Here is a 144,179-nt window from a genome sequence, read left to right on the forward strand (position 1 = left end):
CACTCCAATTTGCATACTGCCCCAACAGAGTTACAGATGATGCAATCTCTATTGCTCTCCACACTGCCCTTTCACACCTGGACAAAAGGAACACCAATGTAAGAATACTATTCATTGACTACAGCTCAGCGTTCAACACCATAGTGCCCTCAAAGCTTATCACCAAGCTAAGGACCCTGGGACTAAACACCTCCCTCTGCAACTGGATCCTGGACTTCCTGACGGGCCGCCCCCAAGTGGTAAGGGTAGGTAACAACACATCCGCCACGCTGATCGTCAACACGGGGGCCCCTCAAGGGTGCGTGCTCAGTCCCCTCCTGTACTGCCTGTTCACTCATGACTGCATGGCCAGGCACGACTCCAACACCATCATTAAGTTTGTCGATGACACAACAGTGGTAGGCCTGATCACCGACAACAACGAGACAGCCTATAGGGAGGAGGTCAGAGACCTGGCCGTGTGGTGCCAAGACAACAACCTCTCCCTCAACGTGATCAAGACAAAGGAAATGATTGTGGACTGCAGGAAAAAGAAGAGGACCGAGCACACCCCCATTCTCATCAACAGGGCTGTAGTGGAGCAGGTTGAGAGCTTCAAGTTCCTTGGTGTCCACATCACCAACAAACTAACATGGTTCAAGACAAAACCTATTCCCCCTCAGGAGACTGAAAATATTTGTCATGGGTCCTCAGATCCTCAAAAGGTTCTACAGCTGCACCATCGAGAACATCCTGACTGGTTGCATCACTGCATGGTATGGCAACTGCTCGGCTTCCGACCGCAAGGCATTACAGAGGGTAGTGCGTACAGCCCAGTACATTAATGGGGCCAAGCTTCCTGCCATCCAGGACCTCTATACCAGGCGGTGTCAGAGGAAGGCCCTATATCAGGGGTCCCCAAACTTTTTCCTGTGAGGGCCACATAACTTTTCCCTTCTCTGATGGGGGGCCGGTGTCAGTTTGTAACAGAAAAAGTGTGACGATCGTAGGGGAGCTTAAAAAATTTATTGTTTTCCAGAAAGCCACACATAACCAAATAACCACTTTCCAGGTTCTTTACAGAAAAAAAGTCAGGAAACAAATAATAACACTATTAATGAAATAAATAATAACTAAATAACCCTCTCTGAGTTCTTCACAGAAAAAACAGGAAATAAATAACACTATTTATGAAATAAATAATAACTAAATAACTCTCTCTGGGTTCTTCATGAAAAAAAAAGCCATGGAACATTAACTTTCTGTTGTGCCATGCACAATCTTAACAGATAAAAAGTTCAGCTCAGTTGTCAGAGCAGAATCTCTCTGACACATATGAGCAGTCTCTTAAAGTTCTTGTGTTCCTTCCTTATAATCCTTTTGTGGGGTTCCAGTAGGCTTGTAGACACCGCTGTTTGCAGCTCTCTCTCATCAACTTCCCTGTGAAAACCACAAAGGAAGCAGGTTGAGAAACTGAACTAAGTGATACAGCACCTACACAGCACAATACATTTCACTACCAGTATGGTTGTAAAGATGGATTTTATCCCAGTAGATTTTATTATGATTATATTTGTTTATGCTCAGAATGACTCATTCAAGTCAGAAAAGTGAGCTTACCTATGTATGTTCATCAGTGTGAACTGTGGGCCTGCATCTGGCTGGTGAGAAGTTGAATATCAGGTTCCATTCTAGTTACAGCCAGTCTCAAGCACTGATGCAAATGTTCATCTGTCAATCTTGATCTCATCGGAGTTTTCAGCAGTTTTCATGCGAGAAAAGGTTTTCTCGCAGATATACGTGCTGCCAAAAAAACTGTGGACATTTTCATTGCGTGTTTTTTGATGTTTGGATATGTGTCGTTTGGGAGGGCGGCATAGAAGTCAATGAGACTGTTGGGCTTGAATGCGTCTTTCAGAACATCACAGTTCTGTAACTCAGCCAACTCAAACTGATATGAAGGCTGGGCTTCATCAATGTCGGCAACAAAGGGGTTCTGAAAAAGACGGATTTCTTTTGCATGAACATGTAGTTCACTGAATCGCACACCGAACTCCGCCTTCAGCATTTCCAGTGCTTCCACGCACTTTTCAGCTGGGAACGGGACCGCTGGGTTCTCTGTCGACAGGTTTTGGGTAGCAGGAAGATGGACGAAGTTGCGCTTTTTCACTTGTTCCAGAAGCAGCTCTAATTTCACCTCAAATGCTTTTATGTGTGAATACATGTCGCAAATGAGTTTCCCCTCGCCTTGTAGCTGCAAGTTAAGGCTGTTAAGTATTTCTGTCACGTCTGTTAAAAATGCGAGGTGCCATTTCCATTCTGGGTCGATCAGCTCTGGGACCGTTTTGTCTTTTAAATGAAGAAATGCGTTAATTTCGGGTAGCAGCTCGTAAAAACGCCTCAAAACTCTGCCCCGGCTCAGCCATCGGACCTCTGTGTAGTACAGCACATCTCCGTGCGTAGACTCCAGTTCAGACAGGAATTCTTGGAACTGCCTGTGTTTAAGTCCCTTTGCTCTGATGAAGTTTATGCCCGACACCACAACCTTCATTACAGAATCCCACGTCAACACTTTGCAGCACAGTGCTTGCTGGTGAATTAGGCAGTGGACTCGTAGCGGGCGGTGAGACCCCTTTTTTCCAACTCCCGGTTCATGCGTCCTATTAGACCGCGAAGTTTCGCCCACCATGCTAGGAGCCCCGTCAGTCGTGATGCTAGCTAGCTTTGACCAGTCCAGGTCCAACTTCTCCATGGTTTGGCACACTTTGTCAAAAATATCCTCTCCCGTTGTAGTCCCTTTGAGACTTTGGAGGGCTGCCAGCTCCTCGCATATCTCAAAGTTTGCGCTAACTCCCACGAATAAAAATAAGCAGTTGCGCTGTGTCTTGCACGTCCGTGCTCTCATCCAGTGCTAATGAAAAAAGGTCAAATTCTTTCGTCTTCTGCTGCAGCTGGGCATATACATTACTCCCGATTTCTTCAACGCGTCTGGTGATTGTACTGGCCGACAGACTTACGGCATTAAATGCATCTTTCTTCTCGGGACACACCTCCTCCCGCGACAGCATCCATACATTTCTTAACAAACTCTCCGTCAGTGAAAGGCTTACCGCTGCTTGCTATCAGTTTAGCAGCAACCGAAAGCTGGCCCGAACGGATGCCTGGTTCAGCTGAGCTTGGCGTACAAATGTATTCTGCTGAGATAGTAGTCCACTTTTTTAGCATTGAGAGTTTGTCTGCTCGTATTTGGCCTTGCAAGCTATCGTACTTGTCTTTGTGACGGGATTCATAGTGTCGGCGAAGATTGTATTCTTTGAATACCGCCACCGTCTCTTGACAGATGAGACAAACAGCCTTTTCTTTGCATTGAACAAAAAAATAATCGTTTGTCCACTGCAGGTTAAATACCCTGCATTCTGAATCAATTTTCTCTTACCTAACCTTTTCGCCATTATTCCGTTCTCTCTTTGACAGGGCCGGGCCTAGGATTTTTTTTCTGGAGGCCAAATAGGAAAAAAATCTGATAGCGTCTCTGGTATTGTTCAGAGGGCCGGGCCAAATGTGCTGATGGGCCGTATCCGGCCCGCGGGCCGTAGTTTGGTGACCACTGATTTAGACTAATGCGCTCTCTAAACTTCTTCTATATAAAGGAATGTTTTTTTAAACATTCGGTGCAGTAGATCATTGTGGCTGATGCCAAATCAAAGCTATACATGAAAAAATAAAATAGAGGAATTACCCACATCCAAACGTTGCAGAGGAGCAGGAAAAATAAATACAGCAATGAAGAGACAATTTTGCAAATTTACCATTTGCTATTCTTAAACATGATCATCATTCTAATTGAATAGAGCTGAAATATTGGTGACTGAGATTGATGCCACATAGGCTACTGATTAGAATCATTGACAGTGTTCTCCTCAGTCTGTGCTTGAAAGTTCACTGTTGACTTCAACAAGTCAATGAGGCCAGGTTGACAGTCTGCCTTTAAACAACTTAAGTCAACTCCCATGCTCTTCAGTAGCAGGGACAAGGTGACTTACAGATCATCTATAAGAATAAGGAGCCAGGCAGGTGCCACAGTCTTTTATTAGATCTCCAATACCCCTCACACACAGACCCTCAGTCCCAACTTTCCTCCAACACTATCCCCCAGCCTCAGCCTCAGTCCCAACTCAAGCCCCAGCCCTATCCCCAAGCCTCAGCCGAGCCCCAGTCCCGGCATATAAATGACTAAAGCTCTGCTATAGGTTCCACGTGGAGAAGGGCCATATCACAGCCGCACCACAAATCACCTCGGACAGTCGCTTTGACACCCGGTAGAATTCTCCCGTCCCTTTAACCGAGGGGCAGGGGAGCAGATAATAGAGAACTGTCAAAGCCTCTTTACACTCCTTCTCTGAGACAGACAGAGAGAAAGAGACAGAGAGAGGGATCTATCCGTCAGAGGAGCGTAAAGAGTTTTCTAACAGTAGTACATTGACCTTGAGTGGCTACCATTGATTTCCAGTAAAGCCTCCCAAACAGCTCTCCGTACCCTGCCTCGCACTGCAGGTCTTTGATTGGGAACACATTTCCCAAATTCCGATATCGTGCCTGCCTGGGATGATGGATAGTCCTCCTGTATCCCATCAATCCTCACCTGCCTCTGAGGAGGTGACACCTGGGTCTGATTTATCATCATCTACGACACCCTGCCAACCGGCCAACCAGAGGAGGGCATCCTAAACGAAGGCCCCTCCCCCGCCCGGAGGGTTCCACTGTGACGAGAGGGGGTGAGGAGAACGGGGGAAGAGAGGGTTACACTGTGAGGCATGGTGAACTAGACCTACAGATCATTGGACAACATGGGAGTGAACTCTCTCTACTCTAATGGGTCTAGTTCATGTATTTGACTCAGGTCTGCAGGCCTACTGAAACTCTTCATCAACTCCTTGGACTGAACACCACACTCTGTATTTCCACACACATGTATTTCTTCTTATGTATGTGTGCGTTACGCTTAACTTTTTTATGAGATGAATTAATCTGATATTCACCTCTCCCCCAAAACAGAGCATGGAAGCAGAAGAGAGAATCACAGAACCATGAATGAACTAATCTAATTAATGTCCCAATGTTCCTTCTGCTGCTTTTATGGCTCGTTAGAAACCTTCTGCTATTTTTACGGCCATTACAAGCCAAGTGTGAGCTATCTATCTTTCACTCTATTCTATTCTCTCTCTCCATCAACGGTTGGCCAAACTCTAATCAAAAGCCTTTTAGCCGCTATTCAATGAATTTCCCGATAGTAATTTCAGAAGTGCATTCTGAATTTCTAAATCAAGTGTCAACTCCCGCCATCCCGGACAATTAGCTGTGCAAATCAAACACACCTCTGAACGTGCTATCTGGAAATCCACTATCTGCAATTGACTGAATTCCAGCCTTTAGAGGACTTAGAACTCATTGGACAAAGAGAACAACCAGTGCTGGAGTGGCTGGAACAAGTCACTAACGAGGGATTCAAACTTAGACCAGAGCCCAGTCCAGAACAGCCACAATACGTCTTGGCAAAGCCTCAGGTCTGGCTTGGTCCTTGCCAGGAGTTCCCCCGATCACGATCCCTCTCTCTTTCTCTCTCTCATTCTATCCCTTAACTATTTCCCCCCCCACCCCCCCTACCCTATCCCATCCATCCGTCTCCCACTCGCTCTCTTCTCTCTCTTCAGAAGCTCCAGTAGTTTTAGTGAGATTCACCAGGCTCTGTGCTTTAGCCCGGTAATCCTGCCAACCTTATTTCATTGGCCAAGCAGACTAAATAGCTTAACCACGCAGACCCAGCACCAAAACAGAAAAATGCAGAACACAAATTCCTCAGGATACGTGGCCACTTAGCCAATACCCCCCAACTCTCTCTTTCTCCTTTCCCTCTCCTCTCTCTCTCTCCCTGTCCTCTCTCTCCCTTTCCTCTCTCTCCCTCTCCTCTCTCTCTCTCTCTCTCTCTCCCTCTCCTCTCGCTCTTCCTCCTCTCTCTCCATCTTCTTGCCAAAAGAGCCCATGCAGAATGGATTAGAGATGGCATCAAGAGGATAAGACGTATTACCAATCGATTTAAGGGGAACGTGCCATTGTTCTCCTCACAGTGAAACTTTGGATCTGGGCTGAGCACTGATGTCTATTGCTGCTGATTTGGTGATGAAGTTGGAAGGATGGAGTGTTTATCTCAGTCTGCAGCCAGAAGTACTGCTGCTGTTAAATCAGTAGAGTAGATGGAAGGCGGTATTGTGCTATTGTCTTATAGCCGAGATGTCTGGCGTATAAAAGCAAGCAGATTAGAGCTTTGTGTCGCTCTTAGGAGAGTAAGGAAGTTAAACAGGCCGATTGAGAGAATTCTGATCAGAGCTAGTTGTGATGATTTAGATTTTCCCCTAAACTGTTGCCGTACCAGCCATACCCTCTCTGAAACCAGGCTAAGACTCTATTCAAGTGATCTACTGTAAGTACTGTTGGAGCACTAGAAACACCAGCAAGCCAGCTTTGGCACATCAGTAGCAGAGATTTGAGAACTAATAGACGTCAATGATTTCACACCTCTCAAACCTCTCATATGAATGAGTTCCACTCTAATCAAACTGCTCAGAGTTCACATTGTTCCTGCTTACTGGTTCAGTAAGTGATAAATAAGAAGAGTTTCCTCACTAGTTGGTAACCGACCTAAAGCCCTGACTGAAGTGGGTCTTGACTTGGGAAGGTTTTGAGTGGTGTGTATTCTGTGCCCCCTGACTCCATGGTATACCCTATTGACCCTATAGTGTCAGGTTATCAGGGGGAGGGGGGACGGTCATTGGGGGAATGATTGGGGAAGTGGCCATGCAGCGTTAGGTCAGATTGTCATTGTGAAGAGGGGCAGGGATGGAGGTGTGTGGGGGCAGAAGGGGGAGTAAGGTACAGATGAGGGGTGGAGGTAGGAAAGGAGGGAGGTGGGACAAGAGGGACAGAGGCTGCTGCCATATTTCTTCATGAGGGAGAGAGACAGTGACATAGCAGCGCCGTTATGAATGGCCTGTCACAGGAAATGAGGACGGATAGTTCCTGTGTTCTGCGGCAGGAAATTCCTTCAAGCATCAACGGGGTGGACGCTCGCTAAGAGGAGGAATCCTAACCCAGCTAGTGCACATGCTAACTACTAACACTAGGTGACCGCTCCTCTTTCTTCTCTGTGCTCACTGCTATAGGACATTCTACAGTATGTGTCCAACTGTTAGCCCGCTGAGCTAAAGTCTAGGCATTCATTCAGGGAGCTGTGTCCCTGCATCAGCTTTTTGGCTCTCCTGCTCCCTTCCCCTCTTTCTTTTCCTTTCTCTCCCATAATTATTAACTGAATAATCTGAACGACATCTCTCTCTCTCTCTCTCTCTCTCTCTCTCTCTCTCTCTCTCTCTCTCTCTCTCTCTCTCTCTCTCTCTCTCTCTCTCTCTCTCTCTCTCTCTCTCTCTCTCTCTCTCTCTCTCTCTCTCTCTCTCTCTCTCTCTCTCTCTCTCTCTCTCTCTCTCTCTCTCCCGTTATTTCTGTCTCTCTGAATCCCTCCTTCCCTCCCACTCTCTAGTATCATTAGTGACTGTTCCATGTTGAGAGTTGAGGGGAGTTTAATGTGAACTACGTCTCCCAGGGGCCCACTCTTTTTACTTCCTGCTGGAGGATGAAGCTGCCTATTGATTAGTTATCAGGACCTAATTGGGCTGCGATCTCCCTTGCCACCACACAGCCCTAGAGACAGTATATGACACACACACAATCTACCCAGATATATGACACTCCCGACAGCCAGAGAGAAAGAGAGAGGGACAAGGGGGACAGTTTGAGTGATCGGAGCTGGCCTGCCACATATCTGGCAACATTCTGCTCAACCAAATGTCTTCCTTAATACATCGATGACAACTTTAGCCTCTTTCTTTCTCTCTCCCCCTTTCTCTCTTGTCCTCGTCATATACCAGGGGAAGATTATTCAATCTCTCAAATGATATGGCCAGAATGAGGCCCAGTCAGATTTGATGCACAGCGGAAACTATGATCAACTATTTCTGGTAATTTTCTCCCTCCAAATAAACTCTTGCCATTCTAATCACACTTTTTAAATGAGAACGACGCTGCAGCTTACAGAGAGAAAACTTCTCAGAGCTTAGTAAGCTCACCGTTAGCGCTAGGATAATTCCCTGGGAGGGATTTCAATACAAAGTGAGGCACTGAAAGCAGATAAGCAACAGGAAGGGTGTGTGTGTTGCTGTGTAAGAGCATCCAAATTTACAGTGAGTGAGCAAAGAGCCATGACTAACCCTGGCTAAGACTGTTCGCCTGTTTTAGGGAGAGCTTATAGGGACTTTCCACTCCCCTCCATTCCTCTCTCTCTCTCTGACTCTCTCACTCTGTGTGTCCTAAATGGAGCTTCTCCTCTCTTACTCTCTGTATCTCTCATCCTCCCTCCATCTCTTTCTCTGAATTTGACTCTCACTCTGTGTGTCCTAAATGGAGCTTCTCTTACTTGGCTCTATCAACCCCTCTCCTCTCCCCTGCAACTCTTCCCCAGAAATTAAGACCATTTACACGTACATTTTCTGAGCAAACACATATACACATGCACACACACCCCCTGAACACACATGCACTTTGCATGGCTCCCCAGACAAAAACAACATGCCCAACTCTCAATTTAGCAGCCAGATTAACGCCTTTTACAATCCCTCCCTCTGCTTTCTCGCTCCCTCAAAACCACATCTGACAAGCATCTCATTTCTACGCTCAATATTGCCATCATCAGAAGTCCACTCGTTACATCTGCTCTGTTCATCATTCAGCCTTCACTCATCCCCCTGTCCACCACAGATTAACCCTCCTCTCTCCTACTCTCCTCATTCCTTCATTATCCAGGAGGACAGTGGCTATCCCAGTGGAAGGGTACTTTATTATTTAATTATTTTTCTAGTACACACACACATTTCATCCTAATTACCTACAGCCTACTATGTCTTGTCCTCGACACTTCAACTATCTGATGAAGGCCTTTTGGGCCACAACGTCATGGTTTTTAACTACAACTTAATAAAATCAAAATGTCTGCTATTGAGCGAGAGTAGTGGCTATCTGTGTTGATGGATGGTTGTGTGAGGCCCCCTGTGGGTTCTATTGTCTCTATCGCCCTCTGGTAGTTGAGGGTTGAGTTGAGAGTGAAACAGAGAAATCTGGGTCTCTCACGCACACACACCTCTGCTCACAGAGCTATTGGGATGATGCTCCAATAAGAAGAACTGATGAGGGAATTATAATAATAATATAATATGCCATTTAGCAGACGCTTTTATCCAAAGCGACTTACAGTCATGCGTGCATACATTTTTTGTGTATGGGTGGTCCCGGGGATCGAACCCACTACCTTGGCGTTACAAGCGCCGTGCTCTACCAGCTGAGCTACAGAGGACCACAGAATTATCAGGGAGAGCAACACAGATTTAATCAAACTGTGTGTTGAGGTGTTTGTATTAGGCCTTCTCCTCTGTCTCTCCTCTCTTTCTCTGAAGGGGAAGCAGTATGGTTAGTGGTGCAGAGGGTTGGGCTGGTCATTTGTATGCTGTTACTTGAGAGAAGAAAGGAAAATATTCACATACTGATGCATACCTCTGAACCAAATAGGATAGCAGTTAAACAGGAGCAGACAGGGTGGCATGTAGCCTACTTTACTGTCCTGTGCTGTCTCACAAAGACTCATTGTACGTGTTTGACCCAGTGAAAATAGCCACAATGTTCATGTAGTTTACAGAGGGAGAAATAGAGAGAAAGAAAAAGAAAGAGAGGGAATGGGTACTTTGCCATCATTTGGCCTGCCCTGCACCCCCCCCCACCCCCCCACCCGATGACAGAGGTAGGGGTCCCAGACTAATGAGGAACTTCATATGTATACCGACCACATAAATAATATCCTACAGTATACACACCACATAAATAACAGCATGCACACACGCACGCACAAAAGCATGCATGCACACACACATGCTGAGCATACATATACGTTTGAGTCATTTAGCAGCCACATACAATGTCTTGCAAAAGTATTCATCCCACTTGGCGTTTTTCCTATTTTGTTGCATTACAACCTGTAATTTAAATGGATTTTTATTTGGATTTCATGTAATGGACATACCCAAAATAGTCCAAATTGGTGAAGTGAAATGAAAAAAAATAACTTGTTTCAAAAAATGCTAAAAAATTAATAACGGAAAATTGGTGCGTGCACATGTATTCACCCCATTTGCTATGAAGCCCCTAAATAAGATCTGGTGCAACCAATTACCTTCAGAAGTCACATATTTAGTTAAATAAAGTCCACCTGTGTGAAATCTAAGTGTTACATGATCTGTCACATGATCTCAGTATATATACACCTGTTCTGAAAGTCCCCAGAGTCTGCAACACCACTAAGCAAGGGGCACCACCAAGCAAGTGGCACCATGAAGACCAAGGAGCTCTCCAAACAGGTCAGGGACAAAGTTGTGGAGAAGTACAGATCAGGGTTGGGTTATAAAAAAATATCAGAAACTTTGAACATCCTATGGAGCACCATTAAATCCATTATTAAAAAATGGAAAGAATATGGACAATAAGGAGAATCTGTGGTATGACTTAAAGATTGCTGTACACCAGCGGAACCCATCCAACTTGAAGGAGCTGGAGCAGTTTTGCCTTGAAGAATGGGCAAAAATCCCAGTGGCTAAATGTGCCAAGCTTATAGAGACATGCCCCAAGAGACTTGCAGCTGTAATTGCTGCAAAAGGCGGCTCTACAAAGTATTGACTTTGGGGGGGTGAATAGTTATGCACGCTCAAGTTTTCTGTTTTATTGTCTTAGTACTTGTTTGTTTCACACCAAAAAATATTTTGCATCTTCAAAGTGGTAGGCATGTTGTGTAAATCAAATGATACAAACCCCCCCAAAATCCATTTGAATTACAGGTTGCAGCTCCCAGCCCAGGCCTCCCTCGACCTGCAACATGAATCACAGTAGATGAGAGGCCACAGTTCTGATGTTACACTGCTAAAATAAGGCTTAGTCGCAACAAATGTCACAGAGCTAGAAATATGTACATATTTACAGGGAAACATAGCTTATGAGGATACACATTACAAACATGTACAAAGCCCTTACATAAAAGTGACTGTGTGTGGACTAACATTACCTTTCAGATGTTCTCCTATATTGGGAACAGTGTTAGCAGCTACCTACACCTCTCTACATGGGGTGACACACATGCATCCACGCTAGCAAGCGTGCAAGCACACACACATACACACACACACACACACACATACACATGGGGTGACACACGGTGTGGTTCACTAATGAGCCTAATGATGTAGCAGTGTGTGTCTAATGAGAAAGGATGAGCTCAGGGCCCAGGGTTCACAGCTAGGTGTGTTTGTGTGTGTGTGTGTGTGTGTGTGTGTGTGTGTGTGTGTGTGTGTGTGTGTGTGTCTTTTCTTTTTTAAATAAGGCATGGCTCTCGGCCACAATTAAAAGCTGATTATTGTATTCTACTTTTCGAGATAAAAGTGATGTCTGGTGAACTGGAATGTATCATACCTTTGAGCTAATTTGGTATCTCTCTGATAGTCCGGCAGTCAGTGTTAACTTCAACTGACAGTCATATTTACACTGGAACCCCATGAAACATACACTATATATACAAAAGTATGTGGAGACCTCTTCAAATTAGTGGATTCGGCTATTTCAGCCACACCAGTTGCTGACAGGTGTATAAAATCGAGCACACAGCCATGTAATCTCCATAGACAAACATTGGCAGTAGAATGGCCTTCCTGAAGAGCTCAGTGACATTCAACGTGGCACCATCATAGGATGCCACCTTTCCAACAAGTCAGTTCTGCCCTGCTAGAGCTGCCCCGGTCAACTGTAAGTGCTGTTATTGTGAAGTGAAAACGTCTACCACACAAGCTCACTGAACGGGGCCACCGAGTGCTGAAGCGCGTAAAAACCGCCCTGTCCTCGGTTGCAACACTCACTACCGAGTTCCAAACTGCCTCTGGAAGCAACATCAGCACAATAACTGTTCATCGGGAGCTTTATGAAATGGGTTTTCATGGCCGAGCAGCCGCGCACAAGCCTAAGATCACCTTGCGCAACGCCAAGCGTCGGCTGGAGTGGTGTAAAGCTCGCCGCCATTGGACTCTGGAACAGTGGAAACGTGTTCTCTGGAGTGATGAATCATACTTCACCATCTGGCAGGCTGACAGACAAATCTGGGTTTAGCGGATGCCAGGAGAACGCTACCTGCCCGAATGCATAGTGCCAACTGTAAAGATTGGTGGAGGAGGAATAATGGTCTGGGGCTGTTTTTCATGGTTAGGGCTCCTTAGTTTCAGTGAAGGGAAATCTTTAACGCTACAGCATACAATGACATTCTAGACGATTCTGTGCTTCCAACTTTGTGGCAACAGTTTGGGAAGGCCCTTTCCTGTTTCAGAATGACAATGTCCCCGTGCACAAAGCGAGGTCCATACAGAAATGGTTTGTCGAGATCGGTGTGGAAGAACTTGACCTGGCCTGCACAGAGCCCTGACCTCAACCCCATCGAACACCTTTGGGATGAATTGGAACGCTGACTGCGAGCCAGGTCTAATCACCCAACATCAGTGCCCGACCTCACTAATGCTCTTGTGGCTTAATGGGAAGCAAGTCCCTGCAGCAATGTCCCCGCAGTGTAAAGCCTTTCCAGAAGAGTGGAGACTGTTCTATTAGCAAAGCGGGGACCAACTCCATATTAATTCCCATGATTTTGGAATGAGATGTTTGACAAGCAGGTGTCCACATACTTTTGGTCATGTAGTGTACGTTTCTCATCTCATAGTACATTAGGATACTGTAGGTCATATTTCATATAGAAGTGTGTAAATACACTGGTCCAGAGCAGATAAACTGAAGGAGAAAGGTGAGGCGGAGGTCTGATGAATGAAGGATTGAATTAGAGTGCATTAGAGACAGATGGAGGAGTATTGGGGAGAGAGAGAGAGAGAGAGAGAGAGAGAGAGAGAGAGAGAGAGAGAGAGAGAGAGAGAGAGAGAGGGTACTTTGTTTCCGTGGAGTGGAAGCTTATTATCTTAATATGCATTATTTTATTCCCTTCATAAAACACTGGCAGAGAAAAGTGTGTTACCCGTTCTTGTAATAGCTATTCACAGCTCCCTCATTCCATTACAGAAGATACAACACTTAGTTAAAACCCCCCAAAACACTTCATTCTCTCTGCTGCTAATTAAATGAGTGTCTGAGATCTGATGAGGCCCATTGGAACAGCAGCAGTCTGGTCCTTCCCCATTATGAGAGAGACTAGGATTTAATATACATGGTATTAAATTGTGATTCTTAGTTAATATGAAGCCAACCTCCCATTGGGGCTATAATGAGAGATTATGAAGCACAAGCTCAGTAATGGTGGATTCCTTACATGTAGTTAATGTGGGTTTATTGAAGTTATCTGAGTTTATTTGCCATTATAAAGTGTACTGTAAAGTGAACACACAGTATTGTCAGATGAATCATTAGTGATTCCCCCACACAGACACACACCTCTCTCACGCCCCTTCCAGAGCAATGGAACAACACAACTACGTATGTATATTAGAAAACATGAACATTACAGGGAAACAAAAGGTAAGCATACTTTAAAATGAAGCAGTGCTCATACGATCAGGAGAGCCCGGTAATGGATGTAATAATTCGTAAAGTCACAGTAACAGTAAATCACAGGCCAGCCCTGAAGGGAACACAGGGTATATTTTACCCAGGATACATCTGTGCTCTCCTGGGGTGAACTCAGAAAGGTCACATTGTCTCTCATTAACACTATGGGTATTTGGGATAAACCCACCCATAGTTTCTGATAAACGTGCCCATAGTTTTTGAGAGGACACAGATTGGACCGGTAATTTTTTTGACAGTCCGGGGGCCCTTCTATTGTAACAGTTCCAGACTGAATCGGTGAAGTGAAACAACAGTGAAACGAAGGGATACACTGTGTGGATTCCAGGCTAGAGAAAATATAATGACCTAGAAGATCTGTAGGACTATCTATGGCTTCCAGAAAAATGCTAAAACAAGGGAATCTTATATTCTTGCTTTGTATGGTCCATCCGTTATCAGCAACAATATGAATAATATACTGTACAGTATTGAAAACAAATAATTACATTACCGCTAATTGCGTTATTATAATAAAATACCATGTGCATTACTATTACAGCTATTACTGAGTAGTAAATAAACAACTTGGATAAAGAATTATCATTTTGATTATATGAGCGAGTTAGTCTAAATGACATTGTTTAAAAATGTGTTTGACTGTTTCATAAGACACTTCATTTACAGAGATTTATCGCAATTACACTTTACAGTTCTTCTACTAACTAATAATGACTAGCTATGTATTTACACAGCAGCAGCACAGTGGCATCAGAGGGGACATCTCTCCTCTCTGATATTTATTCAACCCATCAGAGCCTCCTCCTCAGAGAGAGCCTCCTCTGTTTGGTGTTTTAATGAATAAAACAGTGTGTTTATCCTCTGTGTTTAGCACTAAGTCCCCATGAAGATTCACAGGGACCAGGATAATATTTACTTGTGTTGAGGCACAGGGGACTTGGTGCTGTGCTGCTGGAGGCTTTGTACTTCTAGATGTTGCTTCCTCGTGAGAATCGCTCCACAGAGAGACAAGTTATTTACTCTCCACTCCTCCGAGGATAGCCTCCATATCAGAGCAAAGAGACGGAGAAGTATTTTATGGCCTGAAGGCTGACATGGTGTGTTATGAAGAGTTTATAGTGAAAGTGACATATATGACATAAAAGTCCTGGTCCTATGACCATGCACCCTCTTTAGTGTGTGTTTAGTGTCTTATTTTTAAAATCAGAAATGTATGACATTATCACTTTATCTGCTCTCACATCCAGAGACTTGAGGATGTGTATAATTTAGGCAGAACCTGTAGAGGAGAGCAAGTTAGGTCCAAAAAACAGATTTCACCAAGTCTAAGATTTTACTGAGTTACAGTTCATATAAGGAAATCAGTCACTTGAAATAAATACATTAGGCCCTAATCTATGGATTTCACATGACTGGGAATACAGATATGCATCTGTTGGTCACATATACCTTTTTTTTTTAAGTAGGGGCGTGGATCAGAAAACCAGCCTGTAGTGGCTTCCTTTCCTCTTTACCATAGCCACTGCCCTAGCCTGAAGCGGGGTTGTTTCGGACGCATACAGTCCACACTCAACGTTTCCAAACGGCCAAACATTCAATGAGATCCAGGGATATAGTGCAACAAAAAATGTTTATTCTTCTTATCTAACAAAAAGGTATTCTCCAATCAACTTAAAGCAGAGATTACTTGAAATGCAAATACATAATATAATATGACCTGTCTGTCTGTATTTCTGTATGTCTATATGGTCAAAAAACTATACCGCTCCCGCATCTAGCAAGGACTCCTCCCCCGAAGGCCCAACTTCCTGCCTTTATACTAACACAATTAACACAGTACAATGAATGGGCAAGAGGGGGGGCCAAAAAACTGAGTTACACTAATAACAAATGAATATATCTCAATCCAGTAAATAAATCATAAAGGTACGTACCTAATATTTCATCATATACATTAATATTTAATATATTTACACAAATGTACATGGAGCTCAGTATGTTCAGTCTTTTATACAAAATATGCCCAAATCGGCTCTAACATACCGGCCCCTAATTGTTGACTGCACTGAATGCACAACAATTACTTAATATTCAAACGTAGAGCCAATACAAAAACATTCTATACCAGAGCACCATTACAGTTCATAGCTATATACAAATATACAAGGTGCCATATAGGAAAATAGTCCATAGATCTCAGTCTGAGTTGAAGTGTAAAGGTGTTCAACTTCCAAAAAATGTCAAGAGTTTGACGTCCACAAAATGTATGACATCAAAGAATGTAAGAGTACGACATCAACGAATCAGAGGTGCACGTGATTCAAAGATGGAGCACTGTGTGTGTGTGTGTGTGTGTCTCACTTCGTCGCCTCAAGGAGCAGACAGAGTTTATTGATAGGTCTCTGTAGGATATTGGTCTTAGTCTTAACCATGACGCTCCGGACAAGACCTTTGGCCCCTGGCAAAGCCTTCACCACACGCCCCATTAGCCAAGAGTTCCTTGGGGCGGTGTCATCGACGATGACCACAAGGTCACCAGGACTGAAGTTTCTCTTAGTTTTGTTCCACTTGTTCCGCTCCTGCATAAGTGGAAGATACTCCCTGATCCATCTCTTCCAGAAGAGGTCAGTGATATATTGTACTTGCTTCCATCTCCTTCGTGAGTATAGGTCACTTCTCTGGAATAGTCCTGGTGGCAGGACTGGCTTTGCTTTCAGATGAAGCAGATGGTTCGGAGTCAGGGGTTCTAGATCGTTAGGGTCATTTGTTACAGTAGTGATTGGTCTGTCGTTCATAATCGCCTCAACTTCACACAAGGCTGTCTGCAAAGCCTCATCATCCAGTACTTGCTCTTTAAGGACTGAATAGAGGATCTTTTTCACCAGTCGGATCAACCTCTCCCATACCCCCCCATGGTGGGCTCCAGAGGGAGGGTTGAATGACCATGTCACTCCTTCCTTCAGTAATTTATTTTGAATCTTGTTGTGATCCAGCTCTTTCAGAGCTTCTCCTAGCTCTCTGTGTGTTCCCAAAGTTGGTGCCATTGTCTGTTCTGATACTTGTTACTGGGCCCCTTCGACAGATGAACCTGCGCAGGGCATTGATGCAGGAATCAGTATCCAGATAACTAGCAACTTCTAGATGGACAGCTCGACTCACAAGGCAAGTAAAGATCACACCATACCGCTTCACATGAACGCGGCCTCGCTTCACCTCTATGGGGCCAAAGTAATCTATGCCCACATGGGTGAAAGGCGGCAAATCAGGTGCTACCCGATCTTGTGGAAGGTCAGCCATCTTCTGTTCCCCAGCTCTAGCTTGCATCCGCCTGCAGAAGACACAGCTCTTAAGGATCTTCCTTGCTAAGGAGTTGGCACAGGGTATCCAATATCGCTGGCGAAGTCTAGAAAGCATGTGACCTCTCCCAGAGTGGCCAACCTGCTCATGGATGTGGAGTAAGATCAGTCTGGAGATGTAGGAGTCTTTGGGCAGGATCATAGGATTCTTTAGTTCCGTAGGCATAGCAGCTTTGCTTAACCTTCCTCCTACTCTCAGAATGCCATTGTCAACTATTGGATCAAGCTTACAGATTGAGCCGCTTCTCTTGGCACATTGTTTTCCTTTTACAACTAGTGCAATTTCTTGTTTAAAGTGCTGTCGTTGCTCAAATCGAATGATGACCTTTTCTGCTTCATCTAGGTCATCTACAGACAGACTTTCTTTTCCAAACGTCAGTTTGAACTTGTCAATTTGTTCCTTCAGTGAGTTTGTCAGACTCTGATCTGATCCTGGATCAGTTTGGGTGAGAACTTTCCTTTTCTGGCTTAACTGTAGTAGAAGTCTCTTCAGTTTCAGCATCCAGGCAACTGCTTTCTTCAAGCTGTTCCATGTTGAATAGTACTCAATCAGTTTGCTGGTCGGACTCTTTTCTTCCACACATGTACTGTTTACGATGACGTCTTTTCTCACCTCTGGATCATCTGGAGGGATGGAGCCAAGCTCCTCGGGGACTTTCGGCCATTGTGTTTCTGTTTTCTCCAGGAATTCTGGTCCTTTGCGCCATCTCTTTGAGTTCAGGAAAGTTTCAACATGTAATCCTCTTGAGGCATCATCGGCTGGGTTGTGTTTGGAGTTCAAATACCTCCACTGTTTTGCTTTCGATAGGTCACGGATCATAGCAACCCTATTAGCCACAAAAAGTATGGAATCTCTTGGTATCGTTGCGGATGTATTTTAGCACCGACTGGCTGTCTGTCCAGAAAGTTGACTCCTCAAGTTCAATCTGGAGCTCCAACCTTAACATCCTGTCCACTCGCACTGCCAATGTTGCTGCAGCAAGTTCCAGTCTGGGGATCGTCATCTGCTTGAGTGGAGTCACCCTTGATTTCCCCAGTATGAATGCGATGTGGACCTTTTCCATAACGTTTGTGAACCTAAGGTAGCTTGCCGTGCCATAACCTTGTTCACTTGCATCACCGAAGTGATGCAGCTGTGCGGTCTTGATTTGACCAAAGTTCTCCGGCATCATACACCTGTTGATCTGGAATCTGGAGAGCTGGTCCAGCTCTGAGAGCCATCTCTTCCATGAAATAGAGTGTTCTTCAGGGATGACTTCGTCCCATCCACACTTTAGCTTGCAGAGCACTTGAAGAATTTGCTTTGCCTTTAATACGAATGGGGCGAGGAAACCTAATGGATCATAAATAGAGCTGACAGTTGAGAGAATACCTCTTCTTGTAAGGGGTCTGTTCTTGACAGTGACCTGGAAGTTAAACACATCCCTTTCAATGTTCCATCGGATTCCAAGTGCTCTTTCAACAGGCAGCTTTTCTCTGTCCAGGTCCAGTTCTTTTATCTGCTTGGCTTTGTGTTCATCAGGGATAGAAGCTAGTTCAGTGCGGCTGTTGCTGACCCACTTGGTCAATTTGAACCCACCTTGAGAGCACACATCCCTGAGGTTTCTTGTGAGAGCTATGGCTTGTTCTTCTGTGGCCACTGACTTGAGGCAGTCATCAACATAGAAGTTGGACTTGACTGTTTGAATCACCTCTTCATCGTACCCCTCACAGTTGTCTTCTGCAGTCTTTCGCAGTGCAAAGTTTGCACAACTTGGAGAGGATATAGCACCGAAAAGATGTACTGTCATTCTGTACTCCTCCAATCTTTTGTTAGTATCACCATCCGGCCACCATAGGAATCGCAGGAAGTCTAAGTCATCTTCATGGACACGTACTTGATGGAACATTCCTTCGATGTCTGCCATCATGGCAATGTGCTCTTGCCGAAATCTTAGCAAGACTCCTATAAGCGTGTTTGCCAGGTCAGGGCCTTGAAGGAGTTCACTGTTAAGAGATGTACCTTTATAGGATGATGAACAGTCAAACACCACTCGTATCGTTCCTTTGCGCTTATGGTGAACGCCATGGTGTGGTATGTACCATACCTTGCCTTTCTCTCTGAGGAGCTGTTCTTGTGGTACCTTCTCGGCGTAACCTTTTGTTATCATCTCTTCCATGAAGCCTTTGTACTCTGCAGCGTAACCTTTGTCCTTCTTGAACTTCCTGATAATATTTAGAGCCCGCTGCTTTGCCATGTCACGGTTGTTTGGCAGGACTACATCTTTGTTGCGAAAGGGCAACGGTAAGTAGTAGTGATGGTCTTTGAGGGTTATGGAGCTTGATACTATCTCCATAAACCTACGATCCTCAGCTGACATCTCACTTTTCTCTTCATACTCTCTCTCAGGGAAGTCATGGTTGTACTGATTTACAAGAAGAACCCCCAGGTCGGCCATTGAGATACGATTGGCCATCACCGTAGGACGCCCGGATTCTTCTGCCATGGTACAACTGTTGAGAGGACCATTCATCACCCATCCAAAGAGGGTTTTCACTGCATACGGTCCGTTGCCTTGGCTATTTATGATTTGCCAGGGTTCCATTGCCTTTGGAGCATTTACGCCAATCAGAAGTTCGACCTCAGCATCAATCTCCTTCAACTGAACCTCTTTCAGGTATGGCCACCTTTTGAGCTCTTTCTGAGTGGGAATGTTCTCTCTTGTCACTGGGATCTTATGTTGGGTGTAGACCTTTGGTAATGCAAGAAATGTGTCGCCTTCCACATTGCCAATCTCTAATCCAGATATCTCAAAGCTCTTGGTAGGACTCTCCTGCCCCATTGTGCGTAGCAGAATTTCAGTCGCACTGCCTTTAGCTTGCAACTGCCTCATGAGTCTCTCCGTACAAAATGTTGCTGAGCTACCAGAATCGAGAAACGCATAGGTTAACACAGACTTGCTTCCATTTGCCACCTTTACTTGAACTGGCACAATTGCAAGTGCACAATCTGTACCGGCCCCGGTATCTTCACCAGCTTCCAGTGAAACAAGAGCACTGCTGACAGTCTCCTCCCGCTTTACTGCTACACCACTCATATCTGCCTTTTGAGATCTAAATCTCTCTCTTCCTTCAATGTGCAGGATAGTGGGGTGCTTTCTTTGACAGCTCTGACAGGTCATCCTTCTTTTACATTCTCTGCTTAAGTGTCCTCTCATCAAACAGCCAAAACAAAGGCCTTTTGATCTCAGAAACTCAACCTTGAATTCATGTGGCTGTGCCTTCACCTGTTGGCAGTCGACCAATAAATGCGCACCAGCACAAAATATACATGAGATACTGGGAGCATCAGAAGGGTAGGTGCCTGGTCTCTTTACTTTGAATGTTTGTTCTTTTAAAGGTTTTTCAGAGTCACAATCTGCCACTACAGCTACTGTAGTGGCAAAGCTGCTTCCCCTACTCTTGGACTTGAACTGCTGTTTAAAGTCAGCTTCTGTTTTGGGTTTTAAAAACCTTTTGTTGTACAGGGGATCTTGAATATCTCCATACAACGGATCCTGCAGTATTTTGGCCTGTTTTTCCATGAACGTTACCAGGTCACTGAACTGGGCCCTCAGGTGACTTCTCTCTAAAATATCACATGCCATAGACCTCCATTTTTCCCTTAGTTTGTAGGGGAAGTTTTGACATGATCAGCTTTATGTTGGAGGGAAGATTAAGCTCTTCCATGTTCTGTAGGTCTTGCATAGCGTTACAGCAACCTCTTAGATAGAGTGCATAACCACCCAGTCCCTTTCCATCATCGGGTTTGATGTTTGTCCAGTTCCAAGCCTTTTCCATGTAAGCAGTGGTGACTTTGATTTCATTGCCAAAGTGTTCCTTTAACAACCTCTTAGCTACTGCATAGCCTCTTCTGGCTTCCATATGCAGACAACTACGGACCAGATCCTTGGGCTGACCAGAGGTGTATTGTTCCAGGTAATAGAGCCTATCCTGGTGACTGCTTGTCTTATCTTCTATACCATGCTCAAATGCACGCATGAATGGCCTAAAGTTTAGAGGATCACCGTCAAACATAGGTATCTCCCTAACAGGGAGTGTGGCTTGTTTGTGCTGTAGTACAAGGAGGTCAGCAATTTCATTCTGCCTTTGCATGACAGTAGAGAGGTTATCATGGCTGGTATTATGGCTGATACCCGCAGTGTTGATTCTGTGTCGATTGCTAGACCTTGCTGTTGGCTGCTGAAGAGTGTGGTTTACCGACTGTTTTCGGAATAGGGTTTGATGGCTTTGTGGTCGGTTGTTGTAAAACTCTTTGTAGTGGGGTCTTTGGAACTGCACCTAATGCAGCAAACTCAACAGGTGATGGTTCAGGTTCCACATAGACCTCTGGTTCCTGTTTCTCAAAATAAGAGTTCATTCCATCTTCTTGGCTTAGTAAATGGGCTGCCACAGAATGGGATTGAGAAGTTGACTCGGTACTCTCCAGGACCTTCAGTTTGGCATTATATGCTGCTATGTCCGTTTCCAGTGCCATTTTTTCCATCCTAACATTCAGTTGAGCTTTCTCCAGTTCCAATGCATGCTTGTCTTGTAATGATGCTTGGCGAGCTAGTAGAGCTGCTCGTTCTGCCTCGGCTTTAAAGGCGTTCAGAGGACACTGAGGAAGCAGTCTTAGAATACTTAGTTTTACTTGATATTTTTGACACATTGGAAATGCTGTCATGTGGTTCAATGAGCGTTTGTGGCTCAACTTCAGCCTTTTTCCATATTTCCACCTCTTTCAGGAAATGTTCATAAGTTCTCATTCTTGGTTGATAATAGTTAATGCTCTCCTGTTCCTGTTCCTCCTCTGTGACCAGCTCTAGCACAGATTCATGAGCCTTCTTAAAGTCATTGAGCACAGCATCAAATGCTTCAAGACTCTCATTCACAGTTGCAATGTTTCCTCCATCAACAAGAAGGACTTTTATTTCATTCATTTTGCGTGTACACACTCCAAGTTTGCCTCTCCGGGCTGCATAGAGTGAATTTAGATGCTCCTCTGCCCTCTCCAGTGGAGTCTTATTTGGGATTTCCTCCTCCATCATTCACTTTTAGTTCACTCAATTTACAATGACACGGTTGTTGGTTTGATTGTTAAACGTAATGCCCCTTTAGACCTCCTTTAATCTTTAAAAACACAGTCATCCATTTCAGCATATTGACCCATTTTGAATTGCACATGTGCAAGTTTGGCATTTTAGATGCGTTTTAAACATTTCATCCCGTTGAGGTTTTGTCCCTTTAATGAAGTTTTAACACGCAGTATCTTTAGATCCTTAAGTTGCATTCGTTGCGTTGATGGATTGCATTTCCACGTTAGGCCAAATATTAGATATATGATTAGGCTACATTGTGCATAGGATCTGTGTTTCCCAAACTTAAACTTCTTAATTGTTTTCACAGCGCTGTATTTTGAATTCCATTCCCAAGTTTATCAAACATTCCAATTATAAGCACATTTGCGCTTCCATAATATGCATGATCAAACGATCGCCTTGAACAGGGCAGCTCATTCATTCGCAGTGGTTACTCACGGCTGGCGAAATCTAGGAGTTCAAATCCTTCCAAGCGAGCTGTCCTTATGGTCCGAATGCAATTACAAATAGAACAAAATCCAGCGTGTGTCCGAACCGGAGATTTCCTTCCGGTAGTAATCCTTCACTGAGTTTTTGACTTGAATGTAGTGGCTTCCTTTCCTCTTTACCATAGCCACTGCCCTAGCCTGAAGCGGGGTTGTTTCGGACGCATACAGTCCACACTCAACGTTTCCAAACGGCCAAACATTCAATGAGATCCAGGGATATAGTGCAACAAAAAATGTTTATTCTTCTTATCTAACAAAAAGGTATTCTCCAATCAACTTAAAGCAGAGATTACTTGAAATGCAAATACATAATATAATATGACCTGTCTGTCTGTATTTCTGTATGTCTATATGGTCAAAAAACTATACCGCTCCCGCATCTAGCAAGGACTCCTCCCCCGAAGGCCCAACTTCCTGCCTTTATACTAACACAATTAACACAGTACAATGAATGGGCAAGAGGGGGGGCCAAAAACTGAGTTACACTAATAACAAATGAATATATCTCAATCCAGTAAATAAATCATAAAGGTACGTACCTAATATTTCATCATATACATTAATATTTAATATATTTACACAAATGTACATGGAGCTCAGTATGTTCAGTCTTTTATACAAAATATGCCCAAATCGGCTCTAACACAGCCAGTATCTGGTGTGACCACCATTTGCCTCATGCAGCGAGACACATCTCCTTCACATAGAGTTGATCAGGCTGTTGATTGTGGCCTGTGGAATATTGTCCCACTCCTCTTCAATGGCTGTGCGAAGTTGCTGGATATTGGCGGGAACTGGAAAACGCTTAAATTTTCAGCTTCCAGGAATTGTGTACAGATCCTTGCGACATGGGGCTGTGCGTTATCATGCTGAAACATGAGGTTATGGCGGCGGATGAATGGCACGACAATTGGCCTCAGGATCTCGTCACGGTATCACCATGCATTCAAATTGCCATCGATAAAATGCAATTGTGTTCGTTGTCCATAGCTTATGCCTGCCCATACCATAACCCCACTGCCACCATGGGGTACACTGTTCACAACGTTGACATTAGCAAACCCCTCGCCGACATGAAGCCTTACACATGAAGCCTTCCATCTGCCAGTACAGCTGAAACTGGGATTCATCCGTGAAAAGCACACTTTGCCAGCGTGCCAGTGGCCATCGAATGTGAACATTTGCCCACTGAAGTCGGTTACGACGCCGAACTGTAGTCAGGTCAAGACCCTGGTGAGGACGACGAGCACGCAGATGAACTTCCCTGAGACGGTTTCTGACAGTTTGTGCAGAAATTCTTCGGTTGTGCAAACCCACAGTTTCATCAGCTGTCCGACTGGCTGGTCTCAGACGATCCTGCAGGTGAAGAAGCCGGATGTGGAGGTCCTGGGCTGGCTTGGTTACACGTGGTCTGCGGTTGTGAGGTGGTTTGGAAGTACTGCCAAATTCTCTAAAATGACGTTGGATTCGGCTTATGGTCGAGAAATTAACATTAAATTCTCTGGCAACAGCACTGGTGTACATTCTTGCAGTCAGCATGCCAATTGCACGCTCCCTCAAAACTTGAGGCATTTGTGGCATTGTGTTGTGTGACAAAACTGCACATTTTAGAGTGGCCTTTTATTGTCCCCAGCACAAGGTGCACCTGTGTAATGATCATGCTGTTTAATCAGCTTCTTGATATGCCACACCTGTCAGGTGGATGGATTATCTTGGCAAAGGAGAAATGCTCACTAACAGGGATGTAATCAAGTTGTGCACAATATTTTAGCTAAATAAGCTGTTTGTGGGTATGGGAAATTTCTGGGATTTTTTATTTCAGCTCATGAAACATGTGACCAACACTTTACATGTTGCGTTTATATTTTTGTTCATTGTAATAGGCAATTTTTTGCTCCTGCTGAGGTAGGCTCTGTTTAACATTAGCTTCTTACTTCATTCTTAGCTGGCTAAGTAATACTAGCCAGAGCCGTTCAATGTTACTGCAATAGAAGTCTCTGCCGGCAGCTAGCCACCTGACTGACTGACATAGGCCTATCTATAAGCAACTATTTACCAGTTGTGCACTCATTCTCAGAGAGACGGTTTTTATATGTTTGGGGGATGTCAGTAGACACTGCAGGAGTCACGGGACAGTTTTAAAATGGCCTTTTTCCGGGATCTTGCAAACACACTGTCAGCAGCTTCTCAAATTGCCTCCTTGAGCTGACTCCGAGCTGGGGTAGTTTGTTTTACGTCTCAGGCCTTTGCCGTTTGAAAGAGTGGTGAATGTGCTGCTAAAAAGGCGAACAAACCACTATTCATGATTCCACTCATTCGCAAAGAGGCAAGCGCGATTAGAACTGGCAGATCAAGAATATAAGCGTTCTGAGCTTTGATCAACACTGGGAGCAATATTTACATGTTGAACCGTAATTGATTTTCTTTATTGTGTACAACATATTATTTTGTTTTTTTCATTAGTCCTCATATGGGGCGGCAGGTAGTTTAGTGGTTAAGAGCGTTGTGCCAATAACCGAAAGGTCGCTGGTTCTAATCCCTGAGCCGACTAGGTGAAAAATCTGTCGATGTGCCCTTGAGCAAGGCACTTAACCCTAGTTGCTCTGGATAAGATAGTCTGCTAAATGTAAATATGTAGTTATGGCCCTGGAAGTAATATTTAATTCAGTACAGAAATTTGTAGGCGGCTTAACCTACCCTGTCCCATGGCTCAATTTACTCCATACCTGGGGTAAGTTTTGCCAAGAGACCACTTTTGTTGGACAAGCTATGTTTTCAAAACTGTAATGTTTACATTAACTTTATCCAGAGATACACAACATCCTGAAATATATATAGATATCTTTGTTAGAAAGAATACTAGATTTCCCTTGACGGAGTGATGCTGAATGTAAAAAATGACTAAACTTACCCCACTCTCCCCTAATATGTGTTATCGTAATACAAAGTAATGATAAACAGAAACAGAGAAGCATTACATCCTCAGAGGGGATCATATCAGGGCGGTACGTAGTTTAGTGGTTAAGAGCGTTGTGCCAGTAACCGAAAGGACGCTGGTTCTGAGCCGACTAGGTGAAAAATCTGTCGATGTGCCCTTGAGCAAGGCACTTAACCCTAATTGCTCCTGTAAATCGCTCTGGATAAGAGTGTCTGCTAAATGACTAAAAAATATATATATAAAAATATATATATATATCACCCACCTGCAGTTACTAATGTTCGTTACCTAGGCCTACTGTCTTATTCCGAAGGGTGGCGCTGTTGGGTTTGCTAACAGCCACTCACATGGCCGGACCCATGCTTTCACAACCCTATCGACAAAAACACAAGTGTACTTTAAACGACTTCCCTGACCAAGAACTGCTACCAGAGAATATGAAAAGAGTCAAAGAAAATACGTAGGCTATCAATTGAACATGTCCATCAGGCCAAATAGCTCTGAATTAGGTTTCATACACGCATAGGCTGACAGAAGTGACTGCAATTTGACTGGTAAATGTTCCAAGATAAAGTGTTTACGTTCATCGATCTCCATCATTCCACAATGAAAGACGTAGTAGTTCTAAGTAATTACACACAACATAATAGGCCTAGGGCCTACTAACTACCACCTAACACTAACCTTCGAAATATTATAAGCAATTGGATATCTTACATTCGTTTTACAACCCCAATGTTTAAAAGATATAGAATATGCCTCTTTATTACGCTGACAAAAGTAGCCTACAGCTTGATTGATTAACGTAAATAGTGTCAATACTTCTGTAAATCTATTCATAAGGTAGCTAATAGACGACTAACTCTATTTTTTATGTCACTTATAGCCTATGTAGGTATTTATAGACAACTTCTTTCCAAAGAGACTTACAGTCATGTGTGCATACATTTTTACGCATGGGTGGTCCCGGGGATCGAACCCACTACCCTGGCGTTGCAAACGCCATGTTCTACCAATTGAGTTACAAAGGACCACGTTATAACCAATAGGCTATGTATTGTAGTGTTTCTTTATTTTGTATTTACTGTCTTTATGTTGTCTTTATGTCCCACGGGGGGCCAGTATGAAAAATGTATGCACTCACTAACTGTAAGTCGCTCTGGATAAGAGCGTCTGCTAAATGACTAAAATGTAAAAATGTAGTCCGGGGAGGGTTAACTGTCTACTGATAGGCTCGGTCAATTCCCAAAATATTGGATTCTCTAATATTATGCTAATTACCCCTCAGAGTGAGATGTCCCATTGGCTGTGAGTCCAAGACCATTTAATATTTGAGCCCTGACGTCAGGACGCCTATAAAACTCAGCAATGCATTTTAACTCGTCTGCGGGGGTTGATCCCTTTTTAAAAAAAATCTCTCTCGGTCAAGCCTGGCGTGGAGTTTTTTTTTTGTATTCTCTTCAAGGCAGGAATTTGCCAGTGACACCGCACACGTGAAGCTCCTTCAATTTCGCGCACTAATCCTAAAAGAAGGCATGAAGTGTTAAATGTTAGAAACACACAGAACCGCGTGCAGACAAGAAGAGAGAGGGCGAAAAAGGAGAGAACGACGCACGAGCTGCTCTAGTGCGTCTGTGCAAACACTTAGTTACAGAGAGAGAGAAAAAAGATCACATTTCAAAAACCAAAAACGTGTGCAGCACAATTAGGCTAGAAAACCCCTTGTTTTTCCCACATTTTTTAGAAGATAAAATAAAGAAAGAAATCAAACTGGCTCAGTGCTTGTCACCGCAGCCCGCTTTGACAGGTGCTGCTCAACCCCTTTGGAGGACTGCTGTCAGCAGCAGCAGCAGCAAAAGGATGGCATCAGAACTGGCAATGAGCAACTCCGACCTGCCCACCAGTCCCCTGGCCATGGAATATGTTAATGACTTCGATCTGATGAAGTTTGAAGTGAAAAAGGAGCCGTTGGAGCCGGATCGCAGCATCAGCCAGTGCAGCCGCCTGATCGCCGGGGGATCCTTGTCTTCCACCCCGATGAGCACGCCTTGCAGCTCGGTTCCCCCTTCCCCAAGCTTTTCGGCGCCCAGCCCGGGCTCCGGGAGCGAGCAGAAGGCTCACCTGGAGGATTTTTACTGGATGAGCGGCTACCAACAGCAGCTGAATCCCGAAGCGCTGGGCTTCAGCCCCGAAGACGCGGTAGAGGCGCTGATCAGCAGCAGCCACCAGCTCCAGTCGTTCGATGGCTATGCTAGAGGGCAGCAGTTTGCCGGGGCGGCCGGGACAGGAGGCGGCATGGCCGGGGAGGAGATGGGCTCAGCAGCGGCTGTGGTATCGGCTGTTATCGCTGCAGCGGCAGCACAGAACGGAGGTCCCCACCACCACCACCACCATCACCACCACGCCGGGGGACACCACCCCTCCACCGGGGTCCCGTCCAACGCTAGCTCGGCGGGCAGCCACCAGCACATGGGACACCTGGACCTGGACGACCGGTTTTCGGACGACCAGCTGGTGACCATGTCAGTACGGGAGCTGAACCGACACCTTCGCGGGGTCAGCAAGGAGGAGGTGATCCGGCTGAAACAGAAGAGGAGGACCCTAAAGAACAGAGGCTATGCCCAGTCGTGCCGCTACAAGCGGGTCCAGCAGAGACATGTTCTGGAGGGCGAGAAGACGCAGCTGGTCCAGCAGGTGGACCACCTCAAGGCGGAGATGTCGCGGCTGGCCAGGGAGAGGGACGCATACAAGGACAAGTACGAGAAGCTCATCACCAACGGCTTCAGAGAAAACGGATCCAGCAGCGACAACACCCCCTCATCCCCAGAGTTCTTCATGTGAGTTTCACGGTTTAGAAAATAGTCACTTTTTTTAAAGAGGAAAATAAACTGTTCTTAATTTTGTCAGGCTCGTAAAGTTTCTGTGCGTAAAGGTGGGGATTGGCAAAGACACAAATTCATATTTTGTTTATTTTCTTTACACATTTTATGGCGATATTTAATGAGAATGGGGTTAGGTAAATGTTCCGTGTTAAATGAGGTTTGTAATGTAAATATATAAGTGTTATAAACTAGCCTACTAGGCCTACTCGGGTTTAATCACTCGGATTACAGTGTTTTAAATAGCCTGTATACATCTTATTCGTTGTGTTTTGTCGTCGTTATTTTGTATTTTAAAAAGGAATAAGAAAACATTTGTGTGCGTTTTGTTTCGTGGGACAAAAGTGTAAAATGATCATTCATAATCTGTACGTCCAAAACTTGCTCAATCGGCCTGTCTTTAATTTAGGCCTAAAGTACATTTCGTCAAATTTAACAGAAAGGTAACTATGCTATATATATATATATATATATATATATATATATATATATATATATATATATATATATTGAATGGCTTCTTTGTAGGCTATAATTTACCCCATTTTCATATCATCCATGTTTTTCATGTTTTGAGCATTCAAACAGTAGGCCTATGGCATAATATTATAGAGATGACGTTGTATAGCCTTATTACATTTTCTTGGATGACAACGGCATGTTATGTATTTGTTTGGACTCATCGCTTTTTGGGGGATTTGGGACCAAAAAGTGAAGGGACTTCATCCTCCATCAGTCTCCTCAACCCTCCTCCCCTCCTCACCTCTCGCCGTCCTTTCTGACATTGAGCCTCATTCTCAACACACAAACCCGCTGACGCATTACCTTTCACTTGTCAGGCTCGGATTATGCCTGGAGAAAGACAGACAGGACATTTGGAATTCTATCTTCTCTTGAACAGAGTGCGGTGTGTTACACCGTCGTGCCTATAGCGGTGTGTGTGTAGCCCACTACTCATCGATTGGCATTTTCTAGCCTACTTCTGGATTCCTGTGGATGCCTTTATAATTCAAAAAGATATATTTTAATTCAGTGAATATTCAGTCAATATGGGTTTTGTCACGCAACAGGTTGCTTTTTATTTTTTAATATTGTAAGATTATTTAGATTAAATAAGGCCTACTTTTATATCAATTTTGTCCAAATGCACTAAATTATTTTCTTTCTTATTTTCTTGTCTTCGATACAAGTGTGGAAGAAGGAAATGACATAAAGGACCAATCAGATATAGGCCTATATGCATGCTCTTAAATCAAGTGAAGCTTCAGTCTGTCTTTATCAAAAGTGTTATGACGAATCACAAATAAGAGCGGGGAAAATCCCTTCATCTGAAAATGTGTCATTCTCTGAAAAATTAATAAATTGTTTGACTTTATTCCACGCATGTTACCCGCAACCCCGTGAGTCTAAACCGATCGGAAAACAGTTGACTGTTGGGAATTGTTGGAAATATTTACGTGGTGTTCAATAACTAAATGTTGTTATATATAATGTAATGATGGTGAACTATGGATATATTCTGAAAAGATGTCCTGGTGTCTAAGGAAATGACATAAAACATTGTTTAGACAACACAGTCGGAGACGGTTCAATCTTACATGTTCAAAATGGAATATCCAAATTCCCACCATTCATCAATAAATGTTTATGAATGGAAACTTAAACTTTCATTTATGTTCTTTTTTATTCATGCATGTTTAAGTTATTGTTATGCTGACTTTATCACCGGTTTTAACTTGCCTAATAGGCAACTCTCGTGGTTAAGGCCAAATTAGTCCTAATTCTTGGTAAAATTAAGTTCATAAAAGCATTTGGAAATAGCCTATAGGCCTATAATTTCTGTGTTTTAGTATTAGACCTTTCCTGTAATCTCAATACATTTTTGCCTCCTGCTGTGCTGTAGGCTATATACAAATCTTAGGAGGACAATATAGACCTAAAGCAAAAAAAAATGTTTTCTTGCTTATAAAAGCATACAGTAACTTTATGTTGTGTTGAAGACGCCGTAATAACGTGTCGTATTTAGCTCTTCCGCTGTGTTGTGCAGAAATACGATTTATTTCACCTGTTGCTTAATTGCTTAAAGAGAAATACAAAAGTCCAAATGAAATATTCCAGTTTATTTAGACATTAGGGCTAGGCTACATATGCGGATTGTTTTATGCACACTTCACGTGACTCCGGGCACAGGTCCCCAGTCCCATTTTGTTAATAATTAATTTAAGAGCAAACTTTTGCTCTTTGCTCGATAGCAGTCTAAAAACTCGACCCTGAAACCTTCAACTCAAAAGCTTAATTCTAAATATGGCATGGAGATATAACATAGTAACTGGCATATTTTATTTTGTTCAATAAAAACGGTCCCTATATTTACCATAAACTCAATTGAAAGGGAATTAGGCTACTTGATGCGCAGAGGGTAGCCTAGAACGAAGTTCAACATGTCATTTTTTTCCCGGAAGTTTTTTTCAACGAATATGCTACAAATCGCTCACTATTTGCTTATGGTGGAACATAAGCTATTAGTCCAGTGTAGAAAAGGAAAATTATGTCTTCGGAAGTTTTTTAATGCAGGGCTAGTCATATGGTGAACCGCTAAATGGTTGGTTCCATTTCATGATCAATCTTGTCATATTTCTTCGGTCGATTTTGGAATCTGAAATAGGCTAATCAAATGAGTAAACGGAAAAAAATACACGTTTCGTTATGGCTGTGACAATATTACAACTACACGGGACAGTTTTTTAAAGGGGAGAATCCAGCATGTGATATATGTCTTTGTGTGTTGTGTCTGTTTCGTCCCTGTTACCCGCAATGTTGCATCCTTTTTTACCTTCCCTTTCTTCAGCATAATAATGGTAATAACATTATCATCTTGCTAATGTTGTCAAAGACTGGTTTGCATAATCATATACACAGTTCTGACTGGTATGAAGGCTAGGTTATAACAGAACGCGCGAGCATTATAAGGAAGGCAAGGCTATGCATTCCTCAGAAGCATACCTATATGGGGACATTGAATTATTTTGTTATTGGCTATCACTTTTTGTTTTATAATTCATTTTTAATCTGTAGACATTCTAGTTTGGAAAGAGTGAGAGGCATGGATGGAATGCATTTCCCCATGAAATCACCTACTTACTGCACATGCTTTTTTGCTGTGCTTGTGTGCATGCATGTGTGGTTGTGTGTGAGGGTGATAATGAGAGAGAGCTTTTTAAGTGTGCATGAGTTTGAAACACTGGAATAGATATTCGAAAAGCAAATTCATTCTATTTAAGCAGATTACAGTTAACTGATGGTTTCCCTTTACATCCTGGGTTAGCAGCATGCCTGAGATAATTGTGTGAGTGTGTGTGTGCGTGTGTGTGTGTGTGTACGCGTGTGTGTGAGTATTTGTGTGTGTTCATACATTTGAGCCTGTGTGTGTGTGCATCTTTGATGCTTGTGCGTGCATGTGTGTGTGGGAGCCAGAACCAGTATGAGGTAGGATGCAGTGTTACTGGATCACTTCCTGTGTAAGAGCAGCCAAGGCAGAACAGAACAGAGAGGACACAACACTGCTTCCTCTTTACACCTGTGTTACCGGATCTCTTCCTGTGTAAGAGCAGCCAGGGCAGAACAGAACAGAGAGGACACAACACTACTTCCTCTTTACACCTGTGTTACCGGATCTCTTCCTGTGTAAGAGCAGCCAGGGCAGAACAGAACAGAGAGGACACAACACTACTTCCTCTTTACACCTGTGTTACTGGATCACTTCCTGTGTAAGAGCAGCCAGGGCAGAACAGAACAGAGAGGACACAACACTACTTCCTCTTTACACTTGTGTTACCGGATCATTTCCTGTGTAAGAGCAGCCAGTGCAGAACAGAACAGAGAGGACACTACTTCCTCTTTACACCTCAGCATCACAACAGATGTACCGTTCACACACACACACACACACACACACACACACACACACACACACACACACACACACACACACACACACACTTACAGATTTTATATTAGGATTAATTTAATCAGCATGAAGTGTAATTCCATTCTCTGTCCCAGCATATTGACTGGTGCGCTGCGATCATTTCTACTATGTCCAATGATTAGGTTATTACAGATAATGCAGTTGTCTCCTGTCATAATATTGGACTTTCTCTCTGAGGTCAACAATGGGAAATCACTTTGAAATGTATTCTTATTGACATTTGAATCAACATTATGTACTTCACTTTAATACCTTTATTAATGGCACAATGGCTGTGTGTGCATTGTGTGTTTCAAGTTTTATTAGTCGTATGTACTGGATACACATGGTATACACCATCCAACAAAATTATTTATTGACAATGTAACAACAATAAGAAATAATAAAATATAAGAATACGAATATAAAGTAAATGGCTCAGTAGAATAGAATAAACATTTTAGCATAAGTATAATACAGGAAGTGTGTGTGTGTGTGTGTGTGCGCGTGTGCGTGTGCGTGTGTATGTGACTAAGTGGATGTGCTAGGAAGTCAATGTCCAGCATTGCGTCTTTTATTTGACCTTGCGGTGAGAGAGTCTATCAAAGCATCCATTCATCCAGTCTGTCTGTCTATTGAGTGTTCAGTGTAGACAATCTATATGAGCAGATTAGTTTCTCCCTTTATTATAATGCATTTAATTCAATATATGCATTGTTATGAAAAAATCTGAGATCATCCAAATGCCCTCAATTCCTCTGCTTGCATATTATACTCATGCTCTTTCTTAAAGGAAAACTCCACCCAAAAACTATATTTTTTTACATTTTAGTCATTTAGCAGACGCTCTTATCCAGAGCGACTTACAGTTAGTGAATACATATTTTTTTTATACTGGCCCCCCGTGGGAATCGAACCCACAACCCTGGCGTTGCAAACGCCATGCTCTATCAACTGAGCTACATCCCTGCCGGCCATTCCCTCCCCTACCCTGGACGACGCTGGGCCAATTGTGCGCCGCCCATGAGTCTCCCGGTCGCGGTCGGCTGCGACAGAGCCTGGATTCGAACCAGGATCTCTAGTGGCACAGTTAGCACTGCGATGCAGTGCCTTAGACCACTGCGCCACTCAGGAGTACAATATATACAATATATATATTTTGGTATTTGTTTCATTAGTCCATTGTTGATATAGTCCCAAAATGTTTTGCTTGTCAGCAATCAAGTTTTCAAGAAATGTAACTTTCAAAATATAGAAATCATCCCGTATGATGCATTTTGCATCATATGATGCTGCGTTTTACATCATATGATGCAAAATGCATCATACTGGGATGATTTCTGTATTTTGACAAGCAAAACATTTTGGGACTATGTCAACAATGGACTAATGAAACAAATACCAGAAGATAGTTTTTGGGTGGAGTTTTCCTTTAAGAAACTGAGCAACAGAGCAAAAGTTGAAACCACCTCCTCATTTAGGCTATTTTTTCTGCAGTCGTTTCTGTATGCAGTATGAAAGCTGCTTTTGTTTAAAGCAATTATGCTATTATTAATATTAATTAATAGGACCCCCCACACACACACACACAAACACACACAGACACACACACCTAGGCTTGCCCTTACAACAGCACCCCAAAGGGTTAAACAGATACAATATTCACATTCAAAAGAGGAAACAATTTCAATCTCTTCCACTCACTCCCCATCTGCATCTCTCTGTGCGTCGCGATAAACATTTACATTTAAAGTGATTTAAATCAACCGCGTTTATGTACCTCTGTAGTGCGTCCATCACTCTGCCCCAGGAATGCAGGAGTCACAGTCTCTCTCTCTCTCCCCCTCTCTCTCTCTCTCTCTCTCTCTCTCTCTCTCTCTCTCTCTCTCTCTCTCTCTCTCTCTCTCTCTCTCTCTCTCTCTCTCTCTCTCTCTCTTCAACGGCTGAGTTATGTGTCATTTATTTGAAAAGCTAATAATTTAGCATTTCCCCCCTCCTGTCGTGGTGCGGGCTGCAGGGTGAGGAAGCGGTATATTTATACAGGGTCGTATTGACTTCTCTCTGTCGACTGTCTTGATGAGACTGAGCTCCTGGATAGCCACAGATATGTGTGGGTGTTTGTGAATGTTTGATACTGTCGGGTTGTATAACATCTGTCTAAACCCAAATCACCCATACATGTGATAAACACATTTGTTGTAAAATAGGAATTTCCAATATTATTTAGCAATATGTGCTCTACGATCCATCTCATGCAGTACTGTACACTCTTAGAAAAAACGGTCCCAAAAGGGTTCTAAAGCTGTCCCCATAGGAGAACCCTTTTTGGTTCCAGTTAGAACCCTTTTTGGTTTCAGGTAGAACCCTCTGTGGAAATGGTTCTACATGGAACCAAAAAAGGTTTTACCTGGAACCAAAACTAGTTATTCAAGGGGTTCTCCTATGGGGACAGCCTAATATCCCTTTTAGGTTCCAGATAGCACCTTTTTTGAATCTGCTGGAAAACCCCTCCTGATCAGAATACATAACTAAAGGACAATAGATGAAAGCTAATTATGATATAATTATAATTTAGCAGCACAGTCTTCTGAAACACAGATAAACATTCCTTCAGAGTGTTGTTTATGTTTTCAACAGTTGAGTTGCAGGTCAGAGAGTCTGCTGTGTGTGTGTTTGTGCATGCGTTTGTGTGCATGCATGTGTGTGTGTGTGTGTGTGTGGAGTAGAGTTGGAGCAGAGCCCGACCCCTGTGTATTTTACCTGCAGCTCATTGAAGCTGTGAGGTGATTTACCCATCTACTGCAGTCAGACACTGATTTAAATCAACTGTGTTTATGTACCTCTCTGCCCCAGGAATGCAGGTCTCTCTCTCTCTCTCTCTCTCTCTCTCTCTCTCTCTCTCTCTCTCTCTCTCTCTCTCTCTCTCTCTCTCTCTCTCTCTCTCTCTCTCTCTCTCTCTCTCTCTCTCTCTCTCTCTCTCTCTCTCTCTCTCTCTCTCTCTCTCTCTCTCTCTCTCTCTCTCTCTCTCTCTCTCTCTCTCTCTCTCTCTCTCTCTAGTCTAACAGACATTGATCTCCAGCCAGACAAGGTGACCCACAGTGTTGTTCAGCTCTTCCTCTGTCTCTCTCCTCCTTTCTCCTCTGCTCCTCTCTCCTTTATCTGTACATGGGAAAGACCCTGACCTCACACACTGGTGCCATGTCCTAGCCTTCTCTCTGTGTGTGTGTGTTTCCTTGAAATTTTGCCAGCAGCTACATCCCACACCAATGGGTGCGCATGCACGTGTTTGTACGCGTGGGCTTTCGATTATATTTACCGTCTTATTTATCTACACAATGTCTGCAAATGAATATCAATTTCTACAGCTCCTGGTCAACTTCACACTCAACAGCACACATTAGAAGTACACATAACAGGACTCATTAGGCTACTGCACCTCCAGTGGTCAGGGTGTATGTCATTCACATTCTGCTTTCTCTCTCAGAGTGGTGTGTGGTAGTGGGAACTCCTGGCTAAGCAGGACATGGTCCATATGGTCTCAGTGTGAATGAGATTACCGGAAAAATGAATGGCTGTCATTGTTGCTTAAAAATGTATAAAGAGGCTTTAATATGCTCTCTCTCTTTCTTTCTTTTTCTCTCTCATTCACCTCCCTCCTTTCTACACTCTTAGAAAAAGGGTTCCAAAAGGGTTCTTCGGCTGTCCCCATTGGGGAACCCTTTTTGCTTCCAGGTAAAACCCTTTTTGGTTCCAGGTAAAACCCTTTTTGGTTTCAGGTAGAACCCTCTGTGGAAAGGGTTTTACATGGAACCCTTCTACCTGGAACCAAAAGGGTTCTACCTGGAACCAAAAACAGTTATTTAAAGGGTTCTCTTATGGGGACAGCTTAAGAACCCCTTTAGGTACTAGATAGCACCTTTTTTTCTAAGAGTGTACAGAAGCTTAGCACATGTTTTAGTGAAACTATTTTCTGCCTTTTTTTACTACGTTTTAATCCTTGCCTTTATTATCCCTATCCTCAGGACGTCGAGAAAGTTCCTCCATCTGTGATAGTGACCCCTGAACCCTGCCCCCTGACCCTTGACCTGGAGTCTGAGGTAACATCCGCCATCTTGTCCCTTCTCCTCCTCAGCTCACTGATCACCTGGTTCATAACACACACAACTTTTGTAAGCTAGCTATATTATTACTTTAAAACAATTCCAAAAAAGGTGAAAAGTATACACATTCACAACAAAATCTGTATTGTGTATTGTGTTTAATAGAATAGTTATTCATATTATTTTATTGTTTGTTTATTATTGTTATTTCTAATACTTTTTAAACAAATATTTAGCATTTTATGAAGCACAATTGTACAATTATACTGAAGGATATACATATTAATAGTATTTACAATTTTGATTATCATCATTGAATGGTCTTTAAAAATTATTTACCAAATAATTGTCAGTGTCTCTTATAAAATGAGTTCACTGTTTTACAACATTATTTTGTACATTTCAATAGGGGTTGACTTTGCTGATTTAATTTGAGAAATGTTATAATAATTGTTCACAATCTTCAGAGTGATAAAAACACACTTCCTTACCTCAGAACCTTTTCTGTGTTGATTTTGTTTTGATTTTGGCTGATATTACCACAGTATCTAACCCTCTGAATGTGTCTCTATATAGTGAGACAGTCCAGTCGTAGGTTGGCCTCTGTTTTCTATACCTCTGGTGAAGCTGTGTGTTGATAGTCTGAGATGTCTGGTTGTGAAGGCAGGCAGCGATAGCTGTACAGGCTCCATACAGATTAGAGTTAAGTGCTAATGATTTTAATGGTCGGCACAACCAGAGGACAGACAGGCTACTAAGCTCAGGAGGACACCTTTCTTGTTGGGACTTCTTTCACCCTATATATCAGGGATCATCAACTGGCGGCCCACATCAATTTGCAGAGTACAAATTATTTATAATTATGTTCCGGCCCCCTGACCATCCACTCAAGAAAAAATAGTCTTGCGGCTGAATCTCGTTGATGATCTTTGCTCTAATTTATATGTTGTGATTAATTAAAACACAAATCTCCTAACAAAACCCTCAGATTTCAGTATGCAGAAATCTATGAGGACAGTGACTGATACATAAGATATCTTTTGAGGTTTGTTACAGCATGTCTTTGAAAGGCTTGTGTCTCTGTGGCTTGTGTCTGTGACAGGATGCAGTTCTCTGTCTGGTGTCTGACAGCACTGTCTGATTGACAGGTGGGGTGTGACATGCCCTCTCTTTGCTCCCTAGTGGTCATGGGATAGGGTCACAACCTTTCACCTGACCCTTGACCCTGTGACTCTGTCTCCTGTCTCCATGGGGACAGACTTCACTTCTCACACTGACAGACAGAGGGATGGGTGGGAGTATGGGAGGAATGAGGGACAGACAGAGGGATTGAGGGAGAGAGAGAGGGATGGAGGAACCTCGCTATCAGGGCAGACAGACAGCCAGGCAGCAAAGGATGGAGTGCAGAAGGAGGAAGGGAGAGGAGGAGGGAAGGAAAATAGTCAGGGATGGAGGTATCTGGCAGTGGGTGCAGCCAGATAGGCATACAGACAGGCAGACAGGCAGGCAGGCAGGCAGGCAGACAGACAGGCAGACAGGCAGGCAGACAGACAGACAGACAGACAGACAGACAGACAGGCAGACAGACAGGCAGGCAGACAGGCAGGCAGACAGGCAGACAGGCAGGCAGACAGGCAGGCAGACAGGCAGACAGGCAGGCAGGCAGGCAGGGAGACAGGCAGGGAGACAGGCAGGGAGACAGGCAGGGAGACAGGGAGAGCAGACAGGGAGAGCAGAGGCAGGCAGTGACCTTACTGTTGTCCCAGTAGGATCGAAGGGCTTATTTAAAGGCCTGGTCAATGTGGAGTATCACCCTCACATATCACTGTGTCTGAGATAGCAGACTCACAGCCTGACGACTCATCACCACTGTAATACAACGCTCTCATACACACTCACAGACACAGTGTGTGTGTCCATTTTGTGAAATAACTCTCCGAAAAGCCCCTGAAATGTTGGACAAAGACAGCATCAATATCAGCGTCACAGTTGCTCTGTGTGTTTGTTAAGTATATGCTCTAAGGAATTGTGTGGCAGTGACAGGGTTAAAGCCGATCAGTGCAATATAAGAAAGCTGTGTGTGGCTGCAACATTAGGATACCTGCATACTTCAGCATTTTCTGCCTGTCAGGAGTTCTGAGGTCACTGGTTGGGGGAGAGGGGAGGTGGGGGTTGGAGGAAGGGAGAGAAGAGGGAGAGAGGGGGAGAGGGGGAGAGAGGGGGAGTTTAGAAGCAGGCTCAAGCTATAGAGCACGTTACGGGGTGTGTGTGGTGCCTCCCAGGCTGCCAGCAGGCAGGTCAGGTTATTATAGAAGGACACAGACACAGCAACATCAAGGTGTGTGTATGTGGGGAGGTACTGTATGTGGGTGAGTATATGTATTTTTCTTCGTTAATACAGTATTTTTCTTTGTCTCCTTGTACAGTAAGATCCTTGCATATATATACATAATGTCTCAGAGCACCCCTTTTCTCCTTTCAAATTATGTTAATGTCCAATGCTGTATCTCTCTCCTCCCATGTTTCTAGTTGTGTGAGTACAGAGCCCAAATTGAGTCTGTTTTATTCAGATGTATTTTAATTAGTCTTTAGTGGAGACTCCGGTAGAGTGTGTGCGGCATGTGTGTGTGGGGGTGGGTGGGGGGGTCAGCCCAGAGACACTGTTAGGGAATGTGTGTTCACAGCGTGATTGAGAGAGATGCAGTGATTAGTTGTGAGTTAGTGTAATGTATTTCCCCTGAACTATCATAGTTCTTAGCCTTAGGGTCTTCCTTTAGCCCACAGTGTACCCTCACCTCCTCCTCCTCCCTCTCTCGTCTTTTCTTCCATGTTCGTCCTCTCCTCACACACACACACACACATTCAAACAGCCACACTTCTCCTCCTCCTTCCTCTTTTCTTCCCTGCAGTGTCTCCCCAGCACTAGCTCGTTAGCTTTGCACCCTGTGTCTAATTAAACTCCAGCAGCCCTGTGTTAGCGCTGGTGCTATAGAGATGTTAACATGGCACAATACCAACACTCCTCAGGATATATCTCAATACACACCCTGGCCCCGATGCTAATGTTTATTAAAAACCCAACTAGCTACCATTTTAACAGCCACACAATGCAGAACTCTATATCTAAATAGATAGTCGCCTCAGTATAATTGAGCATGGATCCCTGTACTTGGGACGTCCTAGCTGTACTGTATGTGTGCTTGTGCGTGTGCACATGCCTGCACAGACTAAATCTTTCACCTTGGCATATAGTGCATCCATATCATTGTGTGTTTATGTGTGTGAGAGTTTTTAAGTGTGTGTGTGTGACTCCTATCCCTCCTTATATAAATGTATCTACTAGTCCCTGTGCATCCATATCCCAGCTGCAGCCGTCCATCCCCTCTCTCTGACATCCTTTTATTTCCCTCTCGCAGGGCACACACACACACACACAGACACACACACAGACACACACACACACACACACACACACACACACACACACACACACACACACACACACACACACACACACACACACACACACACACTGAGAGAACATATTGCCTAGGCCTGGCTGGAACAGGAGGCTTCTCCTGCTTGTTATCTTGATAAATAACCAGGCTGCAGGGAAACTGCTGAATTCTAGCTTTCTCCCTCTATATCCTCAGGATGACATTCATTTGAAGTGCTGCGAGGGAACTAACTAACACAGAGATAAATAAGGAGACGCCAGTGCTAAACACACTCTGCTGTTCCTGTATGTACACTGAGTGTACAAAACCCTTGAATGAGTAGGTGTGTCCAAACTTTTGACTGGTATATATATATATATATATATATATATATACACAGAGTGTACAAAACATTATGAACACCTGCTATTTCCATGACAGACTGACCAGGTGAATCCAGGTGAAAGCTATGATCCCTTATTGATGTCACCCGTTAAATCCACTTGTGTAGATGAAGGGTAGGAGACAGGTTAAAGAAGGATTTTAAAGATTTGAGACATGGATTGTGTATGTGTGCCATTCAGAGGGTAAATGGGCAAGACAAAATATTTAAGTGCCTTTGAACGGGGTATGGTAGTAGGTGCCAGGCGCACCGGTTTGAGTGTGTCAAGAACTGCAACACTGATGTTTTTTTTTTTTTACTTTTTTCTACATTGTAGAATATAAGTGAAGACATCAAAACGATGAAATAACACATATGGAATCATGTAGTAACCAAAAAAGTGTTAAACAAATCAAAATATATGTTATATTTGAGATTCTTCAAATAGCCACCCACTCTTGGCATTCTCTCAACTAGCTTCACCTGGAATGCTTTCAAAGTTCTTGAAATGTTCCATATTGACTGACCTTCATGTCTTAAAGTAATGATGGACTGTCGTTTCTCTTTGCTTATTTGAGCTGTTCTTGCCATAATATGGACTTGGTTTTTTACCAAATAGGGCTATCTTCGGTATACCCTCCCTACCTTGTCACAACACAACTGATAGGCTCAAACGCTTTAAGAAGGAAAGAAATTCCACAAATTCACTTTTAAGAAGGCACACCTGTTAATTGAAATGCATTCCAGGTGACTACCTGTAGAAGCTGGTTGAGAGAATGCCAAGAGTGTGCAAAGCTATCATCAAGGCAAAGGGTGGCTATTTGAAGAATCTCAAATATAAAATATATTTTGATTTGTTTAACACTTTTTTGGTTACTACATGATTCCAAATGTGTTATTTCATAGTTTTGATATCTTCACTATTATTCTACAATAAAAATAAAGGAAAACCCTTGAATGAGTAGCTGTGTCCAAACGTTTAACTGGTAGTGTGTATATATATGTATATATAAATATACACACACACACATGCATAAAATAATTAACAGATTCACACACAGATGTGCCCTCAACACTTTTGTGTACGGCACACGTCTCTGATAATCAGGTGCATGTCCTTCACATCTCTCTCTACCCCTCTCCATCTTTCTCTCTCTCTCTCTCTCTCTCAGTAACGTAGCTAGGAATTCATTGGTGGATTTGCCTGCAGACATTTGGGTGGGCCCAAAAAAACATTTTCACATGAGGCTGAGAGAAAATGTTGCATCCTTAAAGCTAATTAAAGCTCAAATATTGACGTGTTGACTGTGATCAAGGCACTGGATTATGAGCTGTCTTGTCTGCTAAATGAACAAATGAGGTAGGCAGTGGCATGGTGCGTATAGCCATAGAAGCACAGTGACATATGCCTCAATGTGGTCATATTCGTGGCTTATTGGGGGTGTGGCTTTCATATATTTATTTTTGGCCCCCCACTCCACGGCTTCTCTCTCTCTCTCTCTCTCTCTCTCTCTCTCTCTCTCTCTCTCTCTCTCTCTCTCTCTCTCTCTCTCTCTCTCTCTCTCTCTCTCTCTCTCTCTCTCTCTCTCTCTCTCTCTCTCTCTCTCTCTCTCTCTCTCTCTCTCTCTCTCACACACACACACACACACACACACACACACACACACACACACACACACACACACACCCAGGATGAAGCATCCTGTTATGTGACACACCATTATTTTAACAATGTATGGTGTGGTGCCTAAAAAGGTCACTCCCTGATATCTAGCTCCATGTAACAACAATATGTATGGACTAAACCCTGCAGACTCTTCATATACCCACTGGAGTTGGTGCAACACACTGTGTGTTAAAGCTTCGAAACTAGCAATAAGGGTTAGACAAGTTCTGGGTTACTGTTGTCATCTGTTTATATGTGTGTGTGTGTGTGTTTCATTGTGTGTGCTGGGTGATGTGTGTTTGGTTCCCCTCTAAAGCAGGGTTTTAATTGTCCTGCTGTATTTATCACATGCTGTCATGACATGGTCATGTGATCACATGAACCACTGCCAGCAATTAAGCCCTATAAATCACTCATTCACAGAAAGAGTTAGAACAGAGGAAAGAGAGAGAGAGAGAGAGAGAGAGAGAGAGGGGGAGGGAGAGAGAGAGAGAGGGAGGGAGAGAGGGAGGGAGGAGAGAGAGAGAGAGAGAGAGAGAGAGAGAGAGAGAGAGAGAGAGAGAGAGAGAGAGAGAGAGAGAGAGAGAGAGAGAGAGAGAGAGAGAGAGAGAGAGAGAGAGAGAGAGAGAGAGAGAGAGAGAGAGGTGGGTAAGGGAGAGAACAGCAAATAATAGATGTTAGCATTTTTTTTCTATAGTAAGTAATTTAATTATTCTCTCTCTTACCCACCCATTTCTCTCTCTCTCCCTCCCTCTCTCTCTTCCTCCCTCTTGCTCTCCCTCTCTCTGTCTTTCCTCTGTTCTACAGAGACAGACAGAGCGCGAGAGAGATGTGTGGTGTATCAGGGCAGAGAGTGAGCCAGCTGCAGCGGCTATATATCAGTTGTGTGGTCTACATCGACTCTCTCTCTCTCTCTCTCTCTCTCTCTCTCTCTGCTAGACTGACTTATCACTGACGTATCCCCCTCTCCCCTCCTCAGCACATGCTAGCTAGACTGATGGATTCCTCCCTGTACACAGTAGAGTAGACCTACGGACTGACGGATGGCTCTCAACTGATGGCTCTCTTCTCTGCTGCTAGCGTCCAATATTTTACAGCTACTGTACATTACCATATAAGCTACTGTATCTCTAAATAGTCTCTTTAATTTGGACTATTCTCACTTGGCCCTGATTTATCATGGTAAAAGTGGTTCCAGTTGTAATCAGTGAATTGATGTACTGAAGCTACTACTCAGTGCCGGCAGGGCAGGCTGGCTGGCTGGCTGGGCCAGGGCTGACCTCTGCATTGCCTGTATCAGTTTCTTCAGACCTGGAGGCAGTGTACATACAGAGACTCAGCCTGGTCACTGGCTTTTAAATGGCTGATTAAACTTTCATGACAGGAAAAAGGACAGGTGATGGAGAGGAGAGGAAGAGGAGAGGAGAGGAGAGGAGAGGAGAGGAGAGGAGAGGAGAGGAGAGGAGAGGAGAGGAGAGGAGAGGAGAGGAGAGGAGAGGAGAGGAGAGGAGAGGAGAGGAGAGGAGAGGAGAGGAGAGGAGAGGAGAGGAGAGGAAGATGAGAGGAGAGGAAGATGAGAGAAGAAGAGAGGAGAGAAGAGGAGAGGAAGAGGAGAGAAGAAGAGAGGAGAGAAGAGGAGAGGTAGAGGACAGGAAGAGGTGAGGAAGAGGTGAGGAAGAGGAGAGAAGAGGAGAGGAAGAGGAGAGGAAGAGGAGAGAAGAGGAGAGGAAGAGGAGAGAAGGAGAGAGAAGGAGAGAGAAAGAGAAGAGGAAGAGGAGAGAAGAAGAGAGGAGAGAAGAGGAGAGGAAGAGGAGAGAAGAAGAGAGGAGAGAAGAGAAGAAGAGAAGAGGAGAGAAGAGGAGAGAAAGAGAAGAGGAGAGGAAGAGGAGAGAAGAGGAAGAGGAGAGAAGAAGAGGAGAAATAGAAGAGGATGAGGAGAGAAGAGGAGAGAAGAGGAGAGAAAGAGAAGAGGAGAGGAGGGAACACACATTCACACTCCTAATAGACCACCGCAAATCCTTTAATGCATGCTCCGATTGAGCCTGTTTAGCACGCACACACACACACACACACACACACACACACACACACACACACACACACACACACACACACACACACAACACATACACAGTATTTAACAGGCAGGTATTCCAGTGATAAGAGAGTTTTAATGATTGGGGAAGTGATTCCCAGCAGATTTGCTCTCTCTGGTTTCCCAGTCCTCCCCTCTGTCGATGTCTCAGATAATGATGTCAATGAGAATGGATGCAGGGAGGGAGGAGAGGAGGAGAAACATGCTGCTAATCGCTAGGCCACAGAGGAATCTCTACATCAGAGAGACCAATAGAGATGGCGAGAGAGAGAGAAAGAAAGAAAGAAAGAACAAAAGAAAGAAAGAAAGAAAGAAAGAAAGAAAGAAAGAAAGAAAGAAAGAAAGAAAGAAAGAAAGAAAGAAAGAAAGAAAGAAAGAGCGAGAGTGTTCGTTTATGTGTGTTCTAAAGTGCTAACGCACTAAAGCTCAGAGGACTGGGTAGGCTACATTAACTACTCCTGTTGTCACTGACACTTAGAGGTTAAATCTCCCTTTCCCTCTCTGCTCCATTCTCACTGTTCTGTTAGTGGCCATTTTGGAAGTGTGCTCAAATCTTCCATAAACAGGGCAATGTGTCCTCCTCACTTTGCCTCCCCCCACTCTCTCTCCTTTCTCCCCTGCTCCCTCCCTCCCCCCACTCTCTCTCCTTTCTCCCCTGCTCCCTCCCTCCCCCACTCACTGCTCCTGTGCTTGCTCTACTGCTCTGGGTCAAGGTTGACACATACGGCACAGAGGGAGGGAGGAGAGGGAAGACAGGAGGAGGTACGCGGGAGGTGGAGTGAGTGAGAGAGGGAGCGAGAGAGAGGTGTGCATGAGGGATCTCTCTATCTGTATCTCCCTGCCTCCCTCGCTATATATTTATTTATTTCTCATATGCAAACACACACGGGTCTATTGTAGAACAGGAAAGTGAGACACTTCCAGCAGGAGTGAACCCTACCTGCTCACAACAACACTTTATTTACACTAAAAAATCAAATTCTGAGAAATACTTGGTCTTATTTGTTTACATTCATGTACTTATTTTCTGTCCTTCACATTTGTTTGTACTGTATGTTCTCCATGAGTTCCATTCCCCCAGTGCTCTCCAGTGATTGTCTGTTAGATTTAGGGGTGTTGACCTGCTGTCAGGGTAAGATTGGCTGGACCAATCAGAGTCATGACAGGAGACAGACAGGAGAACACCTGCTAGACAACACCACGTCCCCTATCCCACCTATCTCACCTGTACTCAGCTCGATACAGGGCCACACAGCTTGCTGAGCAGAGGTATGTATGTGTGTGTGTGTGTGTGTATGTGTGTGTTACTTCTGCAGCTGAGGGAGTTTGTAGAATAGGTTAAGTTTGCAGTATCGCAGAAAGATTGACTGACTGTGTAAAAACAAAAACATTTTATTTGTTAGATTTCATGTTTTTGTTTTGGGGGGGGCATTTATTTGATGCAGTTTATGTTGCAGTGTTCTATGATTAGTGAATACCTGGGACTGATAACACTGGACTGGTATTAGGGTTAGAGCATATGGGGCACACATCTGCAGACATACACACGCACGCACTAACGAACGCACACACACAAATTCCTGCTGTGAAGAGTGGCGCCTGCGAAGTCAAGTCCACATTCCATGCCTTCAGTCCTGGAGGTGTCATGGGGAGGTCATAGGTCAGGTTAATGAGAACCAAAAGAGAAAGTCTACGTTTCTTTCATATCCTCTTGATGTTTTTCATGTAAGCCTTTGACGGTGTCCGAATACCCATACTTGCTTTCTAAATAGTAGGCTTTTTGGGTGTGAAAATAGAAATGTAAAAATAGTATGTAAAATTTAGAAAATGAAGTATGCTTTAAATGCCAGGATGTCATACTAATTTCAACTTTTCATCAAGTAGAAGTCATTGCACACTATTGAGGAAGAGAATCGTCTTTTCACACTCACATGTGTTTGACAAAAGTTGATAATCAGAATAGGGGACGCGCTTTACAAAAATGAATGAATGGCGGGGAACAAGCATGATTGTGCATTAGATGACGCCTTGGATGAGTAGTATGTTGATATTTGTTGCTTACTGCATACATTTTTACTAAACAGTACATTCTAAATTGTTTGCCATGCTATTAGTACACAGTATGTCGTTTTAGTAAGTAGTAGGCAAGACAGATTTCAGACACATCCTTCGTCTAAGCATGGGTTATTGGCGGTGAGGGTTGTGAAGAAGGATCATTTTATTGCATGTCAGCAGAGTTGATGTTTGCAACAAATAAATCGTATTGCTTTTCTGCTGCTAGCTTCAGCATCAACATGTAATAAAGCAGGGCCTTTCTTTTTCTCCATGGCTCCTCTCCTCTCCCAGGCGTGGATAATTACATGTTCTTTTTAATTTAAGTTCCATTAGAGCTGTTTTCCAGAATGTCTCCGTTTTAACTTTCTTTTTTTTCCATCATCAAAGTGAAATCTAAAAAGGGCGATCATTGCAATTTAATTACGACAAATCCCTTTGTGAATTTCCTCTAGTGTTTGTTTACAAGTGTATTTGCCTGCTTCTGCAGTTTTTGTGAGGGCTTGTGTGTGTATTGCTTGTGTGCATGTCGGTGTGTATGTGTCTGTGTGTTTTAATGGCTATGCACTTGTGTGTATGTGTATCAGTCGCACTGGGCTTTATGTAAATAGATAAGATGGTGTTTTATTCCCAATCAGAGGAATCTCCTGTCGCGTCCCAGTCTCTACATAATAACCTCCAGCATTGCTCTGTACCCCCTACACACACACACACACACACACACACTGCAATTTGCAGACACTGCACATTTCCTCTCTCAGGGGGGAAAGGCTTTGATAAATGAAAATAAATACTTTTCTGCACATAAAGAGCTAACAGGGAGAGGAAGGAGGGTAGAGAAAGGGGGAAGGGGTAAGGAGAGGGAGATTGGGTAAAACACAGTGAGGAAGAGGGGTAAAAGGGGTAAGGAGGGTCTCTGACGTTTGTTCAGTAAATCCTCACATTTAGATTTTTTCCCCAATTAATGATCAAAAAGAGATTAAATCATTATCTGACATTGGGACAGGACAGCATTGTATTTATTGTTTTTTGGAGAGTGTAAGTGTGTGTGTGTGTGTGTGCAAAGAAGTGAGTGAGTGAGTGGACTTGTTTAACTATTCTTGTGGGGACCAGAAGTCCCTAACAAAAATTTGACCAACTGGGGACATTTTGTTAGTTCCCACGAGGTCAAATGCTATTTCTAAGGGGTTTAGGGTTAAGGTTAGAATTAGTGTTAGGATTAGAATTACGTTAAGGGTTAGGGTTACCGAGCTAGGGTTAGTTTTAGGGTTAGGGTTAGGAGCTAGGGTTAGGTTTAGCGTTAGGGTTAAGGTTAGGTTGTTGGGTTAAGGTTAGGGTTAGGGTTAAGGTTAGGGTTAGGTTTAGAGGTAGGGGTTAGGGAAAATCAGATTTTGAATGGGACTGAATTGTGTGTCCCCACAAGGTTAGCTGTACAAGACTGTGTGTGTGTGTGTGTGTGTGTGTGTGTGTGTGTGTGTGTGTGTGTGTGTGTGTGTGTGTGTGTGTGTGTGTGTGTGTGTGTGTGTGTGTGTGTGTGTGTGTGAGGTCTGACTGAGCACAGAGGTTATCGTTCAGGAAGCTGCAGCATGTATCTCTTATCAGCTGATCGGTATCTAAAGACAGACTAGAGAGAGAATAAGAAAGAGAAAGAAAGAAAGAAAAAACACTAAAGGTATAGGTGGTTTATACTGAGTTTAACTAAGAGAAAAACAACACATGATTTAGAGGAAACAGGTGTTTACCCTCCTCTTTCCTTCTGTCCATTTCTCATTCCGCAAGGTCAGAGAAGCCCCTCTCTTTTCCAGCATTTTTCTCTCTCTTTCTCTCACCCTCATCTCTCTCTACCCTTGCTCTTCCAGACCCCATTTAAAAAACACTCCCAAACCATAGACAGCTCTATAACTATAACTCTCTCCTCCTTTCCTCTCCTCCAGAGCTAAATGACTTTCAGAAATAAAGAACACTTATCTTATCTGCTGCCTCCATATCACAGCCACTGTCTCTGGTCCTACCACATACTATAATGGCAGAGTAATGTCTTATATTCAACTGTTTTTATTGTTGGGACGTAGTCTCTCTAGACCAGGAATGGGCAACTGGCGGCCCCAAAGACCCTAGAATCAATCCCCCCCACTGCATCAGCAGTTTTTCTCTTGTTATGTCAGTCACTGACAGTCACTCAATCAGCCCATGTCAGCTACAATTTTTTTAGATTGGTAAATTAGTCTAGCGGCCTAATCATGTTCGAATTACCGACCGGGGGTCCCCCATTGATTTTCTTAGTCACTCTCACTCAGATATCATATTAAGAACAGCAAACCTTTCCACCCTATGGCAAAATGTGTAGAATTGCAGCAAACGTGCTTTAAAATGGCAAAATATTCTCTACGCTCCATGGATAAATGTGTAGAATTGCACAAAATTAACACAAAAAATGCCTCTCCACTGTCAAGACGGGGGTCACTGAAATGTTTTGCTCGCAAGGTAGGTAGGGGGGTATGGATGTGGGTACACAGACCCACAAGCCGCTGCGGCCCCTCATGATTAGTTCAGATTTTTTGTGGCCCCCACCCCATCAAAATTGCCCATCCCTGCTCTAGACATACGGGTTGCCTCCCACAATGTACCAATGTTCCAGCTTACATGTCTGTACGTAAACCACATCAGTTTGGCATAGAGGAAAGGGCCTTATCCGCTTGTTGAGTAAACAGCACAATTCCTGCCCACATTTTAAACCCCGCCTACCCAAACTCTTGATTTGTTTGGAGAGTTGTCCTTTGAAGTTACCAAGAAAATCCGTCATTAATCCCAGACCTAGTGCTGTTGCTGCCTAGTTGGGACAGAAAGCTAGCTGGGACAGAAAGCTGATAAGAGACAGGTGTCCACTCGTTCTGTTCTGTCATGCCGCTTTTCCTCTCTGCTCATCTCCTCTTCTGCTCTGTGGTTGAGAGAGCCTAAAGCAGGGGATCTGTCTTTGGGGGGGACTTACTGTATTGTGTGTGTCCACTAACTCAGGCCCCCCTTCAGGCACTCAGCAGGGATGAGAGGAAAGAAAGGAGGATGATAGGAGAGAAAGAAGAGCAGTGCTGCTAAATCTGTCCACAAGAACTCTATATCACTAGATCCATCCTCACAGGATAGAACACAGTGTGTACATGCTCATACAGACGTACATGCACACTAGGCTTGGGCGGTATCCAGATTGACCTACCTTCATATCGATATATCCCGGATATTTGGTTATATTTTCAAACCCCACTGAGGCTCTGAGATCCGAAACGTAGTAATGCTAAAGTCCCATAGCGAATGCTAACTAAATGCTAAACGAACATTTTATACAGTCTCTGACCTAAACTATTTTCAGGACAAACATCCCAGCTCATAAAGTTATACAAGTAACTCAAAAATGCTGCTCACAGTTTGCTGCATGCACAAAACAAATATTAGACAGGAGGGGATTCTCTGCTGTTACCAAGTTTGATTTTGCAAGAAGCTAAGCACTTAGCTAGATAGCTAACTAGCTACTAAATTAGCAAACCAAATGCACAACTGCAGAGCATTTAGCACATTTTAGACAGTTAACTTAATAGTTATAAGAGATCCAGCTGGCAAACATTTAGTTGTGAATTCCATACTGTAACTAGATCGCCTGGTGTGTGCTGCACAACAGTGAGTGACTCACAAGGCTCCGGTCTCTCGTCGCTGTGTGCTTGTAAACAAACACCAGGTGACTGGGGACTACCGGTATGCTTCATAATGAAAAATTATGTGACAGGGGAAATTAAGAATGCGATCTTCTTTATCTCCTAACGTATTGAACAAGTTTATTGCAACTATTTACTTAAAAAGTAGCTACAAATATTCAAATGTATAAAAAAAAAACTTCAAAGAAATAGTTTAAACTGTATTGATGGTATTGAAAAACCATCCCGTGGCTATTTCCAAATACCCCAGTATACCACCCAAGCCTAAAACACACACTTGATACATGTTACTATAAGGTTAGCGTGTTCTTTCCCCAGTGCTGTTTGTGCATCCTCTGTTACTGTAGATAGTGCAGTGTAGGCGTGGCTATTGATCAGAGTATACAGCATGCAGATAGCTCTGCTTTCCTCATACCATGTATACAGCAGACACACAACGCAGACCTGTAACTTGCACAGGGATCAAAGGATAATAGTTAACTGCTATATTTCACATGCTTATGTATTTGCTTATTGATTAGCTACAGTATATCAGCTACCTCACCTAAAGCACCTTGTTTGTTCTATTAGCATATGCTTGGAGTTTTCCTTTTGTATGCAATTTTGATGGTGTGTGTAATGAGAGTGTGTGTCAGTGTGCATGTGTTAGACAGAGGGATGAGAGGAGCAGTAATTCTCTGTCTACCCTGAGGTCCTCTCAGCCTTGCAGGCCCCCTCTGTATAGGCCCCCTGACACATGCCTGAACAGAAAGCCAGGACCAACTAATTGGCCCCTGTGTTAATGCCTGTGTGTGTGTGTGTGTGTGTGTGTGTGTGTGTGTGTGTGTGTGTGTGTGTGTGTGTGTGTGTGTGTGTGTGTGTGTGTGTGTGTGTGTGTGTGTGTGTGTGTGTGTGTGGAAAGCCAGTGGTGTCAGCACTTCGGGGTGAGAGACGTTCTCTCAGGGCAGACTGAGGGAGACAACATAGCTAATATGGACATTCTTAAACAATTAAAGATTAAGACATGCAATTCTGCTGTGTAGCCAATACAATCCTGACATTTTAAAAGCTTTCAAAGCACTAACTCCAACGCAAATTACAATGTTTATGAACCGAGCGTGCATACTTAATTCTCTATTTATCTGCTTGTTTACGTAATAATACAACTGGAATTTTGTGAATAAAAGTTAGCCTTGTTTTATGATATTGGTAATTATGCTGTTTGAATTTAATTCCATTGTACCATAATTATGCTCATTGTTAAAGGTTTGGAGACCCTTGTTAGCTCTAATTGGTTTGTTATCTCTCTGTGTTTATTAAATGCTGAATAATTGTTAATTACCATGTGAGGATTTCTAAGGATTTGTCTCCAGCATCAAAACAATTTAATTACAGAACACACTTAAAAAACAAAACAGTAATAATAACAGCGGGAGCAGTGTGTGTGTGTGTGTGTTTGTTTAATGCTTGCAAATTAGATTCATAACTGAATGTATCTGCTCAGGTAGTATGCAGATTGCATGCTGATTTAATTTATTTTGCTGTCTACTGAGAGTATGAATAGCAGGGAGGTGAGGTGAGATATGATGGTGGTGTATGGATATGAGTATATGGACATCAGTGAAAAGGCTGCTGTAGGGCTGTGTCTCTGCTGAAACTGTCTGTCTCTCACTCTGAAAAGATCAAACTCATTCATACCTCAGGATAGTTCTGCTCTCTCTCTCTTTCCCTCTCTTTTTCTCTGTCTTTCTTTACACACACACCCGGCATTCACTCTCTTATTTCTCACTCTCCATACTCTGTCTTTCTTCATCTAGCTATCTCTCCACAGTTTCAGTCATCTCCCAGAGACTCCACACTGACTGATAGACTAGCCGTGTGAATCCAGCTGCTGGAGGCAGCTGTGATAGTACACACACACACGCACACGCACACTCACACTCACACTCACTCTCTTTCTCTCATTCTGTTTTTCTCTCATTCTCTTCCTCCCTCTAAATATGTCCAGTCCAGCTGTGGTCCTGTTGAAACAGTATGTTTGTCTGTAGTCTGTTTCACATAATTAAACCGATGGGAAAAGGTGCTCTTCACTCATCAGTCTCATCTCTCCATGTGAGTGTGTCCTGCTGTGTAAAAAAGTGTGTATTTTAAAATCACTAGCTATATCATTTATTTAATGCCAACATTGGTTTGGATCTTGTGACAGACACACACGCACAAATATGGTGGTTCATTTTAGCTGTGCAGTTCTTACCAGGGTCCAGTATCTCTGAGATAGGGTAGTGTATTTTATGGCACCAGAGGGACCAGAGTTTAACTAAAGAGTGGCCTATTGATAGATGCCACCTAGCCAACGTCTCCACTTTATTACAATTAAAGCACAGAAAGCAGCAAATCACCTGCAAATCAATGATCCACTCTGGGGGACTGGAGAAGGCTAACGTTAGCTAGTATTTCACACCGCCATAGTGGAGAGAATCATTCTGGGATTCTGGTCTACTGTAATAACAATAGCCTGAAATAAATTAATGAGGTAAAAACAAGATAGAATTGAATGGAGTAGCAAACTAAATCATCACTAACGTCATCATTTTTTATTCACTGTTACTGTCTGGAAGAAGAGAAGCACTGAACATGGTGATACATTCAGTAAAATGTCAAAGGAGTATCTAAATGTGGGCTCTCCAAAACAATCTGTGTGTGCATGTGTATTGCCAGCATGTCTGAATGTGTGTGTGTGGGTGCGTGCGTGCGTGTGTTTGTAGCTTTTTTTAACAGAGCTAGATTATCACCCTAGTCAGCGATGCTGCTGATACAGAGAAGATGCTGTAGTAATTATTATATTATACCTAGAATACAGAACCAGGGTCAAACAGAGTAGTATATAATGGTATGATGCCCTAACAGCAGTAAACCAGAACAGGCAAAATTCTGGGACAGAAACTACACATGGAATCACAATTTACGACAGAAACCATATATTATAGTGAGAGTGAGTGAGTGAGTGAGAGAGTGAGAGAGTGAGAGAGTGAGAGAGTGAGAGAGAGAGAGAGAGAGAGAGAGAGAGAGAGAGAGAGAGAGAGAGAGAGAGAGAGAGAGAGAGAGAGAGAGAGAGAGAGAGAGAGAGAGAGAGAGAGAGAGAGAGAGATGGGTCAATATAAATAGCAACCAAGCGAAATATAGTATGGGATCATATCAGAAAACACAACCAAGTGCGCACTGCACTTACACACTACATCACGTACACACACATACACACAAACAGTGGCTGCTTTGGTAATTTGTTGGTTGTGTTGGTGCAGTGGACTGTAGCGGTGGAGCAGTAACAGTTTGATTGTAGGCTTTATGAGGACAGTATATTATGTGTGTGACAGCAAGTGCCAGAGGGGGAGATATGTGACGCTACGGCAACCAGTGCTCTTTTGTGGCTCTACTGGACTCACCTACTACTTGACTAGCTACTGAATTAGCCCTCTGATTGGCTACTGAATTAGCTATCTGATTGTCTACTAAATTAGCTCTCTGATTGTCAACTGAATTAGCCTTCTGATCGGCTACTGAATTAATTATGTGTTTGTTTATATAATTAGCTCTCTGATCAGGTAATTCACTAACTCTGTGATTGGATATTGAATAAGCTCTGTGATTGGCTATTGAAGGAGAGAAGCTGGACGAGGGGCTAAAGCCAGCTCTCTTGTAATGCCTCCATTACTCACACTAAACTCAAAGAAATGCTGGGTTAAAAACGACTAAATGTGGGTTATTTGGTAACCCAGCTCTGGGTACAAGGCCGTGCACAGAACTTTCAGTGGGCAGGTGCTCAAGTTGTGTTGTTGGGATGTCCCAAACATGGGTTAATTTAACCATCAGTTGGGTATACACATTCTTCTATAATAATTAGATGATTTATTACATATTATAATAAGGTATACCACCTTACTGTATCCCCAGAATGGGATTTGCATATGTTTTAAGGGAACTCATACACTTCTATAAGCGTAATTGAAGCTACAAAAATGTAAATGTTCGACCTTAACATGTGATAACTATACAACAGAACAGATGAACAGGAATGACATTTACTCTCTTGGGTGGTTGTCACGCCCTGGCTCTGGGGACTCTTGTATGTTGAGCCAGGGTGTTAGTTTCTTTGTGTAGTGTCTATGTTTAGTTTTCTATGTTCTGTTCTAGGTTATGTGTTGCTATGTTGGCCGGGGTGGTTCTCAATCAGAGGCAACGTGAATCAGCTGTTGCTTGTTGTCTCTGATTGGGAACCATACTTAGGCAGCCTGTTGTGCACTTGTGTTTTGTGGGATCTTGTTCCGTGTAGGTTTGTGTTATTGACCGAGGACTTCACGTATCGTTCTGTTGTTTGTGTTGTAATTAAAAGCACCTATTAAAGTATGTACTCATATCACGCTGCGCCTTGGTCCACTCATTATGACGATCGTGACAGAAGATCCCACCAAAACAGGACCAAGCAGCGTGTCCAGGAGCAAACGCCGGGTAAGGAGCTGGAGAAGTTGGCGATGGCCCAGGTGGGCCAATGGTGGTCCTGGGAGGACATGTTCGTGGGCAAAGGGCCATGGGCAAAGGTTAAAGCCCTGGCGAGAGAGGAGGTACGGCGCCAACCGAGCTGTCGTCGGACAGGCGAGAGGCAACCCCAATAAAACATTTTTTGGGGGGGCACACGGCATGGACGACGGGGCTGCTGGAGGCAGCTACGGGGCGAGTTTGTGGATTAGGAGAGGAGGCCACCGGGTTTGGGGGGCTGGAAGGGAGGTTGGCGGAGCCTAGAGGTAGAGCAGAGCCAACTCCCCGTACTCAGGCTAGGCAGCGTGAGACTGGGCAGGTTCCGAGGTATGCAGAGCTGCGTACTGTGCCGCGAGTGGTCCGGCACAGTCCTGTACGTCCTGTGCTAGCACCACGCACGTGTCGTGCTAAGGTGGGCATGCAGCCAGGACGGAGTGTGCCGGCTCAACGCTCGTGGCCTCCAGTACCCCTCCTCGGTCCCGGATATCCTGCGCCAGTGCCACGTGCTGTAGTGCCAGTACGAGTACACAGCCATGTACGTCCTGTGCTGATGCCTCACACAGAGTGTGTAAAAATAGGCATTCAGCCAGGACGGGTTGTGTCAGCTCTTCGCTCCAGACCTCCAGTACGTCTCCACAGCCGGTCCGGCCTGTTCCTGTTCCCCGCACCAAGCCTGTGGTGCGCGTCGCCAGCCCGGCCCGGCCTGTTCCTGCCCCTCGCACCAAGCCTGTGGTGCGCGTCGCCAGCCCTGCCCGGCCTGTTCCTGCCCCTCGCACCAAGCCTATAGTGCGCGTCGCCAGCCCGACCCGGCCTGTTCATGCCCCTCGCACCAAGCCAATGGTGCGCGTCACCAGCCTGGCCCGGCCTGTTCCTGCTCCCCGCACCAAGCCTGTGGTGCGCGTCGCCAGCCCGGCCCGGCCTGTTCCTGCCCCTCGCACCAAGCCAATGGTGCGCGTCGCCAGCCCGGCCCCGCCTGTTCCTGCCCCTCGCACCAAGCCTATGGTGCTCCCCTGTTGGGTTTATGTTGGCGCGGTCGCAGTCCGCGCCTTTGGGGGGGGTACTGTCACGCCCTGGCTCTGGGGACTCTTGTATGTTGAGCCAGGGTGTTAGTTTCTTTGTGTAGTGTCTATGTTTCGTTTTCTATGTTCTGTTCTAGGTTATGTGTTTCTATGTTGGCCGGGGTGGTTCTCAATCAGAGGCAACGTGAATCAGCTGTTGCTTGTTGTCTCTGATTGGGAACCATACTTAGGCAGCCTGTTGTGCACTTGTGTTTTGTGGGATCTTGTTCCGTGTAGGTTTGTGTTATTGACCGAGGACTTCACATATCGTTTTGTTGTTTTGTGTTGTAATTAAAAGCACCTATTAAAGTATGTACTCATATCACGCTGCGCCTTGGTCTGCTCATTATGACGACCGTGACAGTGGTGAAAAAGAACAATCTGAAAGCCACGCCCCTACTAAACTACGCCTCCAGTCTTCTGATCTGACCTGCTGGGTCTTATCTCAATAACCCAGCACCATTAACCCAGCACCCAGCATCAATAACCCAGCAGTTTCTAAAAAAAATCATCCCAACTAAGAGACCCAACACCTACAACCCAGCAGTTGGGTCAACAAAACCACACAGCATTTTTTTTTAGTGTAGAGCAGGGCTATACACACAAGGCATCAAACTCTGACATATACCTCTACAGTTGTTCTCTGGAGAGTCATTGTGCTAAAGAGACAATGATCACTGTATGCTGATAGATGATGTGTGTTTCATCCTAGAATAAAGATGATGGATTGTGGTATTGATTTATCTGAGCCGTGGCCATGACTGGACTGGCTGTCTCAGACAGACTCGGAGAGAGGAAGTTTCACATATTATTATTCACTGACTCATTGGGGATCATTGTGCTGACCCGGGGTGTGTGTGTTTGTGTGTGTGTGTGACAGGCTTAGATCCTCCATGTCAGGGACAGCGGTGAAAAGGGCAGAATGAAACACGTCCTCTCTCTCTGTTCAGCTGCTGTTCTCTCTGTTGGTCCCTCACTATCCCAGAGGAGTCGAGGAACAGACAGACAGACAGACAGACAGACAGAGAGAGAGACAGACAGACAGAGAGAGAGAGAGAGATTGAGGAGTTGAGGATGTAGTTATCGACTCTCCTCTGTTCCATCACCTCCCACCCCTCTGAAGGTGTACCGAGACACACGTCACATGAATACTCAAACACACACACACACACACACCTCTGTTTCTTTAGAAGGCAGAGGAAGAGACATATTGTAATATCAGTAGGCTATCTATTCTCTACTCTGCTAGTGGATCCCAATCCTCTTTGGAAATAACAGCAGCAACACAAATCTGTGTGACTGGCTGAGACAGAAAGATAGGGCTGGGCTCTGTTTAATACCCTTATGTAAACCAGTAGCAATCAACCCTAACACAGCACCACTCAGGGAACAATAAATGACACTTTCTATTCTCTCACCAGATAGCAACGCTGTGTGTGTGTGTGTGTGTATGTGTGTGTGTGAGAAAGAGAGAGATATACTGTACGGTTGTTTCTTTCAGCAGTTAGAGGACAATGCTGCCTGGTTCCCCAGTGTTTGTTGTGCTAGTTTAGATTGTGTCTTAAACCAGAGAGTGATTTAGACCCTGACCTCAGAGACTAACTCTACTGTATGTCTGATACGCTCCTTCATTCATCCTCCACTATCCCTCCTTTCTGATATCTCTCTCTCATCCCTCGGCATCCCTTTGTTTACTTCTTCTCCTCATCCCTCCCTCCTTCTCTCTTTCTCTGGTTCAGTAAACAAAGAGCAGAAAAACAGTCAAACAGAGCAAGGCTCAGATTGTCCAATCTAAAAACAACAGCAGTGACACAAATATCCCAAATCTCACCACACCAGCTAGAGCCAAGACAGCAACAAAGTATTGTATGTGCATGTGTGTTTCTGGTGTATGAGTGTGTGTACAGTAATATTTGACAGAAGACCGATTATAGTGAAATACCTTTATTTCCTGTTGTCAACTTGTCATAATGGCCCTGTGTTTCAGCCATATAGACCCTGTCATAATGGCCCCTTGTTTCAGCCATATAGACCCTGCCATAGTGGCCCCGTGTTTCAGCCATATAGACCCTGTCATAATGGCCCCTTATTTCAGCCATATAGACCCTGCCATAATGGCCCTGTGTTTCAGCCATATAGACCCTGTCATAATGGCCCCTTATTTCAGCCATATAGACCCTGTCATAGTGGCCCCGTGTTTCAGCCAAATAGACCTTGCTAGGAACCCTGCACTACCCTGTATTACATGTATGGCTCTCTGTCACAATAGGCTTACAGGGCTCAGTCACAGGCAATGAGAGGGTGTGTTTGTGTTGCTTTGATCCTTATATTAATGATAATATCACCAGGTTGGAGAGTTGTGAAGTCATTGGGATTCAAGCTAAGAACCAGATTGGTTTGTAGCTGCTCTGGGAAATGGTGGTTGCTGTTATTGATGAAATAGAAGCAGTGTTCCTTGTGTACAGTATGCTTCTGTATTCAGGTGAGATTTTGTTTCTGCCTTTGTGATCAGGCAGTATGCAGTACACATTACACAGTTTTATGGCAAGAGAGAGAGATAGAAGAGAGATTATTATTTCAGAGTCACAGGCATTGAGGCTGTTGTTGTTCTAGAAGAGGTTTTATGGAGCAGAAACCAACTGCCTTTTCTCTGGGTTGTTTTCGCACTGATTGATTGCTCTGGCCTGAGGCTCCTCTGAGTGTGTTGCGTCGTGTCTGGGTGTTTACCGGAATGTTTGGAGGATAAAAACCCCAGTCCTCGACATCAGTCTAGACTAGAGTCAGTGAGAAAGAGAGACAGAACGAAAGAAACAATGAATGAAAGAGATAAAGAAAAACAACAATTCTCCTTTGGCCCAATGGAGTACAGAGCCCATAGAGGACCCATGCTTTTGTCTGTCTCTGTGTGCTGTGGTAGACTGAGCTGCATTCCCAGTCTCTGGACGGTTCTGATTGTTTTCTCCAGTGTTGCAGACATGTCAGTGGGTCAGAGACAGACTGACACTGAGGCACCAGAAGGTCACAGTTGTCTGTGCCTATATCTATCACTTTTCTCATTCAAACTGTCATCCCTTTTATTCAGTGTCTCTCTCTCTGTCAGGGAAATTGTCAAGGACCATTGAAGAATTTGAAAAAGTTGGAAAGACAATATTTTGCTATGACGTGTGTGTTCAGTGAAGAAGAAACTATATTTTGTACAAAGTGTGTCAAACACTGACATCTAAAATGGTGTTTGTGTGAAGTGTGTGTGTGTGTTACCATTGTGCCTGTAGCAGTGGATTGATTTTGATTGCACAATCCTTCAAACCACTGGGTTTTTCAGATGATAATCTGCTCACTCTGCAGATTATAACTCAGATGATCTATTTCACAATGAACACAGAAACGATGTGACACTTATTTGTGGTGAGACACACACGCACACACACACTAGCCTGAGGGGGAGAGGAGCATGTGATGAGCTCCTAGTGGGAGGCAGAGAAGAACAAGATAATTATTACACTTAGAAGTAACAGAGAACAGGAGAGAACAGGAGACAGAGATTTAATGTTCTTATTCCAGCAGAGAGAGATCAACAGCACATCTCAGCTCATGATTAAGAGAGTGTTGTTCTGTAAAGACAGGAGAGTCTTGAATTACGACACATAAATGTGTGTGTGCGTGCATGCGTGCGTGAGTGTGTCTCTCTGCTGTGAGGTTTATTTCTGTTATGTTTCTTAATTAGCTGACAAAGGTTACTAAAGGTCAAGGCGTCTCAGGCAGGTGGGCCGGCACATGCAAATGTGGCAGGAGGTCAGACGGCTTAGTGACCGCCTTACACGGCCCATATATGGGCACAACCACGCTCACATCATTGCCATACAAATACCCTCAGTTATAAAATAATACCACTGATCTAGGTGATGTATTTACACCACTCATATACAGACACTGTACTGACATACAAATACCTGAACTAATATTAATACTGAGTTGATGAGAATACTGTAACGGATTTAGATCTACAGTAATTACCACGATTGCTGAATGTATCACACCTTTGCCATGCCAAACACATCAGGTTATTCTTACACTTCCAGCATGCCTAATGTGTTTCTGCCTTAGATAGACTCCAGAATAATATTGATACAACATTAATTTACATCAACCTTCATATCTACCACTTTCACATGACCTACTTATTATTCATAGCTTTAAACACATGAAATGTACTCTTCTAGTTCTCTTTCCAGCTCAGTAGGCACTACATGAACACCCAAATAGGGTGTCAGTGAGTTCAGTGAGTTGGAGTGTGTTGAAGGAGATAAGATAAGAGGTGTGGCAGCAGTAGGTAGTAACCTGTGCGTAAAATATTATCCTTGTAGGCTTGGACAAGTTCTAGTGGTAACACACACACACACACACTGTTCCGCTATGCTCTAGTGGTAAAGGTGATAGAGCGTTAGACAAGCTCTAATGCTGGAGGTGAGAGACAGACATTAGTAGTGACAGTAGATCTGAACGGTTTTATCTGGCTCTGCTGTAGGTCTGATACCTCCTGCAGCAGACTTTGTCTAAGCCTCCTTTAGTCCTAATGCACTGGCCCACAGTCTATCTCACTGGGAGCTGTGGGAGGTGGTTGTGTGATGATCTGTGATAGATCCTCTAATAGATGTGTAACATGTCACCGTCTGAACTATCGTCCCTGTAGTGACTCTGGACTAGACAGGACAGCAGGGCCATGCCTGAGACAGGGAGAGCGAGGGAGAGAGGGAGAGACAGAATGTACAAGTAGAGTTATATACCTTTGGGTCTGAAACATTAGAGAGAGCAGAATGTTACAATCCTCAGAAAAAAATAATCACACAATATTCAGGGAGAATAAAGTTAATATTTTCCAGACTAGCGGTTCAAACGTTTAGCTGATTTGGTTTTAGACAAACAAACTCAGCACATCAATATGAATATAAATAATACTAGTGAGATAATGATTTGTGAATTAATCCAAAACACACTTAAATTGTCACTGATGCTTTTGGGCCCAAAGTATTAAAAGTAAAAGTGAGAGTCAGTGAAACTTTGACAGATCCGTATCTTCACTCATGCAGTAAGGGAATGGACTTGAGGGTTTAGAGTTTATTGTTTGTAGTGCTCCTCCTCACGCTCTCTCTGTCAACCCAACACAACTCTGCTTTAGTTCTAAACCACAGGCCAGACTCAGCTGCTCCAAAGTCTCAATCTCTAACTCAGAGAACACACACTGTACATTACTACACAATGGGCTGCTTCTCCAGCACATCTACAACTGTTAATGAGCAGTGCATTAAAGAGACTGTATTTCATATAGCTTGTTGTGTCAGTGTGTCTAATACATACATTACCAGTGTTGCCCCTACTCCCCTCTGTGTATGTGATTACAGTACCTCTTTCATCACACTGTACAATAGGCTTTACAATAATGGACCATAAATTAATCCAGTGGCCAGACCAGCTAGCTGTAAATAGTAAGTAGTGATTGTTTACAGTTCAGACATGTCTATGAGTGGGCTGGCTACACCATTATCACACACAGCAGCACTCAATCGTCAGCAGCCGCTCTATAGCATCACACTGGACACTGCCATGATCTCTCACCAGGCTCACAATAACCACTTCAGTTAGTATTATATTCCTGTTATACTGTACATAGAGTAATAGTAATATACTGTACAAGTCATTCTTTCTTAGAGGATTTCAAGGATGAGACAAGCAGGGTTTTTATTTATTTACTTATTTGGATTTTTAACCTTTATTTAACCAGGCAAGTCAATTAAGGACAAATTCCTATTTACAATGATGGTCTGGCAAGAGGCAAGGGGCACTGAATAAATCAAAGTAAAAGGGGTCCTGGCTCCAAGGCTGGGTGAGGGTTATAGCTGTCTGCTGTACCCTCTTAACAGCAGTGGTGCTCTCTGTCTCTTTAATCCTGCTAGTCTAGAGCAGATGAGAAGGCCTTATTAAAGATTGATTTACTCCACTGTCTGTGCAATCTGGGCTCAGGTTATCAGGGAGATCAGTCAAACACACACACACGCTCTTGCTTCACTTCATTATCTCTAATACTGCTAGTAAACGTTTAGCGCTTGTGTGTGTTCTCCCATATGGAGCGCACACAGCTCTGAGTCTCAGTGATGTTAATGGGTTTTTAAATGTCAGCGAATGATAAAAGGGGGATCTGTTGTCCTATGTCCTCACGATCATCATCATCGCAGAGCGGAGCAGAAAGTGGTCGCTGTGTGTGTGTGTGTGTGTGTGTGTGTGCGCAGGTGCGGCCCTACTTCCACCAGCGCTGATGTCAGCATGATTTATGCACCAATCAGATCAGGAGAGAGAGAGAAAGCGAGAGAGAGGGCAGAAGGGAGGGAGAGAGGGAGGGAGAGGGACGGAGGAAGAACTGTGTTCTTTAATCACCCCTTCTGCTTTCTCACCTTAACATTCTAAGGCTCTGGTCTGGTCTTCATGGGTCTCACTATGTGGTTCTCCCAGCAGGCTTTGTGTAGTCCGGTCAGTTGGCTCTACTTCCTGCAACCTTGATCTGCAGAGGCACCTAAAAGGATTCCCTTCATTGAGCCCTGTGTAAGGGATGGACACACACGTACATGCATATGCGTGTGCACTCACATAGTGAGAAGAGGGTAGACAACGTTGTCAGACTTGAGATCTGTGGGAGGAATCTCTTCCCTAGTCCCACCAGGTAAACAGTAAAGCCAGAAGTCTAAGTCATCCTTAAGCTCTGTGGATAGACTGACTACTAAGGGTGAGAGATGGAGAGGCTGTCTGACACATACACACACACACACACAAAGGAATTTCTCATTGTGAGAAGCAGAATCGCTGCAGGGACAGTCACTGTGTACTGTAAATAAACAAGTGACACACATAGTCTCCAAGAGGGAAAAGAGCTTAAATAACCATTTACAGGGAAACCACTGGGGTAAATGTCTCACTTTAGTCTGTTTGTAGTATTTTTTTGTTTTGATTACTGTCAAATAAGTTCACCCAAACAAGAGCCAATTATAGAAAGAGAGGGACTAAAACAGCAGTATTCCGTGGTAATTATTTGTTTACCTTGTAAAGATCAATTACATCACGTAGACCAGGGATCATCAACAAGATTCAGCCGCGGGCCAATTATTTATTGAGTGGACATAATTACAAATAATTTGTAGACTGCAAATTGACTGCAAGAAACCCAAACAGATATAATATTTTACTAAAACATAATCATTTCAATCCTTGCTTACATTTGTATATGATCACGTGTCTCTCTATTATGCGTGGGAATACTTGGGAACAGATTTCCATAATTATATCCCTTGGAGCTGATTTCCTGGTGTTTTTCCAGTGTTTTATGTCCCTCTCTCTTCCACGCTACGGATCGAATAGAGACCTCTCTCTTTCTATACTCCCTCTCTTCCCTTTTGCGTGCTCTCTCACCTACGTTCTTAACTGATCAATTCTTATTCAGAAATCTTATTATAGGTCTCCCGAGTGGCGCAGCGGTCTAAGGCACTACATCACAGTGATTGAGGCGTCACTACAGCCCTGGGTTCGATCCCAGGCTATGTCACAGCTGGCCGTGACTGGGAGACCCATGAGGCGGCGCACAATTGGCCCAGCGTCTTCCGGGTTAGGGGAGGGTTTGGCCGGCCGGGATTTCCTTGTCTCATTGTGCTCTACTGACTCCTTGTGGAAGCCGGGGCGCCTGCTAGCTGACTTCGGTCGCAAGCTGGACGGTCAAGAAGCAGTGCAGCTTGGCAGGGTCGTGTTTCGGAGGACGTATGGCTCTCGACCTTCGCCTCTCCTGAGTCCGTAGGGGAGTTGCAGCGATGGGACAAGACTGTAACTACCAATTGGAGAAAAAGGGGTAAAAGTACCCCCCAAAATTCTTATTATCATGCTTACTGGGAAATACACACTCACTCAACATAAATCACAGCCTGTCAGTCTCACACTGCTGCTTACACACATTTAAACTCTGTTATGATATTCTATTGTTGGCTAATTTATTAGGCTCTAGCTCTTCTTTACACACAGGTTGTGGTCTCCTGCCAATAACACAATTAGGTCCATTGTCTACTGTTGTTATGTGATCAAACATACAAAAGTAATGGGGAGAGTACAGAGGTAGACAGGAGGGAGTTTCTCCCAATAGCTGATTATTGGCTATCACACACTGCTGGATACCAAATATACTGTTTTCTGTAATAACCATTTGATTATACTTTCTGATCTAGTCTAGCAGCTGCAGTTTGTCTTTCACGGTGCGCATGGAGAGTTCTCCTAGACACGATCAAAAGAAGTGTGTGAGTGCCTGAGGACTTCAAGAGGGGAGCTAACCGCTGTTGAGTGGGACTTCAATTTAGTAATTAGATAATTAAATAGAATCATTACATTCTAATTATTTAAATGATTTCCATATAAACATTGACAGCTAACCTTTGTATTGTATGAGAACCTATTTCTTAGGGTTGAACCGGGATGTGGTCATGAAGCTAGAGGGTGATGGTTAGGGTTTAGGCTACAGTTAGGGTTGAACCGGGATGTGATGTGCACATGAAGCTAGGGTAAGGGTTAGGGTTAGAGTTAGGCTATGGTTAGGGTTGAACTGGGATGTGGAGTGCTGTGATTTATCAGCTTACCCTACTCAAATGTATCAGTTTACCCAACTAAAAATAAAGGTTTAGAAACACCAAAACCAGGGCCACAAAACACCAAATCTGTATCTCTATCTTAATCTCTTACGCAGACAAACACTCACACAGCCCAGCCTGACTCCAGTGCTGAAGCTGTTTGTAAGGCCAAGTAAGCGGCGCACATAGTTATGCATAATTTACCACGGCTCAATAACAACCTCTCTTTCACCGCTCGACCTACCTGGCCACACTGAATCAAGCACACGTGCACTCACACACAGCACAGCGTATCTCTTCTCCCCTGGCAGCCTTAACCAGGCACATTATATCTGTGTTGCGGCTATCTGGCCATGACAGATGTATTTATGTATTATTTTGATAGATATTGATCCTCACGGCAGAGCAACTTAAACAGAGGAGAAAAATTAGCTTTGAAAAGCAACATGGCTGCCGAGAGAGAGAGGGTAACGGGTTGCTAACTAGAGAACAGGGGAAAGAGATATAAAGAGAAAGAAAAAGAGAGAGGGAAATAGATAGAGAGATCGGGGTAAAGGGAAAGACAGGGAGGGAGGGAGGGATAGGGAGGGAGGGAGGGAGGGAGGGAGGGAGGGAGGGAGGGAGGGAGGGAGGGAGGGAGGGAGGGAGGGAGCAGGGTGGTTTATAAAAAGATTGGTGTCACAACAGAGAAGAGAGAGAAAGGTCGACAATAGCACTGTGACCTAAAAGAGAAGAGATGAGAAAAGTTGATTTGACAGGAGGGTTAAAGTAGTAGATAATAGTTTATATGAACAAGGTACAGTAGTAGAGGAAAAAATAATAAACCCTAACCCCTTGATTTCCTTTTATATAAATCACTTAAAGTGCACACACACAAAACAGAAGAGTGTTAGTTCCCCCATTTGACCTGTGCTTGTCTCACTCACTGTGTGTGTGTGCGTGTGACCTTGGCTTGGCCCGCTGGTAAAGTGGAGCGTAGGAGAGAGGGTGTGTGAGCAGCCAAGCGTACTCCTCCAGATTAGCAGGCTTTATTACTGCCACCGACCACAGCCCCTACAAATCCTCTTATTTCATTTTACCTCCCGCTACCTCGCCCTCTCTCTAACACACACTTGCTCCCGCGCCCTCCTCTCTCCCTCACTTCTCTCTCTTTCGCCGCTCTCCATCTATCCCTGCACTCTCTCTCTTTCTCCGCTCTCCATCTACCCCTGCACTCTCTCTCTTTCTCCACTCTCCATCTACCCCTGCACTCTCTCTCTTTCTCTCCTGTTCTCACACTTTCTTTCCCCATTCCACTTTCACTTACTTGTTCTCCTTGCCCTCCCTCTTGTTTTTCTGCCATCTTTCCCATCCTCTTATTCCCCCTTTTCCTCATTCTGTGTTTGTCTTCCTCTACGTTTTTCCCAAGTCATATATTTTCTCTATACCTTCTCTTTCTTTGCCTCTCCCTCCCCTGCTCTCTTCCTCCCTCATTCTATTCAGTGTGATGAATCTGTAGACAGGGCCTAATAATTGTACTTCAGCCCAAGTGCTCATTTTTCTCCGTGTTTGAAAGCCGTGACAAGCAGCAGTTCTTTCTCTATCCACCTTCCTCTACTCTTTCTCCCTCGCTCTCTTTATTTCTCTCTCTCTACACCTCCACCGTCTTTCTCTCTCTCTCTCGCTCTCTCTCTCTCCCTACCCCTCGACTCTATTTCTCTCTCTTCTCTCATACAAAGGGATGAATAGAATAACTGATGGTTTACAAGGTCATGCTGTCTAGTGAGGACACACAGGGGGTTTCTACGGGAGCGATGTCCTCCCAGGTGCCATGTTCAGCCTCAGATATAGAGACAGAGGAAGTGTTGGATAGCACACAGCAATATATCTAGGGGGAAATAACGATGGTGCTCTCAAATCTTCTGTAAAGAAATGTTCCCTTAAATGTTTGATACCTTATCTTAAGATAGCTAGGTGACACAACCACATATCACAGTCAAACATACAGGATATGAACATTCCATTCCAGCTAAACAATGGATGTGTTTTGCAAAAAAACTTTTTAATACACACCTAAAATCTAGGGGGAAAAATCTGAGAACAGTAATATTTTACACACACATGAAGGTACCCATAAGCAATCATTTCTGGTGAAAGAACACAAATGTGAAAAGTTGGTGGATAAAGCGTTTTGGAAATAAACTCTTCATGTATTGAATGTTACATGTTAATTTCTATACAATATACCCCAGCCCCAATCACACTTCCACATAGCAGTGTTAAACGCAGCCTGTACAAGGAGTGCCAGAACACCCTGGGACTAAACATATGGGCTCCTCTAGAATATCCTCACCAATCTCAACCTCACACATGCGCACATACACATACTCACACATGCTCTATCTTTCTCACTCGCTCTCTCCCTTTTGCATTCTGCTAGATTCCGAAAACTATAACATGGTAACGCTATACTTGATCATTTCATTGAGGAGACATTGTATTGACAGACAGTATGTGTGTGATTGTGTGGTGTGAGCCTGGTTAAAGTATAGCTGGTGATGTGCTGTTCCACCTCAGGTATTTACATGTCAGAGAGAAAAGCATCCGGCAGAGCTACAGGGGACAGTCCCACTGCAGTAAACGCCAACGCCCCATACACACACACACACAAATGCAGCCACATGCACACGCACACAGACACACGCACGGCTTCGGCCCAGATCTTTATCTCATACCCCCTCCCACACACACACACACACACACAGCTAACACTATAGTTACTGAGGCAGCTTTCTGTACACATCAGCAGAATGTAAAGGTGCAGACAGCAGGAGAAATAAAGACAAACATACCATCATTATACCATTAATAACACTGTTTAATCAACTACACAATTCAACATAGTCATGTTGATATTTTAAGATAATTATGGTTCATGGCTGTAAATTACATATTTGATTTTAACGTTAAATTAAATGAGGGTTTTGTCCAATAAGCACTTTCACAAAAACTAATATTTTCAGGGATGACAGGAGATTCTGAAACTTGTATAAATACAGAGGTTGACAAGTTGACAACAATTTCATTACTATACAACAGCACTTAATAAATATCAGCCATTTTAATCAAATACTAGTAGAGAGAGTGAGAGCGAGAGCAAGAGAGAGAGAGAGAGATTATAGGCTGGTGTAATGTAGTCAGTAGGTATACAGTATATTTCCTCCCTCTCAGTAGATATGTATTGAGTTAGTCTTGTCCATGGAGGGCTTTAACATTGATTGTGATCATTAAATACATCCGTTCCAAATGGCAGCATGGCGTTCCAGACGCCAATACTACCAATATAAGCAACACAGACATATTCAAATCAATCCGCCCATATGAGCGGGGAAATTAATCTTATGGGAAATAAAAAAACAAAATTGGAAAATAGAGCAGTTAGCCAGTACACATTAACTTGCAAATTGTTAATGTCTAATTGTTTGTATGCTATATTTTAGTTTCCTGTTTTTAATTGTATAAATTATATTTAGTTGATTTATATTCAGTATGTATTGGATTCTCATCCGATTTGCATCTACCAATACCATTTCTGATCACCTGGTCCTCATTTATAAAATGTACTTACATTTTCATGATTCTACATTTCAGAGCATGATCAGTGTATGAATGTAAAGTATGTGTAAAACACAAATAATATTTTTTACACACATTGATGAATTCACACAAGCATGTTTGAATTATTAATCACACATTAAAAATGTAAAATGCATTTAACCACAATGAGAGATAAATAGAGGGATGGTGGGAGAGAGAGAGAGGAGAGAGAGACTGAGGGGCCTCAGGCGTGGGTCAAAGGATCAAGGTCTTCCTCCTCAGAGACGAATGCTCTCCTGTCTTCTCCTCTCCTCTCTTCTCCTTTCCTCTGTTCTCTAAGCATTGGGAGGAAGTGTACTGTATTGATTAACTATCAGATGATTCCGATAGGGCCTGATCAATAAGACTTTGTATGAAAGCCAGGCAGGAACCTCCCTCTACATTCAGAACACACGCACTCACACCCACACACACGCAAACACACACAATCATAGATCCAGGGCAGCGATGCAGTCCCAGAGGACATCTTAATGCTGTGTTTCCTCTTTGTTTGTTGTCTACCCGGTATCTCACTCTCGCTGTCTATGTGTCATTGACTGGTTAAAGCAGGGGGATTATATGCTGTTGATGTCTCACTCACTTCGCCTCTGAAGGAGCTCAGTGACATGCATCAATCAAATCAAATGATTAGTACTGTATGTGCGTGTGTGTAGAGGGGTGAGAGGGGTGTAAGAGAGTCTCAGCTTGCTGCTCCTTACCACTTCGAGAGCAGAGGAAGATGGGTGTAAGGGGCCCAGCTGTAGCACTACTGCCCCTAGGGGCCACAGAAGGGGGTGCTGGATCTATAACTGGGTGGACCTCGTCCTCCTGTACCCCATCCCTCTCTCCCTGAGGATAGTGTGTGTGGTGAGTGTTGCAGCCGGCCCTTACATGCCCCCACACAGCCTAAAGAAAATATATGAAAAATAAAAAAAGATTTGTAGAGCTTTGGGGATGCCATAGTGTGTTGTTGTTTCTTCTCTATCCTAGTGAGATATTCTGGACACCTTTATAAATTGCTCTAAATCTCCCTGTCCTCAATTCCTTGCTAAGGGTGTGTATGTGTGTGTGTGCGTATGTACGTGAAGGAACAGTAACAAGACAGCTGTGGTCTACAGATTACAACAGAACAGAACAGTTGAGTGTGCTTCTACATTTGCATTGCTTGCTGTTTGGGGTTTTAGGCTGGGTTTGTGTATAAGCACTTTGTGACAAAAAGGGCTTTATAAATACATTTGATTTGTATATAGTAGGATAGAGTGGGGTAAGTTGAGCCATATTTTTACATTCAGCATCACTCCTTCAAGGGAAATATACTATTCTTTCTAACAAAGATATCTACATATATTTCAGGATGCTGTGTATCCCTGGAAATAATCAGAATTCATGTAAACATTACAGTTTGGAAAAAATTGCTTGTCCAAAAAAGTGGTCTCTTGGCACAACTTACCCTGGGGATGGGGTAAATTGAGCCACGGGACAGGGTAAGTTGAGCCACTTATTAATTTAATTGTACTGAATTAAATATCACCACTACCTTTTTAAACCATGTCTATCTTTATTTGCCAAACACAATCACTTTTTTGTATTTTAATCAACTTTTAACACAGGCTTAACACTTAAACACTGTTAACATAGGCCAGGCCCTGTGTTAAATCATATCCCAGCGATAATGACTTGCATTACACCTGGGAAGAAAACACTTACGTTTGTTCAACTTGCCATTGGCTGAACTTACCCCAAGGCAAACATTTTGACTATATTAGCCCACACAGCTACAAGGATGCACTTTCATGCTAGGTTTAGGACCTCACATTGAAGCTTATAGAGACTCCAACTGATATATAGAACAACCTTCAAAGTTTCTACTTTGGTTTAGATACAAGCATCATGAAACCTCTAACACAATACATTTATTTGATTTGGGGAAAATCCGTTTTTTGGACTGAACTTGCTTACCACTTTTTCCATGTGGTTTCTTCCTTCACAGACTCCATTAAAAATGATGATCTCTTCCTACATATTTGGTCAAATAATTCATTTTGTGTATGGTTGCCTAGAAACAAAGGTGGCTAAACTTACCCCTTTGGCTCAACTTACCCTACTCTCCCCTACAGTGCTGAACTGCTGTTGAACACCATGCAGGGAACAAAGCAGTGTTTGTTTAACAGTGAGAGGGACTCTTTCAGGCATCAGCTGACTAACCAGTTGTGAGAATGATGCAGGTCAGCCGTGTGATTGGTTAGTCAATGTGTCAATCACTCTTTGGCCCTGCCCAATGTTTCCTGGTAGAGAGGGTTGAGTGGAGAGTAGTTCCGGGTCAAAGGGCGCTGTGCTGCTCACTGACCACAAGAAACAGCCTTTATAGGCCAATTCTGATTAGTCCCCTTCTCCCTGAAATGTACACTCATTTTGATTCCTTTCAATAGGATCCTGTCAACTGCGTGCAAACATTGAAATGACCACAGACACATACTACAAGAAACAGTCTTTAATGTGTCCTTTCTCTTCTTCTTCTTTACAGAAACCATGACAGAGGAATGGTGATGTCTTATCAACGTCGCTCCATGGCACCGGACTGCAACAAAGCACAACGTCCACACAACGTCTCCAAACCACCCATAAACCAACCAACAGTCCCTGTACAGAAGTCCAGACGGACCCAGTCACCCAACACTGTCTTTCATGAAGAGATTATTGACAGAAACAAATGACAACAAAACTAAACACCCAAGAAAAATACTTAATGTTTGATTCAACGACTAAAACTCCTGGATTCCCTCTTCCTCTGACATCACCAGTAGCTACGGATGCAATTCTGACTCAACATGACAAAGATACAGTACCTCCTCATTGTAAATAGCATTTTGTAGAGTATTCTATGTAATAATATGTAGGTTGGAGGTCTTTAACTGTAGACAGACAATGTAGAGGGGAGAAGTGATGACACGTGAGTCCCATTTAGCACATTATATAAATGTAAATAATGTATAGTTGGGCCTCATATGAAACAAAACTACTGCGTCTGTATATAGACATGAAACCATACCTCTATGTATATAGGCATTACATTATACCTTCTTATTTCTCCAATCCCCCTAAACTAGCACAATGATACTCACCACTCCCTATATCTCTGTAGACAGACATAGAATAGATATATACAGGAGGAGAATGGAGACACAGACAGAAGATACACACACACAGTGTGTGATGCAGGTGACAACACACTGGAGTGAAAAACACAGGCCCACTTTGGCTGGAACTGGTGAACTCTCCCTGCCCTGCCACAAAGACGGTCAGAGGGGACGTGTTGCCACTCTCTTCTCCTCTCCCTTTAGTGTTAAACTACCACATCTCTGAACACAATTCAACCTGTAGCCACAGCTTAGCTATTAGATAAGATGTATTTCTACATGTATTTTACTCCCCTTAGTGAAGTGACGGGTCCAGTTCAAAGGTTTGGCAGTTTTCTACAGTCCACTCAATGTACAAACTTGATTGGTTTTCATCTCCACTCCCTCCCATTCCTGATTGGCTAGTCCTCCTCTCTCCTCTAGTCCTGATGATGCTGTTGATAGTCAGTGGGAATGTCCATCAGACGGCCTGCAGGCCCGTAGGCCTCTCTGAGACCAGGTGCTCGCTTAGCTCCCACAGGCTGGCTGCAGTGGCCTGGTCTTCGGCCTGGGGGGAGGGTAGGCAGCGGAAACAGTTGTTGAAGTACATGTGCCACCGAAACCCTCCAGCTCCGGAGCTAATGCACAGTACACTGTGGTGGCTGCCCCCTGTTGCTGTGAACACACAGACAGAGAGAGAGATACACACACAGGTCAACATGGAGGACCCTGATCAACATTATCTTTGTTGGAGGAGAGGACCGTCAGAGAGATACACAGAGACCCTCTTGTCCGCCAAGAGACAAAGGATATCCTGCCACCCTAAAGATGCTGCCAAGACCTCCACCAGAATAAACACACACCTGGACTCAGCGACCCCCTCATCGTTCCTGCATGACCCCAGAGCATCTGTACGAGATAGAGAAGGAACTCCACACAAATGGAAAGAGAGATATCGAGAGGATGAACTCCATAGACACCCCTCTCTGCCACCGCCCATAATGATGGGACAGTGTTACCATGGGGACCATGGCCATGTATATATATTTATATACATATATTTATTTCTATATTGTGTGTGAACAGGACTGCTGACTATCCACAGAGTGCATGCTGATGTATAGGTGGTAAATACAATGATAACTGTCCACAAAACAGCACAGATCTCTGCAAAGAAATACTACCATTTTAGAATGCCCCAATCTCCATGGGATGGTGGCGATTGTTCATTCAGATTTAAAGCAAAACACAGCAAAATATGTTGGACTTGCAATCTCTACAGCTGCAATATTTTGTTGTTATTTTGTGGAGGTTTGCACACCGCAAGGGCTGTTTTATGGACAGAGGATGTGGCCCACGGTGTTCTAGACTGGGGAGGAGGGAGCAGCTCTCTCCAGGGTTCTATAAACACAGTCTATAAGTGAACATACAGTATATGTGATGATTACACATCTGTTTATGTTCACATCATCTAGCGATTCATGAGGGAAGTCAGACATTGGCTTTTATTCAGAGGTTTGGCAGGGTAAAGAGTAATATGCTGAGAATAGTGCTCTTGTACACACACACACACACACACACACACACACACACACACACTATACATGCATGCACACGCTCGCAAACCCCACTGCCCCCTACCCATCTCTCTTCTCTCTCTCAAAAAGAGCAGACAACCCTCCCTACCCTATACTCTAGAATTAAGTGGGAAATTACTACTCTATTTCTCAGTTAAAATCTAAAATCCAGTATTCCATAGTCTGTAGTCATACTGTACTGAGACATGCCTCCCTAATTACCGTCACAGTCGGTAATTAGGAGCGGAGAGAGGGAAAGAGAAGGAGGGAGAGCAAGAGAGAGTGAGAGCGACAGGAAGAGAGATTCAACAGCATTTGAAACAGGCAGAGGAAGAAACAGACGTCAGAGAGAATTACAGCCAGAAGTCAGGCGCTCAGAGGGATCTTTCATGTAGCCCTGCTGCTGGCTAAAAGCTGCTGTGACGTTGTGAGAAGAGACTGTTCTGGAGCTGACTTCTATAGAGACACATGAAATAGTTCTCCCTGGCTCACTGCTATTTATCTACAAATGAGACTGGTGGAGAGCACTGATGAGAGACTGCAGAGCAGAGAACAGTTTAGTACAGTGCACTGGCACAGCAGCAGAAGTCTGTACGCTCACTCACACACGCATGCATGGAAACACACACACTAATACACACCCACTTCAAAGGCCCAGCCTCATTGAGACTCATTTTAGCATCAGCAGCCCAAGCTGGCAGACCTTAACACAGGAATACACACACATACGGAAATATGCTCAAACTGCTCCAGCACACACACACACTCATTAAGATCTAGAAAGACACACTCTCACACAGATGCACAAACATATTCACAGAATAAAGTGCATGCACACATACACACTCTCATTGAGAAATACAGACACACTAAACAAACTTCCTACTCAGTGTTGGTAGTAGCAGTGGCAGATCGAGGCAGTTAGAAACAGCAGATGAAACAACTGCATCTCTCTGTCTCCCTCCCTGCCAGCACACTGATAACTCTATACACCTCACAGGACTGGCACATCAAAAGCTTACAAATGTCACTCAGTGTCTAACAGACACACGCAGATGCAGACCCAGACCCAGAACATTCACACTTCCAAAGCAGGGTGGCATATCATTTAGCTAACTCTCAGATAAGGTATTTGCTTTAGAACATACACACAAACTCATTGGAAGATGGAATATATTTGCCTGCTCATCTCACTCTACTTCCAGGGTCATCTTTTTCACACTGTTTTAGGTAAAGGGTGGTCAAGCAATACATTGGAATGATTTACACCTGATCTGAAAATACTACACTGATTAGCTCCACTGCACAGCTGTGGACTCTGTGTGCTCTTAGGGAAACTGCACACACAGCAGAGAGAAAGGGAGGGAAGGAGGATTGAGAAAGAGAGAGTGAGTGTCTGTACACAGGGATTCTCTTCTTGGTGTTTAGCGCTGCCCTCTCACTACTTGACCTGGTGACTCCTGTAATAGATAAGCCTGATGAGATTAGACATTAACATGCTGAACCATCCACCACCAGTATCTATCTATCTATCTATCTATCTATCTATCACACACAGACAGAGAAAGGGAGAGAGTGTATTTTTTAGTATTTTATTAGGATCCCCATTAGCTGTTGCAAAAGAGAGAGAGAGGGAGAGAGAGAGAGAGAGCAGGGGAATGGGCTGGGTCAAAGACATGCGCACACACAAACCTCACACACACACATACTAACACACACTCGCTCTCTGATTTATACACTCAAACACTCTCACAGACACACACACTCCATCACTCCTGATATGTACAGTAACCCAACAGATGTGTTGTATAATCATGTAAATTATAGATAATACCTTTACATTTTAGGTGTCGACCAACCAATGTCTCTTTCTGTTTTTCTACTAGCATCTTGTCAATGTCAATTCTGAATCTGATATACATCGTTTTACAGAGAAATGGCTGAGTTTTCTTGGGGTTGTTATGTTCCTATTAGACAGAACTGACCACTGCACACTGGTGAGTGGAGAGGAGAGGGTTAACGGAGTATACGCCAACTGTCCCCTAGACATTACAAAAAATAACCTGAACTAAAAAGGGGGGAAAAGGGAGCAAACTAAAATCACTACCGCCATCACTTCAGCAATATACTAGAAATGTGACAAGCCAAAGTAGCAGGGTCCTAGCCAACCAGAGCGTCTCCAATACATTTCCACACACAGAACCTCTGCATAGGGAGAATCTCTATGCTTTAAGAGCTGAAAAGAACAGCCACCAGTAACCTGACCCTGTCTGGCCAGAACCCTCACTGCTCTGGAAACTGGTCCTGGATCACATTTATGTCTTCCAATTTTCAAAATAATGAACATGTTCTTTGGAAAGTATTCTGCAATATTTAACTGTTAAACAGACACAATTCAATGTATTGAAAAGCAAGGTGGGAGAGAATGGAGATATTGGTGTTGAATCAGTATACTGCATCTCAGAGTTGTTTGGTGTTGTCTTCATAGTATAACATGTTACTGTGGTGATCTCTAACCATGTCCAATCACTATGTGCTTGTATAGTACAACAATAAAATAAGAAGCATTGTGCTATTTGTTAGCATAGGGGTATTGTACCAGAGAAAAAAAAAACTGGTTGGAAATAATGTTTTCTTTCTGCCTCATCAAGGTTGTGTTCTATCATTCTGTCATACAAGCGTTCCCTGATAATATGCGTGTGACCCTTTACCCAGACATCTGTAGTTATGTAATTGACCTCTGACCCCTGACCCCTGACCTGTAAATACACCCAGTACTGTAGAGCAGTCTGTTTTTGTCCCACCCCGTCCTGTCCTGTACATAATAACATGTAAATACCAAACAGCTATGCATGCTGACACTCTAGCACTTCTTTCAGGTACTTTTATAATCCCAAACTTCTCATATGGCATGTGCTGAAAATCAACTAGAAAAAAATATTTCAAAAAATGAAAAGAGAATAATGAAAAAGAACCAGACGATGATATCCTGGACAACGTGTCAAGTCTTACAGTTTTCTTACTCCAGTAGGTGCTTCTCTTCTGTTCCTTTAACTGTCATTCTGTCATTCTTACTGTGGTCGAACCGTTCTGGTCAAGGTTCTGTTCAGTTGTCTTGATGTGGGAAGGGTTGAGGCAAAGCAGAGAGGCAATCTGTACAGAGTGTTAACAACTAAAGCCTGGTTAAGTAGCTGTGTCCACAACTATCACAGGGGAGCATACTCCTTTCCTCTTGTGAAGAGAGCAGACAGGGGGAAATGGATTGTGGTGTAGTCTTGTTCTTTTTTACAGATCACGAATTGGAACTGTGTAGGCTATAGAACAAGCTTACATGATAAAAGGGTCACTGAAACTAGTAGGACCAGTATTTGAGATTTGCCTCAGCCCTAGGACCCAGCCTGTCTGTGATAACAGTCTCACATAAAGGTCTATGCCATTAAGGAGAAGATAGGACTCCAACAGGACTGTGTGCTTTTGTTGATCCTTGAGGAATGTTTATTTTCAACCCCATGGCGTTCACAATAGATGGAAGTGTCTGATTGTTAATCTGTGCTAAAGATATTTTACATTTAATAAATTATCATTGTAACAAAAACACGTCTGCTTGCTTGTCGTCTCTGGCCCATTTTTGTGTAATAGAGAGAGCGAGAGACAGAGTCAGCACAAAAAATTGTCCAGCACAACAACACCCCCTCAACGAGACCCGGAGAGCTGGAGGTGGAGAGAGACATGTCTGCACTCTGGACTGTGGTGAGACAACATCAACAGGAGAAAGAGCAGGAGCAGGAGAAGAACAGAGCATTAGAGGAGAGGATAAGAGTGCTGGAAGAGAGGGTGAGGGGGATGGCGTGTGACAGAGAACAACCCATTAAAGAGCTGGCCACCCCCGCAGAGAAGCCAGCAGAACAGCCCACCTCAGATCCTGACCAAAGTCTCGACACCACAGCAGAACAGACAAATGAAGAACCCCAAGCCCAGGGGATATCACCCCCTCGGAGCACCCCCCGTCAGCCACCCTGATAGCCCTCCTGACAACCCCCCCACACCCACTGAGGACATACACAAGCCACAGATTGTACTTTATGGACTCAAAAGGGAAATATATACAAGAAAACACAGTGTCTAAACTCTGGTGTCCAAACACCCAGAGCACCCTAGACCTTCTGTCTGAGGACCAACTAGGGTCAGCCAGCCACATAATAATACACACAGGCACAAACGACCTGAGAGCACAGCAGGAAAGGGTGGCCACAGCACTCAAGGGAGCGATTTGAAAAAGCTTCTTCTACTTTCCCCAACGCACAAGTGGTTATCTCCACCCTGCTACCATACAGCGGGTAAACACAAGTATTTCCCGTGACTGTGCCTCAAAACCAAATGTTTACCTGGCCCACCACTCTACATCCAGACCACAGCACCACCAGCCACATCCACACCCCCACCCCCAACCAATCAATACCCCCCCAAACCAACCATGCCCACACCCCATATAGGCCTCCTCAGATCAGACCTATGCCCCTCCTGCCCACCCCATGCCCCCCACTCCCGCAAAGAGGGCCTCAACATGAAAGTCACACATATGCCCAGGCCGTGAGCAGGCAAACAGGCCCAACCCCCACTATTACACTAGCCAAAGCCAATGGCATGTACCAGATGGTCAGCAGGCTCTGCTCACACTTACTGGTCTGAGGCCAAACCACACGACTAACAACATTGGACACTTTATGGAACACAAATCCTTCACTATCTCATCCTGGAATATCCAAGGCCTGAGGTGATCTGCCTTTGGCCTAAAGAGCAGGAACCAGGACTTCACCAAAGAAATCAGAAATACAGACATTGTCATCCTACAAGAAACATTGTATAGTGGAGATGGACCCACTGGTTGCCTTCTAGGTTACAGAGAGCTGGTAGTCCCATCCACCAAACTACCAGGTGTGAAACAGGGAAGGGACTCAGGGGGTATGCTAATTTGGTATAGAGCAGACCTAACTCACTCTATTAAATTAATCAAAACAGGAAATTCCAAATGAAATTATCTCAACAGAGAAAAATGATGTCCTCCTGTGTGCTACCTATATCCCCTCACTAGAATCTCCATACATCTTCTCCATCAATCATTTCCAGGCCCAGGGACATGTACTAGTCTGTGGTGACCTAGATGCCAGAACTGGACAAGAACCTGACACCCTCAGCACACAGGGTGACAAACACCTACCTGGAGATGACAGCATTCCCTCTCCCATATGCCCCCCTAGGCACAATTACGACAACATAACCAACAAAAACGGGTCACAACTCCTGCAGCTCTGTCGCACGCTGGGTATGTACACAGTCAATGGCAGGCTTCGAGGGGACTCGTTTTACATTTTAGTCATTTAGCAGACACTCTTATCCAGAGCAACTTACAGTTAGTGAATACATATTTTTTTATACTGGCCCCCCGTGGGAATCAAACCCACAACCCTGGCGTTGCAAACGCCATGCTCTATCAACTGAGCTACATCCCTGCCGGCCATTCCCTCCCCTACCCTGGACGACGCTGGGCCAATTGTGCGCCGCCCATGAGTCTCCCGGTCGCGGCCGGCTGCGACAGAGCCTGGATTCAAACCAGGATCTCTAGTGGCACAGTTAGCACTGCGATGCAGTGCCTTAGACCACTGCGCCACTCAGGAGTCGGTACACTATAGTAGGTACACCGTAGTAGTACAGTAGACTACTTTATCACTGACCTCAACCCAGAGTGTTCACAGTCAGCCCACAGACACCCATATCAGATCACAGCAAAATCACAGTCTACTTGAACAGAGCAATACTCAATCATAAGGCATCAAAGCCAAAGGAACTGAATAATATTAAGAAATGATATAGCTGAAATGAAAGTAGTGTGGAAACCTACCAAAAAACAATTAGGCAACAACAAATTCAATCCCTTTTAGACAACATCCTGGACAAAACGTTCCACTGTAATAGTGAAGGTGTAAACTTGGCAGTAGAAAACCTAAACAGTATATCTGACCTCTCAGCTTCCCTATCAAATCAAAACATTTCAAGCATAAACCCTAAGAAATGACAAATGGTTTGATGAAGAATGCAAAACCCTAAGAAAGAAATTGATAAACCTATCCAACCAAAAACATAGAGACCCAGAAAACCTGATCCTTCACTATGGTGAATCACTAAAACAATACAGAAATACACTAGGGAAAAAGAAGGAACAGCACGTCAGAAATCAGCTCAATGTAATTGAAGAATCCATAGACTCTAACCACTTCTGGGAAAATTGGAAAACACTAAACAAACAACAACACGAAGAGTTATCTATCCAAAACGGAGATGTATGGATAAACCACTTCTCCAATCTTTTTGGCCCTATAACAAAGAACAAAGAACTAACAATAAAACCATATACATGATCGAATACAAATCTTAGAATCAAATATTAAAGACTACCAGAACCCACTGGATTCTCCAATTACATTGAATGAACTACATGACAAAATACAAACCCTACAACCCAAAAAGGCCTGTGGTGTTGATGGTATCCTAAATGAAATTATAAAATATACAGACCACAAATTCCAATTGGCTATACTTAAACTGTTTAACATCATCCTCAGCTCTGGCATCTTCCCCAATATTGGGAACCAAGGACTGATCACCCCAATCCACAAAGGTGGAGACAAATTTGACCCCAATAACTACCGTGGGATATGCGTCAACAGCAACCTTGGGAAAATCCTATGCATTATCATTAACAGCAGAGTTGTACATTTCCTCAGTGAAAACAATGTACTGAGCAAATGTCAAATTGTCGTTTTACCAAATTACCATACGACAGACCACATATTCACCCTGCACACCCTAATTGACAAAGAAACAAACCAAAACAAAGGCTAAGTTTTCTCATGCTTTGTTGATTTCAAAAAAGCTTTTGACTCAATTGGCATGAGGGTCTGCTATACACATTTATGGAAAGTGGTGTTGGGGGAAAAACATACAACATTATAAAATATATGTACACAAACAACAAGTGTACGGTTAAAATTGTCAAAAAAACACGCACATTTGTTTACACAAGGCCGTGGGGTGAGACAAGGATGCAGCTTAAGCCCCACCCTCTTCAACATAAATATCAACGAATTGGCGAGGGCACTAGAACAGTCTGCAGCATCCGGCCTCACCCTACTAGAATCTGAAGTCAAATGTTTACTGTTTGCTGATGATCTGGTGCTTCTGTCCCCAACCAAGGAGGGCCTACAGCAGCACCTAGATCTTCTGCACAGATTCTGTCAGACCTGGGCCCTGACAGTAAATCTCAGCAAGACAAAAATAATGGTGTTCCAAAAAAGGTCCAGTTGCCAGGACCACAAATACAAATTCCATTTAGACACCTTTGCCCTAGAGCACACAAAAAACTATACATACCTTGGCCTAAACATCAGCGCCACAGGTAACTTCCACAAAGCTGTGAACGATCTGAGAGACAAGGCAAGAAGGGCCTTCTATGCCATCAAAAGGAACATTAAATTCAACATACCAATTAGGATCTGGCTAAAAATACTTCAATCAGTTATAGAACCCATTGCCCTTTATGGTTATGAGGTCTGGGGTCTGCTCACCAACCAAGAATTAACAAAATGGGACAAACACCAAATTGAGACTCTGCATGCAGAATTCTGCAAAAATATCTTCTATGTACAACGTAAAACACCAAATAATGCATGCAGAGCAGAATTAGGCCAATACCCGCTATTTATCAAAGCCATTAAATTCTACAACCACCTAAAAGGAAGCGATTCCCAAACCTTCCATAACAATGCCATCACCTACAGAGAGATGAACCTGGAGAAGAGTCTCCTAAGCAAGCTGGTCCTGGGGCTCTGTTCACAAACACAAACAGACCTCACAGAGCCCCAGGACAGCAACGCAATAAGACCTAACCAAATCATGAGAAAACAAAAATATAATTACTTGACACATTGGAAAGAATCAACAAAACAAACTGAGCAAACTAGAATGCTATTTGGCCCTAAACATAGAGTACACCGTGGCAGAATACCTGACCACTGTGACTGACCCAAACTTAAGGAAAGCTTTGACTATGTACAGACTCAGTGAGCATAGCCTTGCTATTGAGAGAGGCCGTCGTAGACAGACCTGGCTCTCAAGAGAAGACAGGCTATGTGCACACTGCCCACAAAATGAGGTGGAAACTGAGCTGCACTTCCTAACCTCCTGCCAAATGTATGACCATATTAGAGAGACATATTTCCCTCAGATTACACAGACCCACAAAGAATTTGAAAACAAACCCAATTTTGATAAACTCCCATATCTATTTGGTGAAATCTATTTGGTGAAATACAGCAGCCTTTTGTACTTTAACTATTTCCACATAACCTCCTGCCAAATGTATGATAATATTAGAGATACATATTTCCCTCAGATTACACAGACCCACAATTTTGATAAACTCCCATATCTATTGGGTGTGCCATCACAGCAGCAAGATTTGTGACCTGTTGCCACAAGAAAAGGGCAACCAGTGAAGAACAAACACCATTGTAAATACAACCCATATTTAAGTTGATTCATTTTGCCTTTTGTACTTTAACTATTTACATATAATATGACATTTGAAATGTTTTTATTCTTTTGGAACTTTTGTGAGTGTAATGTTTACTGTATTTTTTTTAAATTGTGTATTTCACTTTTGTTTTTTATCTATTTCACTTGCTTTGGCAATGTAAACATATGTTTCCCATGCCAATAAAGCCCTTAAATTGAACAAAAGTGAGGACAATCCTAAAAATCCTAAAAATAAAAATAGTGAAACATTAAAAAATGTATCATTTTTAGATAAAACTATACTAAATACATTCACATCACCAAATAATTGATTAAAACACGGTTTTGCAATGAAGGTCTACACTAACATCAACAGCACTGTAGGGTAGCACCATGGTGTAGCAGGAGGACAGCTAGTTTCCGTCCTCCTCTGGGTACATTAACTTCAATACAAAACCTAGGAGGCTCATGGTTCTCACCCCCTTCCATAGACTTACACAGTAAATATGAAACTTCCGGAGGACGTCCTCCAACCTATCAGAGCTCTTGCAGCATGAACTGACATGTTGCCCACCCAATCAAAGGATCAGAGAATGAATCTAGTACTGAAAGCATAAGCTAGCACTGCAGTGCATAAAATGTGGTGAGTAGAAGCATGAGAGAGAGAGATAGCTATATTTCTTTGTATTTTTTTCACTTTCAATTTCACTTAGCTAGCCTACTCAAACACCCTGCACAAACAGAGTGGGATGCTATGTTAGCTAGCTGGCTATGGCTATCCAACACTGGAACTCTTCCAAGTCAAGGTAAGCTTTTGGTTTTATTAATTTATTGCCAGCTGGTGTAACTGCTAAACTGCTTGCTGACTGTACTGCATGACTGTAGCGGATTTACTAACGCATTAGTTCTAGTAGTTATGTTGACAATGACGTTAGCTAATATGGTGATAAAGATGTAGGCTGTGTGTAGCGGTTATGATATGAAGGTTTGGCTTGGAAAGGTTATTTCGCCTGGTCAAAGACAGCTGAATTGTTGTGCACTGAAGTCCACAAGCAAAGGCAAAAGGTGAGAGAAAGAGAGCGCGTTGATGCAAGAAGGAATTATACGAGCAAAGTGATCATGCTGTTTGTATGTGGCTGCTATGAAAGTGAACGGTGTTTGCGTGTGATCAGGGGTGTATTCATTCTGCCGATTATGTTGAAAAGAAAATCTTAAACGGAAGCAAACGGAATGAAAATCTTAAATGGAAGCAAACGGAATGAACGGGGATAAACATACCTGAATGTCCAATAGAAACTCTCGTTTGCAACTGTTGGACTAATGATTACACATGAGATCAGCTAGATGCAGTCAAGAGTGTGCAAGGCGGTCTTGAATGTGTAACTGTCTGTCACCTTCATTACTCACATTTTTCTCTCGACCTGTGCACCTACGTTGTAAACTTTCATTCATAGGCTAGGTTGTAGCAACATCATGATGGGTACTGAGAAAATGTGAGTATCATGTAGTATCCTAAACCTATCGATGTTACATTGAGCTGGGTGAATGGAATATGAATGACAGTCATCCAATATGCTGTAATAGAAATAAGGCCATGCTCCTAAAACAAATTATCGTCCTCCCTCAACTTAAACGACACCGACCGCAACTGGTGTGTGTGTGTTTACCCTAGCCCTCAGCGGCGCTAGCCTCTGCGAGCCGACAGCCCATCTGAGCGTGCCTGGCCCAGCTGTGAGGGGAATCCTGGATAATGCGGTCCAGTCAGATAAACAGCCTGACCCTCCATTCAGCCTGACCAACCAACCGTGAGGGGAGGGATTAACACCACAAACACACCTCTAAAAACACCCCAACGGTCCCACTCAAGACTCCACAGTCACCCCCATAACCTCAGCACACTAACGCATAAGCGCAGCCATCCCCACCACTGGAAACAAATGGCTTGTCCAGCATAATGCTGTTCTTGCCATTCTAATGGGAGAGCCCTCTAAGGCGCTGGCCTCTGCTCCTCAGTATGTTTTACACTCTATTAAAGAACCGTCATTAGCCCCTAGGCCTGCTGGGTAATACAGGGCCCTGGGCAGCCTATTCCCCTGAGGGGCATTAGGAACAGGATGGAGAGACCATACACCTAACCCTGGCTCCACATCTCTCCATCTGAAGAACATTAGGATAGAGAATGGAGAGCCCATACACCTCCAGCCCCCGCTACAGCTTTCTCTTACATCTACCCTCTCTGTTTGCCACACTCCGCCATCTCTTCCTCACCTCCAACTCCTGCAGCGTGTGTGTGGGAGGGTGTGGGAACACATGCTTATCTGGTAAACAAAGGGAGGTAAGGATGAGCGAGGAGAGAAAATAGTAGGGAAGAAGGGGATGAGACAAGGGGGGACAAAATGAGAAAGAGAAAGGAAGGAGGAGAGGAGAGGAGAAAGGAGGGTTTTAGGAGAAGAAGCATACAAGTGGGAAACGATGAGAGTGAGAAGGACTTGGGCAGTGACTGTGAAACTCAATTTTATCTTGGGAGAGGACTTGTGAGGTGATCGTCTTCAGCTAGTTATTGTCTCCTAATAAAAGCAACATATGTCAATACAATAAAAGGCCTTATTGAACAGCTCTTCATTAAAGAGCGGCAGTAAGGAGAGAGGGGCTCTGGCACAGGGAGGAGATTAAAAGGCCTGGTCTGAATGGGAGAATAGGAGTTTCTCTATAGGATGACACTATGGGGGCATGTAGGACTATAAAACAGCTGAATTAAACATGAAGAGGACTGGATGCTTTATTGGGCGTGATCTCACTCACTCTCACTCCCACTCTTCCTCACTTTCTCTTCTAACCTCTCTCTCTTTCTCCCTGTCACTCCCTCTCTTTCCCACTCCTACGTCCCTTCTAAGACCCTCTCAAACTTTTACAGATGCACCATTGAGAGCATTCTGTCGGGCTGCATCACCGCCTGGTACGGCAACTGCCCCGCCCTCAACCGCATGACTCTCTAGAGGGTGGTGCGAGCAGCCCAACGCATCACCGGAGGCACGCTGCCTGCCCTCCAGGACATCTACAGCACACAGTGTCAAAGGAAGACAAAGAAGATCTTTAAGGACCTCAGTCACCCGAGCAATGGACTGTTCCTACAGTGCCTTCAGAAAATATACACACCCCTTGACTTTTTCCACATTTTGTTGTGTTACAGCCTGAATTTAAAATGGATTTAATTTAGATTTTGTGTCACTGATCTACACACAATACCCATAATGTCAAAGTGGAATTTTGTTTGTAGAACATTTTAGAAATCAATAAAACATTTAAAGCCGAAATGTCTTGATTCAATAAGTGTTCAACCCCTTTGTTATGGTAAGCCTAAATAAGTAAAAATGTGCTTAAGACATCGCATAATAAGTTGCATGGACTCATTCCGTGTTCAATAATAGTGGTTAACACGATTATTTTATGACTACCCCATCTCTGTACCCCACATACCCCATATCTGTAAGGTCCCTCAATCGAGTAGTGAATTTCAAGCACAGATTCAACCACAAAGACCAGGGAGGTTATTAAATGTCTCGCAAAGAAGCGCACCAATTGGGAGATTAATTAAAAAATTAAAATGAAAAAATGACGCTGATCCCTTTGAGCATGGTGAAGTTATTAATTAGGCTTTGGATGGTGTATCAATAGATACAGGCGTCCTTCCAAACTCAGTTGGCGGAGAGGAAGGAAACTGCTCAGGGATTTCACCATGATCACTGTGATATTAAAACAGTTACAGAGTTTAACGGTTGTGATATGAGAAAACCGTGGATGGATCAACATTGTAGTTACTCCACAATACTAACCTAAATGACAGAGTGAAAAGAAGGAAGCTTGTACATAATACAAATATTCAAAAACATGCATCCTGTTTGCAACAAGGCACTTAAGTAATACTGCAATACATTTGGCAAAGAAAGGAACTTTTTGTCCTGAATACAAAGCGTTATGTTTGAGGCAAATCCAACACAACACAACACTGAGTACCACTCTTCATATTTTCAAGCATGGTGGTGGCTGCATCATGTTATGGGTATGCTTGTCATTGGCAAGGACTAGAGATTTTTTTGGGATAAAAAGAAACGGAATACAGCTATAAGCACAGACAACATCCTACAGGGAAACCTGGTACAGTCTGCTTTCCAACAGACACTGGGAGACAAATTCTCCTTTCAGCAGGACAATAACCTAAAACACAAGGCCAAATCTACACTGGAGTTGCTTACCAAGATGACATTGAATGATCCTGAGTGGCCTGGTTACAGTTTTGACTTAGATCGGCTTTGAAATTTATGGCAAGACTTGAAAATGACTGTCAAGCAATGATCAACAATCAACTTGACAGAGCTTGAATAATTCTTTTAAGAATAATGGTCTAATATTGTACAATCCAGGTGTGCAAAGCTCTTAGAGATTTACCCAAAAAGGCTCACAGCTGTAATCGCTGTCAAAGGTGCTTCTACAAAGTATTGACTCAGGGGTGTGAATACTTATGTAAATTAGATATTTCTTCATATCATTTTCAATACATTTGCAAAAATGTCTAAAAACATGTTTTCACTTTGTCATTATGGGGTATTGTGTGTACATAGGTGAGATAAAAAAATATATTTAATCCCTTTTTAATTCAGGCTGTAATACAACAAAATGTGGAATAAATCAAGGGGTATGAATACTTTCTGAAGGCACTGTAGATTGCATTTTGCTACAGTGCTATTTGGGTTGTTAATTGGATTCCCCATTCTTGATTTCTTGTCTTTTTTGTATTTTTCTTTATAATTTAATTGTTTGACATTTTACTGCATTGTTAGGAGCTAGTAACATAAACATTTCGCTGCACCCGCTATAACACCTGCTAAACTGTGTACGCAACCAATAAACTTTGATTAGATTTTCTAATTTAACCTCTCTCTTTCTTCTTCTCACACCCTCTCTTTACCACTTTCCAATTTAATCTCAATTCAATTTCAATTTCAATTTCAATTCAATTCAATTCAATTCAATTTAATCTCTCTCCCTCTCTCTTTCTCAATCCATTCCCTCACTTTCTCATCTCTCTCTATAGAAGTAGGATATAATTGTATTTGGACCAGAGATCCAGTATAGGGAAGGCAAAAGCATCCTAATACACCCATCACAATAAGATCATTCTCTGTCTCATTGTTATGGTAACAACAGATAGTACAGCCTATTGCTCCATTTGTAAATGGAACATAATCACTCAGAATACAACCACAATGATCAACAATATGGATGGGATGGGGAGTTATTGTTCAACTATGTATGCATTCAGACCGTCAAGCAATGGACAATATGGCAGTTGTATTATGGAATGCGAGTTGATAGTATTTTAAATCAAGAGATAAAGAGATTAACACCAGGCTATTTGGATGACAATAATATTTATTATATTAGATATTATGCGTTTTTTATCAAGACTAAATGGGATATCTGTGTGCAACCCCCTCCCTTCCTCCCTAGCTGGAGGTTGTAAGAGGGGTGTTCTGGTTTTAATAAGGAGGCAGCTCTGGCCCATTAAACTCTGCTAGTAATGATATTAATTTGCAACTAGCACCATCATCATTACACACAAATACATGCATGTGCGCCCATCAACACACAACTGAGTCGTCATTTACATGTGTGTGTAATGACGTTGCTGGGTTGGTACTGTGTGTGTGTGTGTGTGTGTGTGTGTGGTACAGAGTGGCGAGCGTAGGGCCGTGGTGTTGGGATTAAGTAATGGCAGGCAGTAAGCAGAAAGCTTTGCATTTAGAGTAGCAGTCACCGTAGAACACAGAGACCAAAGAGTTACTGTTACTTGGCCCAACACCACTCCCCTCAGGACTACAGTCCCCTAAAACAGCCCACAGCCTCAACAACATCAACTTCATCACACGCACACACTGCAGACACACACGTGCATGAATATACACTGAGTGCACAAAACATTAAGAACAGTTGCACCCCCTTTTGCCCTCAGAAGAGCCTCAATTCAATGGGGCAGGGACTCTACAAGGTGTCGAAAGCGTTCCACAGGGATGCTGGCCCGTGTTGACTCCAATACTTCCCACAGTTGTGTCAAGTTGGCTGGATGTCCTTTGGGTGGTGAATCATTCTTGATACAGACGGGAAACGGTTGAGCGTGAAAAACCCAGCAGCGTTGCAGTTCTTGACACAAACCGGTGCACCTGGCACCTATTACCATACCCAGTTCAAAGACACTTAAATCTATTGTCTTCACCCTCTGAATTGCACACATACACAATCCATGTCTCAATTGTCTCAAGGCTTAAAATCCTTCTTTAAACTGTCTCCTCCCCTTCATAATCACTGATTGAAGTGGATTTAACAAGTGACATCCATAAGGGATCATAGCTTTCACCTCAATTCACCTGGTCAGTCTATGTCATGGAAAGAGCAGGTGTTCATAATGTTTTGTACACTCAGTGTATGTTAGTGACAGTGTTTGCGTGAGTGCATGTGTGTGTGTGTTCCCGAGCTCCTGTCTATGTGTGTGTCAATGATGACCCCATCTCTGTGCTGCTGACCGGTTGAATGCGGTGTGAATACATTAGTGCTGTTCAGCTCCTCCATGTAATTATGATGCTGTCAGGAAGGCCTCTCCTCAACACTCATTTTAATAAAGTTCGCCTCACAGGTCACGGACCACCTTCAGTGTCAGTCCAGGGGGCTCTCTCTCTCTTTCAAAAACACACACACACACACACACATACTTTCACACAGGCACGTAGACACACCATTTTCCTGTGACTTACATGAGATGGACAGAGAAGAATGGGAGAGGAGGAGGGAAGAAGAGAAGGAGAGATACAGAGTTGAGGGCTGAAAGGTGGAGAGCAGAACAGTAAATGGTAGAGGGGGAAAAGGAAGAGAGGGGACAATAGAGGTGAGGTGGTGAGATAGTGTCCCTCTTGGCCAGATGGCTGTGTGTAGTCTCATTTGTCCTGGTGTTAATACTAACCTTTAGATGTGTGTGTGTGTGTGTGTGTGTGTCAGTGGAGGTTCCTCAGAGGAGGAAGGGGAGGACCGTCAGACTCAGTGAACTATTTTGAATTTTAAGACCCCTTGAAGAATAAAAAATATATATACACTACCGGTCAAAAGTTTTAGAACACCTACTAATTCAAGGGTTTTTCTTTATTTTTACATTGTAGTATAATAGTGAAGATATCAAAACTATGAAATAACACATATGGAGTCATGTAAAAAAAGTGTTAAACAAATCAAAATATATTTTATATTTGAGATTCTTCAAATAGCCCACCCTTTGCCTTGATGACAGCTTTGCACACTTGGCATTCTCTCAACCAGCTTCATGAGGTAGTCACCTGGAATGCATTTAAATTAACAGGTGTGCCTTCTTAAAAGTATCATGTAGTAGCCTAAACCTATCATGTAGTAGCCTAAACCTATCGATGTTACATTGAGCTGGGTGAATGGAATATTAATGATAGTCATCAAATATGCTGTAATGGAAATAAGGCCATGCGCATTAAAATAAATAAACGTCCTCCCTAATCTTGAACGGCACCGACCGCCACTGGTGTGTGTGTGTGTGTGTGTATGTGCGTGATTATGTTAATTAGCTCCAGCGGTGAACCGCTATCGCCCGTGGCTAAGCCTTGTTACCGTCAGGTGTGCAGGGTCACTATGACACCTATGACGCAAGGACACATCATATCTCTTTCTCACCCTCTACTTCTATCTCCCTCTCTCTGTCTTTCTCTCTTTTTTTGTCTCTGTTAACTTAGCAAACTAAACTGGTTCCGGGTTTCCAGTTTTTAGAGATTTTAAGAGTTGACAGTGGAAGTTTCAATGGAGAGGAAGATATAAGCTGGCTATTGAGGAAGCCAATATGAAGCTGATGTATTGAGAATGTGTTTGCTGTCAGTTTTCAAGTTCTCTGTAAGTGTGTGTGTGTGGTCTGAACTATCCTTGTATCCCCACTCCTTCCCTCTCCCCCACTACGCCAGTAGAAGTGTTTACCCTTGTTGTGCCGGGTGACTTTGCCTGCCTGTGTAATGATTGCAGCATCATGCTTTGTTAGCTGCAGGTCATTTATGAGAGGACTGTTCTGATGGCCTGATACGATTGGCTGCCCACACTGTCTTCCTTAACACACACACGCACACGGGCGCAAGCACAGTTTATGAGAGAATTTAAAACACTTTTGCAGACTCGATTAGTCTAGAACCCAACATGAGTCGATTAGAACAGAGAACCAGAGAGAGAAGAAAAGAAGAGCATGTTAAAGTGAGAGAAAAAAGGAGGGATGTAGTGGGAGGTACAGTGCATTCGGAAAGCAAAAACCAAGCCATGAGGTTGAAGGAATTGTCCGTAGAGCTCCGAGACAGGATTGTGTTGAGGCACAGATCTGGGGAAGGGTACCAAAAATGTCTGCAGCATTGAAGGTCCCCAAGAACACAGTGGCCTCCATCATTCTTAAGCTTGGAACCACCAAGACTCTTCCTAGAGCTGGCCGCCCGGCCAAACTGAGCAATCGGGGGAGACGGGCCTTGGTCAGGGAGGTGACCAAGAACCTGATTGTCACTCTGACAGAGCTCCAGAGTTCCTCTGTGGAGATGGGAGAATCTTCCAGAAGGACAACCATCTCTGCAGCACTCCACCAATCAGGCCTTTACGGTAGAGTGGCCAGACGGAAGCTACCCCTCAGTAAAAGGCACATGACAGCATGCTTGGAGTTTGCCAAAAGGCACCTAAAGGACTCTCAGACCATGAGAAACAAGATTCTCTGGTCTGATGAAACCAAGATTGAACTATTGAATGCCAAGCATGCTGGCACCATCCCTACGGTGAAGCATGGTGGTGGCAGCATCTTGCTGTGGGGATGATTTTAATCGGAAGGGACTGGGAGACTATTCAGGATCGAGGGAAAGATGAACGGAGCAAAGTACAGAGAGATCCTTGATGAAAACCTGCTCCAGAGTGCTCAGAACCTCAGACTGGGGTGAAGGTTCACCTACCAACAGGACAACGTCCCTAAGCACACAGCCAAGACAACGCAGGAGTGGCTTTGGGACAAGTCTCTGAATGTCCATGAGTGGCCCAGCCAGAGCCCGGACTTGAACCCGATCGAACATCTCTGGGGAGACCTGAAAATAGCTGTGCAGCGACGCTCCCCATCCAACCTGACAGAGCTTGAGAGGATCTGCAGAGAAGAATGGGAGAAACTCCCCAAATACAGATGTGCCAAGCTTGTAGCGTCATACCCAAGAAGACTCAAGGCTATAATCGCTGCCAAAGGTGCTTCAACAAAGTACTCAGTAAAGGGTCTGAATAGTTATGTAAATAATCGGTTTTTGCTTTGCCATTATGGGGCATTGTGTGTAGATTGATGAAGGAAAAAACTATTGAATCAATTTTAGAATAAGGCTGTAACGTAACAAAATGTGGAAAAAGTAAAGGGGTCTGAATACTTTCCGAATGCACTGTATAGTTGTGTTGTGTGCTCTCTCTCTCTCCCTCTCTCCCTCTCTCCCTCTCTCCCTCTCTCCCTCACCAGGCAGAGTATTGCATTACAGAGTGACAGTCCATTCATCTGCTCCCCCAGCAGCTGGAACATTTCGCTAAATACAAGATTCATATTATTACCACCTTATTAGTTCACTCCACTGTGTGTGTGTGTGTGTGTGTGTGAGCCCTAGACATGAAGGTATTTTCCAGGGGCTCTGGTTGTTCCTGTATCATGTGTGAATGTTTGTTTACAGTCAATGTGACTCGGTTTTAACATAATGAGCCCATTTCCGGCTTTTCTATTCAATAACATACAGTAGCAATAAAGTGTCCTTAGTGAAGATTAACCTTGTGGTTCGCTAGTCTCTGTCTCTCTGTCCCTTATTGAAACAAGAAGAGAGACTTGTGAAGAGTCTGAAGTGTCTTCCTGCTGCCTCATCAGAAACTATCCTCCAGTCTGAAAGACCAAACCAGCCCTTCAGGTGTCCTGAGCTAATGATGCCAGTCTCAGAGATCAGAGACCAGGGTAGTGGGAGGAACAACCCACACCTTGCTCCTTCTACTGTACAGTAGGTGGGCATTATAATACCCCCAACCCCCTACCTTCCCCTCTACACGTACGCACGCACACACACCCCTCTGATCCTCAGTCAGACTAGTGATTGTAATTAATACTGTGCTATAAAAGCTGTTGTATTCTGTTTGAAGGTGTGAGATTAGAGGGCTGGTGAGAGCAGGTAGTTTGCCCTGTTTAACTGTCTATTGGCTGAGAAGAGGAGGGAAGGAGTGTTACAGAGATGGGACAGGACAGAGACGGTAATAAGGAGATGCGCAGTAGGTGACATTAGCCTATAGAGGACATAGCTAACAGTACTGTACTACACCTACAATACTCTGGGAGAGATGTTTGGGTGCTAAACAAGGATGATAAAGGAAAACAGGTCAATTAAAGGTTAAGCTTAGGAAGGTAGGGTATAAATGGAGACAGTCAGTTAGCTATAGAATAATAGAAGAGGCATCACACACTGTAGACTAGACGCTTTAGACCAGGGATTCCAATTTCAGTCTAATACACAACTCACCGCTGGTCCATAACCTGCCTTCCACACACACCCTCTGAATGAAAACATATCTTACACCTCACACCCCTGGATAGATGACACCTGCATATGGTAGGAGGGACACAAATAGGGTTTTGAAAAATAAGCAGGTATATAAGTAGGTTTGGGGGGAAAGCAGGGCTAGCTAAATAACATTGTAACATATAGAGGGTGTTTAATAGGACCTGAGAGTTAGAGGTGTGGGACCATGTCCCTACGGCTCTATGGAGCTCTCTGAGGGACTGGGTTCCAGTGTGTGTGGGGCTGTGTGTGTGGCTCTCAGAAGGCCATTAGGGTTCAGTAAGCCCCTCAGGTGAAGTTTGACCTCTATTGCTCAGGTTCAGGATCTGCCTATTATTCCCCTGTTCTGACTCTCTCTGACTCTCTCTCTCTCTCTGACTCACTCTCTCTGACTCTCTCTCTCTCACACACACACACACGCTGGTCCTCTCCCTGTTACCTTGACCTTTCACCCTGCGGCTAGGAGTAGGTAAACACTCAGTCAGACTCAGCAGGAGGGGGGTTCTCTCCCTCACACACACACTCCACCCGGCCCAGCATGCTTCACTCCCTCTGGTAGAGGTCAAAGGTTAGAGCTCTCTCACAGCAGACCCCCTGCTTCCATTAGACACTCACACCCAGCAGGAGAGAGAGTACAGAGAGATGTATTGTGCTGTCAGCACACACACACAGTTAGTGGAAACCTCAGGTGTGCTGTGGGATTTCAGGAGGTTTCCTTTGTTCAGTGTGGTGGATGTAAAAGTTCTCCCTTTATCTACAATGAGGAGAGACAGGAGTCTGTATACGTGAGTAAAGACAAAAACACCAGATAGAGGACATGTTTATCTTCCGATCTCTCTCTCTCCCTCTCTCAGTGCTAGAGGTGTCACTACAGATCCGGGTTCGATCCCAGGCTGTGTCACAGCCAGCCACGACCGGGAGACCCATGAGGCGGCGCACAATTGGCCCAGCGTCGTCCGGGTTAGGGGAGGGTTTGGCCGGCTGGGATGTCCTTGTCCCGGGATGTCCGCCTCCTTGTGGCAGGCCAGGCGCATGCACGCTGACTTCGGTCGCCAGTTGTACGGTGTTTCCTCTGACACATTGGTGCGGCTGGTTTCCGGGTTAAGCGAGCAGTGTGTCAAGAAGCAGTGCGGCTTGGCAGGGTCGTGTTTCAGAGGACGTATGGCTCTCGACCTTCGCCTTCCCAAGTCCGTACGGGAGTTGCAGCGATGGGACAAGACTGTAACTACAAATTGGATATCATGAAATTGGGGGAAAAAAGGGGGGAAAAGTACCAACAAATTATAAATAAATAAAACAAAAGAATAAAGACATTTCAAATGTCATATTATGTGGAAATAGTTAAAGTACAAAAGGCTGCTGTATTTCATCAAATAGATTTCACCAAATAGATATGGGAGTTTATTAAAATTGGGTTTGCTTTCGAATTCTTTGTGGGTCTGTGTAATCTGAGGGAACTATGTCTCTCTAATATGGTCATACATTTGGCAGGAGGTTAGGAAGTGCAGCTCAGTTTCCACCTCATTTGTGGGCAGTGTGCATATAGCCTGTCTTCTCTTGGGAGCCAGGTCTGCCTACGGCGGCCTTTCTCAATAGCAAGGCTATGCTCACTGAGTCTGTACATAGTCAAAGCTTTCCTTAAGTTTGGGTCAGTCACAGTGGTCAGGTATTCTGCCACTGTGTACTCTCTGTTTAGGGCCAAATAGCATTCTAGTTTGCTCAGTTTTTTTGGTTAATTCTTTCCAATGTGTCAAGTAATTATCTTTTTGTTTTCTCATGATTTGGTTGGGTCTCTCTCTCTCTCTCTCTCTCTCTGTGTGTCTGTGTCTGTGTGTAAATATCAAGGGGTCAGTCTGGGCTTTCCTGTCTGCTGGCTGACAGGCCAAGGTCAGGGGTGAGAGAGCAGGACACAACCTAAACACACACAATGTGGGGAGAGGGCGAAGATCCATACAACAACCTGTCATTCCCCACACAGGGAACCATCAAACAGTACATTTGTGTGTGTGTGATATTTGATATGTTAACATGGCCATCATTCTAAATACGTATTTGTTCTTAATTGACTTGCCTGGTTAAATAAGGGTTAAATAAATACTTAATAAACATAGCATTCATCTATTAGCCTGTCATGACTTATCATTATAGGAACACACACAGCCAAGGTCACAATAGACCACTATCAAAACATGATATTTTCTAAAAGCCACCCGTGTAGCCTTTTATGATCAATCCACAATACACATTTGTTTATCCTGAATATAAAGGCACATTTAAGAGCAGGAACAAATGTCTCCACAATGCTAGCACCCAGAGTAACTGATGTATAAATATGTCAAAAGAGACTCTGTGAACAATCAGGGCTGAGTTACATATCACAAATCAGGTGTGTCATTGCTAAACGGTTAGCATGTAGATTGCTATATCATAAACTGTGACATATAAAACCTGCTTCAGCAAAAACGTTGACAACATGTTATGCATACAGATCAGAGACAGAATAATGTCTGTTGAAACAGCTGCTGAATGTCATGTGATGGAACAGAAATAAGTAGAAAATGACTTATTATTTCCCTCCTCCACACCTGACCCCACTACTTCAGCCTTTAGCATTGTGTGCAGACTTCTGTAAGAGAGAGAAAGAGAGAGAGAGAGAGAGAGAGAGAGAGAGAGAGAGAGAGAGAGAGAGAGAGAGAGAGAGAGAGAGAGAGAGAGAGAAGTATTCTAAAAGCCTCTCCTAATTATTCTAATTGCTGAGCTCAGGGCTCATGCCAAGGTTTAGACTTTCCCTTGGCACACACAAACACTGAAAGAAGAGAAGCGACAGACACCCCACCCATCATCCTTCTACTGCCTCCACTCCACTCCGCCTCTGTTCCTCCTTTCACCATCCCCCTCCCCCTCCCCCCTCCCCTCCTCCAAAATGGATTAAAAGTACTTTTCATTACCCATGCAGGCAGCAGATATAGCACTTAAAAATCACCCGGATATCATTTTTCACCCAGCAAACAGCATGCCCACTTTCAAACACACACTCCAACATAATTACCCCACCCTGTCATAGCAGCGAGATGGAGACTGCTGATTTCCAGCTGGTGTGTGCGTGTGTGGTGTGTGTGTGTTTAGAAACTGCTTGCCTGCCTCTTATTGATATTAAAAGCTCTGCATAACGGTTGTTTATATGACTGTCAGAGAGAGAGAAAGAGAGAGTGAGAGAGAGAGAGAGAGGCTCCACTCCCATCTCACCATGAACTGTATCTCTCCCTATTATGATTTTTCAGAAGCATGGCCTTTGCCTTATCTGTCATGGCAGGAAGAGTTTACGAAGTGCATTCACTGGGAGCGTTCACGGTGAGGTGAGCGTTCACAAGGAGGGTGTTAAGTGAGTACATGTTTAAAACACTCTCCCTGCTCCCCCTGTCACCCTAGGCATTTATCACAGTGACAATGCATCCACACACACACACAGACACAGACACAGTACACACACACACACACACACAGGGACAGCCACGGGTCCTGTGTGATTAACTGGGAGACTGTTTGATCACATTTTACTAATTTGTGGTATAAATCTTCAGCCTGCCATTCTCAAAGAAGACCATTAGCCCCCAGACTGACACACACACGCACATGCACACACACACACACGGACACACACACACACACACAGTGCTTTTACAAGAGAAGGAATGAAACTATGAGAGAAAGAGAGAGAAGAAAATGAAAGAGAGACAGAGGGAGAGAGATCGAGTGTCTGTGATGATGTGTATGAAACAGAGAGGCGTGTAATAACCAAACCAAACAACTCAGGCCTAATTATGACACGGGGGAGAGACAGAATAGAAAGAGCAGAGAATAGAGAACCAAGCAGAAATTGTAAACAGGTAACGACACAGGACAGGTGTGGGAGCATATGTACTGGTGAGCATGGGAGGAATGAATGAGTGAGGAGAAGAGAGGGAGAGGAGGATGAGAGTGGGGGGGGACAATCTAATTCGTTTTTACAGTGCCCTGTGCCAAACGGCAAAAAGGGTTGAAGAGGCACAGAGGAGCAGTTGGGAGTTCAGCTCTGACCAGCATGTGTTGGCAGGACCGGCAGCTGTTGTTCTACGTACCATTTTGAGTACAGCAGTTTAAGGAGCGTATGGTTTCAGCATGACCATCCCTATTCCAATGAACACTCTATAAGTCACCTCCATTCATATGGTATGTGGTTGAACAGTTGTCACTAAGCAGTCTAACTACCAGACTTCATTCCTTTGGTCTCTAGAGCTGGACTTAACTACCATCAGCATCAGTGTCCTTGATGTGAATCTGCCACATAAACAACTCTCCTGTCTAATGGGGATATTACACTTGCAAATTGAGTTAGGCTCCCAGGACAGGGCGAAGGCCTGACTCTGTATTTGATGCCGGGTGGGTTTGTGTGTGTGTGTGTTTGGCTGTGTGAGCTGAGAGCAAGGGCATGGTGTGTGGAGCCAGCCAGCCCTGAGCAGAGCAGAGAAGTCATACTTTCATGGTCGGTTTCCATTTAACTGTGGGAGTGACAGGGAACATGGTGCCATTAACACGTCCCACAGGCTTGGAGGAGAGGAAATGGACAGATAAAACCTCCCTGGGGAGGAGAGGTTAGAGAGAGGCTAGGACTTGGAGACCCGATTTAACTGAAGGACCTGCTGTTAAAAGGGAACAGGCATCCCTCCACCTCCCTCTATCCCTCCCCTCCTCCCCTCCTCCACATCCAAAACAACCTTGTCTCTCTGGAACAAAAGCAGGATTTACCTAGCATGACTTATTTGCCTGACTTTCTCTCTCTCCGTCTGACTGTAGTGTGTGTGTGTGTGTGTGTGTGTGTGTGTGTGTGTGTGTGTGTGTGTGTGTGTGTGGTGTATATATGTGTGTGTGTGTGTGTCGTAGTAACCTCTGGAGGTTGTTCACCTCATAAAGAGCCTGATCCCCTGGCTCCTCTTTGTAAAGTGCTAGTTAGCATATCCCCCAAACTGTACTTAATACAGTCCACAGTGTTAGCCATGCTACGCCCCAGCCAGGGTCAGTAAGCAGAGCTGCTGGTTGTGGTGCTGGCAGGCTAGCTGGCTGGCCCAGAGGTTAAGTGTCTGTCAGGGTGGGTGACACACGGCTCACAATGACTCTGTCACACAGGGACAAGACCAAACCAGCTAGGAGAGGAGCACCTCAGGGACTATAAAATCACTCAACTGAGAGAGAGAGAGAGAGAGATCCCAGCCAAGATTGATCTTTGAATGCAAGTGCCTTAGAGAAAAAAGAGCAGGAGAGAGGGCGATGGAGATAGAGAGATAAATAGAGAACGAGAGAGCGCCTTTTTATCTGACTAAATCATGCAGAACTAAAAGAAAATAAACTCAAACAATTAATAGTTGTCAAGTAGGATTGTGTGGCAAAGAAACCTGTCCTTTTAGCTACTCTCTGCTCAATAAAGGGGCACACGCAATACCTTTTTCTATCCCTGTTCCTGCACTCCTCCTCTCTCCCTCTATTCCTCCATACCTTTCTCTCTCCCTCCCCTATCCCTTTCCTCTTTCTCCTTTCTCTCTTTCCTTCATTCCTCTACTTCTTTCCTTCCTCTTCTCCTCTCTCCTTTCCCTCCTTACATTCTACTCCCCTCTCCCTCTCTCTCTCTGCCAGGAACAATCAGGTTTAAGGCTTTACTTCCTCTCTAGTCCCTCATTAGCATCCCAGAGGCGAACCGCCAGTCACAGCTGTTTCAAAGGACCTGCTAGTCCAATCAGATTCCTCATCTCTGAGGCCTTATCGCCACCGACAACCAGCTTCTCCGGCTACCACTTCACACAACATCATGACTATGCTGGTCGCTATGAGTTACGACAGGCATACACACACACACACACACACACACACACACACACACACACACACACACACACACATACACGCACACAAACTACATGGGTTGGGACAGCTAGTCAGAGAGCAGAGGCATCAGAGGGCATCTCCCTGGCATGGTGCTTTATCAGAAGTGACAGTCAGTGAATTGGTTAGTTCTATAGTGACTTCCTTAGTTATGACTCCTGCCTGGAGATGCACTTACAGTGAGGGAAACAAGTATTTCATCCCCTGCTGATTTTGTACGTTTGCCCACTGACAAAGAAATGATCAGTCTGTAATTTCAATGGTAGGTTTATTTGAACAGTGAGAGACAGAATAACAACAACAAAATCCAGAAAAACGCATGTAAAAAATGTTATAAATTGATTAGCATTTTAATGAAGGAAATAAGTATTTGACCCCCTCTCAAATCAGAAAGAATTCTGGCTCCCAGGTGTCTTTTATAGAGGTAACGAGCTGAGATTAGGAGCACACTCTTAAAGGGAGTGCTCCTAATCTCAGTTTGTTACCTGTATAAAAGACACCTGTCCACAGAAGCAATCAATCAATCAGATTCCAAACTCTCCACCATGGCCAAGACCAAAGAGCTCTCCAAGGATGTCAGGGACAAGATTGTAGACCTACACAAGGCTGGAATGGGCTACAAGACCATCACCAAGCAGCTTGGTGAGAAGGTGACAACAGTTGGTGTGATTATTCGCAAATGGAAGAAACACAAAATAACTGTCAATCTCCCTCGGCCTGGGGCTCCATGAAAGATCTCACCTCGTGGAGTTGCAATGATCATGAGAACGGTGAGGAATCAGCCCAGAACTACACGGGAGGATCTTGTCAATGATCTCAAGGAAGCTGGGACCATAGTCACCAAGAAAACAATTGGTAACACACTACGCCGTGAAGGACTGAAATCCTTCAGCGCCCGCAAGGTCCCCCTGCTCAAGAAAGCACACATACAGGCCCGTCTGAAGTTTGCCAATTAACATCTGAATGATTCAGAGGAGAACTGGGTGAAAGTGTCAGATGAGACCAAAATGGAGCTCTTTGGCATCAACTCAACTCGCCGTGTTTGGAAGAGGAGGAATGCTGCCTATGACCCCAAGAACACCATCCCCACCGTCAAACATGGAGGTGGAAACATTATGCTTTGGGGGTGTTTTTTCTGCTAAGGGGACAGGACAACTTCACCGCATCAAAGGGGACGATGGACGGGGCCATGTACCGTCAAATCTTGGGTGAGAACCTCCTTCCCTCAGCTAGGGCATTGAAAATGGGTCGTGGATGGGTATTCCAGCATGACAATGACCCAAAACACATGGCCAAGGCAACAAATGAGTGGCTCAAGAAGAAGCACATTAAGGTCCTGGAGTGGCCTAGCCAGCCTCCAGACCTTAATCCCATAGAAAATCTGTGGAGGGAGCTGAAGGTTCGAGTTGCCAAACATCAGCCTCGAAACCTTAATGACTTGGAGAAGATCTGCAAAGAGGAATGGGACAAAATCCCTCCTGAGATGTGTGCAAACCTGGTGGCCAACTACAATAAACTTCTGACCTCTGTGATTGCCAACAAGGGTTTTGCCACCAAATACTAAGCCATGTTTTGCAGAGGGGTCAAATACTTATTTCCCTCATTAAAATGCTAATCAATTTATAACATTTTTGACATTCGTTTTTCTGGATTATTTTGTTGTTATTCTGTCTCTCACTGTTCAAATAAACCTACCATTGAAATTATAGACTGATCATGTCTTTGTCAGTGGGCAAACGTACAAAATCAGCAGGGGATCAAATACTTTTTTCCCTCACTGTAAATATGGGTTGTATTTACAATGGTGTTTGTTCTTCACTGGTTGCCCTTTTCTTGTGGCAACAGGTCACAAATCTTGCTGCTGTGTGGCACACCGTGGTATTTCACCTAATAGAAATGAGAGTTCAAATTCTTTGTGGGTCTGTGTAATCTCAGGGAAATATGTCTCTATTATGGTCATACATTTGGCAGGAGGTTAGGAAGTGCAGCTCAGTTTCCACCTCATTTTGAGGGCAGTGTGCACATAGCCTGTCTTCTCTTGAGAGCCAGGTCTGCCTACGGCGGCCTCTCTCAATAGCGAGGCTATGCTCACTGAGTCTGTACATAGTCAAAGCTTTCCTTAATTTTTGGTCAGTCACAGTGGTCAGGTATTCTGCCACTGTGTACTCTCTGTTTAGGGCCAAATAGCATTCCAGTTTGCTCAGTTTTTTGGTTTTTTGTGTCAAGTAATTATATTTTTGTTTTCTCATGATTTGGTTAGGTCCCTCTCTCTCTCCTACACCCTTGCCCCCATTTTCCCCTCCCTACCCCTCTCATCTTCCTACCTGTCTGTACAGCTAGTTACTCCAGTCTCAGCCTCTCTCTCACCCCAGCATGTCATGACTGGCTACTGAACACCGGAATCATGGGCCCGCTGAACTATGGTGCTGCAGAAGTCAATGGAGCAAAACATACAAAGACCTCCTCCTCCCTCCCTCCCTCCCTCCCTCCCTCCCTCCCTCCCTCCCTCCCTCCCTCCAGCTCTCTCTCCCTACCTCCCTCCCTCCCTCCAGCTCTCTCTCCCTCCCTATCTGCCTTTCTTTTCATATCATTAGCTCTGGTGCGATTGGATTGAACATTTGTCTCGCTCTCCTCAGACTCAACATGGAGATCTCCTCCTCCCCTTGCACTCCCTCTCCTCTCCTCTCCTCTCCTCAGTTCCATAGAGCTCTGTAGTCACATGGCTGACTGACCTGATCTTTGTCTCTGTCTGGACATACCATTAGACCTCCAGCAGCATGTCACAGAGGTGAGACAGGGAGTAGGAGAAATCTATATCTGCTCTCTGGGCTCACTGTTACACGGTGGGATAGCAACTGTTTTTTTTTTTGTGTGTGTGTACAGTAGTGGTCCTGAAAGAGACCTGAGGGCCCTGCTCTCCAGATTAGTCATTTATCACTGCTGGCAGATCAGACCAGCCCAGAGCAGCCCACACCAACCATAATCACTCTTTCCCTTCTCTATCCCGCCATATCCCTCTATCTCCTCCCTCAATCCCCCCTTCTATCCCTATGTATACCTCTGTATTCCCCATCTCCAACCATATCCGCCCCGATCCCCTTGAATCCATTCTTACATCCCCCAGTATCTGAACTCTGATCCTATCTTACCGCCATTCCCCAAACTCTGACAGAGAGGAAAATAGGGGAAAGGATAGGAGAGCATAGGAGAGGAGAGGAGAGGAGAGGGAGAGGAGAGGAAGAGGAGATGAGGGGAGGGGAAGAGGAGATGAAAGGAGAGGAAGAGGAGAGCTCGACATTATGACAGTCCCCCACCCCTCCACCCCAGTCCCTTACTCTGGTCCTGACACTTAGACAGAGAGGGAATTATAATCATTGAGACATGCATGAGAGAGGGGGAGCAAATGTACTTAACCAGCTGACATATCCCCCAGTCTGCCTATGCTCTGGTTGGGGGTAATTGTAAAAGTAGCTAGCAGGAGGGAGAGAGGAGAGTAATCTGGAATATGCAGCCTGTCCTGTCCATAAACACACGCACATAAATGGGCACACATTCATTTCTCGCCGTCTCCTCCCTCCCTCCCTCCCTCTCTGGTCTCCTCTGGCTGTAGCTCCTCAACCCTCTCTTCCTATCCCCTCCTTCATCACTTCTCCCCCCTCTTTTCTCCCTCCCCTTCCCCCCTCTCTCTCATTCTGTTCTTCTGGCTGTTGCGCTCTCACCCCAGATGGGGCTTTGAAGCTCTGCCTCCAGATGTGAAGAGAGAGAGAGAGAGAGAGAGAGAGAGAGAGAGAGAGAGAGAGAGAGAGAGAGAGAGAGAGAGAGAGAGAGAGAGAGAGAGAGAGAGAGAGAGAGAGAGAGAGGAGGAAAATAAGAGGACTGGGAGGGGAGAAAAGAGAGGAACAATGAGTGAGAGGAAAGAAGGAGAGAAGAAAGTGTGTGTGAGAACCCTGGGGAGTTAACAGCTGGGGCTCCGCTACAAATACACTCCCCTGATTCTATCCTTCTCTTCTACAATCTCTCTGTCTTTAATTTTGGTCTGGGTCTTTAGACTAGACAGCCAGTGTGTGAATGGTAAATGACATCAGTGGTCTTTCGGCAGCACTAGAGACAGGTAATGAGAAGGCAGTGTGTGGAACTTGCAGGTGAATAGTTCACTGGAGCCACTTTAGGACATGAATGCTCTCAATGACTCTCCTGTTTTCTCTCTCTCTCTCTCTCTCTCTCTCTCTCTCTCTCTCTCTCTCTCTCTCTCGTCTCTTCCCCCTCTATCGCTTCCCCTCTGTCTGACTTTCTGCCTGCTCCGCTCTCTCATTCTCTCTCCCTCCTCCCTCTCTTCTATCTCTGACCTAGACAATAATTCCCCCAGAGCTACCTTTCCTTACAGTCTTTCTTTCTCCTCTCTCTGTCTCGGTCTCTCTGTCTCTTTCATTTCATGTTCTCTATAAAGATGCCCTGTGGGAGGGGTATCAAGAACACAACCCACACCACCCCTGAGCACAAGAACACAACCCTGTCATATAGGCCCACCCCACAGCCCCTCTCCAGCCCTTCAAACACACACACAAACACAGATTTTACAGTAACTTCACCTTTGTACAGTGTAATATAATGGCCACAGAGACCAGCTATCTGTATTTCTCTCTCTCTCTCACACACATGGACGTAGCCCTAACAAATGTTATATTTTCTGACAGCTTGCTATGATTTATGAAAGGTGTTCTCACCACAGGAAGATAGTGTTGTTTGAATTGCTTTCATGAATATATCCCCCCAAACTCCTCCTTTCCACATCTTCCCACTTTCTCTCTTTCTCCCCTGCAGACATATAGGAACCCCAAGACTGTTTCATCCACACAGTGTGTGTGTGTGTACGTGTGTCTGTCTGTGTGTGTGTGTGTGTGTGTGTGTGTGTGTGTGTGTGTGTGTGTGTGTGTGTGTGTGTGTGTGTGTGTGTGTGTGTGTGTGTGTGTGTGTGTGTGTGTGTGTGTGTGTGTGTGTGTGTGTGTGTGTGTGTGTGTGTGTGTGTGTGTGTGTGTGAGTGAATCAAGGTGGCTTTGTCTGTGGCAGGGTAATGATGCAGGAACAACCAGAGCCCAGGAAAATACCCTACTGTCTAGGGCTCATACAGGGAACTCATACAAACAAAAGCGTGAAAAAATCAACAGACATTCTATTACCCCACTCTAGTCCCATGCGGATGACGTGGATGTCGATTAAGGCAGCCCCCCGCACCTCTCAGATTTAGAGGGGTTGGGTTAAATGCAGAAGACATATTTCGGTTGAACGCATTCGGTTGTGTAACTGACTAGGTATCCCCTTTCCCTGTATGTCCCACACTTGACACTCACATTAATAACACCACTCTCAGTCTACAGTAGGAGATGGTATGGGGGGAGGAGGGGGGCGAAGTGGGGGGTTGAAACAAAGCAAGGGGTTGGGGTGAGGGGAAGGAGGTAAAGGGGGTTGAGGAGGGGTGAGGAGAAGGTGAGGCAGGGAATGATAAAGTACAAAAGGTGTAATAAGCTTTGTCTCTACTGGCAGCTGCAGGTAATGGGAGAGAGATGGAAACACACCAGGGGTGGAATATACAGTACAGTACAGTAATACTACTATTAAATACAATATTATACGGCTTATCCATGATGCTCTGGTTCCAAAAGAAAAATAGTTAAAAGTAAGTCCAGCAAAAACACAGAGAGTGTGTGTGTCCGTGTGTTTTCTATGCTGAACAAAAATATAAACGCAACATGTAAAGTGTTGGTCCCATGTTTTATGAGCTGAAATAAAAGATCCCCGAAATGTTTCATTCGCACAAAAATAGTATTTCTTTCAAGTTTTGGCCACAAATTTGTTTACATCCCTGTTAGTGAGCATTTCTCCTTTGCCAAGATAATCCATCCACCTGACAGGTGTGGCATATCAAGAATCTGATTAAACAGCATGATCATTACACACCTTGTGCTGGGGACAATAAAAGGCTACTCTAAAATGTGCAGTTTTGTCACACAACACAGATGTCTCAAGTTTTGAGGGGGCGTGCAATTGGCATGCTGACTGCAGGAATGTCCACCAGAACTGTTGCCAGATAATTGAATGTTAATTTCACTATAATTTCTCTAACATTGTAGGATAATAGTGAAGACATCAAAACTATGAAATAACACATATGGAATCATGTAGTAACCAAAAAAAGTGTTAAACTTTTTGCTGGTGACACTGTCCGCGATTTATTTAGAATTCAAGGCACACTTAACCAGCATGGCTACCACCTCATTCTACAGCGATATGACATCCCATCTGGTTTGGGCTTAATGGGACTATCATTTGTTTTTCAACAGGACAATGACCCAACACACCTCCAGGCTGTGTAAGGGCTATTTTACCAAGAAGGAGAGTGGTGGAGTGCTGCATCAGATGACCTGGCCTCCACAATCCCCCGACCTCAACCCAATTGAGATGGTTTGGGATGAGTCGGACCGCAGAGTGAAGGAAAAGCAGTCAACAAGTGCTCAGCATATTTGGGAACTCCTTAAGACTGTTGGAAAAGCATTCCAGGTGAAGCTGGTTGAGAGAATGCCAAGAGTGTGCAAAGCTGTCATCAAGGCAAAGGGTGGCTATTTGAAGAATCTAAAATCTAAAATATATTTTGATTTGTTTAACACTTTTTTGTTTACTACATGATTCCATATGTGTTATTTCATAGTTTCGATGTCTTCACTATTATTCTACAATGTAGAAAATAGTAAAAATAAAGAAAAACCCTTGAATGAGTAGGTGTTGTAAAACTTTTGAACGGTAGTGTATGTTAAGAGGCCAGGACACCCTGGGACCCTACAATATCACCCCTGGGAGCCTACAATATCACCCCTGGGACCCTACAATATCACCCCTGGGACCCTACAATATCCCTCTTGCTCTCCCATCTCACCCCCTCCCATTTTCTTATCCCCTGTCACGGTTTCGGCCGAGGCTGCTCCTCCTCCTTGCTCGGGCAGGCTTCGGCGGTCGTCGTCCCCGGAGTACTAGCTGCCACCGTTGTATGTTTCGATGTTCGTTTGGTTTTGTCTAGTTGTTGTACACCTGTTCCCTGTTAGTGTGATTATGTACCCTTTATATGTTCCATTAGTTTGTCATGTGTTGTGTGTAATTGTTTTCACCTGTCGTTTGGTGCAGTGCTGTTTGCCAGTCGCACTGTTGTTTTGTGCGCAGTCGGTTTTGGAGTGTTTTACGCACTGTGGCGTATTGTTCGCCTCCGGGTTGGTTAGACCCGTTTTGTTATTTTGGTTTATGCAAGTAAAGTCTGGTTTGACTTAGCTCCTGTGTCCTGCATTTGATTCACACCACATCCGCATCAGAGTTCGCGACAGAATTACACACCTTAAGATGGAATCAGCAGGAGCAACAGCAGCACCTGAGTCGCTGGAGGAGCACGTCCGCGGCCAGGATGACCAGATCCGACAACTGGGGACCGCTCTGCAGGACGTCATCAACACCCTGCACCGATGGGAGTCCAGAGGGGTACCCACACCCCCACCTACCTTACCACCACCATCGGTCGGTCCGCCCGTCCCAGGCCCGGAACCCAGTGGGATTCGGCTCTCGCTCCCGAGGGCGTATGACGGCACAGCTGCCGGGTGTCAGGGGTTCCTCCTGCAGGTGGAGCTCTACCTGGCCACTGTACACCCGGTGCCCTCGGGACATGAGAGCGTTTCCGCCCTCATCTCCTGTCTCACGGGCAAGGCGTTGGAATGGGCCAACGCCGAGTGGAGGAGGATAGACGCCACCACCATCTCCTACGCGGAGTTCTCCCGTCGCTTCAAGGCCGTGTTCGACCATCCACCTGAGGGCAAAGCGGCGGGGGAGCGTCTATACTACCTCCGACAGGGGAGGAGGAGCGCACAGGCGTTCGCACTGGAGTTCCGGACTCTAGCGGCAGATGCAGGGTGGAATGAACGGGCCCTCATCGATCATTTTCGATGTAGCCTACGGGAGGACGTTCAGCGTGAGTTGGCCTGCAGGGACACCAATTTCACCTTCGACCAGTTGGTCGACATGTCCATCCGTCTGGACACCCTGCTGGCCACCCGTAGACGTCCCGAGTGGGGTCCGTCCATTCCATCCTCCAGCACCTCCGAGCCGAGCCCTATGGAGCTCGGGGGTGCTGGCGCTAGAGAGAGGAGGAGAAGGAGCCCGAGGGGGGCTGTCCCCTGCACCAATTGCGGTCGTGGAGGGCACACTGCGGCCAGGTGCTGGGGAGGGTCTCCAGGAGGAGGGGACAACAGGCCACGCACTGGGGAGCATTCCCAGGTGAGTAGACGCCCCACTTACCCAGAGCTCTCTGTTGTGCACTTTTGTATACCTGTTAGTTTTCCACAGGTTGCACCTCATTCCCAGCATAAGGCACTAGTAGATTCAGGCGCAGCTGGGAATTTTGTTGATCGGAAGTTTTGTTTAGATTTAGGGATTCCCCCCCTGCCTGTTGACGATCCTTTTCCCGTTCATGCTTTAGATAGCCGCCCGTTGGGGTCGGGGTTGTTTAGGGAGGTCACAGCACCACTTAGGATGTGTACGCAGGGGGGTCATGAGGAGACTATTCAGCTATATCTGATCGACTCCCCTGCGTACCCGGTGGTGCTGGGAATTCCCTGGTTAAGTACCCATAACCCTGCCATTTCGTGGCAACAGAGAGCTCTCAAGGAGTGGTCTGCTCAGTGTGAGGGGCGATGTCTGGGTGTTTCCGTGGGGGCGACCTCGGTGGAAAGTCCAAACCAAGTGCCCGCATTGCACATTCCACCTGAATATGGGGATTTGGCACTTGTGTTCAGTAAAGCGAGGCGACGCAGCTGCCTCCTCACAGACAGGGGATTGTGCGATAGACCTCCAGGCAGGAGCAGCGCTCCCACGGAGCCACGTGTATCCCTTGTCTCAAGAGGAGAGAAAGGCTATGGAGACTTACATAGCCGAATCCTTGAGACAGGGATACATACGGCCCTCCACTTCCCCTGCGTCCTCGAGCTTCTTTTTTTGTGAAGAAAAAAGATGGAGGGTTGCGCCCGTGCATTGATTACCGTGGCCTCAATCAGATTACTGTGAAGTACAGTTATCCACTCCCTCTGATTGCGACCATGACGGAGTCATTGCACGGAGCGCGGTTTTTCACAAAACTGGATCTCAGGAGCGCGTATAACTTGGTGCGCATTAGGGAGGGCGACGAATGGAAAACAGCATTTAGTACAACTTCGGGTCATTACGAGTATCTCGTCATGCCATACGGGTTGATGAATGCTCCGTCAGTCTTCCAATCCTTCGTGGATGAGATCTTCCGGGATATGCAGGGGCAGGGAGTGGTCGTGTACATTGATGACATCCTAGTGTACTCTTCTACCCGAGCCGAGCATGTAGCCCTGGTGCGTCGTGTATTGAGGAGGCTGTTGGAGCACGACCTGTATGTCAAGGCAGAGAAATGTCTGTTTTTTCAGGAGTCGGTCTCCTTTTTGGGTTATCGGTTGTCCGCGTCAGGGGTGAAGATGGAGGTGGACCGAGTGTCAGCCGTGCGTAATTGGCAAACCCCAACCACTGTTAAAGAGGTGCAGCAGTTCTTGGGCTTTGCGAATTACTACCGGAGGTTTATCCGGGGTTTTGGACAGGTGGCAGCTCCCATAACGTCCCTTCTGAAGGGTGGTCCGGTGCGCCTGCAGTGGTCAGCTGAGGCGGACAGGGCTTTTGGGAAACTGAAGGACCTGTTTACTTCGGCTCCGGTGCTGGCGCATCCGGATCCCGCCTTACCCTTTCAGGTTGAGTTGGACGCGTCTGAGGCCGGTATAGGGGCCGTTCTCTCTCAACGGTCCGGCACGCCACCTAAACTCCGCCCCTGTGCTTTCTACTCTAAAAAGCTCAGCCCGGCGGAGCGAAATTATGACGTTGGGGACAGGGAGCTGTTAGCTGTAGTACAGGCCCTTAAGGTGTGGAGGCATTGGCTTGAGGGGGCTCAACACCCTTTCCTCATTTTGACTGACCATCGGAACCTGGAGTACATCCGGGCAGCTAGGAGACTGAACCCTCGCCAGGCTCGGTGGAACATGTTTCTAGCCAGGTTCGTATTTAAGATCACGTACATCCCTGGGTCCCAGAGCAGTAAGGCAGACGCTCTGTCCCGGCGGTATGACACAGAGGAGAGGTCCGTTGAGCCTACTCCCATACTACCGGCGTCTTGTCTAGTGGCACCGGTTGTGTGGGAGGTCGATGCTGAAATCGAGCGGGCGTTGCGTGCCGACCCTAGCCCTCCACAGTGTCCTGTGGGTCGGACGTACGTTCCGCTCGAGGTTCGGGATCGACTCATTTACTGGGCTCACACGTCACCCTCCTCTGGACATCCGGGTATTGGCCGGACAGTGCACTGTCTTAGCACTAAGTACTGGTGGCCAACGTTAGCCAGGGATGTGAGGGTTTATGTCTCCTCCTGCTCGGTGTGCGCCCAGTGTAAGGCGCCCAGACACTTGCCCAGGGTAAGTTACAACCCCTGCCCGTTCCACAACGACCCTGGTCCCACCTCTCGGTGGATTTTGTGACAGACCTTCCCCCCTCTCAGGGGAATACCACCATCCTGGTCGTTGTGGACCGGTTCTCTAGGGCCTGTCGTCTCCTCCCTATGTCGGGTCTTCCTACTGCCCTACAGACCGCTGAGGCACTATTTACCCACGTCTTCCGGCATTACGGGGTACCCGAGGATATAGTGTCTGATCGAGGCCCCCAGTTCACCTCCCGAGTCTGGAGAGCGTTCATGGAGCGTTTGGGGGTCTCGGTGAGCCTTACCTCGGGGTACCACCCGGAGAGCAATGGGCAGGTAGAACGAGTGAACCAGGATGTGGGTAGGTTTCTGAGGTCGTATTGCCAGGACCGGCCGGAGGAGTGGGCTAGGTACATTCCCTGGGCAGAGATGGCCCAAAACTCTCTCCGCCACTCCTCCACCAACCTAACCCCTTTCCAATGTGTGTTAGGGTACCAGCCGGTTCTGGCACCATGGCAGCAGAGCCAGATCGAGGCCCCTGCGGTGTATGAGTGGGTAAGGCGCTCGGAGGAGACGTGGAACGCTGCACACGTCCATCTGCAGCGGGCCATCCGTCGACACAAGGCGAGCGCCGATCTCCACCGCAGTGAGGGGCCGGTGTACGCACCTGGAGATCGAGTCTGGCTCTCAACCAGAAACCTGCCCCTCCGCCTGCCCTGCCGGAAGCTGGGTCGGCGGTTTGTGGGGCCTTTTAAAGTCCTGAGAAGATTGAACGAGGTGTGTTATAGGTTACAACTGCCTATTGAGTATAAGAATATTAACCCCTCGTTCCATGTGTCTCTTCTCAGGCCGGTGGTAGCTGGTCCACTCCAGGAAGGTGAGATAGGAGAGACTCCTCCGCCCCCACTGGACATCGAGGGGGCTCCGGCGTACACCGTTCGGTCCATCTTGGACTCGAGACGTCGGATGGGGGTCTCCAGTATCTCGTGGAGTGGGAGGGTACGGCCCGGAGGAACGGTGCTGCGTGCCGCGGAGGGACATCCTAGACCCGTCTCTCCTGTCGGAGTTCCACCGGGGGCACCCCGCGCGCCCGGCTCCGCGTCCTCCTGGTCGTCCCCGAGGCCGGGGTCGGCGCACGGCTGGAGCCGCGCGTCAAGGGGGGGGTACTGTCACGGTTTTGGCCGAGGCTGCTCCTCCTCCTTGCTCGGGCAGGCTTTGGCGGTCGTCGTCCCCGGAGTACTAGCTGCCACCGTTGTATGTTTCGATGTTTGTTTGGTTTTGTCTAGTTGTTGTACACCGGTTCCCTGTTAGTGTGATTATGTACCCTTTATATGTTCCATTAGTTTGTCATGTGTTGTGTGTAATTGTTTTCACCTGTCGTTTGGTGCAGTGCTGTTTGCCAGTCGCTCATTTTGTACCGTCGCACTGTTGTTTTGTGCGCAGTCGGTTTTGGAGTGTTTTACGCACTGTGGCGTATTGTTCGCCTCCGGGTTGGTTAGACCCGTTTTGTTATTTTGGTTTATGCAAGTAAAGTCTGGTTTGACTTAGCTCCTGTGTCCTGCATTTGATTCACACCACATCCGCATCAGAGTTCGCGACATCCCCTCACTCAATCCCACCTCTCTCTCTCTCTCTTTCCTTAACCCCTTAGTCACTCACGCTCTCTTCTCCATATTCTCACCGCCTCTCCATCTCCACTCCCACCTCCCTGAGAGGCACGGCAGGGGTGTGTGGGGTTTGTGTAAAGGTGAAGGGAGCATGGAAGACTGTGCATTTAGGATAAAACAAAGCAGTATTTCAGTCATGTGCAGCAACAAGCTACCTCCGGTACTGAAGTTTGTTAGAAAGCAAACATGCATCCTCCTTCTGTCTCTCCTTCACATTTTTTATTCCATCTTAGCATCATTCTCTCTTTCTCCTTCTCTTCCACTCTCTCCCTCTTTCTCTCTCTCTCCCACTCTCGCCTTCTTTCTCTCTCACCCTTTGTTGTTGTTTTATACAATTACCCTTGTAACAACATGGTCTTCTTGTGAGTGAAGATTATTTTTTACGTTGTTCTGGAAAATTAATGTCTATGAGCAGAATCCCATCCATCAAATAGTGAAAGCAGAGGTCATTCAGGAAATGATAAAAAGGCTAGATTAAGTATCTCCTTCATGGACACACAAGGACGCACACACACGGTAACAATGTTGTGGAAGTATAGGGGATCCTGAACAGCAAAACTTCACACCATTTTGTGACTTTAAAATTGAGTTACACAGAGTAAGTGGATGAGATGGTTGTTTCTATGTGTTTATAATTTAGTGTTAAATCAGTTGGATTCTAGATATGATATGGGTTCAATTAATCTTGGTTCAGATTTGTATGCACAACATGCTACGATTCACCTTGATCCTCATCAATCAATGAGGTAATATTATGTAGCATCAAATCATGTTCCTGAGCTGTATGTCTGCTATTGATGATCAAGCCGTGCTGCCCATACTGTCACACAGTTCTCACAGGGAGGTCAGGACACACTCTCACACACACAAACAAGTCAGTATTGAGTGGGGCTCTTCCTCCCCAGTATGTGAAGCTGTTGACATATTAATGTCATGCATTCATTATTGACAGTAAATTCAATTTGAAAAGCAAATGGCCGTCAACCTTCCTCTCCTTTAAATCTTTTAAACTGTCCGTACATGTAAAATCATATGGCTATTGAATAATACACAACTAACACGAGACAGGTATATCTGACACACACACGGTCTCCTTAGTCACTGATGAATATATGAGAGGGTTTACACATCCACAGATCTGATGTGCCAATACCAGCACTGAGTCCTGACCTCAGAATACACTATCAATATAAAACATTGGCACATGTTGGTTAAGGGGAATGAAAGAGAGAAACCTGGATGGACAGAGAGAGAGAGGGGTGGTGATGGAGTGATGAAGATGTTTGAGGCTACGTTAACTACAGCATATCCTAAACAGTGGCAGGTGAGGGTCAGCATGCCCTGGTATGTGATTCTCAATTTCAATTACATTTAAGGGCTTTATTGGCATGGGAAACGTATGTTAACATTGCCAAAGCAAGTGAAGTAGATAGTAAGCAAAAGTGAAATAAACAATACATATTAACAGTAAACATTACACTCAGAAGTTCCAAAAGAAAAAATACATTTCAAATGTCATATTATGTATATATACAGTGTTGTAACAATGTGTAAATAGTTAAAGTACAAATGGCAACAGGTCACAAATCTTGCTGCTGTGATTGCACACTGTAGTTTTTCACCCAGTAGATAAGGGAGTTTATCAAAATTGGGTTTGTTTTCAATTTTTTTGTGGATCTCTGTAATCTGAGGGAAATATGTGTCTCTATTATGGTCATACATTTGGCAGGAGGTCAGGAAGTGCAGCTCAGTTTCCACCTCATTTTGTGGGCAGTGTGCACATAGCCTGCCTTCTCTTGAGAGCCAGGTCTGTGATATTTTCTCTCTCTCTCTGGTACAGTATATTTCTATTTGACAGGTTGAGGGATGGTTAGTCAGGTGGTTCTACTGTGGTGGTCTTGTCCTCTTCCTAAATGATTGATACTTCGTTACCCTGCCTGCCTGCATGCCTGGCTGCAGACCACACTGGCTCCCTCCCTGTCGTGTGTCTGCATCTGGCTCAACACACATGGGCCTTGTGTAAGGTGATTAAGCAAAGTGGTGTGCTCTCTCAGACCTCTTCATTTCATTTATTTTAAAAGCCATCTCCCCATCCTTCCTTACCCAACCCCCCTAACAACCCCCCTCACCCCCCAACCCTTAAGCAGGAGAAGCATCTTAAAGCTTGATGATATGATAGAGCGAGTCACAGGTTGAGTGTCGGAGTGTGTGTGTGTGTGTGTGTGTGTGTGTGTGTGTATGTGTGTGTACTCTAACTCTAGAGCCAAACATTGTAGAGTAGTCAGGCATCAGTAAGTGATCCATAGTATAGATGATCACAATGATGGGAGTGTGTGTGATCAATAGTGCTCTCACCAAAGATTTATTGCTCTCTGATCGATTAGACATTCCTATCTGCCTCTCTGAAATCAACTGCATTTCCTGTGTAATGAAACCTGGTCAAAGCCACTTAAAATTAAACACGTTCTACACTATTACTTATGCAAGGGGAAAACAAAGATTTTAATTGGAGAGAGAAATTATAGCCTAAATTCTCACATTTCTCATATAGTAGAGCCTAAGGCAGATATTTTGGTAGGTATTTCACATTGATAGTTGTGACATGTAATATGCATTATATCTGTGATGTACTAGAGAGTAAAACATAAGAGAACCAAATGATCAGAAATGTGAGAATGCAGACAGAGTATGCTATCAGTTAGGCAAGGAATTGTGGTGTAATAATGTGTTGTGAGTGTTGTTGGGTCTTCTTCAGTAAACCTCTGATATTTGTTCTGGGTTTTGTACCGTTTTTTTGTTTCTCTTTTGAAAAGCGTGTCCATTTCCGGATAAAGGTTTTACCACAACAGATATACTATCTATTTCCTCCTCTGTCTAAGGCCCAAGAGACAGGGACAGTTGGACACACTTATAGGGCTGTGGCGGTCTGGAAATTTTATCAGCCGGTTATTGTCATGCAAAAGACTGCCGGTCTCACTGTAATTGACCGTTAATTAACATAAACACATCTCACGGTAACTGACCGTTCATTAACATAAACACGTTTAGTATCTCCAGGCCTCCATGCATACAAGCCGCTGATGCGCACCTTTGCAACATCTACATTTTAAAAAGTTGAATAAATCAATTGAATATACACCATCACAATAAAACCATTATTTATTTTAGGCAGGTCTAAAGAAACATTTTGATATGAAGAAAATGTATTTCAGAAGAACAGAATATGAGTTGACCTACTGTATGTTGTCTGGCTATGCTCCATGCCATAGGTTGTAGGCGTGTTCATTTATCAGACAAGATATGTTTAAGTCCCATGCCATTATTTTTATATTATATGATTTTATAGTAAGAAGAATATAATTGAACTTAGTTTAATAAAATAGAAAGGATATTTGAAATGGCTATGTTGAGCGTACAAAAGTGATCATTTGAAACAGGTCCTACAGTATATGCTAGATTTAGAGTTATTTGGCAACTTTAGTTGTGAATGATACAAACCTTAGAATTCCTTAAAAATCAAAACATTTATGGGCTGCATGATGCGACTATAGGCTATTGATGATTTGAGAAAGTAGCAAAAAATGCTTGCGCTCTGTTCCTTGCCTCAGGCTGCACAGCTGTTCTCTCATCAAGTGATCATATTTTCACCAATCACATTATTCTCAATTTAATCTTGTCTTTACTAATACAGTGGGGGAAAAAAGTATTTAGTCAGCCACCAATTGTGCAAGTTCTCCCACTTAATACTTATTTTCCACCATAATTTGCAAATAAATTCATTAAAAATCCTACAATGTGATTTTCTGGATTTTTTTTCCTCAATTTGTCTTGCACAATTGGTGGCTGACTAAATAATTTTTTTCCCTACTGTATGTCAAATTAGTTTCAATTTAGAATGGCCCAATATCAAATGGGCAGGAACAGGGGCAGGGGAAAAAATACATGTAATCTGTATGCACTCGAACAGGGAATGGAGGCCTCGCACTTTCCCACCAGTCCGTTTGTCAATGATGCCTGGTAGGCTACTTCGGTTTTATAGCAGAGCATGGGCTTAATATGAGCAGCTGAGAAATAAATAAAAGAACATTTATTTCACTCCATGCATCAACCACTGTTTGAGGATGTCACGGATTCAGCCGAGGCTGCTCCTCCTCCTTGCTCGGGCAGGCTTCGGCGTTCGTCGTCCACCGGAGTACTAGCTGCTGCCGATCGATGTTTCGGTGTTTGTCTTGTTTAGTCTTTATTGTGTACACCTGTTTCACATTATGTTTGATTGTGTTCCCTTTAAAACCCTCTGTGTCTCATTGTGTATTGTGCGTTAATGTTTTGGTCTTTGCGGCAGTTGCCCTTGTGTGCGGGTTTTGTTATTTTTCCTCGCTGTTCGAGGTTGCCAGTGTACTTTGTTTTGTTGCACTGTATCTAGTAAAAGTTCTGCCAGTAGCTCGGTGTCCTGCTCTTGACTTCGCCTACCGCATACACGTCGCCCTGACAGAGGAGCATGCTCTCGCTGCGCAACAGGTGATATTCCACCCAAACTCTGTATGCCATGGGCTCTCCAATCCTCTTCCTGCAGCTACGCAGTGCTTAATTTGGGAAACCAAGTGAAATCTGTTTGGGAACATCGTAGTAACATGTTTTCGCAACAAAACATATTTCACTAAACTGTTGACAGCCCCTCTGCGCGCTCGAGAAAGGAATAAATGCGAGAGATGAGGAGATGGAAAAGCATTGTGGTGAGATATTCTGTATAGCTAAAAGGTCATGTGTAACCCAATTAATTATGAAAATAAATAAAAATCCCTATTACTAAGCTATTCAGAATTGCCCTGCACAATCAATGAACCAACTGCATTGCCTAGGGCTATACGTTCTCTCCGAGACTCGTGGACATTTTGGAGCATAGCATAAGGTAACCAGTCCATCCAGTATGCATAATGATACAGTCCACACTCAAAGGCGTTTACTCAAATTTGTTTAATTTTGGAGTGGAGTATAGGCTAGACCAATTATGTACCAAAGACTTCTAAAATCAGTTTTGTTTTATGTTTTTCTGCCATGCATAATATGCGATACGCTATGCATTGTATAGCGGCACAATCATCATTATAATTCAGGGGGTTTTTTCGGGCTTGAGCTCATAAGCCTATGCATATGCATAAGCTCTAATATGCATATGGTGTTTTGAATTAATCATCACCTTAGAAAGCTGTCCATTTCGTTGTGTTATGCTTTGAAACAACATCCACAATGACCATGTTTTCTACTCAACGGTCACGTGGAATTTTACTTGGGTCACGACTAGGGCTGTGGTGGTCATGAAATTTTGTGAGCCGAAGATTGCCAAGCAAATAACTGCCGATCTCACGGTGTGATGAGTGATTTCGAAGGAGTCAGGCGCAGGAGGGTAAATCACAGAATAACAGGACTTATTCCGAAACACAAAGTTATGCAATAATACGTCAAAACACTTCAGAGTGCAAAACAGGTACACTGGAAACAACAAGGCACACAGGGAATTAACCCGGCGATATAAAATACAAGGAGCTCCACCGAGCTTCTCTAACCACAATAAACAATCACACACAAAGACAAGGGGGCAGAGGGAACACTTATACAGGTACTGATGAGGGGATATCTTCGGCGGAAGTCGTGACAGTACCCCCCCTTGACGCGCAGTACCAGCAGCGCGCCGACACCGGCCTCGGGGAAGGCCAGGAGGACGCGGAGCAGGGCGAGCCGGATGGCGACGGTGGAAATTGCTCAATAGGGAGGGATCGAGGATATCCCTCACCGGAACCCAGCACCGCTCCTCTGGACCGTACCCCTCCAACTCCACGAGGTACTGAAGGCCCCCCACCCGACGCCTCGAATCCAGGATGGAACGGACGGAGTACGCCGGGGCCCCCTCGATGTCCAGAGGGGGCAGAGGAACCTCCTGCACCTCAGACTCCTGGAGTGGACCAGCTACCACCGGCCTGAGGAGAGACACATGGAACGAGGGGTTAATATGGTAATCTGGATGGAGTAATAACCTATATGTAACCTTGTTTATCCTCCTCAGGACTTTGAACGGTCACACAAACCGCGGGCTCAGCTTCTGGCAGGGCAGGCGGAGGGGCAGATTCCGGGTCGAGAGCTAGACCCGATCACCCGGTACCAAGACCGGGGCCTCACAGAGGTGGCGGTCAGCGTTGGCCTTCTGGCGACGCACAGCGTGCTGGAGGTGGACGTGAGCAGCGTTCCACTTCTCCTCCGCACGTGTGTGTGGTCTAGCCTATACTGTTTTCTCACACAATTGCATAGCCTATAGAAATGTTGCGCAACATGGGCTCTCATGAAGTGTTTGATTAGATTTTCGATTACATTTGCATTGATGTCAGAGTGATTAGAGGGACAATAGAGTGCTGAGTACCAGGCAGTTAGCGAGTTTGGGAGGCTACTAATGACTATCAGCAGCATCAGAGCTTGGAGAAGCCTAATTACAGTGACTAAACGGTCACGTGGAATTTGACTGCCATCATTACTCGTGACCGCCTGTGTGGCGGTAATACGGTCACCGTAACAGCCCTAGACAAACACACACACACACACACACACACCACTGTTTCTGCTGACACAGCACCCTGAATAGAATCTACTGGTGACCTAAAACTATTCACTGACTTCCCACCAAAATCCCTGTCTTACAGGAAACTGTCTGTGTGTGTATCCATGTTTGTGTGTGTGTGTCTCTCTCCCTCTCTATGTGTGCATGTGTGTACGTGCATGCGTCAATTCCGTGACTTAATTCCTGTACTCTTTGGCCTTAGCTGTGTGTGTTAGTGCTGAGCTAGCACTCCCTAGTTCTCTCAGAGATATCAGTGTCTTACAGTAGATTACAGTAGCAGCTCTACACACCCAGTGGGCTCAAGCTCAGTAGAATTTACTATCCACACGCACACACACACGAACGCGCACACACAGCTGTGGATACAAACAGCCTTATTAATGAGAAAAAATAAATCAAACATATATTGAACTTTTATCTGAGTAATATAATAAATAGAAAGCTGATGAAACCATAGGTTAAATATTGATTGTTGAAACAGTAATTGTGCCATCATTGTGTTATTCTCCCGAGAGAGATAAAAGGCAGAGGAATGCAGAGAGAGATTTAGATTCACAGAAGAACATGGTTGTTAATAATCAATATGAGTTCAGACCTATCCACTCCTCAATTCCTATACATATAATATGCATTATATATTACACAAAAACAACTTCATACATACATACATACAGGTAACTGCCAAAATAAAGGAAACACTCGAGTAAATGAGAGATACAAAGTATATTACATTACATTTTAGTCATTTAGCAGACGCTCTTATCCAGAGCGACTTACAGTTAGTGAATGCATACATGTTTTTTTATTTTTTATTATTTTTATACTGGCCCCCCGTGGGAAACGAACCCACATCCCTGCCGGCCAAACCCTCCCCTACCTTGGACGACGCTGGACCAATTGTGCGCCGCCCATGTGTCTCCCGGTCGCGGCCGGCTGCGACAGAGCCTGGACTCGAACCAGGATCTCTAGTGGCACAGCTAGCACTGCGATGCAGTGCCTTAGACCACTATTGAAAGCAGGTGCTTCCACAAGTGTGGTTCCTGAGTGAATTAAGCAATTAACATCCCATCATGCTTAGGGTCAAGTCTAAGTTGAATGCACCAATTTGTAAGTCGCTCTGGATAAGAGCGTCTGCTAAATTACTTAAATGTAAATGTATAAAAAAGCCCTGTTGCCCATTATTTTACTATGCTACCATGGCTAGAAGAAGAGATCTCAGTGACTTTGAAAGAGGGGTCTCAAAGGAGCATAGGGGATTTAAAGGGTGTGTGTCTCAGTCACCAGATCTCAACCTAATTGAACACTTATGGGAGATTCTGGAGCGGCGCCTGAGACAGCGTTTTCCACCACCATCAACAAAACACAACATTATGGAATTTCTCGTGGAAGAATGATGTCGTATCCCTCCAAGAGTTCCAGACACTTGTAGAATATAGTCTATGCCAAAGTGCATTGAAGCTGTTTTGGCAGTTTCCTATATGTCAAGGACCTCCTACTCTATTGACAAAGGGATCATCACTCAAGACAGTATGTCAGTGTGTGTGTACAAGTGTGTAGGGTTAGCAGGTGAAAAATGAGGTGTCAGAGTGTGGTTGCAAGGTTAGCACACCCTTTAATAGAGAGGTACTGTAGTGAGAGAGAGAGAGAGAGAGAGAGAGAGAGAGAGAGAGAGAGAGAGGGGGATGGAGAGAGAGCGAGCGAGAGAGAGGGGATGGAGAGAGAGAGGGGGGGGGTGGAGTGAGAGAGAGAGAGAGATGAGTTTAGAGGCAACTATCAGTGCTGTAGCTGTCAGTTTGTCAGTCTGCATGTGTACTGCATTTATCACAGACCATACACTTACACACTGGGCTGTCACCCATCAGACACACACATACACACACGGACATGGACACACACATACACACACGGACATGGAACACATACATACATACATTCAGGCACACGCACACATACATTATCATACACACGTCACTGTCTTTAAAATATAATACATACAGTGGGGTTCGAAATTATTGATACCCTTGATAAAGACGAGCTATAATGACTGTATAAAATAAATAATTCAAATACTGAGCTATATTGTTATATTATTTTATACTAATACAATTGCTCAGAGAAAGAGATTTAGTTTAATTTTGACCCCTACCATTTAGGAAAAAATAAATATTACTTGAGCAATTTTCTTTTTTGTACAATAGTATTTTATATTTTATAAACAATACAAAACATACTCATACAAATGACAACATCATACAAACAACAAACTACATCATACCTGCCTTGACCCACTAGCACACACCCCCATCTCCAGCGCCCGCATCACTTTCCGCCACATGGCCTCAAACTGCACCATTTTGTTACTCTCCGTCGCCCACGCACTTCTGACAGCAAACTCCGCTCATAACTGTTGGATTTAATAACAGTCCCAGAAGGCATGGATTATTGAGTCATTATTAGTTTTACACTTCAGACATGACTCTGCCATTGTGCTGTAGAATTTGTGAATTGTATAATACATTCTAAACATTAATTTATACTGGATTAAGCGCACCTTTTACATTAACACCAAGTAATGTCGTTTTCCATGTGGACCAATTTATCGGTGAATTCTGAAAAGCTATCCAAAGATTGTTCCATAAGTTTGTGTTTTTAGGCAGTGATATTGGTTCTTCTAGAATAGGTTTAATTTTCTTCCACATTGTTATAGTGTTCTTAACTATGAAGTTATGAATGTTCTTAGCTTTATCCTTTGAAAATAAACATGTAAAAAGATTATGGGGATGAGCATGTGCATCCTCAATATGTACCCATTGTTCCTCTTTAGTGCATTTAACTACAGTGGGGAAAAAAAGTATTTAGTCAGCCACCAATTGTGCAAGTTCTCCCACTTAAAAAGATGAGAGAGGCCTGTAATTTTCACCATAGGTACACGTCAACTATGACAGACAAATTGAGAAATAAAATTCCAGAAAATCACATTGTAGGATTTTTTATGAATTTATTTGCAAATTATGGTGGAAAATAAGTATTTGGTCACCTACAAACAAGCAAGAATTCTGGCTCTCACAGACCTGTAACTTCTTCTTTAAGAGGCTCCTCTGTCCTCCACTCGTTACCTGTATTAATGGCACCTGTTTGAACTTGTTATCAGTATAAAAGACACCTGTCCACAACCTCAAACAGTCACACTTCAAACTCCACTATGGCCAAGACCAAAGAGCTGTCAAAGGACACCAGAAACAAAATTGTAGACCTGCACCAGGCTGGGAAGACTGAATCTGCAATAGGTAAGCAGCTTGGTTTGAAGAAATCAACTGTGGGAGCAATTATTAGGAAATGGAAGACATACAAGACCACTGATAATCTCCCTCGCCCTGGGGCTCCACGCAAGATCTCACCCTGTGGGGTCAAAATGATCACAAGAACGGTGAGCAAAAATCCCAGAACCACATGGGGGGACCTAGTGAATGACCTGCAGAGAGCTGGGACCAAAGTAACAAAGCCTACCATCAGTAACACACTACGCCGCCAGGGACTCAAATCCTGCAGTGCCAGACGTGTCCCCCTGCTTAAGCCAGTACATGTCCTGGCCCGTCTGAAGTTTGCTAGAGTGCATTTGGATGATCCAGAAGAGGATTGGGAGAATGTCATATGGTCAGATGAAACCAAAATAGAACTTTTTGGTAAAAACTCAACTCGTCGTGTTTGGAGGACAAAGAATGCTGAGTTGCATCCAAAGAACACCATACCTACTGTGAAGCATGGGGGTGGAAACATCATGCTTTGGGGCTGTTTTTCTGCAAAGGGACCAGGACGACTGATCTGTGTAAAGGAAAGAATGAATGGGGCCATGTATCGTGAGATTTTGAGTGAAAACCTCCTTCCATCAGCAAGGGCATTGAAGATGAAACGTGGCTGGGTCTTTCAGCATGACAATGATCCCAAACACACCGCCCGGGCAAGGAAGGAGTGGCTTCGTAAGAAGCATTTCAAGGTCCTGGAGTGGCCTAGCCAATCTCCAGATCTCAACCACATAGAAAATCTTTGGAGGGAGTTGAAAGTCTGTGTTGCCCAGCGACAGCCCCAAAACATCACTGCTCTAGAGGAGATCTGCATGGAGGAATGGGCCAAAATACCAGCAACAGTGTGTGAAAACCTTGTGAAGACTTACAGAAAACGTTTGACCTGTGTCATTGCCAACAAAGGGTATATAACAAAGTATTGAGAAACTTTTGTTATTGACCAAATACTTATTTTCCACCATAATTTGCAAATAAATTCATTAAAAATCCTACAATGTGATTTTCTGGAATTTTATTTCTCATTTTGTCTGTCATAGTTGACGTGTACCTATGATGAAAATTACAGGCCTCTCTCATCTTTTTAAGTGGGAGAACTTGCACAATTGGTGGCTGACTAAATACTTTTTTCCCCCACTGTATATGTTGCAAGTAAAAGCCTTGGGTAGCGAGTTGATACAATTCCAAGTCTGGAAGGTTAAAACCACCCTCAGACTTAGGAAGATGTAAAACTTTCCTTTTTATTCTATGAATTTTTCACGTCTCCTCCCGTTGCTCCCCTCCGGCGCTCTGATTGGCCGGTCTACTGAGCCACCGGTCTGAGCGCACCACCTCGACAACACAGGAATGGAAACCCAACGCACCCTAGTCACCTCCAGCGCACCTGCACCTCATCATCTCATCACCACCACTATATAGCCCTGGACTGTTAGTTCATTGTTGTGTGTAATTGTTAGCGTCGTGTCGCTTACTCGCTCTTTGTTATTCTCTTTCTCATTATTAAGTAAACCTTTACCTTGTTGATTCCTGCGTCTGCGTCCTGCCTCTTCGTATCCTCAGTATTCGTCACAGAATTGTATTTGCCCATATAAAGTCTGTTATGACCGAGTATACTTTTTTAAAGAATGTCTTTGGTGGGGTAATTGGTACTACCGAAAATAAATACAAACTTTGGGCGCCATGCCATTCGGAAGAGGTCTATTCTGCCTGGAAGATTTATGGGAAAGTTGTTCCATTTAATTAGATCTGCTTTCATATTTTAAGTAATGGAATAGAGTTATCATTACATATTGTTGTTTATTGTCACTTATTAAGCATCCTAAATATTTACTTTTTTTGTGGTCTACTTAAATGATTGCTGTAGATCATTAATTATTATTTTTATTTTTACTATTGCCATTATTTCTTTTTTTTCTCCACGTAAATATTATATCCTGAGATTTTAGAGTATTCTGAAAATATTTTTTAGCAAAGGGGGCATTGAGTTTTCAATATTGGTCAGGTATATCAGCAGATCATCTGCAAATAAATTTAGTTTATATTCATGTTTAACAATACCTGTTAAGTTTGATTCCTGTCTAATTCTTTACAAGGTAAAGAAGAAAATAAAATGAGGTAAGGTACAATTCAACATTAGAAAACGGTGCTGGGATATAAAGGAAAATGGTGTATTCTTATTTATCAGGATGCCTACACCTCTTCTACTACTACAGTAGGTGGCAGCATAGGCCTCTCCAACCCAGCGCCTCTTTAAATATTATATTTATCTTCTTTTTTTTTTATGGAGCCCATGCACATTCCATGTGATAAGTTGGATTTTGTTGGTCTTTACTTCTATAGAATCTAAGTTAACCTTCCATCTATCATTGAATAACCATTTACATTTACATTTTTAGTCATTTAGCAGACGCTCTTATCCAGAGCGACTTACAGTTTAGTGAATACATATTTTTTTATACTGGCCCCCCGTGGGAATCGAACCCACAACCCTGGCATTGCAAACGCCATGCTCTATCAACTGAGCTACATCCCTGCCGGCCATTCCCTCCCCTACCCTGGACGACGCTGGGCCAATTGTGCGCCGCCCATGAGTCTCCCGGTCGCGGCCGGCTGCGACAGAGCCTGGATTCGAACCAGGATCTCTAGTGGCACAGTTAGCACTGCGATGCAGTGCCTTAGACCACTGCGCCACTCAGGAGCCTAATAAACATTTTTTGCAGACATGATACAGTATATGAGGGCAGTGGGCATTCCATAGAATATGAGTATAATATATCATAGTATAAATACATAGTTATTGTATACATTACATATATAGAGTGTGTGGGCATGTGGACTGAGCAGACTTTGTACAATGCCTTTTTAGGTGTTAAGCTCCAACTCCTCTCCTAATATACCAAAAAAAACTCTGGATGATGTCAATATATATACATTGGAAAAATACTGCCGCAAACTGTGGTCGGTTTGTATTACCTTATAAATTAAATTAAAGTATAGTGGCTGGTGGGGGTCTACTTGGGGAGAGTGGGTCCACAGAGAGACTGAAATGGGATGAGTGGAGGCCCCACACACACCTCATGGAATAATAATGATTCGACATCATTTCCTAATCTGTCCAGAACTCTTATTCATTTTACAACATGTTTGCAAGTCACAAAAATATAAAATTACATTATATTGTTGTATAATTAAGTCCTTTCTTCTCTCTCTCTCCCAAACCAAATCCATCCCTCTCCACCACCCCCTCCCAGTTCTCTCCCCTTTACCTCACCCAAGCCAAGCTTATCCCAACCTCCCATCGTTACTCACCCTTGCCCACCCAAGCCAAGCTTGTCCCACCTCCCATCCTTACCCACCCTTGCCACCCCAAGCCCAGCTTACCACCACCTTCCATCTTTACCCACCGAGGCCAGGTTTATCCCAACCTCCCATCATTCCCCCCCCCGTCCCTTCTTCTCAGACACATTTACACCACTCTATACATCTACTTACTCATCCATTCTCCTTCATTCACATACAACATATACCCTATGCCTCTGCACACCCATTCTCTCCCACTCTCCTACACATTCATATTCACCCTTGTTCACTCTCCAATTCATATCCAAAGACACATACACACCCATACACCCACTCACACCCTCTCGCCCACACACACACGTCCATAAAACAATTATAGACAATTATTGACATATGCTATATTTCCTCTTTTATATTGTCTTTTCATTGTCCTGGACGAATCAAATGGACTGGCCATGAATTTTTATCTCCTTTCCACCATTGTGCATTCAGAATGTTCCACAGCTTAAAGATTACCATGCGAGGGTATTTAGCGTTCTTCTGTTTCACGCCGATCCGATGACATCGCTCCAAATCCAAGCTTACTTAACTACTTTTTCCTCGTCTTCCGGCAGGGACAATATTCTCATGTTGTTTTGTCTCATTCTGTTTTCTTGCTGGTCCAGTTCTTCTTCAAAAAGTTGCACCTTTGTTTCCAGAAGGCCTATTTTGTTGTCCTGTTCGTCCATGCGCCCGCCCTGTATATGCATATATGACACCATAGACTCTACTTTCCTTCTGAGCAAATCTACTTTTTTATCAACAGATTGTACTGTTATTTTACTGCTTTTTTTTTCTTTTCATTTTTTTTACTTATCTATTGTTTACTTAACACTTATTTCTCTTAAAACTGCATTGTTGGTTAGGTCTTGTAAGTAAGCATTTCACTGTAAGGTCTACACCTGTTGTATTCGGCGCATGTGACAAATAAAATGTGATTTGATTTGTTTGTTGTGGTGAGCATTGAGAGCCTTTTAGCTATGTTATCCTGGATATCCTTAAGCTGTTTGTTGCTAATCATTTGCATCTCCAAGTTGATCTTTGTCGTTTCCTCTAAAGGAAGCCATGGCTTGTTGGGTTCGAGTTGCAGCGTCGCTTTACCAACAGATTGGTTCGCTGTTGTATATAACTGACCGCTCACTCTCTCCCGGTTGCTTGGGGATATATTGATCTATCGATTTTAAAGACTTAATTTAAACTATGTTGTCTGGTTTCTACATATAAACACAGTTTTGACGGTACAAAACGGAGCTATTCACACCCCAATGCATCCTATCGGTACATCCCTTTTCTGAGCAACTGTATTAGTAAAGAAATTATAGAATTTCCAAATTTTTCTTAGCATACAATGCTCTGTCAGATTGGATGGGGAGCGTTGCTGCACGGCTATTTTCAGGTCTCTTCAGAGATGTTCGATCGGGTTCAAGTACAGGCTCTGGCTGGGCCACTCAAGGACATTCAGAGACTTGTCCCGGAGCCACTCCTGCATTGTCTTGGCTGTGTGCTTAGGGTCGTTGTCCTGTTGGAAGGTGAACCTTCACCCCAGTCTGAGGTCCTGAGCGCTCTAGAGCAGGTTTTCATCAAGGATCTCTCTGTACTTTGCTCCGTTCATCTTTGCCTCGATCCTGACTAGTCTTCCAGTCCCTGCCGCTGAAAAACATCCCCACAGCATGATGCTGCCACCACCATGCTTCACCGTAGGGATGGTGCCAGGTTTCCTCCAGACGTGAGGCTTGGCATTCAGGCCAAAGAGTTCAATCTTGGTTTCATCAGACCAGAGAATCTTGTTTCTCATGGTCTGAGAGTCTTTAGGTGCCTTTTGGCAAACTCCAGGCGGGCTGTCATGTGCCTTTTACTGAGGAGTGGCTTCTGTCTGGCCACTCTACCATAAAGGCCTGATTGGTGGAGTGCTTCAGAGATGGTTGTCCTTCTGGAAGTTTCTCCCATCTCCACAGAGGAACTGTAGAGCTCTTTCAGAGTGACCATTCGGGTTCTTGGTCACCTCCCTGATCAAGGCTCTTCTCCCCCGATTGCTCAGTTCGGCCTGGGGGCCAGCTCTAGGAAGAGCCTTGTTGGTTCCAAACTTCTTCCATTTAAGAATGATGGAGGCCACTGTGTTCTTGTGGACCTTCAATGCTGCAGACAGTTTTTGGTACCCTTCCCCAGATCTGTGCCTCAACACAATCCTGTCTCAGAGCTCTACGGACAATTCCTATATAGGCAGGTGTGTGCCTCTCCAAATCATGTCCAATCAATTGAATTTACCACAGGTGGACTCAATTCAATGGAAACAGGATGCACCTGAGCTCAATTTCGTGTCTCATAGCAAAGGGTCTGAATACTTATGTAAATAAGGTATTTCTGTTTTTTATTTTTAATACATTTGCAAAAATCTCAAAAATACTGTTTTCGCTTCGTCGTTATGGGGTATTGTGTGTAGATTAATGAGGATTTGTATTTATTTAATCAATTTTAGAATAAGGCTGTAACGTAACAAAATGTGGAAAAGGTAAAGGTGTCTGAATACTTTCCGAAGGCACTGTATGCTATTTAAAAAATACTTTTATCCAAAGCAACTTACAGTCATGCGTGCATACATTTTACGTATGGGTTGTCCCCGGAATCGAACCCACTATCCTGGCGTTGCAAGTCTTCTCCAAAGCCCCTTACCTAGGCCCAGCCACCAACACTCTGCTCACTGTTCCAGAGGGGTGAGGGGTGAGGTATTGGGGACGGGGTGTGAGGTATTGGGGGCAAGGGGTGAGGTATTGGGGAGGAGGGGTGAGGTATTGGGGAGGAGGGGTGAGGTATTGGGGAGGAGGGGTGAGGTATTGGGGACGGGGTGTGAGGTATTGGGGACGGAGTGTGAGGTATTGGGGAGGAGGGGTGAGGTATTGGGGACGGGGTGTGAGGTATTGGGGACGGGGTGTGAGGTATTGGGGAGGAGGGGTGAGGTATTGGGGACGGGGTGTGAGGTATTGGGGACGAGGGGTTAATAAAACAGTGGGATACAATAAGCCAGTTGGCAGCCTATTGTCACACCCTCAATCCCTCTGAGAGGACACACACACACAGCCACAGCCCTTTGGGAGAGAAGGACAGAGGTTGATCAGTATACAGCCCTGACATTGTCCACATCTGAAACGGGACATTAACCTCTAACTCCTCTAACTCCCTCCACACACGGCTGCCCTTCACTTTGTATTACTTTATGTTAATAGAGAAATATTACATACAACATCATTTGTCTTTGTTACCACGCCACCCAGGAACTCATTTAAATGCATGTGTTTACCTCGGCAGACAGGTGAAGACAGGGGGAAGGGAGGGTGTGTGTGTGTGTGTGTATGTATCTGCCAGATTTATTGATCTTGACCCGCCATCCTCCCAACACACACCCTTGTCCGTGAGAGTTGTTGTGTGTATATGTCATATGAGCTTTGTCCAGGGTAGGGAACGGTAGGGCACGGTAGGGTAGGGCAGGGCAGGGTAGGACAGGGTAGGGCAGGGCTCAAAATAACAGAGGATCAGCCATAACTGACCCCCATTTGGAAAACATAAGGTCACACAGCACAGGTTTTAGAGGTACAGAGTAGAGCGGTAGAGGATCTTCTGTAAGTCTTAAGTCTGGTTCCCTCTCAGCCCTGACAAAGACAGCGTCCTGAGGTCTCTCTCATCAGAGACGAGTCTGGGACAGACACACCGTCCATCCCTCCTCTGTCATCTCTCTGAGATGAGACTAAGACACAACCTTTGACCTTGAGTTCCTCCAGATACTTGCTCCCACACACACTGTCTCAGCCAAGTTGTTGCACAGTGAGCTGCTTTGATGTGGCACTGCTGGATTTACATAGAGGAGATATCCACCACTTCCTGCCTCTTTGGCACTGCCAGGCAGCGTGCACACACGTATTAGTGGTCAAGTTTAGGGGTCACGGCATTGAGACTCGGTGTGTGGTCTGTCTAGGACTAAGGATGTCTGGCATTATCATTCAAGGGAATCTATAGCTTGATCAATCTATCAATGACCCTGAGCAAGAGGGAGTCTCTCTCTCTCTCATATTGTCACAGGAAACCCCAATGATAACATAAATAACCTCTCAGAATTATACAGTCACAGAGTCAAGGTGAAATTCTAAGTTGAACTTCTTAAAAGTAAAGAGCAGCCCTAAAATGTTTCGACGTAACACACACACGCACAAAGCCACACACCAATTGATCGTGCCATTGATTGGGAGTGAGTACATGGTCATGCATCTATACTGCATTATACCGACAGACTGGATGGTGTCATACCTCACAGTTTACACTGTTAAAACACGTCTACTACCGCTGAATACTAATGCTATTGCAGGGTGTGTGTGTGTGTGTGTGTGTGTGTAGTGCAGCTCTTATATTGACCAATCCTCTTAGTGGTGGTTACGAAGGCATGGATTGATACTTGGTCCTGACACACTACTTAATCACTGGGATATTTTAACAAATGGAGAAAAATGACGCACAGTATGAGTAAGTAAGGTGACATCATGATCCTTTCATCATCGTGAAGAAGTGTGAGTGTGTGAGGAAGGTAGTCTGGAAGGAGAGGGATAAAGAGAGGGTGTGATGGGCAGGGTGAGGGAGGGGAGGAAGAGTGGGGAAGAAGAGAGAAAGAGAGGGATAGAGAGAGGGTGTGAGATGAGCTTGTCAGTCAGTCAGTGAGTGACTCCTGAGAAGAGAGGGAGTGAAAGAGGCTGTCTTTGAGATCATATCTGTTTGTCAGACTCCCCCCCCACCACCACCCAGATAGTCAGGAGATGTCTATATTCTCACATGCACGATAGTTGCTGTTCGTAGGTCAATCAACATTTACCACCACACAGACACACTTCTACACACAGTCCATATCAGTACTGACATTGGGGCAGTCCATGTGCCCAACACTACTGCAGAGATAGATGGAGGGAGTAGAGCGAGGGATAGAGTGAGGAGAGAGGGGAGGAGAGCAATATAGCTTGTACTCATTATCCTCAATTAGGGTCAAGTTGAGAGGCGGGAAAGGGAGGGAGGGGGAGGTAGGGAGTAAGGAGGGGGATGGTGGCCCTACAAATATGGAAACATGCCCAATTAAACCAAAAGCAAAGGGAAATATGAATGATTTAGTGTTTAAACACACACATTCTGTCACGGTTTACTAAGCCAGAACCCAGAAGCAGACCAGGACAAGGTACGTTGAGACAAAGGTGAGTGTTTATTTAATAGATTCCCGAGTGAGGCTGAATAATCCAGGGAACAGAGCGGGTGGCGTGGATGGGTTGTTGAGGGTGCAGTGGTAGGTCCAGTAATGGCTCGGCAGCCGCCGACCATCAGGCAGAGGTTGGGTGAAGGTTCCGGGTGAGAGACTGCAGACAGAACAAAACGGAGGTAAGTACACAGCAAGTCAACAAGGTGCAAAACAACAAAACTAACGCTAGATGTTCCAAGGCTGATACACGGACAAACATACTGTTCATGGCTAACGATCCGGCAGGGACTGGATGTTAGGCCAGAGCCTAAGAAGGGTGATGATCAGGACCAGGTGTGCAGATTGCTGATGGGATGCAGGTGCGGAAATCAAGAGAGCTCCCCGGAGCGTTCCCGAACCCTCGGGAAACTGGAGATCACGAACAGAAAAACTAGTCACCAGACAGGACCCGACTCAGACTGCCGGGATCGTTACAGTACCCCCCTCCGGCCCGAACGCCACCGGGCGGACTCCCCGGAGCGCCAGGATGGAGGCGGTAGAAGTCACTGATGAGGTCAGCATCTAGGACCTGTCGCGCGGAATCCAACTCCTCTCTTCAGGACCATACCCCTCCCAGTCCACGAGATACTGGAAACCCCGGCCCCGCCGTCTGGAATCCATGATGCGACGCACCGTGTAGGCAGGACCACCTCCGATCATCCGAGGAGGAGGAGGAGGAGGCGGAGGAGGCAACAGAGGACTGAGGAAGACAGGCTTGAGGCAGGAGACATGAAAGGTGGGATGGACTCTGAGCGTCCTCGGTAGTTTGAGTCGAACTGCCACTGGATTGATCACCTTCTCCACCACAAACGGACCAATGAACTTCGGTAACAACTTCCTAGACTCAGTCCGTAACGGAAGATCCCGTGTGGCCAACCAAACCCTATCTCCGATGGTATAGGTGGGAGAGCGGGGATCCGGCGACGATTCGCCTGGAGCTGATACCGGTCCGAAACTCTAAGGAGTGCCTTTCTGGCCCGATGCCAGGTCCGGTGGCAACGACAATATGGGCCTGAACAGAAGGCACTGAGAGCTCCTTCTCCTGAGAAGGGAACAGGGGAGGTTGGTAGCCATACAGGCACTGGAAGGGAGACATCCCAGTGGCAGATGTAGGGAGAGTATTGTGGGCATACTCAACCCAAGGCAACTGAGAGACCCAGGAGGTGGGGTTGGAAGAGACCAGACAGCGTAGCGTGGATTCCATCTTCTGGTTGGCTCTCTCCGCCTGACCATTGGATTGGGGGTGAAAACCAGATGTGAGACTGACTGTAGCTCCAATGGCCAAACAGAAGGACTTCCAGACAGCAGAGGTAAACTGAGGGCCACGGTCGGAAACGATATCACTGGGCAAACCGTGGACCCTGAAAACCTCCCCTAACCAGGATCTCGGACGTCTCCGAGGCAGAGGGAAGCTTGGCAATTGGCACAAAGTGGGCGAACTTGCTGAATCTGTCCACGATAGTCAGAACGACCGTGTTCCCCTCAGAAGCGGGCAACCCAGTGACGAAGTCCAGGGCCAGATGCGACCATGGTCGCGGGGAATAGGAAGGGGGTGAAGTAGTCCAGAGCTGGGCCGATTGGTACTCTTATTCTGTGCACACACTGGACAGGCAGCAACAAAACCCCGAGTATCCTCGGCCATGGCAGGCCACCAAAAACGTCTGCGAAGAAACGCCATTGTCCGAGCCACGCCAGGGTGACAAGCCATCTTGCTGGCGTGGGACCATTTGAGGACAGCAGGACGAACCGACTCAGGCACAAACAACCGACCGGGTGGACCGTTACGGGACCGGGCTGAGTCCGAAGGGCCGCCAGCACCTCCTCCTCAATCTTCCACATAACTGCTCCCACGACGCAGTTCCGGGGAGAATAGTCTCGGTCTTGGACCCACTCCCCTCCGTCTTGGAGAACATCCGGGACAAGGCGTCCGCCTTGCCGTTCTTAGATCCAGGTCGGAACGTCAGGGAAAACTTGAATCGTCCGAAAAACAACGCCCACCTGGCCTGACGGGAGTTGAGACGTTTAGCCGATTGCACGTAAGCAAGATTCTTGTGGTCAGTCCAGACAATAAACGGTTGCTCCGCCCCCTCCAACCAGTGGCGCCACTCCTCCAAGGCAAGTTTCACCGCGAGAAGCTCCCGGTTACCCACATCGTAATTCCTCTCCGCAGGCGAAAAGGCGACGAGTAGTAGGCGCAGGGATGGAGTTTACTGTCCGTGGAGCATCGCTGCGACAGGATGGCGCCAACTCCCACATCAGACGCGTCCACTTCAACGGCAGAACTGACGGGCCGTGTCCGGTTGAGAGAGAATCGGTGCGTTGGTGAATCGCCTCTTCAAATCCAGAAACGCTCGATCCGCCTCCGGATTCCACTTGAAGGTCCTGATACTGGAAGTCAAGGCAGTTAACGGAGCGGCCACACGGCTGTAATCCCGGATGAATCTGCGGTAGAAATTCGCAAACCCCAAAAATCTCTGGAGCTGCAATCTCGTACCGGGCTGGGCCCATTCCAGAACCGCTCTAACCTTCTCCTGGTCCATCCTAATCTCTCCCCTGGAGATGATGTACCCGAGAAAGGATGTCGTGTGGGCGTGAAACTCGCACTTCTCGGCCTTCACGAACAGGCGATTCTCCAACAATCGCTGCAGAACCTGCCGGACATGCTGGACGTGGTCGGAAGGTTCCTTCGAGAAGATCAGAATGTCATCCAGGTAAACAAACACAAAGAGACCGATCATATCTCTCAGGACGTCGTTCACCATACTCTGGAATACCGCTGGAGCATTGGTCAGTCCAAACGGCATCACCTGATACTCGAAGTGACCCATCGGTGTATTGAAACCCGTCAACCACTCGTCCCCCTCTCTGATCCGGACCATGTGATACGCATTGCGTAGGTCTAGCTTGGTGAACACCGTAGCACCCTGTAAGGAGTCGAAGGCAGAGCTCATCAAGGGTAGGGGATACTTGTTCTTGACCGTGATGTCATTCAACCCCCGATAATCAATACCGGTCGAAGAGAGCCATCCTTCTTACCCACAAAGAAGAATCCTGCCCCCAGGGGTGATGACGAGGACGAACGAGACCAGCAGCTAGGGACTCCTTGATGTAGGTCTCCAAAGCCTCACGTTCAGGTCGGGAGATACTGTATAACCTTCCCTTGGGGTAGACAGCTCCAGGGAACAGGTTGATGGCACAATCATATGGTCGGTGGGGAGGGGAGTGACAGAGCCTTCTGCTTACTGAACACTTCCCCAAATCGTGATATGTCTCGGGAACCAGGGACAAATCTGGGGGTTTAGCCTCAATCACCTGACTGGGAACCGAATGGGGGCAGGCAGTCTTGAGACAGTTAGCATGACAATCAAGGCTCCAACTCGTTACCTTGCCCGTCACCCAATCGAACGTGGGATTGTGTTCCTTCAGCCAGGGGTATCCAAGGACCAGAGGAACATGGGAAGACGGCAGAATGAAGAATGAAATCATCTCAGAATGATTCCCCGACAACCGCATCTTAACCGGTTCAGTCCTCATCGTGATACGTGCCAGACTACTGCCGTTCAGAGTGGTAGCTTCAATGGCTTCCGGCAATTGCTCCTTGGAAAGCCCCAGCTGTTCCACCAACTCGGCATCTAGAAAGCTTCCATCGGCACCTGAATCGATAAAGCGTTAATCGCTAAGCTCTGATTCCTGTTCATAAGGGTAGCCGGGAAACGGGGTCTGACAGAGGTATTGAGAGGTCGAAACTGGCTCGCTAAAAAGTCCTCCCAACTTTAGCGAGCCGCGCAGTTTGACGACCCGACTGGAACCTGAGAAGCTGATCGGTTGGACGGAACCCATTGCTTCTCCCCTCCTTCGCTCTCGGACTCGATTATCCACCCGAATAGACAAGGCTACCAAGCTGTCCAGGTCACTAGGCTCCGGATAGGAGATCAACTCATCCTTGAGCTGCTCCGACAGACCCTGGTAAAAGGCCGCTTGCAGAGCCTCCTCATTCCACCCACTCTCCACAGCCAACGTCTTGAACTCGATCACGAAGTCGGCCACGCTGCGAGTTCCTTGGCGAAGCGAAAACAGGCGCCTAGCTGCGTCCCTCCCTCGGACGGAATGGTCGAAGAGCTTCCTCATCTCGGCCGTGAACCCCTGGTATGAAGCCATGCAGGGATCCTGTCGTTCCCAAACGGCTGAAGCCCACTCCAGCGCTCGACCACGCAGCAACTCAATCACAAAGGCTATCCTAGCCTTGTCTGTGGCATAAGAGTAGGGCTGTAGATCGAACACTAATCCACACTGCATAAGGAAGGAACGGCATCTTCCCAGCTCCCCTCATATTTATCCGGCGTCGGAACCTTGGGCTCACGGAAGGACACAGCTTCAGAAGCGGCAGGCGAGATGGGTGAAACCGGTAGTGGATCCTCCACCGGACACTTGCGTTGGTTCTGGACCTCCGTCAGACCGGTAGAAAGGTTCCGAACTGACAACGCGATCTCCTGTAGTACCGTGCTATGATGGCCCAACATCTTCTCCTGCTGGGTAATGGCATGGCGAACAGAGTCCAGGTCCGCTGGGTTCATTACTGGCCGGATCGTTCTGTCACGGTTTACTAAGCCAGAACCCAGAAGCAGACCAGGACAAGGTACGTTGAGACAAAGGTGAGTGTTTATTTAATAGATTCCCGAGTGAGGCTGAATAATCCAGGGAACAGAGCGGGTGGCGTGGATGGGTTGTTGAGGGTGCAGTGGTAGGTCCAGTAATGGCTCGGCAGCCGCCGACCATCAGGCAGAGGTTGGGTGAAGGTTCCGGGTGAGAGACTGCAGACAGAACAAAACGGAGGTAAGTACACAGCAAGTCAACAAGGTGCAAAACAACAAAACTAACGCTAGATGTTCCAAGGCTGATACACGGACAAACATACTGTTCATGGCTAACGATCCGGCAGGGACTGGATGTTAGGCCAGAGCCTAAGAAGGGTGATGATCAGGACCAGGTGTGCAGATTGCTGATGGGATGCAGGTGCGGAAATCAAGAGAGCTCCCCGGAGCGTTCCCGAACCCTCGGGAAACTGGAGATCACGAACAGAAAAACTAGTCACCAGACAGGACCCGACTCAGACTGCCGGGATCGTTACACATTCACTCCTGAGAGAGTTGTAGTGTGTTTTTAGTATGCACATCAATACGTGTATGATGAGCCAAAATGAAAAGAGACAGTCGCCTCCCCTCATGTCCTCCCTAACCATGTGCCCAAGCCACTCTTTTTTTTCAGCAGCATCAATGAGCACACATAAGGCAGACATTAAATATCATTCACATATATTCATAATTCACATCTTAATATAACCCAGTGAAATAATCGTTTGCACCATGTACACTCCTTGCTCCTTAAACTGTGGTTCTGCCATAGATATAATATGGGTAGAACAAGGGCTCTGGGCTGAAGGATATGGTAGTAGGACAGGGACAGGGAGAAGTTAATGACCCCGTATGTAGGAGAGTCTGGAGGGGGCAGGGGGGTTATAAAGTCTACAGGAACCATAAACCTGGAACCAACCCATAACAATACCATTATGTGGGTTATGAGTGTGTGTGTGACCCATCTAAGTGAGATAATCCAGTTTTCTGGATGAATTAGCCTTTGTATCCTGAGGGCAGAGATTAAGAATGAAGATATTATACAAACAAGGACTCCCCCATAGCTGCTCCTCATCCTTTCCTCTCAGCCCTCAGCCACCCCCTCCCTCCCCCCATCCATCACAGAGGGTTTCTCCTTCAGCTAGAGGCTGGTACATATCAGGAGAAAACATGGTCAGTAGGGAAACACCAGAGCCTGCTTCAGTCTGGGTGAAGCTGTTTACTGTAAACTGTCCCGGGATCCGTCTGGCTGAAACTGGTCATGAAAGCCAACTTCCAGCAAACCAATTTCTAGAACAGTCTTGTTGTGTTCTCTGTAGCTAGCTTTAGAGTAGAGTGTTAGAGAACAGAGTTAGAAGAGAGCTTTACGGCGTGATTCTCAACTGGTGGGACGAGACCTAAATTGGGGTCGCGGGAGTTTTTTTAATGAAAGAATACTCACGTCTGAACTAAAAACAACTAAACTAGTTAGAAAGTGATTCAATAATGTAATCTCTAAACAATTTTTCTTCAATCACAGTATTGTCGATAAAGAGCTATTAGCAGTGCTATTTAGCGGATTTGGTTGATTTAGTGGTCTCAAACCAGTGAGCTTTTTAAACAGTCTTCATCAAGAATATGCGCAAAGTGGTATTATTGACAATGAAACATTTGGGATTTTTTCCCTGGAGATTGTTTTTCGCAGTGCGATTATTGGGTCGCGACTGAGACAACCTGGTTCAATTTGGGTCCTGAGGCAAAACCAGTTGAGAACTGCTGCTTTACAAATTACCCATGCAGCCTAGCCTTCATCATGTAGTAATATTTGAATGGGAGCAGAGTAAAGAGAGAGAGTTAAGTTAAAACAGACTCAGAGATCAGTTATGAATATTATTCATGTTATTACTGTAAGAAGAGGAGAGGCTGGAGTCATGTCTGATGAGACCTGCTCTGGGGAACAAAGAGATGGGAGGGAGATGATTCTCTGTTCCCCTGTACTTAATGCTTGTTCCAATGACAGCCCGTGTGGAAAGGTGTGTGTAGGAATGATGTAAAACGCTTGTTCTAATAAAAGTGAGATTAAAGGTATATAGATGGCTGATGTAAATGCTTGTTCCAATAAAGGGTGAGGTTTTAGGTGTCTGTACCACCCTTGTCCTAAATGCTTGTTCTAATAAGCAGGAGTGTGTAGTAGATTATGTAAATGCTTGTTCTAATAAAGAGGAGATTATAGGTGTGTGTAGAGTACGGCGCTAAGCAACGCTTGTTCTAATGACAGCTGAGGTTGAAGGTGTGTAGATGATATAAAAGCTTATACTAATATTTCTCAGAACTGGCCATGTGTAGTTTTGTGTTAGAGTCCAGTCTCAGGTTAAAGGGGGTTGACAGAGGGTAGGTCACCTCTACAAGCAGATACTTCCTCACAAAAGCACGCACGCACACACAGCGTATTTCACATATTCCATACAGTATATGTTTTGACAGCTGAGATAAACAAAGGCAGTGTTTGTGTAATCCATGTTGTTGCTCCATCATATCAGCCCATCAACACAGGAACTGAACATCTCTCCAATTATGTTTGACAAGGACAAATAAAGAGACAGTCATTATCCAGATCAAACACTATCTACAGTCAAACCCTGTTCACTGCATGCATGGCCTCGTACATGACACGACAACATTAAACATGTTTACTCTAGGGCTGTCACACACACACACACGAGGAGAGTCACAGTCAACATAAAGTGCAACCTGTGAGTCTATACTTTAATAATTCAATACAGAGAGCTTCAGCTTAATGTCAACTTAAAGTGTATCTCCATTTTCTGTACTTGATTGTGTTTTCTACACTGGATCACACATACAGGCTGAAGTGCCACTTGCCACTGTCATGAGCCCTCTCACTCCACCGGGTTACCACCTTAATGTGTTTCCACTATCTTCCACTCTGCTCATCTCTCTCTCTCTACTCAGCCTAACGAGCTCCACCTGTCCCTGCTCTGCTCGGCTCTAATTACTCTGCCAGCTGCGCTGCATTACCCACTAACCTCTCCCAGTATTTTAAGTCCCGTCTTTCAGCTCTCCTTTGTCAGATCGTCTGCAAAGCTCACACCCGGAACCTGTGTGCTCGCGCTTCTGGCTCACCCTTGTTTTGGGACCCCGGACCTGCCTGATTCTTGGATACTCTTCTGCCCCAGGAAAACCAGACCTGCTTTCTGCCATTACGACTCCTGACTACTCTTCGACCCCCGGTAACTCTGACCAGCCTTCTGCCTTGCTATAACGTATTTGGATTTCCCTTGAACTGTACTTCTGCCTTGTTTCATCCGCCCGTTGTGTCTGTGTTTCCTCCCCCAGGACTTCTGGACCACCAACCACCGGCGTCATCGGACGCATCGCTGCCACTGGGGGAGGGGCACAGACCCAGCACATTGGACGGGATAACCCCTGGAGCCTTCACTCACTCCCTACTTCCCTTTTCCCTTAAGTTTTAATAAACTTTCTGGTGTGACGCAATTGTGGTCCTCTTGTCGTCTGTCTGAACCGTGACAGTACGATCTGACCATCATGGACTCAGCGCACACTTCCCCCGACATGGAAACCGAAGAACCTGAGCAACCCACCGCCATGCTACGCCTGGAACACACTGAAAGAGAGCTAGGCCGCATGAGCGGCGACATCACCTCTCTGCTTCAGGTCGGCCACCAACAGCATCAGCAGTTCCAGCAGCACCAGCAGCAGTCCCAGCAGCAGCAACAACAACTCGCCAGGATCATCCAACTCCTCACCAACCTTACCCCAGCCAGTCTGCCCACCAGCCCTGCCTCCGAGTTACCTGCCCCGGTCATTTCAGCCGCTGCCCCGGAACCCAAGATTGGAAACCCCGAGCGGTTCAACGGCGATTCTACCCAGGTCCGGCCATTCCTGACTAGCTGCCGACTTCAGTTCTCCTTGCAGCCAAGGACCTTCGCCACGGAGGGGGCTAGGGTCGGGTATGCCATCACTCACCTGACGGGCCGAGCTCGACTCTGGGGAACAGCAGAGTTCGAACGTCAAACCCCCGCATGTGCAACCTTCGACCTGTTTGCTGAGGAGATGCTGAAGGTGTTTGACCTGGATTCACCAACCGCAGAGGCGTCTCGTGAACTGTTCAGGATTCGACAAGGCAGACGTACAGTCGCAGACCATTCCATCGACTTCCGAACCCTGGCAAGACGAAGTTCTTGGAACACACCATCGTTGGTGGACGCGTTCTTCCATAGCTTGGCTGACTATATCAAGGACGAGTTGGTCTCCCATGAACTGCCTTCCACTCTTGATGAAGCCATCGCACTGACTGTCCGGATCGACAGAAGGATACAGACCCGTCGTCGTGAGAGGGGGCGCCAAGGTCCACCAACTACCGGCATTCGGAGAGATCCGACTGGGCTCCTGTCAGCTACTGCCACTCACCCAAGTCAGCTTGATCAGTCTGAGCCTATGGAGATTGGGCGAGCCTCTCTCACTCCTGCAGAGCGCCAGCGCCGCTTCACCTCAAACCTCTGCCTCTATTGTGGAGGTGATGGACATCGTGTGGTAACCTGCCCTTTTAAAGGCCGAAGCTCACCGGGCATAGGGGGAGTCCGGTTGAGCTCAATGACCATCCAGTCCTCCGACCGCAAACCCTTGCTGCAAGTTCACCTCCGCCTCTCTGACTCTACTCACACCCTGGCTGCTCTGGTGGATTCTGGCGCCGAAGCCAACATAATGGACATCAAGCTGGCACGCCAACTGGGACTGGAGAACCTCCGTTTGACACCTCCTATTCCTGCCCGGGCACTGGACGGACACTTACTCGGATCGGTCACTCATGTCACGGCCCCGGTCTTGATGGGTCTGTCCGAAACCATCAAGAAACTATCCAGTTTCACCTGCTCCCCTCTCCAGGCCAACCCCTCATCCTGGGTTACCCATGGCTCCGCCGGCACAACCCTCAGCTCGACTGGGTGACCGGGGTGATCAGGGAGTGGGAGAGGACTGCCACCGAACCTGCCTGCTTGCTGCCGCACTACCCCCTCGGCCAGTACCTACTAACTCCGCCCCCTGACCTCTCCCATGTCCCAGAATGCTACCATGGTCTCAGAGAAGTGTTTAACAAAGCAAGAGCCACATCTCTGCCCCCTCACCGACCGCATACGACTGTGCCATCGACCTCCTCCCTGGAACAGCCCCTCCAAGGGGCCGTCTTTATTCGTTGTCTGCTCCTGAAAGAAGGTCCATGGAGGACTACATCAATGACTCTCTGTCCACAGGATTGATCCGTTCATCTTCATCTCCGGCTGGTGCTGGCTTCTTCTTTGTGGGGAAGAGGGACGGATCTCTTCGCCCCTGCATCGACTACAGGGGACTCAACGACATCACAGTGAAAAACCGTTACCCTCTCCCTCTGCTCACCTCTGCTTTTGAGTTGCTCCAGGGAGCCACTGTTTTTACCAAGTTGGATCTCAGAAACGCTTACCACCTAGTGCGGATCCGGGAGGGAGATGAATGGAAGACCGCATTCAATACACCAACAGGCCACTACGAGTATCTGGTTATGCCTTTTGGCCTCACCAATGCTCCTGCTGTGTTCCAGGCTCTAGTGAATGATGTACTGCGGGACATGTTAAACAAGTTTGTCTTCGTTTACCTGGATGACATCTTAATCTACTCCAGAAACCTGTCTGAACACACCCGCCATGTCCAGCAAGTCCTTCATCGTCTTCTGGAGAATTCCCTCTACGCCAAGGCAGAGAAATGTGAGTTTCACGTCAAGACAGTGGCCTTCCTGGGGTACATAGTGGCAGAGGGAAGTATCCAAATGGATCCTGCCAAAGTATCAGCAGTCACGTCATGGCCAGTTCCGGAGAACAGAAAGAAGCTGCAACAGTTTCTGGGGTTTGCTAACTTCTATAGAAAGTTTATCCGGAACTACAGTACCGTTGCTGCCCCTCTCACGGCTCTAACCAGCACCAAGCAACCCTTCACCTGGACCCCAGCAGCCGACAAGGCCTTCAGTACCCTCAAGGTAAGGTTCACCTCCGCTCCCATCCTCCAGATGCCTGACGTGGACCGGCAATTCATTGTGGAGGTGGACGCCTCGGATGTGGGAGTTGGTGCTGTGATTTCTCAGTGGGCTGCGGAGGATAGGAAGCTCCATCCCTGTGCCTTTTTCTCACGTCGGTTGTCCCCCTCTGAGTGCAATTACGACATAGGGAACCGAGAGCTGCTGGCTGTGAAGCTTGCCTTGGAGGAGTGGCGTCACTGGCTGGAGGGGTCCACCATTCCATTTCTCGTTTGGACCGATCATAAGAACTTGGAGTACATCCGCACGGCCAAACGGTTGAACTCCAGGCAGTCCCGCTGGGCCCTGTTCTTCACCAGGTTTAATTTCACTCTGTCATACCGGCCTGGATCACGCAACACCAAGCCAGACGCCCTCTCCCGTCAATTCCAGAAGGATGACAACCCTCCAAGGATCCTGTGTCGATTCTGCCAAGTCCCTGCATCGTAGCAGCTCTGACCTGGGCTGTTGAGGAACAGGTGCTGGAAGCTCTCCGTAACCAGCCCGGTCCCAGCACTTGCCCAGCTGACCGCCTTTTTGTCCCCGAAAACCTAAGGTCCCAGGTCGTTCAGTGGGGACATGACTCCCGCCTAGCTTGTCACCCTGGCTCCACCCGCACTTACAACCTGCTCGCCCAGAGGTTCTGGTGGCCCGCTCTGAGAAAGGATGTACGGGAATTCGTCCAAGCCTGCCCCATCTGCAACCAACACAAGTCGTCCTGCCAGCCCCCAGCCGGATTGCTGCAGCCCCTGCCTGTGCCCAGACGTCCCTGGTCTCACATCGCCCTTGACTTTGTCACGGGGCTGCCCCCCTTCAAGGGGCAAGACCGTCATTCTCACCATAGTTGACCGATTCAGCAAGATGGCACACTTCATTCCCCCTCCCCAAGCTCCCAACCGCCAAGGAGACCGCCCAGGTGGTCCTGGAACACGTCTTCCGGATCCACGGACTGCCAAAGGATGTAGTTTCTGACCGTGGTCCACAATTCTCCTCCGCTTTTGGAAGGAGTTCTGTCACCTGCTGGGAGCCACAGTCAGTCTGACTTCCGGATTCCATCCCCAATCCAATGGGCAGTCAGAGCGGGCAAATCAGGAGCTCGAGAAGGCACTGCGATGCATGACTTCACGCAACCCCCACTCCTGGTCGCAGCAATTGACATGGGTGGAGTACGCACACAATTCTCTGACCTGCTCTGCCATCGGTATGTCCCCTTTCCAATGTGTTTATGGATACCAGCCTCCTCTATTTGCCAGTCAGGAAGGGGAGGTTACTTGCCCATCTGCACTTGCGTTTGCCCGTCGATGTCGCCGCACCTGGTCACAGGCCCGAGCCACACTTCTCAGATCCGTTGCCAGCTACACTACCGGGGCCAACCGTCGGAGAATCCCTGCTCCCACCTACCATGTTGGTCAAAGGGTGTGGTTGTCGTCAAGGAACCTGCCACTCAGGGTGGAGTCGCAGAAGTTGGCACCTCGGTTCATTGGCCCATTCCCTATCATAAGAGTGATTAGCCCAACTGCGGTCCGGCTCCAACTGCCTAATTCCATGAGGGTGCACCCCACTTTCCATGTGTCTAAGATTAAGCCCATTCATGAGAGTCCGCTGGTCCCTGCTGCGCCTTGTCCTCCTCCTCCACGGCTCGTCGATGGTGGTCTGGTTTACACCGTCCGCCGCCTGCTTCGGTCCAGACGGAGGGGTAGGGGTCTCCAGTACCTCATTGACTGGGAGGGCTATGGACCTGAGGAAAGGACCTGGGTGCCAGCTAGTCGGATTGTGGATAGGACTCTCATCACCGCCTTCCACCAACGGCATCCTGATCAACCTGCAATCCGTAGGGGCCGCCCCAGAGGGATCCCCTAACCGTCCTGCCCGCTCGGCTTCCTGTCCTGTGCCTGATCCTGTCTCGGGACCTGTCCCATCTCCCGACCACGGCCCTCCGGCTTCCTCCGAGGATGAGGGCGTTCGCTCGGACCGTTCGGAGGAGTTCTAGCCCTCCTCCGGCTCCCCTCCTCCCGCCCGGCGTGGTGTTGCTCTTGGGACTTCTGGGGCCGTCCCTTGGGGGGTTCTGTCATGAGCCCTCTCACTCCACCGGGTTACCACCTTAATGTGTTTCCACTATCTTCCACTCTGCTCATCTCTCTCTCTCTACTCAGCCTAACGAGCTCCACCTGTCCCTGCTCTGCTCGGCTCTAATTACTCTGCCAGCTGCGCTGCATTACCCACTAACCTCTCCCAGTATTTTAAGTCCCGTCTTTCAGCTCTCCTTTGTCAGATCGTCTGCAAAGCTCACACCCGGAACCTGTGTGCTCGCGCTTCTGGCTCACCCTTGTTTTGGGACCCCGGACCTGCCTGATTCTTGGATACTCTTCTGCCCCAGGAAAACCAGACCTGCTTTCTGCCATTACGACTCCTGACTACTCTTCGACCCCGGTAACTCTGACCAGCCTTCTGCCTTGCTATAACGTATTTGGATTTCCCTTGAACTGTACTTCTGCCTTGTTTCATCCGCCCCGTTGTGTCTGTGTTTCCTCCCCCCCCAGGACTTCTGGACCACCAACCACCGGCGTCATCGGACGCATCGCTGCCACTGGGGGAGGGGCACAGACCCAGCACATTGGACGGGATAACCCCTGGAGCCTTCACTCACTCCCTACTTCCCTTTTCCCTTAAGTTTTAATAAACTTTCTGGTGTGACGCAATTGTGGTCCTCTTGTCGTCTGTCTGAACCGTGACAGCCACTTGGATAGACGTTACCACTAATACGTGTGTGCACGCTGCCTGGCAGTGCCAAAGAGGCAGGAAGTGGTGGATATCTCCTCTATGTAAATCCAGCAGTGCCACATCAAAGCAGATCACTGTGCAACAACTCTCATAATTAGACTGAAACAACTCATCTACATAAACATGTTAATTAATCTATTGCTTAGCCAGGTCAGGATGAGAAGCAGGCTGTGAGTGTGTGTATGTGCGTGCGTGTGAGTGAGTGTGTGTTTGGCTTGTGTCTAGTCTGCTGTTTCAAACACAAACTCTAGGACACTCCTAATTCAGACATTGTTTGAGTGTGACTGTGTTAATTGGCAGTGTGTTAGTCAGAGTGTGTTTTGAAGGAAAAGGCCTCTATGGTCTGTTTAATAAGGGTTTATGAGATCATGTTAAACAGCAGAAAGGAATATACTTTTTCACCCAGTTAGAACAGAGAACATACAGACAGAGACTCTTTCTGATCAGAACAGCGCAACAAGAATCAACAAACTGTTATACATGTTTATCTTAATGCAGTATCTACTACAATTCATCACAAATCAGCACCATGGACAGTTACTAACCTAAACTCATCTCAGTATCTTTTTCCCTCTCACTTTAAACACATTATTTCTAAGCTTCAATATGACTAGGGTTGTCATCAATATGGCTAGGGTTGTCATCAATATGGCTAGGGTTGTCATCAATATGACTAGGGTTGTCATCAATATGACTAGGGTTGTCATCAATATGGCTAGGGTTGTCATCAATATGGCTAGGGTTGTCATCAATATGACTAGGGTTGTCATCAATATGGCTAGGGTTGTCATCAATATGGCTAGGGTTGTCATCAATATGGCTAGGGTTGTCATCAATATGACTAGGGTTGTCATCAATATGGCTAGGGTTGTCATCAATATGGCTAGGGTTGTCATCAATATGGCTAGGGTTGTCATCAATATGACTAGGGTTGTCATCAATATGGCTAGGGTTGTCATCAATATGGCTAGGGTTGTCATCAATATGGCTAGGGTTGTCATCAATATGGCTAGGGTTGTCATCAATATGGCTAGGGTTGTCATCAATATGACTAGGGTTGTCATCAATATGACTAGGGTTGTATGGATGGGGAGGGGATGGTGGGAGCGAGGTTGGGGGGGTGGGCAGGGGAGATTGACCTGAGAGTGTCTTGGGGTTCACTCTTGAAGGGACGTAGGGGAACCTGAAGATCAAGAACCAGCAACCTAATTGAGGAGGAGGGGTCTTTCCCTGCTGTGTCCTCTCTATAAAGTCAGACAGGTCTGCTCATAATGTTCTCCTGATATGGATCAGTGTGTGTATTATACTGTATTATCAGTGTGTGTATTATACTGTATTATCAGTGTGTGTATTATACTGTATTATCAGTGTGTGTATTATACTGTATTATCAGTGTGTGTATTATACTGTATTATCAGTGTGTGTATTATACTGTATTATCAGTGTGTGTATTATACTGTATTATCAGTGTGTGTATTATACTGTATTATCAGTGTGTGTATTATACTGTATTATCAGTGTGTGTATTATACTGTATTATCAGTGTGTGCTGAGCTCTAGTGTCATACATTATTGTATCCCTGCCTCTGGATAGGCCTTATTTCCATGCTCCAACTGTAGAGCATTACAGGTGTATTACAGGTTAATAGATGGGTTGGGCTGCTCTCTCACACAGACAGAGGCTTTGTGATGCAGAGTGAACATCATGCATTGCCAACACTACAGTCTGGCAGAGAGAACCCAGACCCCTAACCCTCACTGCTGCTACTACCAACCTTCTCAAACCATTCACCTAGACCACTCGCCTATAGCTGTACATTAGATTGTCCACAGTATGGTCCCCAGGTACCTATGTAACTACTTTAACTTAGTAAGGGATAACCATAACTATTCCATTAGAAGGAGTGAAACTGACGTTGTTCCTTTTAGATTTAAAAGTGGTCTGGGGAAATAAACTTTTTTATACTCAGCTGCCATTCTGTGGAATTGTCTTCCGAACAATTTGAAACATATAAACGCCATAGGTAGTTTCAAGTTCTCAATGAAAAAATGGCTAAATAGTAGCATGTCTCAAAAGTGAGTCATAAGATTATAGTACGTGGCTGAGAAGGAAATACCCGGGATAGCATATGGTCTGCCTTTTGGTGCCTGTTGTTTATTATATGGTGATTGTCTTGTATATATTAGGGATTGATTGTTTTATATATTAAGGGTATGTGAGACAAGGGAGATGTACCTGTCTATAGTTGTTTATTAGGAAAGGAGATTGTACTAATTATCTCATGTTATGAAACAAACAACAATTTTTGTCTGTCATTGTCTGTTGCCATTACAATTACCACTTAACCTTGTTGCATTCCCCGTTCCCCCGTCCCTCTTCAAAAGGACCACAATGGAAATAAGCTGTTAAGCTTTATTGTGTTATCCTTGATGATTTTCTTAAATTGTATGTGGTG

General features: G+C 45.1%; 1 protein-coding gene across 1 annotated transcript; it reads left to right on the forward strand.

The window, feature by feature from the left end:
* The first annotated feature begins 27,020 nt into the window (after nucleotides 1–27,020).
* On the forward strand, nucleotides 27,021–76,035 carry LOC121576374 (transcription factor Maf-like). The gene is made up of 3 exons (XM_045223431.1): nucleotides 27,021–28,464; nucleotides 36,496–36,570; nucleotides 70,270–76,035. The coding sequence occupies exons 1-2, from the start codon at nucleotides 27,488–27,490 to the stop codon at nucleotides 36,521–36,523; spliced, it is 1,005 nt and encodes a 334-aa protein (XP_045079366.1). The 5' UTR covers nucleotides 27,021–27,487; the 3' UTR covers nucleotides 36,524–36,570; nucleotides 70,270–76,035.
* Nucleotides 76,036–144,179: the final 68,144 nt, after the last annotated feature.

Source organism: Coregonus clupeaformis, chromosome 11 (genome assembly GCF_020615455.1).
Source record: "Coregonus clupeaformis isolate EN_2021a chromosome 11, ASM2061545v1, whole genome shotgun sequence".
Lineage (NCBI taxonomy): Eukaryota > Metazoa > Chordata > Actinopteri > Salmoniformes > Salmonidae > Coregonus > Coregonus clupeaformis.

Coding starts and splice junctions, on each gene's coding strand:
- LOC121576374 (XM_045223431.1), top strand. CDS start 27,488: ATGGCATCAGAACTGGCAATGAGCAACTCCGACCTGCCCACCAGTCCC. Junction 28,465..36,495: donor TCATCCCCAGAGTTCTTCAT/GTGAGTTTCACG, acceptor CCCTATCCTCAG/GACGTCGAGAAAGTTCCTCC.